General features: G+C 42.7%; 1 pseudogene; it reads left to right on the top strand.

Annotated features, from left to right (window-relative positions):
* The first annotated feature begins 135229 nt into the window (after positions 1-135229).
* Positions 135230-135843, top strand: LOC100620033 (PRKC apoptosis WT1 regulator protein-like; annotated as a pseudogene).
* Positions 135844-144179: the final 8336 nt, after the last annotated feature.

Raw genomic sequence — 144179 nt, forward strand, 5'->3', positions numbered from 1 at the left:
TTACACAGACAAGGAAATTGAGCTTCAGAGAGTTGAAGGGGCTTGCCTGGGGCCACACATGCTCTCTTGAGCTCGTAAAAGCCTGAGGCTAAGCACTGGCCAGGTGCTCCATCCATTGCACCATCCTGCTGCCTTACTCAGTTTGATGCTGAAGTGCTGACAATGGTTTTGGACTTTGCTGGTGGTGGTGGTGGTGGTGGTGGTGGTGGTGGTGGTGTGTGTGTGTGTGTGTGTGCCTGTGTGCACATGCACGTGCGCACACCTACATCACTTATAGAGCTGGTTAAAGGTTCCTATTCTGTCTCCAAGTTCCTTTACATCTCGCTATCCTCAGTCAATGGGTCACTAATTCCCTCTTTCTCTAAAGAGCATCCTCGGTGAGGCAGGGAGATGATGTGCTTCAGCATGTGCAGCAATGTGGGCTAAAGGAGGATCAGGGGAGGCTCTGGGGCTTTGGCCAGTGGTTAGGCCATTCTGGAGGCTTGTCTGTGTGAGTCAGAAATCCCTCCAGATGCTTCATGGAGAACCAAAGGACTCAGGAGGGACCAGATTGCAAAGAAATTCTCTGATGCTGAGTCTGAGGACAATCAGGTACCATTGCTATTGTTCATCCAAAGGACAACAGGCTAGGCGGGTGCTGAATGGGAGGAGGGGACAGCAGCTGTGGTGTGGTGCTTTGGGCTCAGCACCAGAGGGGGAAGTATCATGGCCTTTGGACAGCACTGGGTCTGGCCTCAGTGGATTTGGGTTCAAATCCTGACTTTACCACCATCACCCCCATTACAGGTTTGTGAACTACTTGACCTCAACATCTCATCTGAGATTGGTGCCTTCATGACATTGGACCAAGTCACTTTTCCTTTGTTGGATCTCAGCTTCCTCATTGGTAAAATGAAGGGGTAGTAAGAGGTTGGACTAGATACTATTGACTCAATGATGTGTTTTTAACAGCATCCCAATGAGCTTGGCATAGGAAGGCAAAGTTTGTTCTGTCTACCTTTTGTGTACCAAACGCCTGGCTATTTGTTTCAGATTTCTGAGGGAGCAACCAGTGCCTAATGGGTAAAAAGAAGATTCACTGAAAAATCTCGTGTCAATTATGTCTGCAGGAAAACTCAAGTCTCTGGTATTTTTGGTCCTCTGTCCTAGATATTCTTTGGGAAAGGATAAGCATACTATATCTCACATGTGCATACCAAATTAAATATCATTAAATTGTATACATAAATTAATTAAACAGTTGGGAAATTGGATTTAGCAATGGATCACTGGCTCCACACGGCAGAATCCTACCTTGGGCGAAATTAGAAAGTCTCCACTCAGTGTTTTGACATCTCATTAGTATAAGTTCTTCCATGCCCCAGCAGCATGGTGGAATGCTGGAAGAGGCATCTTTGCAAAGGCAGCCTCCAAAAAAGAGACAGCTGGGGAGCTTGGTTCTAACAAATGATGTGGGCGGTATTGGTAGCAAAGCCCCAGAAGCCTGGCTCTTCAGCTGGCTGGGGCATGATGGGGCACAACACTGGCAAGAAGCACTTTGGATTTTATTTGGCTTTCCCATCTTGTTTTTGCTTCATGGGAGGGCCTTACAAATGAACCTGCTGTACACCTGTGTGACTCAACTGATCACGGATCCACAGTGATCGAGTGTCCACTCTGTGCCAGCCCCTGAGCAGGGCACTGGGAATACTGACGCAAGTTTGACACTCCCTGACCAGCAGGAGCTTACATTCTAGGGAAAGACAACATGGATATGTATAGGTAGATGCAGAACAGGAAGGAAGAGCCTTGTACAGAACATAGCACTTAAGGTGAGTGTGGAAGAAGACCATAGATTGAAAGGGAAATGTTAGCAGGGAGGCATGGAGGTGTGAGCTGGAGTACAAGGCAGGAACATTAATAAGGCAGATTTGGTTAGAGAGAGAAAGAAAAGTGAGAATTTTATGAGGATCCTGAAGTACCATTAGGGGAAAGTATTATTAGGGGAAATTCCTCATTCACTTAACAAATAACTCCTATTAAGAACAGAGATTGTACTTGTGGTTTCCTTGGGCAGGGGAACTCCTGGCTGAAGAATTCACTGCTTAGATATATCAGAGCCTTTCCTGGCCTTCCTTTACCCATGCAGTGGGTGAGGTGTCTTTCTATAAGACTATTGACTTGAGCCCCAATTTCAGGGTGGTTTCTCCTACTGTTAGCTGTCCCAAATTAGCAGTTCTATTGAACGAATATATATAATTAGCTTTTACAAAAGGCATATTGGCTTTGAATACATAACAAGCACAAAGTGCAGATGTTTTCCTTCCTCCTCACACTTCAGGGGGACAGCCTCCTTTTTCACCCTGGTCTCTGGGTTTCTCTACATGGCATTGGTTCTAGATTCATGCCCAAATGTGGCATCACTCGCTAATGAGCACTCAACCACTGATGGGTTGGGTCCAGCATTTAGTCTTCATTTCTTGGGGCCTCTCCTGGACCTGAAAGTGCTTTGCTCTAATGATGTTCTTAAACAAACATTGTTACGTAAAGCTTCAAATTTCTTTCAGCTAAAATGAAAGACCAGATGTAGAGGCAAAGAACTAGGACCCAAATTCATGGGTCACATGATTGGATGCAGATGACCTGAAGCCTCTCCCTTCCTAACATTGACTTGTTTTCCACAAGAAGCCAATGGAAGAGAAGGGCCATTGTATTCTTCTACAGTTTGGACTCTGTCAGAGAGGCTCTTAGCCTTGACATTTGTTAGATTTTTTATGGTTGGACTGAATGTTAAAATTGGTGGTCGCCAGGGATTTAATTTCTAAATCCCAAAATGTATTTCTCAGGTAAATGTTTTATTTTACAATCGAAGGAAGATACTAAGGAATGAGAGAGAGAGAGAGAGAGAGAGAGAGAGAGAGAGAGAGAGAGAGAGAGAGAGAGAGAGAGAGAGAGAGAGAGAGAGAGAGAAGAGAGAGAGAGAGAGAGAGAGATTGATTCTGGTTTCCTCAGGTAGCATCCTGAGCAGCTTCCAGGTAGAAATTCTAAGGCCCTAATCAGGGAAAAGGAGTTTCAAGATAATGGGTCTTTCTTGGAGGTTCACACCTCCAGAAAGGGCAAGGAACTAAGTCAGTCTTTACACTCACCATGGTGACTGTCTAAAAGGAAAGCAGTCTGAGGTCTCCTGCACGAGCTTCTCCAGGGGTTCAGTTCCACAGTCAAGTGTCTTCACTCCAAGTCTGGGTGTCTGTCTTCCAATCTCTCCTCAAGTGTCTGTCTTCCAGTCCAACTGTGTGTGACTGATCTTCCAGTCTCTCCTCCGAGTGACTGAATCCTTGATTGATCGATTGAACTATCCTTGTGTGCCTCTGTTTCCTCTATTTAAAGACCTTTTTTCTCTTGTGTCACCTCCCCTAAATTTTTACATCTACCAATCACAGTAGATACTCCTCTTCAGGACTGCCCATTCTTTCACATGTGGGTCACAGACCTCCCACTCAATGTATGAAGTGGGTGTTCACACCTTTTTGTGGTTAGTTCTCACCTTTTTGTAGTTAAAATGGGTAGATCTACTTTAAATACTGAGTTAACACTTTGGGGATTAAAAATCTAAAAATAGACAGGGGATAACAATTTAATCTTCACAATAAAAAAGAGCGAAGTACATTCATTGTTACAATTAGGGGGGAGAGCTAAATCCAATCTTCACACATTGGAGGTTCTCAGATTTTTTGATCTCAGGTCCTCTGTACTCTAAAAAATGATGGAGTCCCAGGAGCTTTGATTTGGGGAAGATCTAGCTATTGATGGACATATTCTGGATTAGAAATGAACATTTCTTAATATTTTTATGAAAATCATTTTGAATCCATGGACACCTTGAAAGTCTTTGAAATCCAGGGGCCTGGGTTCAAATCCTGCCTCTGATGCTTACTACCTCTTTGGTCCTGGGCAAACACCTTGATACCTTTGTCTGCTCAGGCTTAAAATGAGAAGCTGAGACAAAATATATCTGAGATGCTCTGACTTTAAACCTATGATCCTCCACCCTCTAGTACCTGGATTAGGTCAACTGGGAGCATCCTGAGCATCTTCTAGGCATGAGTGAACAAGTTGATTTGGAGGGATGGGGTGGGGAGGGGAGAGACAGACAGGCATAAAGAGAGTGATGAGAGATAGACAGAGAGAGACAGAGACAGAGAGAGAGAGAGAGACAAGAGAGGAATAGAGAGAGACAGAGAGAGATGGAGGAGAAACAGGAGGTGGGAGGAGGAAAACCAAGTCAAATTCAACTAGAAAGAGGAAAAAAAAACTGAGCAAAGGAGAGCTGACTGGGAAGTCCTACCCTGTGCTTCCATTCTATCATGATTGTTGCTGGGAGGACCAGAGGCTTCCCTGTGATCACTGCAGACCACCATGAGCACCTTCCCCATTCCAAGGTCTGGGAGGTCTGCAGGTCAGGACTCTGTATTTCAAACAGGTAGAAGGCAGCTGGGGGCCAAGTGCCATTGTGGTATTGCCAAGGACAATGGGGAAGGTGCAGGATGTTATGACACAGATGAAGGGAGACAAAGGAATTGCGTTATCCTAGGTAATGACAGTCTAGCAAACATAATCCCACTCCCTCATGTCTGACTTTCTATTCACCAAATGACCTTCTGCTGTGAATTTGGCTTTCCAGGCAGACGTTTCCCAACTGGGAAGAGGATTCTCTGAGTAGACATCACAGGAGTATTCCAGTGTATTTGGCAGTTGCAGTTCAGGATAAATGAACAGACAGACTCAATGGTTCCCAGTCCATCTGTTACACATTTATTTAATGTAACTTGGTCATCTCTGGGAGAACTGGTGCAATTGTGATTCTTACTGTAAAACTGAGCTCCCAACCCAAGTCCAGATTCCTCATGAAGCCCCATATGGGTGGCCTCCTCTTCTACCTCAGCCTGTTGGAAGCACCAGCTATCTTAGGCAAAGGAAGAGTCTGGCAAATGGGATACACGAGACACTTTCATCACTAAGCCTTTGTATGGTAGAGAAAGGCAAGTGGAACGGTAGATTCCAATGGAAGAATGAGGACAGAGGAATAGTTTTCCTCACACCTGGGATTTTCGGTGAAATGTAATTAACTTGTTTTAGGTCATTGAAAAACCCTGATTATAAATTTTTATTTATTCCCAATAATCTTAAAAAACAGTGCCATTGTTATCTTTTGTTTTTCTAGCACCTAAATTTGTCATTACTCTTTCCTCTCCCCTTCTAACAAAATATTTTTTAAAGAAAAAATAAAAATGGAAAGAGAAAAACAATGAACAGAACTGATTGAAATGCATAGTGTACCATATTGGTGGATGCCAAACTTTTGCAAAGGAGATGGGGGAGGTATCTTCTCATATCACTTTTTTGGGCTCCTGATTATTCTTTGTAATTCAACAATGTTAACTTTCTGTCTTTTTGTGGGTTTTAGTATTTTGATTCTTGTCATTATGGAGCATATTATTTTCATGGCTCTGCTTATTTCACTCTGCATTAGGTCACAGAAATCCTTCCATGTTTGTGTTCATCATATGCCTTGTTTCTTAAGGCATAGCAATAATCTGTTTTAATATTGCACCATGATTTGTTTAACCATTTCACTTCAATGGGCTTCTGCTTTGTTTCCAGTTTTTGGCTATCACACAAAGTGTTGTTATCAATATTTTGATGTATATAGGGATTTTCTTCTGCTTGATGACTTCCTTGGGAGGTAAGTATAGTAGGGGAATCTTTGGGTCAAAGGGTGGTTGTATTTTAGTCACTTAATTTGAATAATTTCATTTTTTTTTGCAAAAGTGTGACTACTAACCATTTCATAACTACATCAACAATGCACTAGTTGCATTCTTCCTTCAGTCTCTACAACCTTGAAGATTCTTATCTTTCATTCATTCATTATCTTTATGATTTTTGAGGACATGTGGTGAACCTCAGGGTTGTTGGAAATTTAATTTCTCTCATTATTTGTGATCGGGAACCTTCTTTCCCATGGTTGTAAAAGTTTATAATTTTTTTTTTGAGAATAGTGTGTTTATATCCCTTGATTATATGTATTTTGGGGATTATTTTTGACCATGAATCTTGAGAGCAGAATAACTTTCCATAAGTTGTATATAGAAAAATATTTTATATATAAATGAATTATATATAAACAAAAACATAAATATATATTTATATATATACACAAATATATATAAGACATAAATATATATTTATATACACAAATATATATACATAAACATGGAAAGATATTCTGCTGTCCAGATTCATGGTAAAAAATTTATATATATATGTAATTTATATTTATATATTTTTATTTATAATTTATATTTATACATTTATTTTTAATATATATTTATATGTAGAAATTTATATATATAAATGTTCGAAAATCTTTATAGACATGGCAATTTAATAAACATATTACCTGACTTGTGACATACACAGTTGTTCTATCCACCTGTCCTCCATGAGATATAGAAAGGAAGAAGTGTTTTTTGAGTGTTCCAAATTGGTAGTGAATAATTCTGGTTATTTTCCAAACGGGTTCCCAAAATCCCACTGTAGTCTAAAAATGAATCAAAATGTTGATTATCAGTTAAAGGGACGTTCATCCATCTTTGGTGTTCCTGCCACCCAACTCTCAACTGTGGCTCCAAGAAACTAGAGCATGTGCAGTGGTCACACCCTAGGAAAAAGATCTTGGCAGACAGATTAAAATGGCTTGAGGGTAACAGACAGATCTGAAATGAGTCAGTGAGTTAGGGGGATGTCTACCCCAAGCACATGAAGGCATCATGTCATTGTTGGCCATCTTTGAAGATGAAGGATGAACAACAACTACATGCCAGGCACTGAAGTAAGCACGTTAAAAATATTATCTCATTTGATCCTCACAACAACCCTTTAAGGTTGGTGCTATTATTATTCTCATTTTGCAAGTGAGGAAACTGAGGTAGGCAAAAGTTAGATGACTTTCCCAGGGTTATTCAACTCATAAATGTTGGAGGCCAGATTTGAATTCAGTCCTCTTGTCTCCAAGCAGGTCCTGGACAGGAAGGGTACAAGATGGGTAGAAATGGATAGGCTGTGCTCTACGGGTCAGAAGGACTGCCTACATCGACAGGATCATAGATAGTCTGGAGCATCAGAGCAGAAATTCTCATCTGTGGGAATGGCCTAAAGAAAAGGAGTAAGCCTTTTTGGGGGGCTTTTTTGATTGATTTTTGGATTTCTGCATGTTTATTCTGAATAACTGCTTTGGAAGTTCCTGAATCTAGGAAATTGCGGGGTGGGGGTGGGGGGAAGCAGAATGAACCTCAGAATTGGTCATGGCCAAACAAGGGTTCCCTCTTGCCTATCTGCCTGTCTCCACCCTCGGGTTGAGTCCTGCTTCTGAGCCCAGGTGAGGACAATTCTGCTGGTCCAAACCAGAGTCTTCATGGGGCGTTTCCCCGGCTGGGGGAGTATTGTGGATCGAAGGGCTCTTGGGTCCTTCCCGAGGTCTGTATTTCAAGCTCCAAATGACATGCTCCAGAACAGCTACCAGCAGCATCACGTTCTTGGGGCTTTGTCCTAGGAGACGTCTGCTGCTGCCTCTATTCAGCTGGGTGACGGCGAGTGGGAGAGAGGGACCTGGACAGGAGGGCTCTCTCCTGAAAGTCCAGTCCAGTCCTTGTAGGGAGCCATGGGGGACTGTGCATTCTGGAGGAGGAGAAGAGCAGCCAGCCTTCCGCGTGGCGGGCAGCACGTGAGATACTGAGGAGGTGGGAAGGGCTGATTGTGGTGCAATCCAGCCATTTGATTCCACAAACGGTCCTTCCACCCGGAACTGTGGGATCGGACGGAAAAGCTGAAGGAGCTCCCAGTGCACGGGGCAGGAAATGCCAAGCCAGTTTGATTGCTTGCTGATTTGCTCCTAGGACGCAAACACCCGGAGAGCAGGTTTTGTTGGGCTGGTGTGTCTGCAGGACTGAAGAAACGCTTCCTTCTCCCACTCAAAGTCATACAGAGGGAGGGATCACTAGTCACTGGATGGAAAAGGGGGGACACCTGATGGGAGCTGGGGGTTCGGGGAGCCCCTCCAACTCCTCAGGCTGTGTGCAGACACCCTGGAGGAGGACCCCTGGCCTGGGGGCTGGTGGGGACAGGCGGCAGCCTAGGTAAACTTTTAATTGTGCTGACTAAGCAATTAAGAGCGCGCGCCCCAGGAAGATGCTCAATCAGGAGTAATTGCGGTGACAGGCGGCCCGGGCTCCAACACTTCATTAAACTTCTATTTTTATGGGGATTTCTTCATTTCCACGGGAATGAACAAGTCACTCTGCATGACTTATTCTGCAATGAACTTTGATGAATTTTCCCAAGTACATTCAAATGAGTTGCATCTTGCTCTTAATCCCGAGAACCCCCCTCTCGGCCCGATAAAGGCTGCGCTGCCCGTGTAAGAAGGCAGGATAATGGGCATGAAGGACAATCATCTCTGTGTCTATATAAAATATACATTTGGGCTTGTCAGTAATAACTCTGAACTGCCTACAGCATTCACAGGGCCGCTTAAAAGGCAGGTATTGTACTGAATTGAGAATTCTCTTATGCTGAGCAGGGAAGGGAAGAAATCAAACACTTTCCGAATTGGGCCCAAATATCCAAGGTTAATTTTCTGAGAAAGCTGCAGCCGCCAGATAAGGGCAGCCCCTGCAAATTAGTTTTGCCTGCCTGGATTACAGCTAAATTTATGCAGCTCGCCTCATCCTTCGCAGCGCCTCTGAAGGGTCGTAATTAACTGGCACACACAAAGCGAGCAGATTTTCTGCTTGGTGGCAGCAGCCGCTGCTCCTCACTTCTCCAGCCTGGCCCAGATGGACAGCTCCTCTCTCCTTTTTACCGTCCAGCACACGAGCACACGTACGAGCACACACCCTTCTCCTACACCTGATCAGACTTTGGGTTTAGGAAGGAGCAGGGAGATTTCTGAGAGGTGGTTTGCATAAAATGAAGCCTCAGGACCCTCAGCACCCTTTTCTGGAGGTTCCAGAGCGGGGTCTTGATCCCGAATCAGCAGCTCTCTCCCATCCTTCCACCCCAGCCTCTCCGAGTACAAAGAGCATCCTCGGATCATGAGCACGCTCTGTCTCTCTTTCTCCTGTCCCCTCCCTCCTTTCCCTTCTCCTCCTCTCCCCTCCCTCCCCTCTATGCTACCGACTTCACAGAGGATCAAAGGGCGGCGTAATGTCTGTAGGGGATGGCAAGCCCACGGAGGCGGCATTGTTGTGGCACTAGCTAGCCAGGTTCAAAGGCACTTTGCCTGCCGGCTGCGATCCCAGGATCATAGGTCTAGTTCTGGAAGGGAGTTCAGAGAGCCTCACCTTTCATAGGAAGGACCAGAGACGTGAAGTGACCCATTTCCCAGTTAGTAATTCCCGGGGTGGGACCATCAGCCCCGTTTATTAACTGATGACTTGGAGGTGAAGCTTCTATAAACCTCAGGGGGCAACTCCTCTGGACCCTCCTCTGGAGGTGAGATTGCATCCTTCTCCGAGGTGAGGGCAGGGCAGGGGACATGATGCCTTCCTTTGTAGGGAAGAAAAAGGAAGGGAGGAAAAGTCAGTCCATTAAAAAGTTCTTTTTTATGTCTCCTGTTGCTTATGTCACTGCAGTTACCCCAACCGTCCCTCCCCTTTCTCTCCCCCAGAGCCACCTCGTATAACAAAAAACACTTTTAAAGAGGAAAAAAAATCAGCACAGCTGGATAGAAACTTTGAAAAAGTCTGAAAACCTGAGTCATGTGTGATGCCTGTGGACTCCCCCCCAACCCCCACCTCCACAGAAGGATGAGAGGGAGGCTCCTCTATCTCTTCATCCCAGGCCTTCCTCATCTTTCCAGTTGTGGTACCTTCACTTTGGATGTTTTGGTGTGTGGTTGTTCTTTCCATCGAAACAGGACTAGTTACTGTGCATGGTGTTTTCTTGGGTTTACTTCCCACACTTTGAATCTAGTCCTACAGATCTTTCTGGGCTTCTCTGTATTCATCCCATAGAAAGTGTCTTACAGCATGGAATCTAAATTACATCCATGAACCTTGATTTATTTATCCATCTCCTGACTGAGGCATCTGCTTTGTTGCCAATCCTCTGCTATCACCAAAAAATGCCACTATAAATATTTTGGAATACCTGGGACTTTGGCTTCTTTCTAGTAACAAAGTCTCCCAGTCAACAGTGGTACCATTTCACAGCTCCACCCACAACTTGTTATATTTCTACGACCTTCCTAGAGTTGACCCTTGTCATTTTTTGTCATCTTTGCTAATTTCCAGAACAGGAGGCAAAACCTCAGGGTTTCTTTGATTTGAATATCTTTTATTATTCATGCTTTGGAACATTCTTTCATATGCTTGTACATACCTTGCATTTCTTCTTTTGAGAGATGTTTGTCCCTATTCTTTGACCCTTACCTATTGGGGAATCCTCGAATTCTTAAATTTGAGGCTCTACATTTCCTCTGCAGATTAAGAAAAACAAACTTCCTGTCATTATTAGCTGGCACTGAAGTCAACTCAACACAAATTTATTGATCATGTCCATATACCAAAGACCTCACTAGGTATTGAGGACACAAAGGAAAGAATGAGGTCCCCAAAGTTTTCCTTTTATAGGGGAATATGAGGAATTCACAGATAAGTAAATAGATCATAACTTGAGGTGAGAGAGAGAAGTTATAATGAAATCATAATTGTAACATTCTGCAGCCCTGTAAGGTTGATAAAACTGTATTCCATCCACTGATTTCATTTGCATGTATTATTTGATGGTCAGTCCTGGGAAGTAGTTCTATTATATTAGTCAGTCATCTGGTATTAAATTTTTTTAAGACCTACTATCTATCTTATTCATCTATCTCACTATTGACCATCTTGCCAGTCTTGTCTGTCTGTCTGTCTGTCTGTCTCTCTCCCTCTCTCTCTCTCTCTCTCTCTCTCCCTCTCTCTCTCTCTCTCTCTCTCTCTCTCTCTCTCTCTCTCTCTCTCTCTCTCTCTCTCTCTCTCTCTGTTTGTCTATCTTTCATGTCTATGTGACATACTTTTTTTTTACACTAGTAAGTATAACTTTTGGAAACGAGAGTGCTTCAGGCAGTATTACCAAGAGTCTCGGACGATGTTGGATGGAGAGGATGAGAATTCTAGGGGTAAACTGGCATACTGAAATGGATGAAGTGTCTGACTCAAACCCCAGGATGTCTCTTATTCCAGAGACCTCCAAGTATCTCAGCCTCTTTGATTCTAACAGATTAGCTTTCTTAGAGTGCTCCTGATCACACATAGCCCCAGTACTCTGGCTTCCTGCTTAAAGCTCCTCCCTCCACTCCACATACAGGGATATCAGTTTGGCTTTCCAACTTTTTCTTTATGTGACATTTCACATGCATCTTTCTATAGTGGGATATCATTTTCTTATGTTTTCTCTGACAAAAATAAAAGCTGCTGCTCATCAAAATGTCCCTAGCAACACTACCAACAGGGTCTGTGATCAAGCACATTTAGGAGACAAAATATCCTGGTGTTTTTTCTAAGCAGAGGTGGATATGACCAAACCTTTGGCTAATTTTAGACCTAAAGAAAAGGGTCCAAAGATTTCCAGGGATAATATAGGGCTGGGTTGGCCATGAAAAGATGAGCCTCAGAAAGACCAAGGGGCTAATATCCCTGTGTTCTAGAATTAGAATCAACTGGTCATGGTTTTTGAGTTTAAAGAAAGGCAGACAGAGAATTATGGGGAAATAGTGGGCTTCTCCAAAGCCACTGGCAAAGCCTTCTGCTGCTGGCCTTTCTGAAAATAGGTCATCTGTCTCACTCATTCCTTTCTACACACTGCCCTTTTGTTATCCTTCCATAGCTTTCACACTCCAGCGTTTGGCCTGACTTTGATTAATTAAACATGCAACTAGGAAATCAAAGGGCTGGACTTGCTACTTTTTTCCCCCTAAATGTAAGTTATTCTGACTTTTCTGATGGCCGCACCTGTTCTTGGGGGAAAGAGAAGTTTTAATTCTTGAATTTAGAGGAGAATTGTGATTAAAATATCAATGACTGAGTGTCTATCTATCTATCTATCCATCCATCTATCTATCCATCCATCTATCTATCTATCTGTCTATCTATCTATCTATCTTTGTCTATCTGTCTATCTATCTATCTATCTATCTATCTATCTATCTATCTATCTATCTATCTATCTATCTATCTATCTCTCCTATCATCTATTCATTTGTCATCTGCCTTTCTTCCCATCTGTATGTGTATGTCTCTCTGCCTCTCTCATGATATCTTTCCCCATCCATTCATCTATCCAACCATATGACCATCTGTCCATCTCTGTCTCTGTCTCTCTATCCATCCAGAAAAAGAAAACTGAGCCACTTATAAGGCAAGAGGAAGTAGGATGAACTACTGATTTATGCTATTCACAATGATATCTAATGAATCAGGAGAAGACTCTAGCATATTTGGTGCCCTCCTCCCAGTTCCTGTGGCACTTTTATTGGAGAATATCACCTTTGCACAGAATGAAGTGGCAGTGATGAGATTTGTATTGTTGGAGGCAATGTCCACATTTGTGAGATTACAAATCCATCAGTCTATGAATCTCTCTCTGTCTCTGTCTCTGCCTCTCTCTCATCTATATCTATATGAGCCAGACATAAACAAATAAATAAAAAGCAAAACAATAGCTTCAATACTATGGAGGGTTTGGTGTTAAACAATAATAGCAGCAATGAGGCAATGCCATCAGAGAACAGATGCCATTTTCATGATCCCAGATGCTGTACTAGCATATTTGGGGAGAACTGAAAGGGAAAAATTTATCTAAGAAAATAAGAATCTGCTTTAAATCACTCGACAGTTCAGAGTTGATTTCTCTTGTCCCTGTGTCTGATATGTGGCAGAATCTGTTCTTCATGATGGAGGGTCAACAAAGACCTACTGCTAGGTGGGGGCCTTGCCATCAGGGTGCTATTGATCTGGATCTTATATGTTGGTTCATGTTCCCTCCCTGCATATATGAATCCAATTATTCAGGAGAGGGAAAGCTTTGGTTTGTGACTATCTTTTTTTCAATGTGTGGCTGTTTCTGTACTTACCAGTAGCTGAGCTTTAGGAATAAGAGGATGGGTTTGTGCTCTGACATTTGCCCACTCTCTTCTACATATTGTAGAAGGCTTTTCCAAAGTCTAGCTCTGTGATTATTTTGTGGTTTGGAGATAAGTGGAATAAGGACTATGTTTTGGTAATAGCAAGTTAAAATGGGTGAGTTATTGATAACTTCTAGGTAGAGTCGCCTGTTTCATTACTCCTTGAGATAAATTTTGAACTCAAGAAATGACTGTTTCCAAAAGGTTTTATCTTGGATTCCCAGACTTCTACCAATCCCAGGCATTCAGAATCCCCTAGTTTTCTGGGATTTAGCTCAAAATCTCTCTCTTCCAGGAAGTCTCCCTTGATTAGCAGTGAGCTGCCTATTATATGACAACAATCCGGAGTACTTAGCTGAGCAACATGACAGTGCATATGTGGATAAGCACTTAATGCATTCTCTCTTACTTGATACATATTTTTCCATTTTTGAACCTTGCCATCTTGACTCCAATGCTGCTGAAAGTGATTAGAGGGTTGGACCAATGGCATTCAAACTCTAGTGCTTATAGTACCAAAGTAGACAGCCACAGACTCTCAGGAAATGGGAGGTGATGGTGGCCCAGGATAATCAAGGTGGCTTTTTAAATGGTGGGACAGTGTGTATGGGACTTATATCTACTTAACTCTTGGGAAGGATCCAGCTAAAAGCCTTTGGCTTCATGGAATGGAATTAGCTTCTTGGATATTTTGATGCTCCATTTGAAACCAAGCCAGAGGGCTTTTTTCTTTAGTTCCTGGGCTTTCACTTTTCACTATTCTCAATCTCTCCAAACACTAAACTCCATCCATCCTGTAGCACATTCCAGGTCTCTGATCTAGCCTGGCCCCACCAAGATCAGAGGTCTACTGAATGCAGTCCTTAATTATCTCTCCTCTCAAACCTCTTCCTCTTTCTCTGCTAAATCTTCATGCCCAGCATGAATACTGGCATCTTGCTCCTGTATATATATATATATATATATATATATATATATATATATATATATATATATATTAGAGTTTATTTTTATAGAGTCCATTTGCCTGTTGATCCTATCCAAATCTCTTTCTCACTCTCTGTATCCCTCTTCTTCTCCCTCCCTCCCTCCCTCTCTCTGTCTCTGTCTCTGTCTCTGTCTCTCTGTCTCTCTGTCTCTCTGTCTGTCTTTCTCTGTCTCTGTCTCTCTCTGTCTCTCTCTGTCTCTCTGACTCTGTCTCTCTCTCTCTCCTTCTTTCCCATCTCCCCCTCCTTTTTCCTCTCCTTATTTATCTCCATTCTCTGTATCCTTCATTGACCTTTCTATCATCTTTTTGCTTTTAGGAAGGGGATTTATAGAGGAAGAAAAGGAAGGGCAATTGGTAGAGAATGGTGATGACAAACCTATGGCATGTGTGCCAAAAGGGCACACAGAGCCCTCTCTGTGGCCATCTTTGCAGTTGCCCACTGGAGTTTGTTACTAGAAAGCCAGAGGGACTTGGGGTGGAGCTTTTCCCCTCCCCCTCTCCACATGCCTGAGGATATTCCTCACTTCACCCACCCTTCTGCCCAGAAGCCCAATGGGAGTACTTCCTCCCTCTCCTGTTTAGAGTAAGATACTAGGGAGTGGGGACTTTACATGTGGTGTGAGAGTGTGGCAGGAATGGCAGCCTGTTGAGACTGTGGCAAAGGTAATTCCCATGGTGGAGCTGGAAAGGAGCTAGGTTTGAGGGGAGCATAGCTTACAGCATGGCATACCTGGAGGGGAATAGAGTACTAGGGCTACTCTCCTCCCCTTCTCCACATGTGCCTCTCATCATCTATTCCTTTGCCCAGTAGCCCAATGGGAGCCCAAGGGATAAGGGAGGGGTGAGGCAGTGGAGGTGGGACATGACACTCCATCTCTAAAAGGTTCTCCCTCACTGGTATAGAAAAATTTCCCCCATCAAAGATGATCTCTTCCTTTGAACACATTGTCTCTTGGCAGAGAGTAGATTGAATCTTACAGTAAAGTAATAGTCAGGCATGTGTGTAAAGAACCTATGTGGCAAAGGGGGTCATCCTGACACCTGATCCTGGAAGGCTTTGTCTCTCTTTCTGTCATTCTCCAGAAGTTCTCATTAGATATAGCTATCTTCTGGGCTTCAGGGGTAGAGATCTTTCTGCATTCTATAGGCAGAATTTCTCTCTCATAAGGTATTGTAATCCCTGGAGTTCAGGTATACTTCCTCTGCTGTTAGTCAGCCCAGCTCTGGCAGGTTCTGTGGCTGATTTCAAGTGCTGGTGGGATCTTTGATGCCTCTCCAGTCATCTAGTCACTCTTCTTCCAGAATACTTACATAGACAGCAATAGATAAAGTCCTGGACTGAGAATGCCTTAGTTCAGACCTGCCTTAGACACTTACTACATGACATTGGGCAAGTCATGACCTCTGTTTCTTTCAATTTCCTCATCTATAAAAAATGAGGATAATAATAGTACTTAATTCCCAGAGTTGTTGTGAGGATCAAATGAGATAAAATTTGTAAGGCCCTTTGTAAATCTTATAGCTCCATATAAAGGTTAAGTATTATTATTATTATATCTATCATCATCATTTTTTCTTTAGTCACAAAATTTCCCATTTTTTATGGATACAAGAAAATTTTATTGATATGATATGATATGATTCATTCAACCTCGGAACTGGAAGGGATTTTAAGCTTATGCAACTTGCATAGGAAGTCACTAATGGGATTTGGGTCTATTGGACACTAAGTCTATCCCTCTGTGGAGATGCAGCATAGATGATCTATATACCTACCATCTTTTCCAGGTCATATTTCAGAATGTCCATATGGTATCCAGAAGATCCATTGTCTGTACTTTTAATGTAGCCTAAAATCTGGAGGGACAGGGCTACGATTGGAAGAGTGACCACATTCATGTGAGACATCACTTATATCATTTGGAGCCAGTGACCTCATCACTACATCCAGGTTTTACCTTTTTTTAGCTTTTCTGGGGCATGCGACTTTATTGACCTCCTCTTTCTTGATGCCTTCTCTTCCTGGACTTCAGTGATATTGTCCACTTCATGGTTATCCTCCCACCTCTGTCTACTTCTCAATTTTCTCTGACCTCTTTACCTTGTCCCCAAAGACTCTACTCTTGGCACCTCTCTCTTCTCCTTTTACATATCTCCCACTTCTCCCCCTCTTGACTTTATATTCCCTTCTGCCTTCAATTCTCACCTCTATGGGCAGGACTTCCACATGTACACTGTAGACATGACCACCTTCCTGAGTTCCAGAACCATATTTCCCATGGCCCACTATCCTGGTGTCAAATTTAGTGCAATATGCCCCCAAGTATCTTTGACCCCATTCTACATTTACTAGATTTCTCTCCTATGTTCCCTTGTTTCTCTCAATGACACCTCTTTCTCTCAAACACTCATCTATACCCTAGAGTCAGTGTTAATCCCTCCCACTGTCACTCCCCCTATACAATTAACTGCCGTATCCTGTCAATTTTGTTTCTAGAATATTGTGTGTATATATCTCCCCCTATTCCACACACCTTTCTGTTATCTTGGGCATTCCCTTAGTCAAGCATTTCTTAGACTATTATAGCCTTATAATCTGTTTTCCCAACTCAATCTTCCCTTCCTCCAGCCCATCTCACACTCTGCTAGCACAGCCTTTCCCCAAAGGCACAATTCTGGTCAATATAGATTATAACAATTTCTTCTGGATATTTAGCCAATTGCCATAATGAAAAGACCAAAAGAGCCTAGAAACCACATCAGCCAACAAACACTGGAGCTTCTTGCCAAGTAAATCCTTATGGGAGTCAAAGGCAAAACTGGTTTAGAATATAAACTCATCTGTAGAGTCTTTCAGAAAAGGACTTTGGAAGAATTACAAGCATTGTTGCCTTAGAGAACAGTAAGAAAGTGAGATACCGCTGTCCGAGGATGATAGAAAGATGCACAGAATACACGATGCCATTGTGCTCGTTATTAGTTATAACAATTGATTCGGCAGAGGGAAATGGCACCTTTCAGCACTCTCCTCCAATGAGGTGGCTCTCACATGCTTACTTTGTAATCATACAAGATTTCTTGAAAGGCACAACAGAAAGAACTTTGTTCAGTGACTCTGGTTGTTGCTGTCAAGTGAAGCACAAAAAGTGCCATGGAACCTCACCGAAATATTTGTTCCTGTCATGGAGAAATATGCAGAGCTGACTCCTAATGGCAGGAGGATTCCCCATCAGATGCTCCTGTTCATAGGGGACATTGTCTCTACGGCCTCATTGCTGGGAACACACCAGACCACCCCAAAGAAATCCAAAATCATTTAAAGGAATTTGGTTTAACCATTCATATGGCAAAACCAAAGGGATAAAAAGAGTCCATTATCTGGCCTGTGATCTATATCATCTATATGGATGGGCAAACCATAGGGGCCATCCTTCAATTTAAGTATCTGGGACAGACCCTGCTAGTGGGCAATAAACCCCCTGAACTGAGCCACAAGAAATAAGGGAGATGGAGTATTTTTGGCAACCTGCATAGTCTTTTAGTCACTCCCAAGTTTCTCCAAGGAATGAAGGTCCATCTTTTTCACACTGATTTTTTCCCTCCCAGTGGGGGTATATGTCTGCAAATCATGGAATGATGATGACCTCCCTGACTCTCTTCCTAAGTAGGAGGGAAGGAAGGGTTAGAGGGGGAGAGGTATCTAGTGAATGGGAGCAGGCTCATAACAGCTCCTAAATTTTAGACAAGAAGTGGTTTAAAGTAGGCCATCAGGGAAGCATAGGACAGAAGTTTCCAACTCCTAACATGGTCAGTCATGAAATGGAAGACAATTATGTTTATGCACTCCCCTGGTATCTTTGAGATGTTGAGAGAACTCAAGGAAGGACCCCAGAATACTATTATCTTTCTGAGTGGATTTATGGAAAAATGCAGGTAGGAATCATATGAGATGGACCAGCATGGATATTGCCATTTTCCTTGTAAAAAATTGCCATGTTGATGAGATTATAAATTCATCAGAGAACAATTCTGATCCCGCACTTCCTTGCTCAGAACCCTTTGCTGGTTCCTCATTGTTCACCAATAACTTCTAAGAGTCTTACTATGACTAAGGGTCATCGAGGCTCTCTAGAGTCCATCTTTAGCCACCATTGCTATACTTCTCTCATACCACTGTCCTTAGCTTCTATGTTTCAGCCATATTACTTTCCCCCAAACTTATTCTCCTTCTTCTTGCCTTCCTCAATTCCTGGAATATGCTCTTCCCACTTCTATACATTTAAGGGCCTTTACAAAATGCTATTTCTTTGAGAGGATTTGATTGTAATGAAAATTTCCTGATAGGCAGTCTGATTGACACCAATGAATGCACTGATCAGCCCTTCTTGGGACCCTTCTTAGAACCTTCTCACTAAACTTCACAGAAGAACTGAGAAAAATTCAAGGATACACCACCCTCTTCCATTCTATACTGTGAGCTAGTTTCATCTAATTTTGATGATTTACTTACTTCAAACAAGAGGGTACAATTAACCTGGGGACTCAGAAAACTTGCCCCGATGCAAGGTCTAACTCCAAAGAGGTATTGCATTGATTGCCATCCATGAGTATCCTTTACCCAAAGAAACCAGGCTTCCAAAGCTTCCAAGTTGGAGAGAATAGGCTTGACAAGGGATTTTGGGACAGCCTGAACATCTTCATCAAACTGAGAAAGAAAGGAAAGGTCAATGATTTGAAGGACTCAGTTAAAGAAGTAAGTGGCATTGGGTATTTCACTACATTCATCCATTTTATCCCCAGCTAGCCATCCATACAGTGGAATAAATTGTGATCCCTCCCTGACTTCTTTTTTGCAACCTTTGGCCATTCCCTGAAATAAATCTTCAGAAGGGATCCCCCTACTCCTAAGCCTTATATGGACCCTAGTTGGCTATTCAGACCACCAGCTGTGTCCTTTCACTCTCAATTCCTTAGTGGTTTTTCCATGAGTCTATTTCCTCAGTGATGACTTTATGATACTTCTTATTTGCTAATCATCATTGGTAAGATATTATGGACCACACGTGCTCACTATGTATCTCTCATCCTTTGGGCCACCTACAATTTTTATTTATTTACTTTTTTTGCAGATCAAACTGCCTCTTCATTGGAAACCATTGGGAGGATATCACTATTGGAAAGATGGGTTCTCTGTCTCAGGTATACAAAGAAAAAACCCTTCTTTAATCAGTACCATATTTATAGCTAGCATTTATATAGTACTTTAAGGTTTTCAAATCATTTTACAAATATTATTTCATTTTATCTTTATTTTATCCTTACAACAATTCTAGGAAAAAGGTGCTGTTATTATCCCTATTTCATAGATTAGAAAACTGAGACATAAGGTAACAGAGTTTGCCCAGGGTCAAACAGATGATAAGTATCTAAGTCAAATTTGAACTCAGGGCTTCTTGACTTTAGATCCATTGTTCTATGCACTGTAACATCTACCTACCCATATCTAACTCTTCATGACCTTGTGGGCCAACTGTCCATGGGTTTTCTTGGCAAGGATTCTGGAATAGTATACCATTTCCTTTTCTGCCTCAATTTTGCAGATCAGGAAACTGAGGCAAAGTTAAGTGACTTTCTCACAGTCACACAGCTAGTAGATTTCTAAGCATTTGAACTCATAGTTTTCCAACTCCAGGTTCATTGTTTTATTGATTGTACCACATAAAAAGCTAAATCTTAGCAAATGTCCTCCCATGCATATGAAACACGAATGAAGAGGAGATCTGCTCATTTCCTGTCTGTTTTCTTGTGCATGAGTGGGCAGCTAATCTTACTGTCTTTTGCTGGTTTGATCATGCCATCTCTGGACTGGAGTGGTTTGCCATTTCCTTTTCTGTTCCATTTTTGTGCATGAGGAAATGGAGGCAAACAAGATAAAGTGACTTGCCTAGGTTTTGCATCTAGTATGAGTCTGAGGCCAGATTTGAACTCAAGAAGATGAGCTTTCCTGACTCTGGGGCCAGTACTTTGTGTACTGTGGCACCACCTAGCTGCCTCTTCAGAGGCATTCCAGGTCCTAATTTTACTTAAAGACAAGCCATAATAATACATTTATATACCATGCCTGGACCTTGTCTTCTGGCCTCCTAGGATATCCTTCCATGATGCTGGTCCTCTTCTCTCATGGACTAGTTCTTCCTAGTGCCTTCACTTTGGGGAGAGACCTGGACCAGACTGCCTTCCTACCCCTCCTAACTGTGTTTCCACACCACCATGATGCCATGCAGGATTTCCCTTCCCTTCCCACTGTAATAAAGAAGATAATCTGCTGGGAATTATTTCTAGTTGTGGTGAATTGTAATAAAATAGATAATCTGTGGAGAATATTTTCTAGTTGTGGTAAATGGATACTCTGGCAGTGACTAGAGAGATACTAGGGGGACCTTCAGGAAGCCCACTTATAATGGAGATAGATATATTTCTTCAGAGATAGAGAGATGCTGCTAGAGGGGTTACTCTTGGGTTGCCTATTGATCATTGCTGATGGCTGATAGATCAAGATCTTTCCTACCCTTCTCCTCCCTTCACCTCCACCCACATCCTTCTGCCTCCCTTTCTCCTCCCCCAGTCTTAGTCAGCCACCTTTCTATGTAACTCAAAGGTGACTGTGAGGTTTAGAGAAGATACTCTTGTTCTCTTTCTCAGATAAGGAGGTTTATTGGAAAAGATAGGACAGGATGGAAATTGAGGTAAGATTGAGGTGAGAGGGCTGAAGTTTGTCCCTAATCTACAAGGAAGGGTTAGGAAGGTTTTGGGAAATGTCAGTCCAGTCACAGCTGTGACTCAGGGCAGTCAGAGATGGAGGATAACTGTTAAACCTTCGTTCTTCTTCCAATTACACAAAGCCACCAACAAAAGTTCATTTCTTCTCAGATTAATTCCAGAAGCCCCCCAAGGGTCCTTCAATCTGGGACAGAAGCTAACAGGGATCAGTTCTCAGCTTCTTCCCCCTTCAGCCAGAAGCCAAGGAAGTCTCTCCAAAACCAAGAGAAACAGTTCAAAGCTAGAAATCCCAGCTTCTTCTCCACCACTCTGTCAGAGCCACCCAGGTCACTCCCTTGGTCAGTAACTCCCAGAGAAGAAAAACTCAGTTCATCTCCCCTGGCCAGCTCCAACTGCCTTTCCTGGGAACATTCTGTTTTGGAATCCACCTTGATTGACAGATCAGGCCCCCAGCTTTGTTTCTTGCATGCTTGAAATTCTCTCTTCCTCCATGTCTCTTCCACACCACCCTGCTCTCCACTTTTCACCTTCATTTGGAGTGTTGCCTTTTCCCATTCAGACATAAGCTCATGAAGGCAGGACTGCTTTGGGATCTGGTCTGCCTTGGGGCTCCCAGCTGAATAGAAAAGCCCACAGAGGAGAAAAAAGAAGCCTCCCTCCAATAAATAGGGGAAGGTAAAACTAGAGCTTCACAAGAGAATATCTATTCAAATAGGGAATGGAGCAGGGCAAAAATGAACAGGAAGAAAAAAAGGAACCCAGTGAACATAGAGAACACGGGAAACCATTCAAAGGGGACTCAACGGAAGGAAAAATGATTCCCAACATAGCAAATATGGAAATATGTATCGCCCGATAGCACATGTATAAGGTATATCGTATTGCTTACCACCTCATGAAGGAGAGAATTTGGGTCACAACATGTCAGGAAATGAATGTTAAACATTGTTTCTGTATACAACTGGGAAAACTGCAATAAAAAGGTAAAAAAAGGAAGGAAAGTAAATTAATAATAGCTCGAATTTATAAATTATTTTCAGCGGCCCCAGAAAACAAAGCTGGAATAAGCACCAGAAACACTAAATTGGATAATAAACACTCCAAAAGAAATAAAGACAAAATTAGTATGAGGAAAGGAAGACTTGGTATCTAAAAGAGAGATTTATAATCAATGCAAATGGAACAAGATGGAATGATAGCAAGAATCAACAACCAGGAGAAATCAGTGGAAAATGGGCATAAAAGCCTGGAGTCCATGAGAAATCCATTTTCTCTGCTAGAGGTAAGTGCCAGAAGCCACATACAAGCAATAAAACAAGACTGCACAAAGGCAAGTGACAGGAATCAGGAAAGCCCTCCTGGAGGAAGAGATATGTCATAAGATAGACAATGTCTCAATGATATTTCTGGAATGTGGCCACTAGAAGGGAGCTTAGAGCTCTTGGCTCCATCCCTCTGTCGAACAGATGAGGAAACTGAGGCCCAAAGAGGCCATAGTTAACAGGAAGAGGATAGTGTCTCATCTAAGTATCTCCTGTGTTTATTTGAAATCTCCTTGTAGGGATGCTACGTTTGGTTTAATTAATTAATTAATTTACTTATTCATTCATTCATTCACACATTTATTTGTTTGTTTATTTTACTGTTTTCACACACATATACATAGTATGTATATGTGTGTGTACACGTAGATCAATAGAGATATCGGGTCTATTGTAAAAATTCAATTTAAATCTCAATAATAAAAATATATTTTAGGAGATGAACATCCCAGAGCTGGAACTGGAAGGAGGAAAGTTGTTTGGTTGTTTCAGACTCTTCATGACACCATTTTGGAGTTCTCCTGGCAAAGGTACAGGGGTGGTTGGCCGTTTCCTTCCCCAGCTGCTTATTTTACAGATGAGGACACTGAGGCAGACAGGGTCAAGTAGCTTGCCCAAGATCTCACATCTAGGAACTGCCTGAGGCCAGATGGGAACTCAGGCAGAGGAGTTTCCCTGATTGCAGGCTCTGTGCTCTCCATCCTTCAGCACCCCCCAGCCATCCGCCATGTTCATTTTCATTGATGCACTGAACTTCCAGAGAAGGAGGCCGATGGATCTGAGCATGGCCACCTCTACCCATTCTGAGAGGAAGTCTAGACTCCTCTCAGCGCCCCGAGAACCCGTCCATACAAAGGCGCTCCGAGGGGAGGCTGGCCCTGGACTCTCTCGGATGGCTTCTCTGTTTTGTTGGTCATCACTGAGCGCTGTCAGCATTTTCTAAAGAACTTGGGGGAAGCCTGGCGCAAACCCTGCGTGTTTTCCCTCCAGCCTCTGGAAGACGCACCAACATTCCCCCCTTCCCTCTTTTACATCCCCGTAAAGTTCGGGGCTGGAGCACATCAGCGCGGAAGGAAGGGCCGGATCTCTTCAGCTTCTCGTTCATTGTCTTGCAGAGCGTTGGGCGACGTCCGAGCAAAGCGGGGCCGGCCGAGGAAGCCTGGGTGCAGGCTCAGCTGTAGACAGAAGAGCCCAAGGAGGGCAGCTGTGGCTGCTGGATCGCACCCAGGAGAGGGCCGTTGGGAGGTGGGTTCCGCAGGTACTGGGGCAATGGGATGATGCTGTAGGAGAAGTCCGGGAAGACAATGGGGGATCTCCACAAAGCCCCAGTTGCTGCTGATCTCTTTAGGAGCCTGGACAATGGCACCGGGCAGCCCCCCCATCCCCCAGGACTCTGCCCACTGGCCCAGGGTGTGAGGCCCTCTGTAGTGACCCAGGGCTTGCTCAGGACGACGGATGCCTCAGGGAGCCCCTCCAGAGAGCGCCCCCCTCCCGGAAGGACTCTGAAGCAGCTGGGTCCAGTTGCTCTTTCCCAGCCCCACGTTTCTGTCTCCAAATGAACAAAGATGCCAGGACTCCCCAGATTCAGGGCTTGCTCCAGGCACCTCTTTTCCCCCAGCCACGAGCAACACAACATTTATGGGGGGGGGGATGTCCCGGTCCAGTGTTGGTTCCAGGGGAGACATTCACACGGAAACGTGACCTTTCTGCAAGCTTTCCTCTGCCAGAATGGGCAGGGAGAGGACTGTGGGGCAAGAACACCAAGAGAGAAGAATTCGGAGCCCTCAGGGGCCCTCGGATGGGCCCAATGGAGCACCCTCCTTTCCTTCTGGAGATCCAACTAAGGCTAGACAACATATGGTTGGTCATTAGCTCACAGAATTGTGAGGATTCTCACTCAGATCCCCAGATCCTGACGGGCCTCTGAACGTGAGAAGACCAAAGCGCAGAGTCAGACAAGGAGTTCTGAGAACGCCTGGGGCAGAGGTCTGTGAAGGTGTAAAGGCTTGTGGGAGATCGTAGTGCTGGGCTCTGTGGTGGGGACACACTGCCTGGGTTTGTGCAGGCTGGAAGGGGAAGAGATGTGAGCCAAGGCTGCCTTAGGAAATGGGATGGCCCATTCCACGGGAGGAAGGGGACGGACTCAGGAGAGGGTTAGGCCACCAGTCCGGAGGCCCGTCATGTCTGCTCCATTTTATAGACGCAGAAACCAGCCCGGAGAGGAGGCTCTTCTCATGGCTCCTGAATGCACGTCCAAGACAGGCCGCCCCCTCAGCCCCCAACCCGCCTCCCAGTCCAGGGCTTTGCTCTGTGCCCCTGAGGCTCCGGGGAGTTTTCTCATAGTGCAGCCAAACATCGGAGGTTGGGTGTCGCAGGAGGAGAGGACCGAGACAGCCCCATCCTATAATCCATTTATGGTGCTGGTTAGTCCATCCTTGTAGAGCTACAGAACTCCCAGTGGATGGGGTGAGAGTGATGGCAGCTCCTTAAAAAGAAGAGAAGAGAAAGCGCAGCGAGGCACACAGCTGCCTGAGAAGCATTCTTCCAGTAGGGCTAGAGACAACTGCAAGATTTTGCTCAGTCCGGTGGGTCCTCACTGCCTGTGACGTACAATTCTTTCTCCTCCTGTTCTGGACACGGGAAGGAAGGGGAGGAGGAGGAGGAGGTCAAACGAGGAACTAGCGGGACCGGCTGGGGAGTCCTTCAAGTAACCAGCAGAGCTGTGGAGTTGGGATCGCTTGGGTTGGCAAGTTCCTCCCAAAGGGGCAGATCAAAAGCTGTCTGTACCTCCCTGCCCTGTGTGGCTCTTGTCCAAGTCCTCCTGCGAGTTCTATGGGGGTCACCCCAATGGTCAGGCATCATCCTTGCGGAAGGGTAATATTGAATTAATAACAGTGATTTAGATAATATATATTATATAATATATTATAATAATATATTAAATAGATAATAACAGATATTTAGAGCAGCGTATAAGCTGCAAGATACGCTGTCCACAGCAGCCCTGTGAGGCAGGCAGTGTCAGGACCATTCCCATTTTGCAAGGTGAGGCAACAGTGGGTGGGAAATGCTGACCTGGACCAGGGGTGGAGGGAAGATGGGAGGGAGGTACAAGAAAGTCACCCTGAGGAGGAAGGAGGCCAGTGGAGAGGCCCTTGGACCCTTGGCATTGAGAGAAACTTGAGGTGTTTGTTGATGGAAAGGGAGCTGGAAGCTCTGAAGATCCCATGGCAGTTGCTGCTCCAAACTGTCCTTGCCCACTACAAACAAGGTCCTGACATGCATTTTTCTTTAAGTTGACAGGCTGTAAGGTGAGCTGCAAAGGTTTCACTTTAGACCAGCAGCACTACAACCCAATAACAATATATATTCTGAAGGATGAAATTGGGGTTCAAGTAAACTGCTCAATATCTAAAGGTTTGCTTAAGAAGATCAGAGTGCATCCAGGTATTCATCGTTGCCTTCATCTTATGACGTAAAGGCTTACCTTCCAACACGGAGCTTATAAATACCTTTGCATGATTATCTTAATACAATCTGGAGATTTCCTTTTTCAAGATGGGGTGTTTACACATTCTCCTGTGATTCCACTTCAGTTCCTCACCATTGTGGAATTCTAGATCTTAAAGACTTGAATCCATAATCAAGGTAGTACTTCTCCTTAGCCCTTAGCACACAGTAGGTACGTCATACCTCGACTTCTCATTTGGTAATTATTTGATAAATGGTTGCTGATTGAATGATTAATCTGGACAATTACTAATATGATTACTGGCAAAATACTAGTGGGAGAATATGGCTTTTGGATAGAGTTAACCTTGACCACCCACACCTGTTAAGTATTCAAAGGTATGCATTTCGATCCTTCAATGCCACAGTGATGTAGCCCCCATTGATATCTTCTCATATCATGGCACTCTTCCTTTGGCCTCCTATGAAGCGTCCACTGATCTTGAGGCTGGCTTCTTTCATGGGCAGCAACTGGACAACAGGGACTATCCATATGTTATCTTCTCTCTCCATGGCAGGCTTTCCTTCTTGTCCACTCCTCCTTGTTTAGGCTGCTTTGGTTTGTCACATGTCTGTCCCTAGCATACTGCTGGCCAATCGCTGCTCTCCGCGAATCTCTCTGTTGCCCCTTTGGGAGACCTGCAGATTTGATGTCTAAAATATCGTTCAGCTGTGGAAGAAGAAACTTTGACTCTCTGCCAGTTGGAGATCTAGTGAGCAGAGGCTAGGAAAGCAATAGGAGCTGGTCTTAGAAAAGGGATCCTCTTTTCTGGTGTTTGGCCTGCTCCTGCTGAGGTCTGCTGGGATGGTGGTCTTGGTAGCAAAACACTTCAAGAGAGGAACTCCAGAGCATACGAGGAGAGATGGAGGATGGTGGAGATCCCGGAGACATTGCCACAGCAGGTCCAGCTGAGGACACTGAGCGCTGATCCTGAAGAAGAGATAATTGGGCTGTTGCTGGGGGAGGGTGATGAGGGAGACCTTTAAAGAGTTGAAGAAGGATTAGACTCATTCTCTTTGGTCCTAGATGGCAGAACCAGAAGAAAGAGGCAATTGGGAGAAGATGTGCAGAAGCAAAATTCAAACTGAGAGAAGGAATAACTTCCTAACCGTGCTAAAGATATCCAAATGGTATGGGCTATCCCAGGAAGTAACAGATCTCCTCTCACTAGAGGTCTGGCAAGGGCTTCCGAAACCATCAATTTCAACTCTTTCTCTTCACAGATAAAGAAGGTCCCCAGGAAATTCAGTGGTTGGACCAGATCACACATGTAACTGAATGACAGAGGAAGGATTTGATCTCAGGGCTCACTTCGACACAAGCTATTTCCATCCTCCCACTTCTTCAAGGTAAGGCTGGACGAGCACTCTGTGAGGGTGTGATCTTGAGCATTCCTGTTCATAGCTGGTTTGGACTATTGCATATGGCACGCGAGTAGAGTTTTAGGATCTTATGTGATCCTCTGTCTAAAGGAGCCCACCATAACTACTTCCAAGTAAAAATTCCAGCCAGCTAACAAACCATTGTTCTCTCCTTCAACTTGACATCACATCAAATGACTTGCTTGACTGAGTTCTTCCCTAGCCGGGTGAGCCGTTTTGGTCCAGGCCCAGCTCATCTGCGGCTGCAGCAGCTGACTGCTGTGAAATGAAACCTTTATCCTGAGATCCCCATTTATAGTGTGCTGCCGAGGAGAGAAATGGATATTTTTTATTCCTAGATCTATATTTAGATCCTGCTATGTATTTCTAAGATAAGGAATCTGTGCCGCTACCCCACGCTGGCTTGCTTTGCATTAATGCTCTCGTCCTCTGCTGCCTTCCCAGCAAAGCCAGTTAAAATAGAAGGCTCCTTCGTGGCTTCTGTCCTAAAGAAGGGGTTTGCTATGTCACCGAAGCAAAGCCACTTGGTAAGGATGACTTCAGCTGAGGCAGCAGGGTGTTCTGGGAAAAGGCACCTCGCGTAATGGTGGTAGGCAGTCGTTCTTCACGCAGGGACCAGTCAGGATTTCAGAGGAGCATCTTATCCAGTTGGGGGATTAGGGAAGCACTTTGCTTCCCCATCCAAAGTCTTCTGGCTTTTGACATTAAAGTGGCTTTGAACGAACAGCTCTACTAGAGTGAAGGCAGGGGAGGGAAGGAGAGATAAAAATATGCACCCATTCAGGCGTCTAACCCTGAATTTGTAGTCATTGAACACTTCCATATCTTATTCAAACCAGTGGCTGTATGGTCATGCTTCTCTTGTCCTGCAATGGCATTGCTGATTTTTTTAAAACTGTAGTTTAGGAATTGATTGTGTTTATTCTCAATAATAACAAGAGCACTTTATGGTTCACAAAATGATTTTCACAGAACAGTCTGGTAATGGAAGCAATATGGCATTCATCCTATTTTGTGGATGATGAAACTGGGACTCAGAACAGTTAAGTCAACCATCCTAAGGGCTGAACAGCCAGTCAAGTGTCAGAGCCCAGACTCAAGCACAAGCTCCCAAGGCCAATGCTCTTCCTGTTATATCAAGCTGTCTCTCATGAAATGCAAACCCAGCTTTTCATGGATGTGCAAAATCATAGAGATCATGCCAGTCGCTATTAGATTCAACCCATCTTTCTCTGATATCAGACTTTTGGGGATCCAAATTCTATAATCTAGAGTGTTTAGCTGTCACTCTGACCTTGAATTTGGTTAACATGGCAGAAATATCTCTGGTCCTACCCTTGAAGGGCTTGTTTTGTGAAAGCTAAGGGCTGATGTCTATGGTGCCGAACTAGAAACCTCCTTCTAGGTGGAAACCCCCAAATGAATCTGTGATCTCAGGTATTTCCTCTAATGGTGAAAATCTCAATCATGCTTGCTCATCCTGTGTAATTGCATTCATTCATGTCTTCTCAGAACTCCACCATCACCACTGCTAGTGTTTGCTCTCACCGGCTAAGGTCCTCCCTCTCTATGGAGTAATCCATGCCAAACATCCTCCATGTTAGTGGCAAGCATATTTGGTAACGTTCCTTCCTCATTTATACTTTTCCTATTCTTTAGCTTGATAAACAGAGGGTTGTCAAACATCTCTACTGTTATATATTTTAAGGATTCTTTGATAATTTTTACATGAATGGGGGCACCTCGTTACAGGAAAGCCCTGCATATGTCTTGCTTTATTGAATTAAAAGCTTTCTAAAAACAGTCAACAAGCAGTAAGTACAAGGCAATTTTGTATGTGGTACACATTTCAGACACTCAGGTTATTGTAAAGATGTCTGCTGTAGAATATCCAAGATGAAAGTCTGCCTGTTCCCCTGGCAGAAATTCATCATGCTTTGATTTATAGATAGATTATTTTGTAAAGATTTGATTGAGATGGAAAAGTTGGAACATGAGTCACCAGTTTATATTGGTTGCTGCTAATTTGGTAACTAACCCTCTGTAGATAGGTTTGTTCAATCTGGTTTGAATTCTCATTTCTGTGTCCAAGCTTTCCACCTAGCTACCCATCTTGTCAACTGGAATAGCTCAAGAAGCTCTATCAATGGAAATAGCCACATTATGTTTCTATGTTCTCCAGGTCAGTTGCATCAGGAGATGCTCTGGATCTGACCTTGGGACACTATTTTATGGCTCAATGGATGGCTCTTGATCACCATGATTACTCACCTTCTATTTGCTAACCATAGATTTAGGTCCATTAATAATAAATTCCTATTAACCTTTTCAAAAGGACAAGGGTGAGGCTGTCCTGACAGTTGGATTAATTTCCATACTTGAATGTCTTTTCATTGATAAATGTCAGGTGAAGGCATCCTTTAATACAAAATAGAGAAATTTGTTTCTACTACTCTGTTTCTACTACTGCTAATGGTGTTTCACCATTTTATCTCCTTCAAATTCAATTATTAGGACCATTTGAGATCATGTATACTGTTGATCACTCACAAAAGAACACTGTAAATTTAATCAAAAAGTGAATATTTCAAGGATTGAGAAATCAAAGGGGGGGGGACAAGAATAAAGACTAGGCTCTTAGAGGTATGAGCTAAGTGTATACTCTAGGATCAGGTAACCTTGTTATATGCCTATTGTTCAGCCTATGATGAGTAATTTAATGGAATACCTATAGAGCTTGTCCACTAGTACACAGACACAAATCCTGGGCAGATACTGCCAATGGATGATGAGCTGGCTCCAGAATTGGACCTTGAGAAGTAAAGATGAAGGGCAGCTACAGAATAGTGGAGAGGCATATGGCAGGTATAACCATGCAGCCTCAGCTGACAAAGGAGCAGGTACACAGAGCAAAGTAGTGTAAAAGATACTAAAAATGTACAATGGAAAAAAACCCTACATTTCTTGAGGGTATCAGAGTGGGACATTCCTTCCATGTATAGGTTAACTAGATGTTACTGAGCTCTGTTCTGTGCTTTAAATGTGGTTCTGTGGAAAAGATGGATTATTTAGATGACAAGAGGGATGGTGATTGGTCAGCCAACACCCTTCTCTGGTTCCCATCTGAGGTCAAAAGAACTCAAGGGGGACCACCAGCACCCACTGTGAAGTTGTGCATGGACATGACCCAGAGTCACATGAGAGAGGCAGTCATGGAGGTACTGCGATCACCATCATTAGAGGGGATGTCCACATGGATGAGATCACAAATCCTTTGGAATATCAGAGAACCTCACTGAGCATCAGTTCAAAGGTCAGTTTTATCATTCTTCCCAATCAGGTCAAAACTGGATAGAGAGAAGACTAAGCTTAGAGATGTCATGTCCTTGAGAAGATTGGAATTCAGTGCATTAGCTCCTCCTCTTTTCATACAAAACCCTACCTAGTTTCCAGTCTAGCATGGCTTCCTAAGTATTTAGCCATTTCTTTCCCCTTCCCCTCTGTTCTCATCCATGCCCCTGGTCTCCCAATCTTGCTAGCTCAGGGCTAAATCAGTACAAACATCTGCTTGGCTGATATCAAGCTTGTCACTCTCTTGCCGGACAAGTTGCTCCTTGACCATGAAAGGTCTCTAAGCCTGTTGGAGGAGGGAGCCAAATGTGCAGTAAGTTGGCCTTAGATGAGCTGGAACATCCTGCTTCAACTGGTGAAGTAGCAAATTGCTTTTTCTGCTTCAGTTCAGCCAAGATTTTCCTGGCCCTGATAACAGGGCTGTAAAGATGCCAGATTCTCTGTGCCACTCTTATCTCCTTCTCTCAGCAAAGGGCACATGGGGGCCTCCAGCCTCTCTCTAAAGGGCCCCTCTAGGAGCCCTCACCCAGCTGGAGCTGTCCACCTATTTTCTTTGTGTTCACTCTCAATGCCTGAAGGCTGAAAGAATGCTGAAGTGCACAAATCTTAGGAAAGAAACAGATTCACTTAGACTGCTTTTTTCAGAGCTGTAGAAGAACAGTGAAACCCTTAAATATTGATCTTCTATCAAGGAAATGCTGGGTTTTATCCATTTGGGATTTGGGAAAAGCTCAGCTAAGTCTCCCTGAGGATGGAAGCAGTGGACTCTTCTGACTCTGGGGAAGTCCTGCTCGCTTCGGATGAGTCCTTTATAAATAATGAGCGGATTTGCAAGGAGTTGTGTTGTAACATAGGGATAACAGGATTGTCAACCCCAGGTCCTTTGAGATGCCTCCCTTCTCTGCTGCTAAAAATAATAATTTGGCTTGGTCGGGCCAACTTATGGATTCTTGGGTTCCCAGAAGAGAGACAATTGCTGGCAGATCCTCCAAGCAGAGCTAGTGTAGGCCACCTCTGGATGGATGTGACACGATCCTGTGCTGAGCGTTGTGGCACAATTCATTAGCCAAGTGGCTGGCCTGAAAGCCATCAGACTCTGCAGTGTGTTGGGCTAATTCCTCATGGCCATGCCTCTCACCCCAAACACTGTCTGGCTGGAATGCCCATGAGCCCATGGGGCCTGGGCGAAGTGTAATCTGAATGAATTTTGCTCAGAGAGCTGGCCTGGGGGGATGTGGCTGATCTGGCACCCCAGCAGCATTGGTGTCGTTCCGTGGGACAGCTCTGGCCACAGAAAGCTCTGCTGCCCAGCCTTTAGGAAGACCCAGAATCACTCACTTAAGAATGATACATGAAGGGAAGGGAATAAGTCTTGACCAAACCTCTGCTCGGTGCCAGGTACTGTGCCAATGAGTGCTTTGCGATTATTATCTCATTGAATTCTCAAAAGAATCCTGGGAAGTGGGTACGGTTTCTACCCCATTTTATAGTTGAGGAACGGAGGCAGACGGAGTTGAAGTAACTCCTGCCCAGAATTATACAGCCAGAAATGCCTGAAAAGTCTCAGGATTTCTTGACTCCCGGCTTGGTGCTTTGAGAGAGAGGGCTACCCAACACACCAAGTGTACCTTAGACTTCTTGCTGGGTTCTCAATTCCTCCAGTACTACTAGCGAGGCGGCCCCCAAGTCAGGACTAGGGATCTCTCCCCATCACAGTGTCTCCTTTGGATCTCTCAGGTGAGTTTCTAGGACAAGGATCCTGTAAGGCGCTTTTTCACGCCTGATCCCTTTGATGCCCATTGAGCTCCCCAGCCCTGACTAAGCTACCCTACTGAACTTCATCCATAAGGAGGATGGGGCCTGCCACCATGGAGGAGACAGGCTGGCTGTCGCTGAGTTTCTCGGAGACACCCCTTGTTTACCCACATCAAGTTCATTAAGTTATTGAAGGGTACTTGGAAGTGCTTCCTGGGAAGGTGAACTGCTGGGGAGATAATATGGGCCTGCTCCAAGCTTTGCTTTGTTCTCCAGTCAATTTGCATCTAATCTCTGCTGTCTGTCCTACACGCTGGCCCCGTGCCCACTCTTATCTCTCGATTGATATCTCACAAGGAAAGAGCTAATAAAGTTTTAAACTTGCCACCAAAAGGCACAGAGAACACAGAGCTTTGCCATCCCTGGGGACCCTTCTCTGAAGGGGGAGACCAAACGCGTTTACTTTAACATGGAAAGGAGGGCACTGAGTCATCCAGAGAGCTCTAATTGGACTTATCGGCCCGATGACCTCCTATCAGAGAGAAGGGTAAAGAAGCCCCTTGTGTGCTGGCCTCCTTTAATGGAAGGGCCCAATCTCTCCCCTCAGACTGGGGCCAGATTGGAGTTCTGATGGAATGAAGTGACTTGGCCAAGGGCAATGCTTTCCCACCACAATGGCGTCCTCCTCTTGGGAAGAGTCCCCTAGAAACACAGCCCCAACCCCTGACTTAATGCTTAGAGAGTTCTTATTTCCAGCCTCCTTGAGAAAGGGCTGTACTTAGAATCGATTCAAGGCCTCTTCTGGTCTTGTGCGATGGCTGCATTCATATTCAGTGCAGAGCATAGTGAGGGAAACCCACTTACAAAGGTGATTGTTCCTTATAGCAAAAAAAATGCAGGTACGCCGGGCTTGTGGAGTAGACATTGTTTTACCGAGTTTCCAAAGGTTCCTTCAGGAGATTCCACTCCCCCCACCCCAGTGCTGTTTGGCTAATTGCAACAGACTTGCTCAATATGAACTCTCTGACAGAACTGCAAAGTGAGCCAAAAGAATCTGCTTAATTCTTAAAATAGAGAAAGAGAGAGAAAGGGAGAAAGAGAGAGAAAGGGAGAAAGAGAGAGAAAGAAAGGGAGAGAGAGAAATAGAGAGAGAAAGAAAGGGAGAGAGAGAAATAGAGAGAGAAAGAAAGGGAGAGAGAGAAATAGAGAGAGAAAGAAAGGGAGAGAGAGAAATAGAGAGAGAAAGAAAGGGAGAGAGAGAAATAGAGAGAGAAAGAAAGGGAGAGAGAGAAATAGAGAGAGAAAGAAAGGGAGAGAGAGAAATAGAGAGAGAAAGAAAGGGAGAGAGAGAAATAGAGAGAGAAAGAAAGGGAGAGAGAGAAATAGAGAGAGAAAGAAAGGGAGAGAGAGAAATAGAGAGAGAAAGAAAGGGAGAGAGAGAAATAGAGAGAGAAAGAAAGGGAGAGAGAGAAATAGAGAGAGAAAGAAAGGGAGAGAGAGAAATAGAGAGAGAAAGAAAGGGAGAGAGAGAAATAGAGAGAGAAAGAAAGGGAGAGAGAGAAATAGAGAGAAAAAAGAAAGGGAGAGAGAGAAATAGAGAGAGAAAGAAAGGGAGAGAGAGAAATAGAGAGAGAAAGAAAGGGAGAGAGAGAAATAGAGAGAGAAAGAAAGGGAGAGAGAGAAATAGAGAGAGAAAGAAAGGGAGAGAGAGAAATAGAGAGAGAAAGAAAGGGAGAGAGAGAAATAGAGAGAGAAAGAAAGGGAGAGAGAGAAATAGAGAGAGAAAGAAAGGGAGAGAGAGAAATAGAGAGAGAAAGAAAGGGAGAGAGAGAAATAGAGAGAGAAAGAAAGGGAGAGAGAGAAATAGAGAGAGAAAGAAAGGGAGAGAGAGAAATAGAGAGAGAAAGAAAGGGAGAGAGAGAAATAGAGAGAGAAAGAAAGGGAGAGAGAGAAATAGAGAGAGAAAGAAAGGGAGAGAGAGAAATAGAGAGAGAAAGAAAGGGAGAGAGAGAAAGAAAGGGAGAGAGAAAGAAAGGGAGAGAGAGAAAGAAAGGGAGAGAGAAAGAAAGGGAGAGAGAGAAAGAAAGGGAGAGAGAGAAAGAAAGGGAGAGAGAGAAAGAAAGGGAGAGAGAGAAAGAAAGGGAGAGAGAGAGAAAGGGAGAGAGAGAGAAAGGGAGAGAGAGAAAGGGAGAGAGAGAAAGGGAGGGAGAGAAAGGGAGGGAGAGAGAGAAAGGGAGGGAGAGAGAAAGAAAGGGAGAGAGAGAAATGGAGAGAGAAAGAAAGGGAGAGAGAGAAATAGAGAGAGAAAGAAAGGGAGAGAGAGAAATAGAGAGAGAAAGAAAGGGAGAGAGAGAAATAGAGAGAGAAAGAAAGGGAGAGAGAGAAATAGAGAGAGAAAGAAAGGGAGAGAGAGAAATAGAGAAAGAAAGGGAGAGAGAGAAATAGAGAGAGAAAGGGAGAGAGAGAAATAGAGAGAGAAAGGGAGAAAGAAAGAGAGAGAAAGAAAGGGAGAGAGAGAAAGAAAGGGAGAAAGAGAGAGAGAAAGAGAGAAAAAAAGAAAGGAGGAAAAATGAGGAAAAGGAAGGAAAGAAAAAAAGGCCTTTAGGTTTTTGTTTGAATCTGTTCAGTGCAGGTAGAAGGAGCTTTTTAGATGAGCTGATTAGAGATTAGACTAGACCAGATTAGATTAGAGAGCAGCCAGCTCTGTCTCTGCACTGGCCACAACATAAGAGAAATGGCTTCCTAAAGCAGCTGATTGGCTCAATGAACTCGGGATCCATGGAGGCAGAAGGCAGAAGCGTGATTGCTCAGGCTCACGCCGAGAGATGCTGGCTCAGTATCACTAGGTACATGTTTAACTTGCAGATAAAATGCTACATATACACACACACACTCATACATGTATATACATCTATATCTATATTCCTCCATTCGCGTATTCATCTGTCCTTAATTTTGAGATTCAAAGCACTTTGGAGGCTGCAGATGGAGGCTCCAATACTCCCCCAGGAAAGAAGTCTCTACAGTTTGTTGGGCCCAAAGGACAGATGCCTCCCCGGGGCCCCCTCCATATCCCACGTGTCCACAGGGCCCAATAGGCTTTGGAGGGGCTCCTGAGGCCAGCACTCTGAAGGGGAAGGCAGGCAGAGGCACCCCATTAAAACACAGGTATCAGGGAACAGTGTAGGGGAGCAAATAAAGTCAAGCTTTTGTCGCGTGAGTAAGGATGATCAGGCCTTCCTCCTGGACGAGACAGCAAAGTCACAACTGAATCTTCTCATCTCACTGCCAGATGATGGGGAGGGACAATCGAGGGGATTTGTGTACAGAGATGAAAGAAGTAGCTCCATTGCAGATCAGGGTCTGTTGCTGGTCCCAGGGAAGGGTGAGGAGGTCTCCACCAGGCAGGGTTCCCTTGGTTCATTGGCAAGATCACTAACAATGTCAGCCTATTGCAGATTTAGAAGTCATAAGTTGAGTGACTAGAAGGGCTCTTAGAGATTCTGTGCATTAGAAAAGGAAGGTGACTTGCCCAGGGTCATACAGGAATTCAGCAGGATAGACTGAATTAAAAGTCTAGCTTTCTGACTCCCGTCCTCCTCCTTTTCCACTTTCCCAATCTATTTCCCAAGCAATCTATTTAATTGGTCATAAAGAGGTGCTGAAGGTCAGAGAGGCGTAGTTATTGACCAGAGAATCTTCTCCTTCTTTGTCTTTGTTTCCCCAGCATCCATCATGTTGTCTGGCACATATTGGTGCTTATTGATTAGTCTTGGTGGGTAGGACTTGAAACCAGATCTTCATGACCCTGAAGTCTGACCTCTGTCCACTGTGCATTCTGGTTCTCCTCTGCCTCCTGTACCAAGATGAGTAGAAATGTTAACAGCACCAATAACTCACCTTTACATAGTGCTTCAGCATTTGTCTAAGTAGCACTGTGAAGAAGGCAGCACAAGAATTATTGTTATTCTCCAGGTGAGAGAGCTGGGCTCAGACTCATTGGCAGTTATTATCCCTCCCTCCATCCCCCAGAGCCTGGTACTTCATCAGGAGCCCCAGGAGTGGTCAGATTTGGGGTTGGAGAACTCTTGCTGCCAGGGTAGCCTCCTTTCCATGCTGTCACGATGCTGGGATCTTTCCTAGTAGTGCCTGATGTGTATCAAAGCCCTTTATGAAACAGCCTAAAACAAGACTAATTGGAGACTAATTTGGGTTAGTAAATCTGAAAGGTCAAGGGACAATCCAATCTTCTTATTTGAGGATGAATTAGGTTCTTCTCCTTGTTTTCTTCCTGATCTCCAGTAGCATTTGGTTCTACCGAGGAAATAAAGAGGAATTTTGGTTGAGTGAATTTGAGAGCATGGAACCCTCAGGAAGGTGTAGTTCATAGTTATGTGATCATGGCTTTAGATGCTGCTTCTGTGCAAAATATAGACCTGGAGCCACCTGGTATCTAAGCAGCCTCCTCCCAGGCTGCTTTGGTAAGGAAGGGCTGGTCTATCCTCCTCCTATTTGCCCAAGGTAGGACAAGCCTGGAAACAGTGGAGGGCAGGGAAGTCAGGCAAGGTCAGGATTTTGGCTGCACAGCCTGTCTACACCTCCTCATTGGTTTATATTATTGTATTTACTGATTGCTTTAAGGTTTAAAAATTTTTAAGTTTATCTGTTTTAATTTAATCAATATCTTTCTGTTATACTGAGTCATTTTAAGCTACTGTTTTGCCTATATTGATCTTTAATTTGTACCTTTATCTCTGCTGAAGAACAAAATAACACTGTAAAAGCCCCAAGAATATCTCGCCCAAACCCTTGTCACTAGATCCATTGAAGATCACATGTTGCCTTTGTTAATTGTCACATAGATGATGATGTTTGGATTTCAACAAAGCTGATTAAATTATATACAACCTTTAGAGAATTTAATAAGCTAAGAATTTAATTGTAATTTTAAGGGATGTTCAGAAATAATTTTACATAACTAGTAGTTTCTGAATGGATGATATTTTATATTTATATATATTTATGTTATAAAGAATATTGTATTAAAGGTAGAGAAACAAAGAAATGTTCCTACCAGGGTTTTTCTATGAATCAGTAAGCCGGAAAGAAAAGAGCTCCTGCAAAACTCTTCACAGGGGGGATATTTATAAATGGAGATTTTGAGGCTTTGGACTTCATCCCCCAGAAGTCCCTTAGAATTTCCCAAAATTCCATTTTCCTGCGCCCCCACATTTTGTGTGATTGTATTTAAGTGGTTGTAACTCCTCCCTCACTCTCTTTTGAACCTGCAACTGGACTGAGGTCAGGTAGTTCTTTTGTTTTAGTTATTATTAATAAAATTTTATAAAACATAATATTTAGTTATTGATTATTAATTTAAAAACCCACAGCACACAGTCATGAGGGCAAGTCTCTAGAAATGGCCCTGACAACTTGAGCAGGTCCTTTCTGTAGCACCGGTAGGATGTAGGGAAGGGCTAGCTCTTGTGTAAGAAGAGGAAGAGGAGATTTGTGACTGGGCAGCCAGAATATGCTGAAGAAGTCTTGGGCCAGGCTGAGAGCCGTGAGAACCCACTGAGAGGTCAGATACCTGGGGCCAGGAGATTATAGCAGTGGTTGGGAAATGGGAGAAAATCCATGAGATCAAGGGTAGGTGAGGATGGTGGATCTTTGGGAAGGGGCTGAGCCTCTGTATTTCACTAAGTTCTCCACCTCCTTCATCAATTGGGCTTTCACCTGTTGGCTCTCCCAGGCTGTTGGGAGTTGGGGGTGAGATCTGTTCAGAGAAGGAAGGCCATAACAATACCTTGGCTTCTGGAGCTCCAAGACAAGCCCCTTTCTGTCCCTTTTGTGACATTAAATAAACATGTTTTGTATTTAATTGACTATTAGCCCAGTGCTTCCAAGGGAAAAGAAGGCTCCTTGTGGAGAACTGGGCATGAGCCAACCTCAAATGTTCCCAAGTTTTAGGTGGGAGCAGAATCATTCTTACTGAGGTTAAACTCTATTTATGTGATCTCAGATTTGTATATTGAGTCAGTACAGTAGCTTGGCCATCGTTCCTCCTAGGCACATCCACCCATAAGTTCTTAAATGCGACCAATTGACAAATGAGCTTTTAGTTCTCAATATATCAATGTATCATGGAATGGCCCAGATGCATTGTGGCATTTACCAATGGAGAGAGAACCTTCAGCGATGATTCTGGGTCTATGGAAATCATTACCAAATTGCTATCCTGGGGTTGTGTAGACAGTTCTGATCTGAGGTCCAATTCTAGCATCCAAATATTGCTGGCAGTAGTTGACAGGGAACTGATCTAGAACTCTAGTCCTGCATGTCTTGGTTTAAGAAGCCTCCTCTTCTCTAGTAATCATGTGCCCAAGAGGAATACTGTCCCATAAGGAGCAGTCAGATGACTTTTGTTCTCTCATTGTCCTGATAAGCATTGCCATGCAAAAAAAAAAAAGATGGCACAGTGTGAATCCACTTTAATTAAAATCATAAAAAGTAGCAGAGTTTCAGCCTTATTTCATTTGGACAGCAGCACATTTCTGTAGCAAAAAAGTCTATAAACACAACTTGCTAATTCCTCTACAACCCCCTGGAGTACTGGTTCCACATGCCTCTGTGTGAAGGGCAATGGTTGATAGAAAAAGCCTGGGTTTCTGCCTTCAAGGAGGCTGTACTCTAATCAGGGACCTCACTAAGCCTGGCCCTGAGGACTGTGGCTGCTCTCCCCACCCCACCCAGAAGCAGAGGGGTTGGCTGATGGCTGAAGCTCAAATGAGCAGTGGGTCACTCCATCCCCTTGCTCAAATGGATCCAATAAATAAGATCATGACCTTCAGATGGAAGTAGCTTACAACCACTCAAACAAACTTACTTCCTTTGATTCTTCAGTGTGATTGGGGGAGTCTCTTGATAAGCCACATTTTAACAATGGAAACTGGCCCACAGAGAAATGGGCTGCCTTGAGGGCCCCAAGCTGAGGTGTATGCCCATTGGTCAGGAATGTTTTCGTTGGCAATTCTCATTCACTGTGGACTGGACATGGTGGCTACCACTACAGACCATCTAGACCAAGGCCTTCATTTGCTAGATGGGGAAACTGATGGCCAGGGAAGGGAAAGGATTTACTCACGGTTATCCAGGCAAGGAGTGAGCTCTGAGTCAGGCAGAGTTCACACATGGAGTGTCAGGTGAGAACAGCAAGGAGGCTGGTACAAGGGGGCTGGCTTATAAGGAGACCAGAGTATAGAGAAGCCAGAACATAAAGGTGTTGCAGTAGATGGGGGTAGGAACAGAATTGATACAGCGTAAGTTCTTCCCAGATCTTCTGAAACCTTAGGGATTCACCTTTGAGCCCCATCTACTGTGCCCCATTTACTTCTATTTCTATATTCTTCTTGGGGTATAGATGTGAGTCCAGGCTCTCAGGGGAGACCTTTGCCTATAGAGGCTTTGAGAATGGGATCTGAGATGGACTGTGCACTTATTTTTTTCCCATGGACCTCTCTGAGGCTCAGAAGTTCCTCACCAGTTTGGCCTCTGAGAAGTGATTCTCTAAGCACCAGAAGCTCAAAAATATCATCTCTGGAAGGGCCAGACCATCAGAGACAGGGGACCCTACAGAAACGAAATCACAGAGTACAGGAGATATGAAAATCTTAATATCCCTATTGCTAGAAAAGTGTGTTTTTTTTTAAAGATAACAATCCTTTCTCTGGAGATGAATGGGCTTTAAATGCAATGATCTATTATTTAGCAATATTTTAAAAACATTTATTCTCAAGGACTTCTCAAGAGAGATGGATGATAAAAATCAGACCCATTTTACAGATGGAAAAATGGAGAAAGAAGTTAAAAACCAGAGGGGGGGGGACAATAATATCACTCAAAATGAAGTGAATCTGGCTTTCTACCAATAAGAAATCTTGATTTTTTTGGGGATATACTAGTGACTTACAGTACAATAAATGAAGTTCATCATAACCCTCAGCTGTTTCCAGATGTTTCAGTGTCTTCTGAGTCATCCAAAAAGTTTTGGATTGTGCTCACCTTTGTGTTGTGCTATTTATTGTTGCCGAATAGTCTTAGAAAAACAGTTAGTTTTATATGGTAGCAACAAGGAGGAACACTCTATTCTCCAAACATTCTGGGTAATAAAGTGGGTTTCTGGGCTGAACATTTGTTTTGTGCCTTTAAATATTTTCCCCAAATTTTCCCATTGTTGATTGCATTTATCTTTACAATATACTTATCATCTGAGGAATGCAGTGATCATTCTTGTCTTAACGGATGGGGAAACTGAGGGATAAGTATTTCAAATATTAGAATATGGTTTCCTTCAGTTCTTCCCCCACTCCAAAAGTGTCTCTTCTTTAGGGAAGCAGGATAAGAAAGATCAGATATCTGTGGATTTTGAGAATTAATGCCATCTTCAAGTACAAATGTTCCAGAATTTAAAAAAATCCAGAAATTAAAAGTAAAACCAACTAAATAATTACTTACATGAAACGAATCTTTTCCTCCCAAAATTTTCTAGAGAAAGTTGAACCATGTTTTGCCAAACCTTTAAAAATCAAAGAGCAATTAAATTTCCCATGATGTGCCGGTAGCTGAACCCTCCTCCAGACCTACTCTTGTCTTCCCATTCTTTAGATTTAATCCTCTTTTGAGATCTCAGGAAGCTCAAAAATGGCAGAGATGTATTCAATAAAGCACCCCCTGCAGCAGCAGGACGCAACCTTGTAGCAGGATGCAATCTTCTTAATGAATCACCCTTCCATTCACACATAATGAACAACATTTATATTAACATGCATGCATATTGCAAAGCAGAAAATATATTTTCTTTGTCCCTGAGCGAGCTGTGGGGGTGTTCAGTAGTCCTAAGGAAAAAAAATATGGGGCCTGTTTCTCCAATTTCCTTTGCATCTGAGACACACTTAATGGGCATAAACAAAAAGCTTCCCCAAAGAAGAGCTAATTTCTTCAAAATGGGGTGTTTTCACTTAGTAAAATAAGGATTAAAGACATTATAATGTGAACCTGATAGCCCTGAGCTTCTTTTAAGGATGGACCTTGGGCCATATTTGATGCTGTTGGTGGTGCTCCTGTGATCTACACTTCCAAATATATTCTCATAACTGTAGAAAGGACCTGAGGTCCCTTTGAGAACACGGGGCTATCCTTTTGGGGCTAGTTTCCTGCTATCACAGATTATGCATCATGGTCCATATGTATGAGAGATGACACTAGAAACATGTCCTCCACACATCAAAATGGTACCATAGCAATGTTTTCTGAGATTCTGAGGGGGGCCATGAAATAATGAGGTAGACTAGAAGCCATGAAGACCTGGGGCTGTTGCTACCTTTTACTTTTATTAGCTGAGAGACTCTGGGCAAGTCCCTTGACCTTCATGAGACTGTTTTCTCATGTAAACTAGAAGAAAAAATACCTGTAGGTTTACTCTGTATAGGTGGTGCATATCTTAAAGGAGGCAATGCATGTAAATAATGTTGTAGATCTTGAAGCACAGTTCAGATGGCAGCAATTGGCACATGATTCTCTTAAAAGAAGAGTCTCAGGGAATGAAGAAACATTTCTTCAAGGAGTCACAAAATAGGAGGCAGAGTCCCTTCCCACTGATAGAGATTTTAACTCCCTTTGCATTAGGGCAGTGATGGCAAAACTTTTAGAGGCTGAGTGCCCAAGCTGCAACCCTCACTCTGCATGTGAGCTGCTCCACTTACCCCAGACAGGGGAGGGAGGAAGTACTTCCATGGGCTGTTGGCAGAGGGGCAGGTGATGGGAGAAATGTCCTCATGCGTGGTGGAGAGGGTGTGGGGAGCAGCCCACTCCAGGCATGAATGCCATAGGTTTGACAACATGGCATTAGGGGATAATTGAAAGGATTTGCCATGGCCTCCTCCACACAACCCTCCCCAATGTTGGTAACTCTTCTGGTAGGCAGTCTTAAAAACCTTAGCCAGTCTGACCCATGGACCAGGACAGTCTAGAGCTTGGGCTCTGCTGGCAGAGCCTGACCAGATGCCAGTGGCACCTCATGAGCTCACAATGAGACAAGAAAAATTACATTGTACTAAAAGCAAGTAATTAGCATCCTTTTACAATGCAATAAAAGTCACTTTCAAATATAGCCTTGATATTTGGCAGAAAGGAACAAAATAGCAATGGAAAGTTAGATAAAAATCTGTATGTTTAGGAAGTGTAACTGAGTCAAGGACATGAATATATATGGGAAGCAAAGAGATGGAATGTCCTTTGGCTTAGTGTGGAAACTCAGTAGTGCATTTCTTCTTTGTAGTTTGTAATCCTGTATTTTGTCCACATAAGAAAAGTAGGAAGAATTTCAAATTTAGCCAAATATGTTAGGATTGAAAACTTAACATTTAAAAGTACTCCAAATCTGGCATACTATAAGGTATTTTTTTTTAGAGCAAGAGATATTATTTCCTTCCTTCCTTCCTTCCTTCCTTCCTTCCTTCCTTCCTTCCTTCCTTCCTTCCTTCCTTCCTTCCTTCCTTCCTTCCTTCCTCCCTCCCTCCCTCCCTCCCTCCCTCCCTCCCTCCCTCCCTCCCTCCCTCCCTCCCTCCCTCCCTCCCTCCCTCCCTCCCTCTTTCTTTCTTTCTTTCTTTCTTTCTTTCTTTCTTTCTTTCTTTCTTTCTTTCTTTCTTTCTTTCTTTCTTTCTTTCTTTCTTTCTTTCTTTCTTTCTTTCTTTCTTTCTTTCTTTCTTTCTTTCTTTCTTTCTTTCTTTCTTTCTTTCTTTCTTTCTTTCTTTCTCTCCCTCGCTCGCTTTCTCTCTCTCCCTCGCTCGCTTTCTCTCTCTCCCTCGCTCGCTTTCTCTCTCTCCCTCGCTCGCTTTCTCTCTCTCCCTCGCTCGCTTTCTCTCTCTCCCTCTCTCTCTCTCTCTCTCTCTCTCTCTCTCTCTCTCTCTCTCTCTCTCTCTCTCTCTCTCTCTCTCGCTTTCTCTCTCTCTCTCGCTTTCTCTCGCTTTCTCTCTTTCTTTCTCTCTCGCTTTCTCTCTTTCTTTCTCTCTCGCTTTCTCTCTTTCTTTCTCTCTCTCTTTCTTTCTCTCTCTTTTGCAAGTTATTCTCTTACCATGTTCTGTTCAAGTGAGTTATAATTACACAAATTATGTTTCAAACCCTGACACTAACTTTGTCTATCCTCCTTTTAACTGATGTCTTTTATTTTTAGATTAAATTCATTTATGATAAATTTCCCTCTTTTCTCATCTATTTAGACATCCCTAGGCACAAATACTAAAAAATGAAAAAAAAAATAGAACATTCAACCAAAAGATTGACCAGACTGAACAATTCTTTAAGCCTGTTATCCTTCACCTCTTCAATGGAGGGAGGCAGGTGCACTGTCTCACCTCTTCCCTGGCGCCTTGCTTGGTAATTATAGATACAGAGCATTCAGTTTATTTTGGCATTCTTTCTATATATATTATTGTAATCATTGAATATGGGATATCCATTTCACTCTATATCAGTTCTTTTAAGTCTCCCCATGTTTCTCTAAGTTTATGGTCATTGTTTCTTAGAACATGGTGATATACCATTATAATCATATGCCATGATTTCATTGTCATTTCTCAGTTGTGCCTGACTCTGTGACCCCATTTGAGGTTTTCTTGATAGTAGAGTGTAGTAGATATCTAAAAAAAGACAGTAGATATCTTTGAGGTTTTCAAAGATAGTAGAGTGGTTTGCCATTTCCTTCTCCCGCTCATTTTACAGATGAAGAAACTGAGGCAAATGGGTCTCCTAGTCATACAGCTATTATCTAATGCTGGATTTTATCTCAGAGACATTGCTTTTTCTCACTCCAGTCCTGGCACTCTATCCTCTATTCCACTTACCTATGATCTCTTTAGCCTTTCCCAAAGTATTGGGTTTCTACTTTGTTTCCTGACTTGCTACCTCTGTACTACAGAGGAGGCTGTACGAGGGACCTTCTTTTTTTCTTTGATCTCCTTGGGGCTTTGGGTAGTGTTTATTAGTGCTTAGTAGTGGGGTCTTGGGGCAGAGGCTGTGGATATTTGTAATTTTATTGGCACAATTCCAAATTTTATTTCCAAATTGAATGGATCAGTTCATAGTTCCATCAGCCATGTATTGGTATGTATGTGATGGTCTCCCCACAGTCCTTCCAAAAAGAATTATACATATATCCATATTTTGTCATTTTTGCCAGTTTGCTGGGTGGCTGGAGCTCTGTAATCTGGTGATACTGACCATCTGGCTCTTCTTCCCATTCTTCCCACAGGATACTCCATCTCCTAATTCCAGATATTTTCCTTGACTGTTCACCACCCCTGGAATATTCCCTCCCAATTTCCACTCCTGGCTTCCTTCGAGTATGCTACAGATCCATCTTATGGAAGAAGTGTTTCCCGGGTACTTTTAGTCTCATGTCCTAAACAAGCAATGGTTGATCTTATGCTGATTCCAAGAGTTTCCATCCTTGTTTTTTCTTCTTCTTCCCTCCTGCTTGACAGCTATATTTGAAGGGCAGGTTGTAATTAAGTCTAGAGGTCTGTGCTGTATTTGATCTGCTGCTCTCCAAGAGTGTCTGGAAGAGGAAGGGAGAGTAAATTAAAATGTAGCCAAGTCAGCCTTCCTAAAATCCGACACTGGATAAATCCAGGATTTCTCCATTGTGTTTTGAGAGATTTCGGTCTTGATAATTTATTAGATGTCAAGATGATTCTCATTTTCTCCCTGGCTTGAAATGTTTTAGAGATAATTGGAAAAGGGGACATTAGAGCCGAGTGTAATTCAGTACTTTAACTGGAGCAAAGAAGTCACAGAGCACGAACAGGCTGAGGCCATGTGTAGGGTGTGTTGGTTATAGCAAATGTGGATGTGGTATCTCTGACCCTTTGGGCAGTGGCCAAGGGCTGTCCCTTTGGACAAAGGCAGCGAAGGGGGGCCACATCAGGGGAAGACCTTTTCCACGTTGATGGGCTGAAGCGATGTCCTTGGAAAGTCTTGGAGGGCTCCCCTCTCTGCATGGACTGACCCTCAGCCCCTCTGTGGTCTTGGATGCCCCAATTCCATCCACAGTGCCACCAATGGCTTCTGTCGACCTGATCTCCAGCGGAAGACAAGCCAAGACGGCCTCACAAGGACGCTTGAGGGAGTTTTCATGGAGACCCTCCGCTTCCTGGAGGGAGAGCTGATCGCTGAGCAAAGGCGCCTGAGCATGTCCCCAAAATGGAGGCAAATGGCTTTCCTAAAGGGATTCTCTAGCTCTCTGAGGTCAGAATAAAGCGGAGTTGGGCTAGACCAGAAAAGGCAGCGTGGACAGAGGGAGGGCTTCCTTGTTGTTTGGTTTTGAAGCAGTAACGGGGAAAGGAGAAGGACCAGCAGGGAACAGCTGCTCCGGGGGCAGGGGACAACTCCCCGCCCAGAGAGGAGGGGCAGCCACCACACTACCCCCCACCTCAGAACCTGCTGTGCCTGGACAGGAAGTGCTCAGCAGGGCTGGGAGGGGTAGTCCCTGGCTAGCTGCCCTGGAGGGATTGTAGTCTCCTGGCCCGGACGGACGCTGTCCTCGGGATCTGACACAAGCTGGCCAGTGCATTTTGGGCTGCCCTGTCAGTGCTATCCGAGAGCAAACACACACGCGTGTTTATGTACGCACATATGTGATGTAGTATGGCAAACACCGCACCAGTGTGGAAGCTGCTTCCTTTAGGCCACCTTTCACCATTGGGATATTTCATACTTGGAAAATTTCTTACTGATAGTCTATTGGAATGGGAACTCCATTGGCATGGGAGGTTCCTTCTCCTCCCTACTTAAGATTACTTTAGGACAGAAACCTTTTGCTGAACAATGGAAAGGACTTTGACCTATGCTTAAGCATAGAACAGGAATTTCTTTGAGTCTTGATTGATTTTAGAATTGATACAATGGAGATACTTGGAATAAATCTCCACCCTATTCAGTCCTAACAGGATTGAGGAAGGGCTGCAGCCTAGATCAAAATTTAATTATTCCAATCTCTACCATACTCAAGTTAACAGGATTTAGAAAGGGCTGTAGCAAAGGAGTAAAGATTTAATCATTTGAAAATATGACCTTCAACAGACATGTGCAAAAGCCAGAAACCTCTGGGCGGTCCTGGGTTAAGCGAGAGCCTCCATTGACAGGGAAATTGATGAAGAGTGATTGGTAGATGTGAGGACTGAGGGGAGGCAACTTGGATGGTGTCCTTAAAGATAGGAGGGTCTGGAGACTGGGGGTGGTGGTTGAGTTTTTGGTCGGTGTGGTTCCTGGGCTCTGAGGAAGCTTGCTCTGAAGGAAGCTGAAGGTGGGGGCCTCTGAGACTGTTTCTCCATTTTGGACACGTGAGTGAAAGGGACTGATCTCTTTTCTTTGCCCCAGCTATCTAAGGGCTTGGGCCCTTTGGCCCAGCCTAAACAGAAGGGGTATTTAAGCCCTATTCCCTTCTCTCCCCTTTCTCTCTCTCTATATATCTCTAATTCTTTTCTTACTCCTATTGTAATTAAACTCCAAAAAAGGCTGACGGCTGACTTGAGTTTTTCATTTAGGAATTACATAGCTGATTCCTTGGCGACCTTAAATTAATATATATCAGTCTTTTAAAGTGATTCCCTTGTTACACACCACAGGAAGGAAAGTCCTCACATCTGGGCTCTCGTTAACATGGGCTTTGCCTCCAATGGTGAAGGCTGAGACCCTTCATGGCTCCCCCCTGCTGGAGACCTTCTCTCCTCTCTGCCGGGCTCATGCAGGGGTCACGTTCACCTGTGGACTCCCGGGTTCGTTTTCGATTCTCTGGAGACGCTCATGGAGAAGCAGCATCCTTTAAGTGCCTACTGTGTGCCAGGCGCTATCCTGCCAGGAGCCCTGCTGTGAGGGGAGTAATAATGGCGCCGTGTCCAGGGAGGGTGGCGGGAGAGCCACGGACCTCGTTTTAGAGCTGAGAAAGCCCAGGGTGAACCCGGGAAACCTGGAAGTGGATGGAGATGAATTCCGCTCCTTCATTCCGTCCTTCCCCGTCTCGCTGGAGATGAGCTTTCTCTCCTTTTTCAAGCCCCCCCACTTACACGGTGTCTTGTGTCCCCCAGAAAGAGAGCCTCCTGGGGTGCAGAGATGGTCCGGCTGCTGCTGCTGGAACCTCAGGTCCTGCCTGGAGCAGAGGCTAGAAGGGGCGCCCCTGCTCATGGACTGGATCCGGGGGGCTGTCGTTGGGCTGGGCAGTCGCTGACCACCCCCTCCTCTCCCCAGACTCCTGCCTTCTCTGGGCGGCCTCTCCCAAGCTCCTCCCATATTTAACGTCTTAGGGGCGTGTTGTCTCGCCCAATAGGCTGGGTGCCCTCTCGTCCCCGGCACACAGTAGGGGCTTAAGAGATGCTGTGGACTGTCCGCTTTAGTCAGGGACAGCCTGAGCAGTTTGAAATGAAGCCGATGCATTATATACACCTGACGATCGTCCTTGTACTCGTTTTGTTCTAATGTCAGATAAAGATAGTCCTGGGACAAGTCACTGTCCTGCTGTTTGCCCTTTTATAGGCGGTGGGGTGGCGCAGTGGGCAGGGTACAGGTCTGCAGCCAGAGGACTGAGTTAGAGTCCAACTTCACACGCCCGCGATGTGAGTCTGGGCGAGTCACCTCACCTCTGTTGGCTTCAGTTTCTTGACCTATAAAATGGGGATAATAACAGGACCCACCTCGCAGGGTCGGGGTGGCTGGTGACAGAGGAGACAGATTGCCTGATGTGGAGTCTGGAAGACCTGAATTAAAATACAGCCGCAGACATTCATTAGCTGTGTGACTCTGGGCAAGTCACTTCACCCTGTTTGCCTCAGTTTCCTTGTCTGCAAAGTGAGCTGGAGAAGCCAGTGGTCAGCCACTTCAGGATCTTTGCCAGGAAAACCCCAAAGGGGGTCCCAAAGGGCTGGATGCAATTGAAACTGAACAGTGCATTTGTTGAAAGGATTAACAGAAGTCCTATTTCCAAACTGCTTAGCACATAGTAGGTGCTATATCAGTGTTGTCATTCTTAATTTTGTTTAATGTTTTGTGACTTTAACATAGAGTTGAAAACAACTGCTTTTCACAGTTGAATCAAAGTCATCGTCAGTGTGCTGCTCATCGACAGCTGATGGTCCCTGGTGGCAGGCTGGACAGTAGGGGACGACTCGTGCTGAGCTCACCCCATTTCCACCCTGGTTTTGTCTTCTCCTCTGTTCAGTCTCTGCATCTGGCGGGTTTTGGGTCCTGGGCATCTGCTACGGACATTCTGAAGTGTCCACGGAAGCGTGCTTTGTCTGAGAAGGCGTGGGCCATATTTGGTCTTGGATCACGGTCTGGATGCAGGATAGTTTATTGCCCGAGTCTCCAGGACATGTTGAGGCTTCTCTCTGAAGCCTGGGGCTTTGGCCCATCTGTCAGTCTTTGAAAGAAAGTGGACGTCAGGCACTCGCGAATGGCTTATGAAGGATTTGGAAGGTGTCTTGTTTTTGCAGCCTACAGTGATTTGTTGCACAATTTCTACCCCTTCCTTTCACAATCTCCATCGATCATGAAGCCTGGGCCACTCAAGGATGACCCTTTGGTCATTTCTGATGCCAATGACCTGATCCTGATTGGCCGTCATGGACTCTCCATTTCCTCCAACAAAAGCACATGCTACATTTTATTTTTGATGCTTCGAAGTTGACATATATAGTGGACTGAGCTAATGTGGATGTTACTCAGGGAAGGCTTTTATTTCTATTCTTAGAGCTTCTCTGTTTCCTAGAACCCACTATCCATTTCTTTCAACAAATTCAAGGGCCTCGGTGTGGGTGAGGGGGCTCTGCTCTTGTTTAGTGGAATGATTTCTGTTTGTTCCTTATGGGTTTTTGACTGATTTACAACATGCTCTAAGAATGTCTTTCCAGCCTCTTCCTCCTTTTTGGGGAAGAAATTCTCACCTTTCTCTCAGTCTTCGTGGGCTGGGCGCCAGGTCTCGTTACTATCTCCGTGGCACTAGACAGTTCTAAAATGTATGCCATGGCTGCTATCAGCTAAGTATTGATTGCTTTCTACATGTTCTTTCCATGGAGCCAGTAACTCTCCAAATACTCAGCTGTAGCTGCTCTTCCATATGGATACCTCAGTGGCTCTTGCTTGGAGGGAACCATGATATTTGTGGGGATGATTTTGTTCCATTGGTGAAACGAGACCCCCAGAATCATTGTCCAAGCCCCCAATATCTCGCCTTTGTGGGGCATGTTAAGAATGTTATAATAATATCTTTTTCTTTCATTGGACAGAGTTCACACGTTTAAGGAGCTTCTTGAATGGAGTCATGTGGATTGAGGTCATCCATGGACTTCTTTTGTTGTCCTCTATGGGGCTTTCTACTCAAATCAGCCTAGCAACAGAGGCAAAAGGGGGTCAACTTTAATATGAGGGCAACTGCATTAGCCTGATGTTTGTGCCATACCATCATGGCTTGAGGGATGAGGGAGGCTACAGGAAGCTCTGGTCCCCAGATGAGATCAGAGTATGAGAATCATGGGGAATCAGAATTGGGGGAGACCCAAGAGCCCATCCAATCAAACCCATATCTTGGCAAATATCCCTGTTGCCCTCCAGCTCTCATGTCACCCATCGCCTAGCCTTCTTTTGAAGCCTCCAACAAGTGGGAGCTCTCTATGTTCTAGACCAGCGGTTCTCAACCTCTCAATTTGTAGCAATGAGAATACAGAATGCATATCAGGTACTTACATCCCGAATCATAACTGTAGCAAAATTACAGTTTGGAAGTGGCCACCAAAATAATTTTTAGGTTGGGATCACCGCAACATGAGGAACTGTATTGCGGGGTCATGGCATTAGGAGGGCTGAGAACCACTGCTCTAAGGCACCCCTTCCAGTGAGGGACAGCTGTGGTTCTTGGGACATTTCTCCCCACCAAGATTAAGGAGAGCCATCTTTCTTAAAAACAACCAAAGCACGAAATCCAAGGAGTCGTGCTGGCTTTTCTAGAAAGTCACTGCCTTGAGTTCTTAGGTATTAGTTTCTCTAGCAGTTTAGCATGAGTTTCTATGAGCTGGAACACTGGCTAGGAGCTCTTTTCGTCTCGTCTCTCCGTGACTAAAATGAATACAGCCCAATCCACGGGTACTGAAGGAGTCCCCAGGGCAGATTTACAGAACGACCCTGATGGAGTGGTGCCAAGAACAGGAACATCTGCATGCTTGTGTTTCTCCCTCGACCAGATTCTCAGAAAGATTTGGTTAAAGGACGCTCTCTGAGAAATATGGCTTCGTCGAATTCTTCCTTGTAGAAAACATCATTCTGGTAACAAAGACTGCCCCCACCCCTCGCCCATCTCTGTGAATGCAGAAGCTGGGAGGGAGGGAGGAAGGGAGAGAGGGAGGAAGGTCTCTTGGTAACAGGCAAATTTGAGTGGTTATTTGATCAAAGCAGCTCTTTGGGGGTGCACAGCCAGAGGAGCTGGGCATGTGATAAACCAATCTGTTGTGAGCTTCAGCAGGGACTCCCTCGGGGGCTGAGAAGTTGCTAGGATACTCCAGTGGAGAAGGAGCTTCCTCAGTCACCTTTAGAGGCAGATGGCTTCCTTAAACAAGTGGGCCATTTGGAGTAGTCATGGCAGGCCTCTGTCTATGCAGGCTCATTGGTAAATGTTTCATCCTCTGGTCTCTCCTGGCTATTCTGTTAGAAGGAAATCATGGTTTTTATTTACATTCTGAAAGCTTCTGTGGTCTTCCAGGGAGTGACAATGATGGAAAACATGAGCAGAGTTCTGCTGTGTTAAGGATGCAGGAGTAGGGATGAGAGGGATACAGGGCTGGGAGCTGGAGCCCAAACTGTGAAGACACCAACAAGTCGGAACCAAGAAACAAGGGAGACATTCATCCACAGACGAGAAGTGCCTGGGACAGCATCTATAGTGAGGTGACAGCAGTCTGGCCTAAGGGTGACTCCCAAAGGAGAGGAGACCCTGATTGCCTATCAAGAATTAGGGAGAGACTCAGGGCCATAGGCAATTAGGCAGAAGACACTTAGCTAAAGTGCAAGGAATGAGTGGGCTTGAGGAAGGTCTTTACCAGTAGAGACCAGAAATAGATCAAGGACTGGGAAATCGAGTCCTTAGGAGGACTGAGGTACTGGAGGCACAGGGAACATGGCAGCAAATAGTTCCTGAAAGCCCAAGTGTATTAAGGTACCAGGATAGGACCAATATCAAGGCAACCTCAGTGTTGATCCAGGGAAGGCTGACTCAATGTTCCTCTTTGCTTTACCCAAGGCCAAGAATGGTCTCAGAATTTCGGACTCGGAGATGGCAAGGATCTTAGAGTCAGATTGTCCATCCCTTACCAAGATTCCCAAGTATCTCTTCTATGGTATCCATAGCAAGTATTCCTCTAGCTTTAGTGTGAAGACTTTCAAAGAGAGGGAACCCAAGACCCCTTGAGGCAATTCTTTCTACCTAAAAAAAAAGCATAATTTATTCCCTTGTTAAGGACAGGTATTTCCCCCTGATGTACCCTTCACACACATTCTGAACACTCCTAGTTAAGCAAAACCAACCGGCACAGTGATTATATCTGGCAGTGTATACTGCATTCCGTACCTGAAGCTCCCCATTTCCCTCTTCTGCATGGTGTCAGGAGCCAAGATTGGCTCTTACAACCAATCCCAACTGGATAACCAGAGATGTCATGCTTTTGTTAGCACTGGTGTAGTCCTCCTTTGTGGTTTTGGCCAGCCTCTTCTTCCTTTGTTCTCTAGAATACTTTCCTACATAGTTTCCCATGGTTTGCTGAATTCTTTATGCTATAGCTTCCAGCCTAATAATATCCCATTATATTTTCACCCCACAGTTTCTTTGGTTACTCTCAAAAAGTTCACCTCAGTTTATGTAGGTTTCCATAGGACCCATCCCACTTTAGGAGAGCTCTCATGGTTGGGACATTTTGTTTTAAAGCTAGACATGCCTCTGGTAGCTCCCTTTCCCCTCTCTCCTCTTCTCCAAGCTCTGTCTCCTAAGGCCAAGCAGAATGCGACTAGTCACTTTCCCACATGATGTTCCTTCAAATTCTGGAAGTTGACTACTGTGTCCTTCCTGGCCTCCCTATGCCACCCTCCCCCCCTGCTACCCAGTCTTCTCCAGGTAAAAGTTCCTCAATTTCTTGTGTCTTGGAGGCCCACTTGAGATGACCTATATATAGAACAGGGCTTAGTGACCCTGCTGTGAAGTTTATAGCCCAAGGGCTTGGGGAATAGGGGGCAGAAGATGGAGACATCAGAATCCCAAGCAGGCAATTACACTGTTTCTTGACAGAAAACTATCTGAATATCATTAGGGAATAATGTCTAGAAAGGCAGAAATTTTTTTATCCGATACCTGCAGATTTGGGTAAAATAAGAAATTTTGGGATGTTGTTGAACACATTCTACTGCTTCAAAACAGAATACATTTATTTCTAGGCAGCCTCTGCCTCGAGGGAGAGATGTTTTCCATTAGAGTTGCCTGTGCAGAGAACTCGGGTTGTTCAGATTTACTAAAAATTGCAGCTGTATTTCTACAGGAAAAAAAGTCCCTAATAAAGAACAGGAGTATCTTTTGATAGAAGCGATAATGAGATGATAGCCAGTCCCCCTGCTTGCTGAGTGTCAGAGAACATCTGGGCTTCCGGCCATTGCTCTTCCCTCCTAGGACATTGCTAGCAACTTGCATCTCTTCTTGTCCTGAGATCTCCCTTCCCTGCTGTATCTACTCAAGCTATCGATGTTTCTCTTGTACCTGGAAATCTACTCCACATTTGCAGGTTCTAGAAATTCATTGCCTTCTTCTTTCTGAAAACGATGATAACAACAAACAACTTTACAGCGATCACTAGCCCAATTCTTCCATAGTTGCCAATAGGTGATTAGCATTGTATAAAGACTGTGCCCAGCACCCATTTACTGAAGAACACTGCTTTCAGAGTTAGGATCTTTCATGTGTCCAACTTCAATTTCATGACCTTGAGATCTTGGATAAGTCTGTTTTCAATTTCCTCATTGGAAAATGGAGATAACAATACTTGAACCATTTGCTTCACCTAAAGTCATTATGAAGATACTTTCCAAACTGAAATAATAACAGTAATTATAGTTAATGTGTCTATACTGCTTTAAAGTTTGCAAAGCACTTGATTCTACCAGAACTATGCGTCAAATGTACTTTTATGATTTCCATTTTTCAGATGAAGAGACTGAGAGAGGCTAGGTGACTTGCTTAACAGAACACAGCTAGTAAGTATTGGAGGTAGGATTTGAACCCAAGTCTTCCTGGAAGCTGAAACATGGAAGTGAAGTCCTGAGATTGGAGATTCATGTGGATGCACAGGGAGCTCAGGGATTTGATTTTTAAGACACTTACAGGACATGGAAGTGAGAGCAGGAACTAGAGAATAAAGACATAAGGCTTACATGTCCATATTAGAACAGTGCCAGTAAATGTAAAGGTCAGAATGAGCTGAGCCTTCAGGGAAAGGTAAGAACACCAATGGCCAGGAAGGGTAATGTTAGCTACACTGGGGAAAAGTGGAGGATCTGAACAGGAGTGGGATCTCTTCTTGGGATACATGGGATGATGGAGAGGGGCAGGATACAGGACTGTAGGGCTTTGACATCAGCTTGAAATGATCCTAAATGATTTCTTTCCCCCCACATGACCTAATCTTTTCACCTCAGTCTTCCCAGTGAAGGTGTATGGCTTCAAATTGTGGGTGACCATGCTTGCCAAAGAATCAGAGTCTTAGGTAACCCAATGGGTAATGGAAGGATGATGGAGGTCAGGTATAGTAGGTTGGTGATGGGCAGAAACTTTATATAATGGGCAACTATGAAAGAATTGTGGTAGTGATCACTATACGTTTGTTTGTTGTTGTTTTCAGAAGGAAGAAGGGAATAATATTTCTAACTGAGAAGCAGAATGACCCATTGTTGAGGATTCTTTTTCAGGCATGATTTTGACTAGAAATAACTGAAATCCTTTCAGCTCCCAGATTTCTGGGTTCTTTGTCTTCCATGGTATGAGGGGCATAAAGGATGACCCAAAAGAGTCAGCTGAGCAACAGAGGCAAGAGCTTCCTATCTAGCAGAAGTCAAGATGAATGGATGGATGGGCAGCCTTAGCAATTGTTGGCAAAGGTCATTGTTCTTGGGAAAATCTAAGCATTAATGGAAGACCAGGGGCAAGAATCATATAGGATTTCAAGGCACATTAATCTCATCAAAGCATTTACACAAAGAATGTATGCACATTCAGCAACAGTGACATTTCAAAAATGGTCTGGGGAATTTGGAAGACAATAGAAACTTTCATCACCTGGTGCACACTCTGGTTATATCCAAATACAGAGCAATTCCAATATTTAAATTTAGTTTTTGATTTGAATTGGAAGACCTTTGGGTTGGGATGATGGGCAAGTAAATTTTGGTAAAGCGCTTTGGGGAAATGTCTTCAAATCCTCTTACAAAGAGGAAATGACAATATCTGTGCCAAGTGAGTAAGTGGTATGCCATCAGATGCAGGATTTTGGGGAGAGCCCTGCAGCCTGTGGATTCATCTTTAGTGCCTTCCCTGAAATCTGGTCACATCATTTCACATTCATTTGAGACTGGAAGAAGTTAAATTATGAAATACCCTAGGTATGACTTTCAGAACATTGCTCTAATTTCCAGAAGGACTTCACCCCACCTTTCTAAAGCCATCATGGTTGCATAATGGTTAGAGAGTTGGCCTTCATGTCAGGAAACCCAGGGTTCAAATCCTCTCTTCAACACTTACCATTTGGGTGGTCCTGGGCATATAATTTCCCTATGCCTCCATTTGTTCCCCTGTATAACAAGGTTAGACTAGAGGATCTCTGATGTCCCTTTCCCCTTCAAACCCATACTCTTGTGATCCTACAGTCTCTATGATAACCAAGGCCATCAGAAGGCTTAAAAACCAGGGATTCGTGACCTTCTCTTGGTGGGGGCATCCCACCTCAGGAGAGTTTGGGTGGAATGGCCTGGAGACTGGGGGCCTTTTATTTGTTCTTTCAAATTTGGGAGCTCCTTGGTATTCATGGGATATTCTTGTCCTACTTTCTTCTGAGTAGCTCATTTAATGAAAGGTAAATTCTCCAGGGTTGCTAGTTCTTATATCTTACCTTTTAAATATTAATCCATTTAATATTGTTGCTGGTGCCGGGTCTCGTCTTCCCAGCTCCCACTGGTGGTCTTGCTCTTTCTGAAGCCGTCTGAATTCCTTCAGCAGCATCCTTAATGAAGAGCGACAGCATCACAAGGACTGGGGAATATTCAGTGCTTTTCTTTTGGGGAGCTCAAAGCATCTTAGAGTTTTCCCTACCCCCAAATCTCATGATATGCCTGTGACAAGGTGAGAGGGAAGACAGCAAATATGGACAAACTGAGTCCTGGCCCCCAAGCACTAGGAGAGTTCTAGGAAACCAGTCATAGGGTAGCACAGAATATCTGTAAATGTCCCTCCTTAGGAAATGGGGACACTGTGCTAAACGAACCAACCTTGTTTTTGTTTTCTCCGTGTCTCAATTTCCCCATTTATAAAATTGGGATAAGTAGCTTGTGAATTGGCCAGTTTCTGTTGCTTCTCCTCTTCCTCCTCCTCTTTCATAACAATTCAGTAACACAGGACTTTACATTTACAAAGCACTTCATAAATATTATCTCATTCTATCTTCACAACTCGCTGAAAGGTAGATGCTATTTCTACCTCCCTTTTACAGACAAGGAAATTGAATGAGACAGAAGTTAAGTGACTTTTCCATGGTCACACAACTAATAACTCAAGCTAGGGGTCACAGTAGATTGAGTATTGGTCCTGCAGTCAGGAAGACCTAAATTCCAATGGAGCTTCAGATGCTTACTAGCTCTGGGGCTGTGAGCAAGTCACTTAACTACTGTCTGCCTCAATTGCCTCCTTTGTAAAAATGAGGATATGAATAGTATTTATTTCCCAAGACTATTTGAAGATGAAATAATACTTGTAAAATGCTTCACATGCCTTAAAGCATCACAAATATATGAATTCTAACAGCCACGACCACCACTATGGCAATAACAACAACAACAACAACAACAATAATAAGAATAAGAATAAGAATAATAAGAAGAAGAAATCTTAAGTCTCTGATCCCAGTTCTAGCACTTTGTCCACTAGGCTATCTCTGCTTACAGACTTCTCCTTTAATCTCCCAGTTTGGGGCACACTTTATTATTCATGCTTTTTCTTACAATATTTCCAAGTTACTATATTAATAATTATTAATTAATTATTCATTTGATTAAAACCTGTTGCATTACAGGCCTCCCTTTCAGGCTTCCCTTGGTGGGTGAGGGAAACAGTAATGCATTGGACTGGTTCTTTATTAGGCTAGGACTCCACGCAGCAGGTGGGTACCAGTGTGGGTCTGCTACTTTTTGCTATATGCATTCTTTCTTGGACCTCTTTTTGGATAGACCTTGGGAGCGCCCTAGGAAGGGCAGCACTTGGACTATTTTTGCCCCTGGAAGGCGAGATATTCTTTTTGGTTTGGCCAAGTCATCGCTCAAGAGTTGGGGAAAGTGACAAGGTGATCTCATTGATTAAAAAAAGAATCATTCGATGCTGTAATGGTAGCAGGAACCTTTGCCAGAAATGAAGGCCATCTTGGTATTCAGACTGGCAAAGGAAGGTCAGGCTGGGCACAGTCAGGCACATATTTTAGGAAAGTGAATTTTTAAAAGGTCATTGTGACACGGCCTCTAAAGGGGAATCTGCCTCTGAAATGATGGGAAGCTCTAAAGGATTTTAATGAGGAATAACTGGCAAGAAACAGGTGTTCAGTCAGGTGTTAGAAGAGGGAGGGAGAAGACATCTCCTCCCCGCATGGTCCAAGGGGTCATCCATTTGCTATGACAGCTAAGCTCAGCTTCCACATTTGAACTGTCTTCTTGGTGAGACTCATCGCCGCCATCTTGGGACGGCCTGCCTGGGGCCTTAGTGATGCACAACCACGGCCTTGAATGCCTCGCCACCTCTACCAGATTCCAGGCATGGAGAGAGGGAAGCCTTGCTCCCAGTCCTTGCACCCTTAGAGGAACCTGGAAGGTACAACCCCAACCAGGTGCTCCTTCCCCAGCCCAAGGGCTGGACAGAGCCATCTCCATCCTCTCCCTCAGCTTGCGGTCCTTGTCCTTTCTGGCTCAGCGTCTGGACTCCTCACTCTATGGGCCCTGCTCTTTGGAAAGGTGGAGGTGACGGCCGTCAGAGGGATTGATTCGGAGGGACCCATCATCCGCCCTTCAGTCTCTCGGAGAGCCACGTTTGCTGGCAGGCTGATCCCGTTTGGACCATTGGCCATTCCTTTTACGTGTTAGCGGCCGCCCTCCCTCCCCCAGGCCTATGCCCGGCGCTCGTCATCCTTCCCGTCTGAGGCTGTCGCTTTCCTGGTCTCCTTCGTGACTCTCCCCCAGGCTGAGCTCAGGCGCTGGAGGCCTTTCTTGACTCCCACCCTAGGGAACGCCTTCATAGCCATCACTTCTTTCTTCTGTGCTCATCCTTCTGTGTTTCTAATTCTCCCAACCCAGTCCATCTCCTGGCCTTGCTCCAAGGAAACCGAGGACATGACCTGGTTTCATTTGGCACGGTTTAGGGTTTACTGGTCTTCTGCCTCCATGCTAGCTCCCTCAGGGCCTGGTATACAGTAGGCGCCAAGTACGCGCTTGCTGAATTGAATCTGAGCTCTGTGAAGGCTGGAATGGGGGGCTGAAACTAACAAGATGAAACTGAACAGGAATAAAACGACACAACTCACCCTCCCTTGAGAATCGGCTGCCTTAGTCCAGAAGGGGGAAGATCCAGCCTCACAGCAGGGCCAATAAAACCCAAGCTTTTGGTTGACCACAAACGTACACAAGGCCAATAGTGGGTAGGAGCTACTTAAACAGCTAATTCAGCCCGAGCCACATGCATGGGAGTTGAGCATCCGCATCGGGGTACCTAATGCTGGGCAGAAGAAAAGGAATCAAGAATTTGGGGATGCAATTCTGGGCACATTTTTAGAGGGGCCTCAACAAACAAGCAGACACACTGGACTATCCAAGGGGGGGAGGCTGTGGGGGAGGCATAAAAAAGATGGTTTGGAGGCCTTCTGGAAGCTTTTATACTCTGATGGACCCGAGCTTGTCTAATTCTGCAGCATTCTTAGCTATGCCCTTTGTAAGTTAGCAGCAGAAAATCTGGTAGTTCTCTGGTGGGGTTGTTCTGGGCCTCTTTGAGTGCTCATGGTTGTCCCACAAAGAAATTTATTCATCTGTTTTTCACTCAGTTATGACTGATATCTTCTGAGTCTTACGCCATCGTAGTTCTCTCCAGGATCCTTCTTCCCTTCTCTGTCTCCCAGAAAGTCTCCCACCTCACAAGACCCTTTTTCAGGAGAAAAACAAGTTTCCTTCTCCAGGTCATTGTACAGATGAGCACACCAAGGCCACTAGGCTTAAGTGACTCGGCCAGAGGCACACAGCTAGTAAGTATCTGAGGCTGGATTTGAATTCAGGTCTTTCTGAGTCCAGGCCCAGAGCTCTATCCACTCTAGCTAGCTGCCCAGACTGCTCAATGAGGAAGATGTTTTTGTTGCAACAATGGGTTTGGAGTGCAGAGTGGCCCACCATTCCCCAAGCCTGTCTGCTGGCTCGCTCTCTTCCTCATCCTTCCTGGCCCAGTTCATGGTCCACCTCCAGTATCTCTCAAAGGTACATGCATTTCTGCATTCACTTAACAGGCCATCTGCTCACCTTCTTGCCTTATTGGTGGTAATCAGGAACATGAGGAACTTCCGAGGCCGAGTCTGTGGACTCTTCTCTCTTGTCTCACGTCTTCCCAGGCATTTGTTGGTGAGTTGGGCAAGCCTTCCTCTACACTCGCGGAATCTTTCAGTTGAGATTTCTTTTTGAGGTGGGCAGGGATGGGGCAAAACCTGCCTCCAACACTTGGGAGCTGTGTGGCCCTGAGCAAGTGACCGTCCTCTTCAGCTTCGGTTTCCTTCTTTGGAAAATGGGCTCATGAGCAGAGATGACCCCCAAGGCTGTCCTAAGGATCAGAGGACACAGCATGCATGAAGGCTTTGCCAACATAACAGCTATGAATGGGCCTGGATTCTCATTATTTGTGATTTCCTACAATGTGGGGGGTTTAAATGGTGAAATCAGTTCTATCCATTTGAAAAGGGACAAAACTGGAAAAGAATGCATAGTCTTTTCTCTGGGGCTTCAGGGAATATTGAAAGATAAAATCTCATCAAGCCATTTATTATTTAAAGAACCAAGAGCAAAGCAAACCAATTTCCACATAAAGGAATTCCACAGCCCTCTCCTGAAGCTGTGCAGAGTTCCATTATTGATATTCATGATCAACAATTACAAATCTCTAAGTAAAATCCTTCCTGCTTCCCTGGGAGGCTCCCTGCTTTTTCTGTCCTGGGGGGGGGGGGGGTTTGATGGTTGGCAGGCCACTGTGAAAAGATTCCCCGAGATGGGCAGTGGTTCTTTCCATCAAGCCCCAAAGAAATGCTGAGAGCAACATGGAAGAAGGAAACATGGAAGGCAGACATTAAATGGTGGGGTTTTGAGAAAACAAAGAAATCTCATGAAGATTCTCTTTTCGAAAGCACAGTGATACATATTGTGGCCAAAGGCCCATTTGGGAGGAATTCTCCAGCTTCAGGGGTTTCTATTTCTTGCGTTTGGCAGACTTGGTGGGCTTCCATTTCTGTATCCTACCTAAGAAGTGTGCTTGACCTTCTCAGCCAATCCCAAGTGACTTCCTGTGTCTCCTGTGATGGCCCCAGACCTACACTAGGCTCAAATTGAGTATCTGTTTTATTGATTGAGTGAATCAAGATGTCTTCGCCTTCTGCCATTGCGTTCATTGATGAAAATGAAATTTCAAATATTTGCACAGATGCAGCCTGGTGTACTTCCCTGTGATCTCAGCCCTGCCCTGCTCATTAAACATTGGCCACTGGCCTGTTTTGCACATGGCTGCTGATTCAATTCCCTCGAACCCCGGGAGGAGGGAGAAGCCTGCTAACCCTAACCCTAAATACGTGCTGCAAGTTCTGACTTTGGAGTCATTTCTGTGAAATCTTTCCATCATTTTCTTTGACTGTTTTCTAAAGTTGTGCCTCATCACTGTAAGGGCTGGTAGCAGAGTGAGCCAATGGCCATTGATTGGTACCTTCTCTGAACCTGATGGCCTTAGAGAATTGCCCAGGGATCGGGGAGGTTAATGGCAAGTACCGACTTTCTTGCCACTTCAGGATGCTGCCTCACTTTCTTTTTCTGTCACAGGAAAGCTGGCTTCCTTTTAGACATGGCATTCATGAAATTTCCTCGTTCTTGACATATTTACTCAGAACTGTCTTTTTTGACTGTGAGGGATAAGGCTAGGAAACCCATGAGAATGGATAGAGGAAAATATGAAGATTTTAGTTTACTGCCCCTAACCCCTTTGGAAATTCTTAGATTCTCCCTAGTTGGGGTACTTAGAAATCATAAGTGGTCAACTAGGTGAAGTGGATAGAGCATGGGCCCAAAGTCAGGAAGACTTGAGTTCAAATCCAGTCCCAGACACTAGCTGTGCCATCCTGGGCAAGTCACTTATCCCAGTTAGCCTCAGTTTCCTCATCTGTAAAAATGAGCTGGAGAAAGAAATGGCAAAATACGCTAGTGCCTTAGACAAGAAAACCCCTTTAGGCTCATGAAGAGTTGGAAGCTAATGAAAAGACTAAGCAACAACGAAATAATAATAACTGAAATGTGTTCATTGATTTGAAAATATTCTGATTGTATTCACTACAATTCTGCCTGGCTAGGGCTCTCTTTTCAGGCTCATTCTATATTACTTCCTTTCAAAGATTTATGCTCTAGCCCTGCTAGTCTCTGTACTATATCTTATAGGAGATTGTTCCTGATTTCCTTTCATATCTATTCATCCATCTACTGATCCATCTCCCCACACCCTGGCAAATGGAAGCTCCTTGAGGTCAAGGACTGATTCACCTTTGTATTTTGTACTGTATCTAACAATACCTGGCACATAGTAGGTACTTTATTATTGCTTATTTCATTCTTCCTCAATCTTTTTTTTTCTGGTTGAGAAACCTTTGCTTAGAATTGAAAAATTTGGGGTGAATGCATTTTCCCACCCTCTCATTCATTACATTCTATGGCTAGTGAAGGGCCCATCATGCTCAGGTTTTCCATGTGGTCCAGAAAGCCAAGTCTTTTAAAACATTACCTTTCTATCTTAGAACTGATGTTAGGTATTAGTTCCAAGGCAGAATAGAAGGATAAGGGGTAGACAATGGGAATTAAATGACTTGCCCAGTGTCACACAACTAGAAAGTATCTGAGGCTAGATTTGAACCCAGGACCTCCCATCTCTAGGTGTGACTCTCAAAACCCTGAGCTACCTACCTATCCCTAGATACCATCTTAACCAACTAACAACCTCACAGATTTGATTTTCACTTCTTAATACTTTGCCTTCCATGAGGGCCAGTGAGGAAAAGCCCATTATCTCCTCCTGAAATTTCCAATTTCTTGCCTATGACTTCTAATCATTGGCCAAGCCATCTAGATTCCTCCAGGCAACATCCTTCACTTGGGCACAGAAAGATCACCAAAGTAAGTGGGCATCACAGGTTTAGTTAGGTTGGGGAAGTTCTCCATTGCAGCAGCAATCTGGGACACCTCTGTCATTAATGTCAGGACTTCCTTGATGACATTGAGATGGGAAACAGATCATTATCTCCATTTTGCTGATGAGGAAATTGGAGATGAGAGATCGATTTGTTCAAAGGCACCAGCCAGGAAATAAGAGAACAAGGACTTTTGCTGGGGTCTTTTGATCCCCAAGTGCCATCCTTTTCCCCATCAGACCCTGGGATTGGGAGATACCTGATGAAGTCGTTAAAGTCTTCGGTAATTATCTAGGGAATGTTGTAGTGCAAACATCCATTCGGAGTCATTCCAGTAAGAAAAAAACAAAGAACAAAAACCTCATTGTCTTCTGTGGCAACAGCAACCTGGCCTGGATATGCACTTCATTCCATTACTCACCACTTAATCATTTGCTTGGAAACATCCCACCTGGGGATTTTCCTTCTAGGGTTCTCTTGAGTGAGGATACCAGATGGGTTTCATCTGCAGAGGAAGGTGGGGAGATTCCATTGCCATCTTCTATTCCCCATCCTCAGGCATGCCCGGCACTCCCAGGCTTTTCAGCCCCTTTGGTTTGTCTGGGCTAGGTGCCATGTCATGCCATCCTGGCGGTAGTGGTTGTTTCTCATCTCTAACCCTACCCCCACCATTCTTTGGTCTGTGCTCCTCTGAAAAGTAGCTGGAATGAGCCCAACTCAGAAGTTGGTCCCCACCCTGAGGACAGGCACAGTTTGATTCTCAAGACTTCTGGAGTGCGGGCCAGAGCTCACCTCGAATTCAGAAGAGTTTTCCTTCTTCCGTGGGGCTTCCAGTTTGGGAAGATGAATCAGAATCTAGATTCTAGGCATTCTGGACTCTGATTTTGCTACGGCCTTAATTTACCTTTTGGCACGCAGCGCTGCAAGTTCTCCATCTTCATTCATTTTTCTTTTGCACAATGCCTTGATCTCTTGTAGTTCTTTTGAAGGTGTTTGTCTAAAGGGGAAAGATGTTGGCATAATGAGAATGAGAATTTTTCATTTTTATGGTACTTCTAGCTTTGTAAAACATCTTCCTTCTTGCTGACCAACATGCCAAAATGGAGTGAAATCATTCATGTAAGGGGAGCTATCCCCATTTTATAAACAAGAAAGCTGGTTAAATGATGTGTTTATTTATTGAAGTTATGGCTAACTCTTCATCTGGGATTTTCTTGGCAAAGATACTAGAATGGTTTGTCATTTCCTTCTCCAGCTCATTTTATACATGAGAAACCTGAAGGAAATAGGGTGAAGTGACTTGCCCAAGGTCATACAACTACTAAATGTCTGAGGCTGAATTTGAACTCAGGAGTTTGGGTATTCCTGGTAGAATGCTCCGTGCCCTTTGGTACCTCCTAGCTGCCGGGCTTATGATTCGGCAACCCATGACTGGGTTGGAGGAGGGATTTGCATCCAGCTCTCCAGACTCCACATCTGTTGAATGATCTGCTCTGAGGTGTCCTATTGCAGTCCGAGAATAATGCATCAATCATTGCACAGGAGACGTGGCTCTGGGCTCAGTGGGGTGAAGTTCTGGAGTCGGAGGCTCCATTTCCTTGGCTGCATGCTGTGGATTTCTGAGGTTCTCTGAGCTAGTTGGGAGGACGGGGCCGTCGCTCTTGGGTTTGGGCCTTGGACGCTTATTCCCTGGCTGGCTCCATAGTCCTTTCCAGAGCCACCGTGCGCTTGGTTCCTTTTTGTCAGGAACGCTGGCTGCGGCTGCGACAAAAATAACCTGCTAATCAATGGCCGCCATGTTTTATCCCAGAGGCAGCGCCTTTGTGGAGAATGAATTAGGGCCTGCGTCTTTGGGGAGGGGCACGCCAGCGGCTTCCTGGATTTGCAGGATTGGGGGTAAAGAGCCTGAATCAGAACGATCTTCTGGTATTGAATTTAGAGTGGCTCGGACCTGGGAAATGGTCTCCTCTACCCCCTACGGATGGAAGAGGAAGCCGAGGCCGGAGAGGGGAATCGGCTTGCCCCGAGGCACACTCGCTCTTGGTGAGAGAGATGAGCGCCTCCTCCCTTCAGATTCTGGGCTCTGACTTCCTCGTCCCTGCCCGCTTCTCTGGACCTCGAGCTCTTCCCATTTGCAGGTTCATCTTTATCTTAATGATCCTGAGGTCAGAGGAAACTGGGGCTCTGCTGTGGCAGAATCCAAAGGACAGCGCACTGACCAGGAGTTAGGGAAAAGGCTCCTGGCCTTGGGCTTGGGTGGGGGCCTCAGCTTGGCCCTGGCTGCTTCGCAATCCTGGGATCACTGGAGTGGGAGACTTGGATAAAGCAGGGCTGCTTCTTGCTTCTGATCTCAGAGGAGGCCAAGATGGGGCCCCTATGGCATGGCCCAGGCCAACACAGGGCATTCCATGTATGTGGTAGCCAATGCCCTTCTCTTTTGCATGCCAAAGGTGCCCCTTTATGGTCCTGAGGAGTGATCAGGGGGCTCATCTCAGCCACCACCTGCCATTCCTTCCACCCCCTCCTCCTTTCTTCTATTTCCTGCCTAGTCACTCCCCTCTCTGCAGATGACCCATCACCTCCCTCGTTCTGGGGGCCATCGGCCGCCCCTCGGATCACTGACTTTGTCCTTAGAGGCTCCCATTCTGTGAATGCTCTCCAGTTCTCAGGCCAAAAGCCGCCAGCCCCCTCATTTCTTTAAAGCCCCCGAAATGTGCCTTTCTGCCATGCCAGGTCTCTGGCTGAGGATGTTTGTCCTTCCCTTCTGCGGCACTGTGGTGGGATTTCAGAACACACGTTGTTGAAACAGATGATGAAAGATTAAAAAATCAGCCCTGCTGACTAATTAAAACCCCACAGCTGAATTGCCCTTTATTAAAGACATTTGAGAACAAGATAACACGGAGTCTGAGATTTTATCTCCCTTTCCATTCTCATTTAGTAGCTTAAGCCGGTTCTCCTCAAGGCTGAGGGGCATATTGATGATTCTTCCCCCCCTGGAATAGGGGCTCTTTTGTGTTGGGAGGTGATGTATTGGGTCAAATCTTTTTTTGAAACCCTCCAGCTTAGAATCAAAGCTGTGTATTGGTTCTAAGGCAGAAGTGCATTAAGGGCTGGGCAATGGGGTTCAGTGACTTGAAGTATCTCTGGCAAATTTGAACCCAGGATCTCCCATCTTTAGGTCTGACTCAGTCTACTGAGCCACCCAGCTGTCCTTACTTGCCTAAGTCTTGACAACACATCCAACACCTCCTGGAAAAGAAGCACTGAATGACTCCTAGGACTAGGCAGCCCATAGATGTGTGGGGGAACCTCCAGCTCCATGGAATGAGGAAAGCTGCCGACATATTGCATTTGGTCTTTGAGACAGTTCTGTAGTTGTTCTGAATGTCCCCATGTCACATGTGATGAACCTGAGTCTCAGAAAGGTTGAGTGGCTTCCCCAGGGCCACCAAGCTTCTGTTGGCAGCAAGATACAGCCCCACAGGGTTCTCAAACTCATAGGAATTATTTAAACAATGGGGTAAATACAGAACCAGCATGCGTTGCTTTAGTGCCAGAGGTCCTGGGTTTGAATCCTGGCTCTGTGAAGATTGGATTTAGCTATCTCCTGATTGAAACAATGAAGACACTCTAACAGAATCAGGAATGTTCTGTGAACTTTACATTGCTCCACCCTACTTAGTCTAACAATGTCAGGAATGTCTGCACCCATACTTAAGGATTAAGTATCTAGGAGGATGGCCTTTGATAGACATGTGCAGAAACAGCTGACAGACCCCCTGGGCTGTCCTAAGTCAAGCTAAGCTACCATTGGTACAGATGAGATGCAGGAAAGTGACGTAAAACTGCCTACATAGGGCACTTTACTTCGTGACTTCCTGTAAGCAGGCCTGGGTGCCAGTTCAATCCTGGAACTCAGCCTGGAGGAGTTCCCTCAGACAGTTTCCTCAAGATGGTCATGTGGTGAGTGATAAGACTGACTCCCTTTTCCTTTGACTCTCAGGGGAGCCCCCGTTGGCCAAGGCCTTGAACTTCTGCCTGGCTCAACCTGAGTTGGAGCAGTTTAAATTAACCCATTCCTCTCTCTCTCTCTTCTCCTTAATTCCTTCTCTCTATATTAATTAAAATCACCATAATTTCCAGCTGACTTGGGTATTTTATTATCGGGATATCCCATAGCGACTAATAATTAAATATAGTTTAGGTCACAATGCTAAAATTATCCTCACAGCTCCCCCCTCATACTCCCAGGCTGCCTGACCCTCTGGGGTCCTTGATTCTATTAAATGGGTGCTTGGCTTTGGGGCCTCCAGTGGATGAGCCTACAGAGGCTTGGATTTCCTCTGGATCCCCCAAGTTTTTAGGAGCCTGGTATTAGTGTCATTGTAGGAATAACCTTTCATTCAGCATCTCCGTTTCCTCATTAAGCTGTTTTCTTAACTTGGAGAATCCCATGTTCATAAAGCAAATGTCAAGCTGGAAACTCGCATGTTTAGCATCAAGGCATGGAAGCGAGCGGGCTGCTTCTGGGAGCTTGGGGCAGACCTTCCTTCCTCCACTTCATTTGATAATCCCAATTTGAAGATCCCAAGAGCTACCTCCCCCATTCATGGGCAGTGAAGGGGGGAGTTCGGGTGGGGGAGCTAAATGGGGGGCACTTCTCTTAGAGCCCCAGAGGGCTGGGAGGCCATGGATGGTCACTGGGCAGCTCTAAGGTTTGTAAAACACTTTTTAGTCACTAGCTTGTTGGGCCCTCTGGGTGAGGCAGCTCTTACATCTCATTTTATCAGCCTTGTATTATTGATCAGGAAACTGAGGTTCAGTGATTTGCCAAAGGTCATGAAGCTAGGATTGGAACCCAGGACTTTGTGCCTCTGGATCTACTCCTTTACCCACTTGCATTAAGGACTTCCTCTGCTTGTACCAAAGCATCGTGCAGCTCCATTATCACAGGAGCTGTTCTTTTCCAGGGACAGAGAATGGGGCTCAGGAACAGAGGACTGGCCTCCTAGAGTCCTCAAGTCCTGCTTTATATCTGCCCTGGTGGGGGCACCCTGGGTCAGTCTTTTACCTTTCTGTGCCCCAGACAACACTGGAAGACTCCATGGGCGAGATAGCATCTGCTCTCCTCTGGGCTTTCCTGCCAGGAGTTTCCTGCATCACACCAAGGAAACCCCAGACCACCAGCAACAGCAACCACCACCACCACCACCACCACCACCACCACCACCACCACCACCACCATGTGGCTCTTGTCAGTGCCCTGATACCCCTCTCCTGGAGAACGTCTTTCCTACTTCCCCCTCCCTGGAGTGCCTCCTCCCCAGGTTGCCTGCCATTTACACTGTGCATCTTGGAGGAACCCAAATACTCATGGACTCTCTCTCCCAATCAAGTTTGCGCCCCCTGTGTTAGCATTGCTCAGCATAGTGGCCAGCATGTAACAAGTTGTATGTGTTTGCTTAGAAGACTTGGATTCAAATCTTGACTCTGCCCTTTATTAAGTGAATGACCACAGGAGAATCCCTTTGGTCTTACTTTTCCCATCTGGAATAGGTGGGCAGAACTGTCTCGACTGTTGCTTCTGACTGTGGATGATCTCTTCCTTCAGGCAGCTTTCTGAGAAGCTGTTGGGCATCGTCCCTGGAGCGATGCTCGCAGCACACTTGGGAATGGGGAGAGGTTTATGGGAAGCTCAGCCCCACATGACCTTTTCTGAGATGCCACTTTGGATGAGGAACCCCCTGTTAAAGCCAGGTGCCAGAGGGCATAGTGAGCCAGGCTGGGAGTCTGGAGGACTGGCTTCACATGGGGCCATGACTCTGGCAAGTCACTTTACCCCATTTGTCCAGCCTTTGCCCTTCTGTCTTAGAGTTGGGATGAAGAACGGGTTTAAAAAATCAGCAAAGCACAGAACCTTTTCAGAAGTTTTCCATCGAGCCCCTCTGGGGTTTCTTTGGCTGATTATGCCAGCTCACCCGACCCCTTCAGACTCACCAGAAACTTCAAGGGGCATCAGAACTCCCCAGAGCTTGTCCCAGGGAGCCCTCAGGAATGCTCAGTGGGGGATTTCCAGTCTCTGACTTTCCTCTCCAGCCAGCCACACTTCTTTGTTAGCCTCCTTAGAGCCATGGAAGGGGACACCTGGTGGGCCAGTGGAGACTCCCTTAGCCGTTATCCATGAGAAGACTGGACCTGACAGCAGGGGGGCGGGGAGGGGGAGGAGGGGGATCTTGACTCTTGCCTGGCCTGGGCTGGATGCTTTCAGAGCTCTCTTCAACTGGAAAGTTTGGCATTGGATTCCTACTGCAGAGCTGTCCAGTGCTGATCTTGGCTTGGAATGAGGAAGCCTTAAAAAAGGAGACAAAATCTATAGGAACAGGGGGAGACCCTGGAGCATCTTTAGGATTTGTGGAATGTGAGGGAGCCCCAGCAGAGGAATCTATGAAAGAGATCTGGCTGTTGCACATTCCCAGAGAATTCTGGACTCTTGCTGGGAGTTGGAGGGAGCCTGTGAGGCTGCCCAGTCTGAGGCCTGCCCAGTGACTCCTGGGTGCCGGAGGGAGTGACTTCCCTCCTCTTGACCCTACTTAGTTCATCCACAAAAGGATACAGTTGAATGTCCTGATCCCAATTGTAGGTCTAAAGTGGAGGTCTCCCCAGCCTGTATTTATCCAGATGTCAAATCAATGGGCTAAATCCATCAAACCAGATAAGCCCAGAGCCGACTTCAAGCAAAGCCCATCTTTGTCCTGGAAACTGGCTCCTTGAATCCTTGGACCTGATTATTTGGACCACAAAGATTCTCCTTGTCAAGGCTAATCACTCTGTTTGTGACCCCTTATTCTCATTTTAGCCCTTCTCCTTAGCTCTAGACTGTTCTAGCCACGGGCTTATTTCTTGCAACCTAAAAGCATCCTCAGGTCTGTGATTGCCTATAAGAACGAACAAATCCCTAAACCCCCAACTCAAACAACATCCCCCCCAACTTCCATGGGCCCTCGTACCTTTAGGTTATCCTTGGCCTTTCTGTTTACCTTTCAATCTGCTAGGAAGAGTCAGCGAGATGCGACATCAAGCCCTTGATCCTACTTTATTTGTTAAAAATATGGTTTTCCTTAAATAAATGTAAAAACAAGTTTTAACCTTTTTAAAAAATTTGAGTCCAATTCCCCACCCCCATCCTCCCTCCCCTCCCCTCTTCCTGAGACAGTGAGTCATTTGATCCAGATATAATGTGAAACTTTTTTCCCATAAATGAGCTAGAAAAGGTAAAGTCACTCAGGTAATAAGTATCTGAAGCAAGATTCAAATTCAGCTCTTTGTTGGTTCCAAGCATTGCAGCTCCACCATCTGCCTTTCCTCTAACACCAACCCTTCCCAACAGGGTTTCCAATCCTGCTGCTGGACCGACAACCCCCCCCCCCCCTTCTCTTGATGTACAACATTCAGAGCTCCTTCCAGGGCCTCTGTTCTCCTGCCCTCTTGGTGACTTCTGGTCCTGTTAGCTGTTTTCTCCTCTTAGGTATTTTTTCCTCCTCTTTCCCCAAATCCTATTCTCTCATCTCTGTATTAATTGCTTGAAAGCTAGATAGAGAGACCATTTATCAAACGCTGCCTGTATGCACGTCCCTGGCCGTCCTTCCAACCTGGGGAGCACCTGCAGCTCTGCCTTGTGCCTCCTCTTCTTCCTCTTCCATCTGTCCCTTCATGACCTCCGGGCAGTCCAGCAGGCCTGCCATTGGGTGAGAAGCTCCTTCTGAGGGGGGCCCAGCTTGGCTTCTTTTTGATTCCTGGGGCTCAATGGATGTTGAGTGACTAACTTCATCTCTCTCGAATTCTAGTCCCATAGGCCTTCTGGCCCTCTCCTCTGGACATCTCGGCCCCTCAGTCTCCACTTTTTCCCCGGGTACAATTCTTCCTTCTTGTAACCAGGCTAAGAAGGAAGTGCATCAGCCTGGCACTTCAATGCTCTGCTATCCAGACTCTTCAGGGCATCCTCTCCCACATCCATGTTCCCGCCGCTCCCTAGCTCTGTGAGCCATTCCCTGGAAGAATCTAATCTTCCTCTCTAGCGGCACATGGGCTGTCTGTCTTCCCTGGTGCAGAGCCTCCTCTCTCAGGAAGCCCACTCAGCTTCCCCCAGTCCCTGGGCTTTATTCTTCCAGGCAATTCCCCTGGATTAACTGGTCCATTGTGCCCTGGGGACATGCCAGCTTTGGGAGGTCCCCCTGGAGCTTCTTTTCTCTTTTGTGCCTGAAACATAGTAAGAGCTTCAACATGGTTCAACATGGTGAGATGCCAGGGATGTGCTTCATCTGCTACCCCAACATCCTGCTCCTCAGATGCCCCCTCCGGGCCTGGCAGATGGCAGTTTGCTTCCCTCATCCATCATGATCTGGGAGCTCTTCTGCTTGAGGCAAGCCCCAGCCAGGGATGGAATTAGGCAGCTATTCCCTGGCTGCTGTCCAGCACCTGGGCAGGGGCCGTGAGGGAACACTGGTTTCTCTCCTTCTTGGCTGAGCCTGGGCTCACCTCCAGGGACTCCAGGGCATCCACGTAGGCTGCTGAGCCCTTTAGGTCCCTTCTTCCAGGGACTCCCCCTAGGCCAGGGCTGCTGTTGTCCTTATTTGCATTTATAGGTGGGGAAACCAAGTCATGAACATTATAGGATCTCCCCCAGATGATTCTCTGAGGTGGGATTGGAACCCAAGACTTTCGGGCTCCAGAGTCCATGCTCCCAGTTTGCTCTTCAAGTGAGCTGAGGTAGGCAGGGACATTGTTGGCATCTGGCCCTCTCTTGGATGGGCTCCCCGCCAGTCGCCAGCCAAGGAGCTTCGGGCTCAGGCTGGGGCAGCCCGAGTGGGCATCCTGGTGGGGAATGGGCTTCCTGGGGGTTCAGGCTGCCTTTTCTCAGTGATTGAGAGAGGAGAGGCGGTGAAAGGAGAAGTCAGGGCCAATGACGGGGCCTCGCTCAGCAGCTGGCTTTTGGTGGGGATCTGGGGGACAGGCCCAAAGGGAGGTCATTCCTGTCCTCCAGGAGGGTCTGTGCCTCAGCACCACCCCCTGGTCTCCTCGGAAGCTGCCTTCCCTAACTGCCAGGCTCTCTGTCCCCTTTGCTTGTTTCAGAACTGCTTCCCCAGGCACGCGGCATCTCCAAGGCAGAAGTGGAGGCACCTGTAGGCCAGACGCTGTTTCTGCCTGCCTTTGGGACCTTGGTGCCTAGGCTAGTGCCAGACGTGGTGGATGTTTGGGCACTGTTTGAGGAGCGGAGGGACACTGCCTCCAGGCAGGCTTCTGGGGGATGGAAACCTCTGGGGCTTCCCACAGCCCCAGCAGCGAGACCCGACTTGGGACTGGAAGCGGCTTCGTGCTGATGCCATTCAGGGAGGAGAGACGAGAGTGGGAAAAGAGCTCCCGGCTAGCCTCGGGAGGCAGCTGACCCTCAGAGTGCTTCCTCGGGCCGAGCTCGAGTTCAGGCTGCCAGTGATTCAGGCGAGGCCGCCCTACTTATTTGTTCGGAGCTGAAGAGAGGAAAAGTAGCTCCTTGTTCCTGAGAGCTCCTCGGAGAGCGCGCTCGCTGCCTGGGTCCCCCGAGGCTCCTTCCGAGACGTGGAGGCAGCCAGACAGAGGACGGCGGCGAACATATGGCCCTCCCACGGCTGTAAACCTGAAGCAGCAAACTGTGAAGTCACCGAGTTTTGCCTGGAATGGGGGGCTCGTCCAGGGCTGCGGCAGCCCCACCGGAGCGCCATCAGAGCTGTCACTGCGCCCCCCCCCCCATCCCCCCCAGCGCCAGCTGCTCTTCCCCTCCTCTGCTGCCTAAGCTGTCATGGCTACACTGCAGACTGCCCCCCCTCCCGGGCAAAGTTGGGGAGACCTGCGGGGCCTGATGTTTCTTCTTGCAAAGGGGCAGCCTCTGGCCAAGGAGGTGGGGGCCTGGCGGAGGGCGGGGCTTCTCTCTCCTCCTGGCTCCGCCTCTTTGCCCTGACCCCAGAGCCCCCTTAGCCCCTTTCTCTTCCTTCTAAGGAATTCCCCAGCCTTTGGCTTCCCTCAGATGTCCTTCCCGAATCCCTTCTGCCCCAAATGGGGCTTTGCAGGGACCCTGGGCGCAGGCATGCTAGGGCCCGTCTCTGGCCTTCTCTTTGGGTCACAAGGGGCGTCTAGGATGGGCCACCGCCATGGCGTGGCGCTCTTTGCCATGGGCACCCCATGGCTCGTGTGGGCTTTCAGAGAGAAGAGGGCGGGAGGGAGGAGGGAACACCCCCAGCGCTCCTCCGGGAGGGGATCCTTCTGCTCCCTCCCCATTCGTCACCTGGACCCTTTCTTACTTGGGTGGGGACCGAGCCGGTGCTGATGGTGCTGGGTTTCAGGCACCCCGTGGGGCTCTGGGGTGCTGGCCCTGGGGGTGGCCTTAGAGGGTGCCCCAGTTGTGTGCAGGGCTCTCTCAGAGCTGGGGAGTCTGCTCAGAGAGCTAAGGGGCCTGGCCAGAGCCATTCACCCAGCAGTCCCGGCTTCCCTCTGTCAGCAGGAAGCCAGGCTTCCTCCCTGCCTCTATCCAGACCCCCTGAGGCATACCCCCCTCCCCCTCCGGCAGGCCGCCTCCCTCAGAGGCCCCGCCATTATTTTGTTCTCATCTGCTTGCCTTCTCTTCCTTCCTCAGCTGGGAGCTGGGACTAGAGCTGATCCTGCCACCAGATGGAGACCTTGGTTCCTGCTTCCATGGGAAGTTGGGGAAGGAAATTTGCACCTGGCCAGAGAGCGAGCTGGAGCAGCATCCCTTAGGGGAGGGCCAGACTCTGCCCCTGCTTCAGTCAGGCCAAGTAAATGTGCCCACATTTCCCACCCGCCTCACCCACCCTGCACCACCTGAATCCAGGGGAAGGGCCTTCCACTGCTGGCTGAGCCTAGAACTCGGCTCCCAGGGGCCTGGGGTCTGCAGGTCACCCCACAGGTCGCTCCGTGCTACTCTGATTTCAGGCCTGGGCTCTGAAATGACGGGGTGCTAAGGTGTCCTCAAAGGGAACCCATCCTCAGCTTCACTCCCTTCCCTGGCCACATGACTTCCTATGATGCTGAGAAAGGAGGCCAGAGTGGAGCTCCGTAGCCCACTGAAGCTCCTCCTCTTCAATATGTCATGGGGAGCAGAGCAGGAGCCATAGTCTGACTCCATGAGCAATCGTTGGGGGGTCCCTGAAGCAGTCATTCTGGCTTCTCCATGGATCTTCTATACAGAGATGCTCACCCAGGTGCTCACCAGGTGTCCATTCTCCCTGGGTCTCTTTCAGTCTTCACAGCAACCCTGTGAGCTGGGGAGTACCCCATTCTACAGATCAGGAAACAAATGCCGGGTTCAGTGATTTCCCCAGTGTTACTCATTTTAGAAGGCAGCAAGCCAGTCAGTAAACACTCATGAAGCACCTCCTCTGACCCAGGCACTGTGCCACGTGCTGGGTAGAGAAAGAGAAAGACAAAAGAGAGTCTCGGCTTTCAAGGAGCTCCCAAGAAACCACTGGAGGTGGCAATCTGCAAACACTGTATACCAACAAGCTGCAGGCAGGATAAATCAAGATCCCAAGAAAGGCACTCAAATTTAAGTCTTCTGGACTCCATCCATTCTGTCACCTGCTGCCCTCTGGTGAGGCTAAAGAATGAAAGGATGCCCAGTAGGTCCAGCCAGATAGCTGTGAGGGGTGTAATGCATAGTCAGAAAGAGGATCACACACACACACACACACACACACACACACACACACACACACACACACACGGGAACTGGAGAGAGTTGAGAAAATGGAGAGGGGGAAGAGATTGATTTTCCCCTCTCTTCCCCTTGGGGAAGGTAACCTGGGTTTTGTCTCCCTGAGGGACAGAATATGTCTCCTCAAAAAGTGGTCCTGGGAGGTGGAGGTTAAGAACTAGAGGAAAGAGCTTTGGTGAAATGGCACACAGTTTCCCTTCTTGGTCTCAGCTATTGTTGAAAGACAAGTGGGCCTTCCTGTCTCTGGGTCCTTCAAGTACACTAACTGCTATCCCCACCCCACCCATGCCCCCAAGACCTGGGGTTACTCATCTGCCCAGGGGAGAGGATTGCTCCTTGGATCTACTTGTTTGGATCCCTAGGATCCCAAGATAACCCTCCTATTTTGGGAGAGATATGGTTTGCCCCAAATCTTCAGCCCCCTTCTTCAGTGTCAGGAACTAGGCAGACCTGATCTAAGTAGTAAACACTTTATTTGGGTTCACTCAGGGAAGGGAGAGATGAAAGTATTAGGTGAGGAAAGTGGGTAGCAGGAATCCCTATTGCCTGGCAAACTGACCCCCCAAATTCTCAGGGGTCCAGGCTCTTGACCTTAACCCCTCTTCTGGTCATCTGCTGGTTTGGTCCCTACTCCTGAGCTAATCAACTTGAGAAATGGAGCCCAGGAGAAGTTAGGGAGAGAGATGAATAGATCTTTGGAGAGAAGATTTCTCAGTAGATGGCTTCCTTGAAAGCCCCAGTCTATGATATCTTAAGCTGAGTGAGAGATTTCAGGGGTTCACTGGGAAACAATTGATATCCAGAGGGACCCCAACTTAGGAGATTCTCTTCTCAGATTTTCAGCTGAAGAAGTGTCCCAGAGATCAATTGGAACTCCTCCAGCTTCTGTCTTCTGACTGGAATCTTGAGTTTTTTCCTCTTGCACCTCCCCCATACTTCTTCTTTGCAGTCGATTTCTGCCAAAGATTTCTCTCTTACAAATTCCTCTCTTACAGGAGTAATAATGGATATGGTAAAGTGGATCCAGTATGGGGTGTTTCCTAAATTTTCTCATTTCCCATGACCATCTTGGGCAGAAGAAGATGAAAGTGTGAGAAGCATCAACTTGCCAAGTGAGATCTTTTCTTCCCTTATGCATGAGCCAGCAAGAATGCTCTGGGTATCATTTCAGTGGCATCAGTGGGAATATCACAGAAGCTGAAAATGAACATCACAAATGCTTTGAAAGATCTGAAGCCTTGGAAGATCACTCCCTCCTAAGAAGCAAAGTGGCATGGATGAAAAGAGGATGCGGAGTGGGCGAAACAGGCACAGACATGGGTCTCCAGCAGCCACCTTCTGCTTGGGATGTGGTTTGTCAACTGACAGGATGCGAGGTTCCAAGGTCCCTCATTCCACTGAACCTCTGCCCTGAAGCTTGAGAGAACTTTTATTTCTGGAAGGATTGCTGAGAAAATTCTTTCTTCTGGGAATTACAGCTCTAGCCTGCTATCTTTCTTGAAGGCTCTGAAGCAGTGAGTGCCTGACTTGCCTACTAAGGCAGTGGGGTTATTCCATTGCTTGCAAATGTCCAATTTCAAAGGAGCTTAATTGAACTCCATGATGCTGGAGAAGAGTCAGTTGCAGGTGTGTTTCTTGTGTGGTTGGTGGGCTGCCAGAAAAAATCAAGAGCTTCCCTGGAAGATGATGAGCTGTCAGTAGCAGGGACAGAAATTGGGGCTCTGATGAAAGTGGAGGGCCTGACTTAAAAAAAAAAAAAAGACTTACGTGAGCCCCAGCCACTCAGAGCTAAGGCTTCTCCATTTTGTAGATCTCCACACCCATGGTGTGATGCCCGGTCACCTCTCTGTTCATTACAACTTATGTAGAAAGGGATGTTAACCCTACAAGCTTTGAGCTTGTAGCCTGCTTTGGAAAGGAAGGATTTCATGCAAGAACTGTTGTCCAGACTGATTTTGGTAAGGAAATAGATTCTAGAACTGCATAGGCACCTAATTCACTGCAAAAGGTTAACCCTCAATAGGGTCCAATAATCAATAGCAGGAATGATTCCCCCACCTTTATCTCATCTGAGCTTCCAAATGATTCCATGATGGAAATATGAGAGGCACCAATATCCCTATTTTACAGGTGAGGAAACAAGAATCTTGGTGATGAAGTCACTTGCCCATAGGCTCAATACAAGTATGAGGGATTAAGGGGCTTTCCTGATCATTTAGAAGAGCAAGACTCTTCTGCAGTGCATGCATGGATATGTGCCCTGGTACTTACAAAGAGGGCAAAGACAAGCCCTGTTTGGTCTTTAATTGCCGAGATCATCAGTTGGATAGATCTTGTTGGAGGAATGGACCATAGAAGAGAGCCAGTCAAGTACTCTTCTTGTATCCCACATGACCCTGAATCTGGAGAACCAGTTTAGAGTTATAATCAGAACTAGTAAATAGGGAATCTAGACCTTGCCACTAGCAGGGAGAAGAGGGAAAGAAATGATAATTTATATGGTACCTACTGTGTGCCAGGCACATGCAAAATGCTCTAAAAATACCTCATTTGAACCCCACTACAACCATGCAAGGGATCATCTCTCCATTTTACAGGTTAAAAGACTTGTCCAGGGGCATATAACTTGTGTCTGAGGCTGGTCTTCCTGGTTCAGACTCAGCCCTCTAGTCTATCCACTAGCCTGCCTAGCCATCTTGTTAGAATGAGTTATGTGCATGGCAAAGTTCCAGTTTGAAAGGGTTTTCTGAGTCAGTAGCTGTAAAATTTATTTGTTTGTTTTCCATTCAGTAGAGCCCTAACCCCAGGAGGATACTAGGAGTCCAGAACTTGAGTGGGAGAGCTATGGATTTACTGCAATGTCTCCATATTGCTTAATTGGAAATACTTGTTCTTAAGCACCTCCTACGTGCCAGACCCCCCAGCGTTGTGTACTAGACTGTCTTTTAGTAATTTCTATAGGCACTGAGCACAAGCAAACAGAAAGACAGTTCAGCTTGGCTGGATGAGACTGGGCTGCCCAATGGAAAATCAGGTTGGAATTGTCCTAGTAGTTTGGCCAACTGCTCACAAATGTACCCCCCCCCCAATGTTCTAAGAATGGTTATTCTCTCATTATAGACCACAACCCCCCTAGCCAGAACCAGAATGGCTCAGGGAAAGAAAGACCTGACTCCCAATCCTGGATCTCTGGCTTAGAATTTAGGTAACTGTGGGGAAGTCAAATGAACCTTTTAAGTTTTTCATTTTCTAATCTGTTAGATGGGGAGGTTGGGCAAAATGACCTGTTAAGTCCTTGTGAGCTCCACATCTCTGAGCTTTTGTTGGATGATCCTTGGGAGTGGCTAGCATGAAAAACATATTTTTTTCCTGATTGCTGAACTTTTCAGAATTCAGTGTAATGTTTAAGATACTTCCTAGCTGTGTGGCCCTGGGCAAGTCACTTAACCCCAATTACCTAGCCCTTAACATTCTTCTGCCTTGAAACTGATACTTAGTATTGGTTCTAAGGCAGAAGGGAAGGGTCTTTTTTTTAAAAAATAATTTAGTGTAGCAGTGTTCTGGAGCAGCAATTCTCAACCTTTTTGGGCTCAGGATGTCTTCTTACTCTTAAAAATTATTAATGATCCCCAAGAGCTTTTGTTGATGATGGTTAAATCTACTGCTATTTACTCTATTAGAAATTAAAACTCATAAAATTTTAAAATATTTAATTCATTAAAAAAGAACAGTAAGATCCATTAGAGGTGAACATTACATTTTAAAGTGAAATTTACTCCATTTTTCACAACAAAACAATGAGGCATGACATTGTTTTCTATTCTTTCTCCATATCTTTAATATCTGGCTTACTAGAAGATAGTTGCATTCTCCTTTCTGCTTCTGCATTCAATCTGTTATGATATGTTGTTTGGTGGAAGTACAGAAAGAAAATATGATATTTCAAAAAGTGGGGGAATTGTAATAGGCAAATGATATGTTATTTTGAAAATAATTTTGACTTCACAGAACCCCGAAAGTGTCCAGGCAATCCCTAGAGTTCCTTAGTTCATGCTCTAATAATTATTCCAATGCCCATTAAACTTGGCAGATCAACTACTTCTCCCTTTATGAAGTTCTAAACTTAAGAGTGGGTAGCTAAGTGGCACAGTGGATAAATGACCAGGCCTGGAGTTAGGAAGACCTGACTTCAAATCTGACCAGACAGCTACGTGTGACCCTGGACAAGTCACTTGCCTCAGCTACTTCATCTGCAAAATGACCTGTAGAAAGAAATAGCAAAAGAAATATCTTGACCAAGAACTCCCCTCTTACCACATAAGCAGATCACAAAAAGTCAGATACAGATGAAAAGTGATTAGATGACAACAACAGGGACTCATAATGAAGGGGGGAGGGCAATTTCTTAATGCAATTATTCACAAGCTCTCATTGCTGTGCTTCTTGCTCATATATAAAAATTAGCCTTTTAGAATTAAGTCACTGTTATAAAAAGCTATTTAATAAGACAACATGGTGAAAACACTTGATATTCAATGCCTCCTCCATCCTTTAGGGCTTTAGTGCCATACTTTGGCTCCAGTCTCATCCTGAAGTCTCCCTTAGAGAATGGGGCTTTCTCATATCCAATAGGGATGGGCAAATTGACTCTAGGGTCAAACTGGCCCATCTTCCCCCCAGATTTGGCCAGAAGACATCACCTATTGCTAACACCTATCCTTGAATGTCTTGGTTCCTGCAAACTTCTCATCTTGAAATATTCCTCTGACATGTGAACTCTTTTTCCCATTGTTAAACTCTCCCTGAGATATCAGTTTTAAGGGAGGGACCAGGCTGGTCTATCTGTTCGCTTCCTGACTCTGTTTCTGACTTTCAAAAGCTACACTTGTCCTCCATCTCTCCCATCCCCTATCATGTACTTTCAGTATCCCTCAGAGGTTGCTTTTGAGCTTCCTCTTTTGGGGATGACCATCTCCCATTAGAGTGGAAATTTCTTTCAGGTAGGGGCTGTAGTCTTGTGCTTCTGGCACTTTGTATAGAGCCTGCTGGGAACATAATGCTTAATAAATGCTTATTGTCTGACCGATTGCCCCTTCCTCCAAAAATGTCTATGGCAAATTCTCCTTTCAGGGCCTGCATAGTCCAAGGAAAAGTGGGGTCAAGCTGAGAGAGCTTATGGAAAAGGGCAAATTCTGATTGCTGGAAGTGCTTTTTATCTTCTCTCCAGGTATATTCATGAAACTCTCCTTAGATTTGGTGCAACTTCCTGCTGGGCTTCTTGTAGAGTCCTGGAGTCTTTGTCCTTGACTCTTGATATTAACAGTGCTGCATGTCATTGTTGTTCCAGGGACATCTGGGAAAATTCCAAATCTCCCCTTTCTGAAGCTGACAGGGTAATGCTTTGGTGGAGGGTTTGGGCAAGCAAAGTTCTTCTTCCCCCTGACTCCTACCCCCCAAAGATTCCCTTTCAGGGATTTGGCTGGAGCATCTTTCTCTTGGCTTGCCCCTGGGAAAAAATAATTCTATGTTCCCACCCAACTGATTGTTGTTTAATTTAAAATCCACAGAGCATAGAATAGTTTAATGCCTTTGATTGATTCATTCATTCAATAAAGACATTCTTAACTGATAAAAGTATCAGAACTAGAATATTTTGTTAGAGTGTGATTAACTAATTGACTCAGTTGACCCTCCCCTTACTGGGCTGGTCCTTGGACCACAGGAAGCCAGTGCTTGATTGGGTCTGTTTTTATTGCTTTTCTAGCTTGACAGGACCTGCCAGGACTTGTGTTCTGCTGTCTTAACCATCAAGGACTCAGTATCTGCCTTGGAGAGAAATCAGAGAAACACATCCCTTAAAGAAGCTATGAAATAACATATTCCTTTCTTTTCTTCATTGGATTCAGTGGGAATTTCAAATGAAAAATTAAAAAAATCTTTAACTTGTGCTAATCTTATTTCATTTTGATTTTGTCACTAGAATCATGGCAAACATTTTTTCAAGGGAGAAAGGTGCTTGCTGTGGTTCACATTTTGCAGAGAAACGTTTTTAATTGGTCTTTTGAGTCCTTATATGGAGAAGAGAGATGAAGGTAAGGAAAGATATGCAAAGCTATGGAAGAATATTATTGAAAAGCAACACTTGAAAGATGTCATGCTCTCCTCTTTTCTTGTTCCCATTTCTGGCCACATTTCACCCCTCCTCCTTCTGGAGATGAGCCATTATAGGCAAGCCTACTATATATATATATATATATATATATATATATATATATATATATTTTTTTTTTTTTTTAACCTTTACTCCTGGCTCCCATCTACCCTTTAAAAGCACCTATCTTCCAATTCCTTCCTCCTGATCTCAGCTTTTCTGTGAGGTACTCACTGCCCTAAATCAGCGCATCCTGCTGCTGATTGGCAGGAGGCAGAGACCTTGCAGCCCACTTCACTGTGGTTTGGAAGTGGACTTAATAATAGAAAATAGTTGGCACTTATCTAACACCTTTCATTGAACCCCTCCAAGCACTTTACCAATTAACTAAACTTGAAATGCTCCAGCAAATGGTATTTTCCAGGTGGCTGAAGTGAGACAAAGTCACTTTCCCAAGATCATGGGGTACCTAGTTTCTGTCCAGAAATGTGACCTGGGCCTTGTCTTTCCTCATGTCAACTCCTCGACAAGGCTGCTCTCTAGTGTACCCCAGGAGAAGAGACTGTGACTTTCAGGGAGACCTGGTGTGCTTCTGGGCTGCAGGAAGCTTGGACTGCACCCAGCTAAATTTGGGAGCATTTTCATTGGCACAGTTTTAATCCAATCTCACTTCTGGTATTTAGGACGCCAGACATATAATCTCCATCTCTGTAGGGGATCTGAGCACTCCCGAGTTTTTCTCTCTGACTCTGTCTGCCTATTTTTGCCCAAAGACATAATGACTATTTTAGGTAACCTCCCACTGAGACAAAGCCTGTGTTATGTAAATGAAATGAAGACATTCTAGATGGAATTAAGAGATGATTTTAAGTGAGGACAATTTGAGGGAGAATGGTTTAGCAATTTGGGCAGGATTTAAAACTTCCTTTCCTATGTAGACTCCAGCCCCAACTTCTCAGGTTCCTTTTCTTTGGAGCTGATGATCTTATTTTCCTTCTTAATCAGTTTAATACTTAGTGATTTGCTCAGTGCTGATAATTGGATAGAGGAATATGCTGGGCTGTTTCAAGATTGTATTTACAAGGCAAAGTGCCTTCTAGGAATAGCAGGGATGTAGCTTGGAGTCACTTCTTTGAATGAATATTGCACAGAGATGCTTTTTGAGATGAACATAAAAATGCATTCTTCATTAAGTTATGAAATAGATCTTAGCAGGATGAGACTTTTCATTGAAAGTTTTTCAAAATACCAAAGAGAGCCTCTGGTTTGGAGCGCACACTAACTTTGGGAAGCAGTATGCTTCCAGGGGTAACAATTTGAATGGTAAGAATACCTGTAGAATACATAAAGGCACATCTGGAGCTGTCTCTCAGCTCATAGTCTCAACACACTCAGTGGGACGCCTTGGATTAAGGTAATCTAGAGGACCAACTCCTGAGATCTGGGCTCATGAATCCCCACTGGCATGTTTACCATTAATAATCATCCAGTAAACAGGATTCTCTCAAAACAAAGACATTTACTGACATTGTTTCTTGTAGGCTAGTATGTATAGAATTGACTTTCACTGACTCCACATAGCACCGGTGGGAAGAGAGGACATACATGGGCTATTCTACTAGAAAGGAACATGGCTCAGGCAAAGTACACTTCTGTTCAAACAGGGCCTCAGTGCCACTTTTCTTCCCATCAGGTCTTCATGATTTCCTCTTTGTGAGTAGATTGTTTATCTGGGCATTCTGGGCTTTGTGAGATTTAAATCCAGTTACTCCAATAACTCCAAATATTATATTCATGAAGTTTATTAATAATCACTTGAAGTAGAAAGAAAATAAGCTAAAAGAAATAGAGGTTCAAACCTAATTATCTAACAAAAATAAGACCACATGAAAAATTCTCCTGCCTGGGACTCACCCCACCTCCACAAATCATAATCAGGGGAGAAGAGAGTGAGGGGCAGAGCTACGCAAAACTTAAATCCTCCCTACGTTAGCATGTAATGTGAGAGGGAACATGAGAAGCTGGGATTTAGAGTTCTGGGGAACAAATCCTAATTACACAGCTTCTTCCTTTCCACAGCTCAATTTCTAATAGCCAAGACCAGCTATCTTCTTCACTCAGAGAGCCCCATACTCCCCAGGGCTATTTCCTGCCTCAACTGCTTCCTAGAAAATCAGACTGTTTTTCAAAGGTCCTGGAGTGATGTGGTCAGTCTTTTAGCCAGGAAAAGGAGAGTTGCCAACCCCCCCCCCAAAGTTCACCTGAGATACAGCATCTTAACATCTCTGTTACCTGTCTCTGAATAGCTATGATTTCATTATTTGGGCTTGGGGGGAGGAGGAAATCAAATTCATACCCATACTTCAAGGCTTATCCTTTCTTAAACCCAATTATTAATGCTTTTCCCTTGAAATTACTTAGCATTTATTTTATACATAACTTGAATTTACTTATCTGTATGCTTGTTTTCCTCCAAAAGACTGTGAGATTCTTGAGGACAGAAACCATTTAATATTTTATCTTTGTTTCCTAGTACCTCTTATAGTGTCTGGTGCACAGTAAGCATGCAATTTCTGTCAAATTGAATTAATTTTTTTTCTTTTTTTTTAAACCTTACCTTATGTCTTAGAATCAATACTGTGTATTGGTTCCAAGGCAGAAGAGGGGTAAGGGCTAGGCAATGGGGGTTAAGTGACTTGCCCAGGGTCACACGGCTGGGAAGTGTCTATGCCAGATTTGAACCCAGGATCCTATGTCTCTAGACATGGCTCTCAATCCACTGACCCACACAGCTGTCCCATGAATTGCTTCTTTTCTAAGACCCCCCAGTTTCATCTGTGCTTACATTCCTTTTGCTGACCCACATTTAATTCTCTACACATCTTTTCAGATAGTCTTTGAGAATTATCATGTCTGTGGGTGGGGGACAACTATATTGCTCAGAGGATTGAAAAATCTAGGCACATGGGAGGTCCTGGGTTCAAATGTGGTCTCAGATGATTCACAGCTGTGTGACCCTGGGCAAATCATTTAATCTCCATTTTCTAGCCTTTACCCCTCTTCTGCCTTGGAACCAATACACAGTATTGATTCTAAGATGGAAGGTAAGGGTTTTTTTTTTTTAAAAAAAGAATGGTCATAGTGATGAACTTCCCCACAACTCAGGCAATCAGCTAGCATTTATTAAGCATCTACTGTGTTTCAGGAAGATGCTTTGACTCTTCCAGGAGCTCTACTTCCAGTCTTTCCAATTTTAGAGGACAGACTACAACTCATGCACCAATATCTGGGGAGGCCAAGTGGGCACTGAGAAGAGTATGGCTTTGTCCATTTGAAAAAGTCACAAGCTCTTTGGTCATCTTCATCCTGATTTGTAAAATGGTGACATTAGAACTATCAGTTACCTTCAAGACTTCATTTTACAACCCATCCAGGACTCAATGTCATTTCCTTACAATGGTCAAACATCAGACAAACACATTAAAGGCTTTTAAAAAAATTCTAGTGCTTAAAAAAAATTCAAAGAATCTAAATGAAGAAAAGCTTGAGATAAAGACTGAGATTTAATGTAAGATCCTTTTCTCTCTTCAGCACCCCAAATCCACAAAAGTATCCCTAAATGTAACATTAGGAAATTAAAGGGGAATATGGAAAGAATCTGCAAGTCAGAGGTATGGGACCAGCTAGTAGTAGCTCTCCGAGGTGCTGATCTCCTTGATGGCATTGACACTGCACATTAGTCCTCTGTCCATATTCTGCTCCTCCAGAGGTGGGTCCTCTAACAGGGAAAAGCTTTCTCTGCTGACCTCAAATCCTACATTCCAGCCCAATGTGGTACATGTGGATGAATAAGTTGTTTTGACAGGCAGTTCAGGAAAGTTTGGAGGCTTTTGTCTGATTCTTAACTCTCAGGTTAAACTGACATAAATGATACTAGTAGAGTTGAATTATTTCTTTGCACCTTCTTTCTCTGAGGGGTGTATCAGCTTCCCTAAGAGGAGAGCTAGATCTTCTAGAAGAGCTAATCTATAGTCATATTTTTGTGGGCTATTCTTTTTCATAGTTGTAGGTACTCAGCAGAAAGAATTGTGCTGGCTATCATTTTTTTTTTCTTATTGAAATGTTTGTGGATTATTAAGTTAACAATAAAAAAGAAACTTTATTTTAAATGAATGGATTTTTTTTGTATTTGGGTTTCCTCAAGCTAATTACTATCCATAAACAAACTCTTCCACTTCCTGTACTATCCTCTCTCCCCATCACAAAACAAAAACAGAAACAAAAATGAGTCACTAGTTATTTGGTGGTAATGAATAGAAATGAAGGCCTAGCCTGGCGAGAGTGACCCAAATTTCCTTTTGAATGACACTCAGTCTCTATTTTGGTATCTTTTTAGAGCCTCATCAGTCAGGAGGCACAGAAAATCACTTCATATTCCTCTTTTGCAGAGTATCAATGACTTGTCTAATTTGTTCAACATATCCTAGATTCTTTCAACCAAGTTGCTAAGAAAAAATTCTGAATCAAATGTGTAACAATTTTCTAGTTTCTTGTCAGCCAAGCTTAAATCTTTAATCCACACTGCTATGGAAATTTCACTCCTACCTGTATGTAGTTTCATCCTTGTCTCCAGTCTAAGATTGAGGGTGACCCTAAGAAGTGTGATTATAGGGAGTCTGAGGGCAATGTTAATTAATTTGGCATCATCAATATTGTTGCTTCTATGGTTCTGATCTTGGTGACACAGGTTCCCTCTTGTACAGTAGTCAGCTAGTCTGGCCTTTCTCTGTGACTCATTTACCCAACTAAGCATTTCAACAATTAGATTCTGTATACCCCCAGGGACTGACTTCCTATCCATAAAACTTAATCTCTTTGTGATTATGTCCCCCATATCTATCATTTTTACTTTTCCATTGCCTATTGCCCATCTGCCTATGTTCCCACCAATTACTTCTATTGTATGTGCTCAAAGAAGCACACTAGTAATTAGGCTCACTTTGGATTTTACAACGGTGCTTTTGTCACATTTGCTAACTTATGCCTAGATCCCATGTACTGATCTCTTAATTAAAGATTTACTTCTAGAGTGATGCTCTTATGTGCTAACCCTAGCATATTCTATCCCTAGTTTTACTCAGAGGGTTGTTAGAAACACTAAAGAGTTTAGATATGTAAAGTACTCTCTAAACCTTAAATTAATATATATTTACACACATATACATAGATATATGTACATTTACATATAGTTATTATTTTAACCATGGATATATGTCCAACAAATCCTTGTGGATTGGGAAAATTAATTGTAAACATACTCAGTAGAATATAAGTCCAATTGACCAACATCTCACCTTTTTTTTTAAAGAAAATTTTTCCATGGTTCCATGATTCTTGATTTTTAACTACCCTCTTCCCTTCCCCCTCCCAGAGCTGGCAATCAGTATCCATGTATCATTGTTCAAAACCTATTTCCATGTTATTCATATTTGCAGAAGAGTGATCTTTTAACATCAAAATCCTAATTATATACTCATCAAACCACATGATTGATCATCTGTTTTTCTTCTGGGTTTCTGCTCCCACAGTTCTTTCTCTGTTGTGGATACATTCTTTCTCATAAATTCCTTGGGATTGTCCTGGGTCATTGCATTGCTGCTAGTAGAGAAGTCAGTTACATTTGATTGTGCTACAATGTATCCCTCTCTGTGTACAACGTTCTCCTGGTTCTTCTCCTTTCACTCTGCATCAGTTCCTGGAGATCTTTCTAGTTCACATGGAATCCCTCCAGTTCATTATTCTTTTCAGCACAATAGTATTCCATCACCAAGAGATAACACAATTTGTTCAGCCAATCCCCAATTGAAGGACACCCCCTCATCTTCCAATTTTTGGCAACCTCAAAGAGTGTGACTAAAAATATTTTTTGTACACATATTTTTCCTTATTATGTCTTTAGAGTAAAACCCAGCAGTGGTATGGCTGGGTCAGAGGGTAGGCAGTCATTTAAAGCCTTTTGTGCATAGTTCCAAATTGCCCTCCAGAATGGTTGGATTAATTCACAACTCCACCAGCAGTGTATTAGTGTCCCAATTTTGCTATATCCCCTCTAACATTTATCATTTCCTTTACTGCCATATTGGTCAGTCTGCTAGGTTTAAGGTGGTACCTCAGAGTTGTATTTATTTGGATTTCTCTAATCAGGAAGGATTTAGGACACTTTTTCATGTGCTTGTTGATAGTTTTGATTTCTATATATGAAAACTGTCTATTCATGTCCCTTGATCATTTGTTGATTGGGGAATGGCTTGTTTTGTTTTTTTTTATAAATTTGACTTATGTTCCTTATATATTTGGGAAATTAAACCTTTGTCAGGGAGTTTTGTTATATAAATACCTTCCCAGTTTGTTGCTTTCTTTCTAATTTTGGTTGGATTCATTTTGTTTGTACAAAACCTTTTTAATTTGATATAATTAAAGGTCTTCATTTTACATTTTGTAATGTTCTCTATCTCTTGCCTGGTCTTAAATTCCTTCCTTTCCCACTGACATCTGACATCACCTTTTTTTAAAACTACTTACTTAAGTACATTATTTGTTTCAAAAACTTCTGTATTCTTAACCAGGTTTTTAACACCAATTTCATCCTGTCATGCACCATACTAAGAAAAATGAGAGGAAGCTAGGGGTGGTGGCACAATTGAAGCAGTGCTAGGTTTGGTGTTAGAAAATTTGTGTTCCATTTTCACTTATGCTTTGTGATTCTGAGTGCCTACCTAAACATTGTAGAAGGAAACTCAGTTTCCTTTTATATCACATGGTGACAGTAATATGCATTCAGAATTTTGAGACAAAAAGTTATTGATGTTGATCTTTTGTAAGCCCCAAAATTCCTTGTGAATTTGGACCAAAAAAAGATATAACTCTTTCAATATACAGTCAAGTATACAGTTGTATGATTAGAGAATAGAACAATGAAAAATAAAACTACCAGCTCTAAAAGTTATAGTCACTTTCTTAACTACTTTATTAAATCTACTGTGGAAATATCCTTTTCAGTTTTAAAAGTACAACTTCTTCTATCTGAATCTCACCTTAGCCATTTCAAACAATGCACAAAATTTAAAAGTAACTTCTGGTATCTTTTGTAAGCTCCAAAGTTCCACATGAATTTGAACAAAAATAAAAGGATATAACTCTAGTAATCTCCCCATTAATGTATTCTTTGATAACACCATGCTTGTTACAATGACATTATTGGGGACAATTAGCTCCATAGGAGTAAGGTAATGCATATTACATATGAGAACAGTAGAATATTGTTATAATAAGGTTTGACTATAATATATGAATCATGTTATGAATGACATTCCATTTGTTGAGGAATAATTGCATAAATATCTCTTTTTTGCTACCTAAACTCATAGGAGTCTTAAATACATTTGACTTCATTCTTGATGAGTTCTCTTCTTTTATTTTCCTGGAGTAAGCCTCCTTCCTCATTGGGTTTCTTCTCCTTTTTACAACGAACATACTTTTTTCTTTAGGAAATTATTAGTAAACCTTGATGTATGTCAGCACTGTGCCCTGCACCAGAGACCCAAAGGAAATAAAGAAACAGTCCCTGCCCTCAAGGAGCTTATATTCTGAATATAATGGCTTATTTTTTTCTGCTGATATTTCTAATCAACCATCATTCCATAGGCTCTAGCTGAGGAAATAATTTGATTCTTTTTTAAAAAGGATCAGACTATTTTGATACAGAATCAACAAGGTAAGGTACAGTGGCAAATTAAAACATGAATATTTCCAATGAGTTGATTTCTTCCTTGAAGAAGTAGTTCCTATTCTCCTCCCTTGAGAAGCTTATTGTGTTGTTTGACTCAAAAGGAGAAATTTAGTATGGCCTAATAGAAGCTCAGTTGTTCATAGGTTGCTAGATCTCAAGCTGGAAAGGACCTCAGAAACTATCTAATTCAGCCCTCTCATTTTACAGTATGAGAAACTGGGACCCAGTGACATTCAATGATTTATCAGGGGACACACACACACACACACACACACACACACACACACACTTAATACTAGAAGTAGGATTTAAATCCAGGGGCTAGCACTCCAGTCCCAAGCTCTTTCTTTTGTGTTATGATATTTCCTGGGTCAAGTTGGATCAACCCAAAGAAATAAATAAAATTCCAACCCACCACATACTTCTCTATTAAAGGGTACTCATAGACATGTAAAATGGAAACACCTTCTAGATAAGGCTTTATCAGAAGGAATCCCCTCATATCTGTAAGAATTAAATTTAGGACTTGGGTCCTTAGGATTTTATAAAGTTTAATAGTTACTTGGATAGGTTAAGGCATAGAGATAGAGATAGTAAGAAATTAAATTTAGGTTTTATGTTAAATATGAAAGTTCTAAAGTAATATTGTAGTTGCTGATTTAAATATATAACAAGTAAAAAATGACTTTTAGTAGTTTTATTTACAAAGAGGTAGAAAGAGTGAAAATGGAAAAAGGTAGCTAAATAGACAGGTTTTAATAAGCTTACTAGTCTTTCTCCAGTGAAGTGAGGTTCAGCCGTGCAGGGGCTTCACCATGTCCTGTGGTGTCTTCAGCTAGAGTTCCACCAATGCAACCTCCTCCAAAGTCACAGCAGGGATCTCTGGAACCAATTTCTCCAGAAGCCAGGATAGGAAGGTCAGCTACTCACCCACTCAAAACAAACTCCAGAGGAGAAGACCAAAGGCCAAGTCCCAAGGCAAAGTCCTCCAACACCAAGGTCCAAAGGAGAAGATCCAGGAGTAGTCCTCCGAGAAGCAGTCTAAGAGCCAAAGTCCAAGCCTGAAGGGTGAAGGTCTTCCCGACAGGAAGTTCAGGACTTTTTATAGTCCCTTTTCCATGTCACTTGCTGTCCCTTCCTCCATTTTATAGGAACCAATTGCAGTCTTTCAATTTTTCTAGCACTGCCTAGGGGCAGTGCAATGGCCTTTGGAGTTGTCACCCAATTTAGTAAGTGACTTGCAAACTCTCTTATTTAGTGTTAAGTAGGGGTATTTGAGTTTTTGACTGATTAATTTAAAGATTGCTAATTGATAGACAAAGAAGGTTTGATTCACTCTTCACAGAGAGAAGAAGCCTATTCTAGCTAGCCTTGTGGTTGATCTCAGCCTGGCCACCACAGGAGCTCCCTCAGGACTGTCACCTGAGAGAGAGACAAAACACTTCTTGGCTCATTGCTTTTATTCCTTCTTTGATATCTGGATCAAATTTCAGAATCATATCCAGATCAAGAGCATAGGCCATGGTCCTATGACCCACGCTAGGAGATGTAGGTGATGCAAACTCATGCAGACTCATGTAGATGCATACCAGCTGTGCTTCCGGTGGGGGGGAATCTTTCCTCACACTATCCACACTTTTATTCTTTGGGAGACTAACAGGTTAAAATCTCCTCACATGGGGTTTCTGGGAAATTAACATGTCAGGTCTCCCTAATGAGTCATTCCACATATGTAGCTTATACCTCTAAAGATTTCTTACTAGAGGTGTATAAAATATTGCACTTTACATAGAGGAAATTAAAACAATTTGGGGGATAAGAGGTAAAGAAAAGAAAAAGGAGAAAGAAAACAAAAAATGATTGATAGACAAATTGGTAAAAACCCAATTGGGGGCACCCTTTTGGCATAAGAATTTACATTCAAAATAAATGACAGGTTCAACCCCCTTCAGGCCAGTTCTTTGTATCCCAAAGTTTACTCTGTTTTTTTTTTTTATGTAGTGTGTGGTTTCCGTAGGCATCCTTAAGGTACTTTCTCCTGTGAACTTTAGATTTACTCCACCCTGCTTAGTCTAACAAAACAGGAATGTCTACACCCCTACTTAAGGATTAAGTATTGAGGAGGATGGCCTATGACAGACATGTGCTAGCAAATGACAAATCAAAAATAACTGACAGACCCCTGGGCTGTCCTAAGTCAAGCTTAAGCTACCATTGGTATAGGTGAGATGCAGGAAAGTGTTGTAAAAATGGTCTATACATTTCATGTCACTTCCTCTCTCTGGCCTCTTTTTTCGAACAGAGGTGGTTCTGGTGGCAGCGTGCTGAGCATCTTGGCATCTTGGCATGGCAGAAGCTATTGTACGCGTTTAGTGGGTGAGCTTCCTTGATACAATACTGGGAGAAGCTTAGTAGCCTAGTTCAGGTGAGGCATCTTCACTGAGCTCTCTTGGAGTTTAGGCTGATTCTTTTCTCCTTTACCTTCCAAACACTATCCTCTTAGGAAAGCCTCTAATCTTCTGAAAAAAACCTCATGGTGGAGGTCTTTGAAGTCCCCCTTGCCCAGGCCAGGCAGGAGAAATCCTATACCCTTTCCCTCTCTCTTCTCCTTAATTCTTTCCCTCTTTATTAATACTTGGGTATTTTATTTGGGATATTCCCTGTTGACCAAATTAATTTATATTAAGTCACAACCCTAAAATTACCCTTATACTCCAAATGGTCCACTTTCTTGTTTCAGGGTGTTGGTGATTTTCTTTTTCCTAAAATTTCTTTAAAAGACCTTAAACCTTAGATTTTAGGATAATTACACAACTTCCCCCTTAGGAAGCTGTTCACCAACAGTAGAATCACCCTGGGATACATGGGTGAATTATGAGGTATATGAATTTTTTTTCTGCTCAGCTTATTATTGCCATAACCCAGCACTGTATAAACAGTTTTGTGTTGAGTCTCTGCTTAATACATTTTCATGGAATCCCAGATTTGGGAGGGACCTTAGTGACCATCTTATTTACCCTTAAGAACACTGCAGAAGGCAGTCTCACAACATTTCTAACAGATTCTAACAAGCCTCAGCTTGAATGCTCTCAATAATGGGGATCTTAGTACCCCCCAAGATACCTAAGTTCAATTGGTAAGGGTTCTCATTATTAGAAGGAACTTTTTTATTGGACTAAAAGCTTTCTATCTAAAACTTAAGCCACTGCATTTAGTTCTAACCTCTGGAGCTATTTCAAAGAAGCCTCATATTTCCTTCTCAGTGGTAGCCCTGAAAATTTCTGAATGATAGCAGTTATGTACTTTAAGATTGTCCTTTTTCCTTTTAAAGAATGATATGCTAAAAGAAGAAGGAATAGAGAAAAGAGTGGAAGGGGTAACATTGTTAAAGGCATGAGTCATATGAAGCAAGAGGAAAGGAATGGAATGGGTTCAGATTTTTGAAGAAAAGAGAACATAAGGATTTATATTGCTCTCAGGTATATGTCATTTAAGGAAGTAAATTATAGGTTGAGCAGTTATTTTCTAAGTCTAGAGAGCAACATGAAAAAGAAATGGAATTAAGAGGGTGGAGATTTCAGCTGTGCAAAAGAAAGACCATTTGAACTGTCAGAAAGAATTGGTAACCAAGGGAGGTGACCATGTATTTCTGTCCCAGGAGATCTCCAAGAAAAAATCTACAACCCTCAGTTCAGGAGGGACTGGATGTTCTTGTTAAGATTCTCCAAGATCTATGATTGTAGGATTCCAAGGCCATATCTGCACTTGTGTGCAATGACCTCCTGCTGAGGAACATATCCCTTTCACCCTTCCCACTATCCTCTTCAGTACTGGCTGACACTTTCAGTAAAAGGGATGGTTTTGCCAGTGTGACTCTTATTGAACATTTTTTTTTGTTAACCAAGAAATTCAAATAGACTCTGAAATTATTTTAAGTAAGAAAAAAGACTAATACCTGCAGAAATAAACCATTTGAATTTGTTGTTCATGCATCATTTTTGAAGAGAACCAAGGAAATGAGGTGATTTCTTGACTTCCACTGTGAATTGGATTTAAGTGATGCAGAGTTGCAGAAAGTTGTCATCTTCACTCCTCCAGGGTTTGAAATCCAGTGGCAAGACAAAAAGTCAGGACAGCTGGAAAAAGTCCAGGATGCATTGGAGAACCACGGTGTCCTTGAGCTCTAGGACCTAAGATCTAGGTACTTCACAGTCCCTGCTTCATTTGCCTTCATTGTCACTGAAAAAAAAAAAAGTTCCCATCCATCTATTGAGCCAGGGAAATTCTTCACATGCTTGGGGTAGCTATTCTTCTAACTCACGAATATATTTGAGACCTGTAGGTTATCTTCAACCTGGTTTTGCCCACTTGCTGAGATGGTTTTATCTGAATTTACATAAAATGCTTTGGAATTTTACTAGACACCTTGGCCAGTCAAGACTTTATCTTCTCAAGCATAAAAGGGTCAGGACATAATTGGGAAACTGCTGGCCATTTTGAAAACCTAGGATTCATCTATCTTCTTCTCATTTCCTACCTCATGACAAAAATCTTTTCTACGAAAATGAACTATACTGAAGTTCAAAGGATGGTTGATTGGTAGTCAGAAGATCTTGATGTGAATCCAGACTCTTTTCATTACATTACTACCTATTTGATTAAAAAAAAAAACTACTCCTCTCTTTGACTCAGGATAGGCATTAATAGTTCAATGTCAATTTGGAATGAAGTTTCCAGCAGTTTTCCACGGATCTGTGCTACATCTCTGATATTTAATACTTTCATCATCAGGGAATACTGAAGGTGATAGAATGCTAGAAGAAGGGTGAGGGAAATAGTTCACATACTGGATGATATGGACACAATTAAAAAATAACAGAAAATATTGGACAGAAAAAAAATCAACCTGTCAAGTGGAAGACTGAGAAGGAATGGCTAGAGACATATCACTGCAAGGAATCTAACTTTATCACAATGAAATGTTATTTTTTTAAAAAATAACTATGATCTTTGATCTATCATTTAATTTAAATCACTGAATCAATATTCATTTTATATATATTTATATATGGTTGTGTGAATATAAACACATACATGTATATGTACATGTATTATGTTGATGTTTGTTTTATTTTTTTTCATGTAAAACATTTTAATGTTAGCTATGTTGCAAAAGAAAAAGTCGATTAAAAATACCAATAAAAACAACATAAAAACATATATTTCAAATTACACTCAGGGTTCATCAATTCTCCCTGAAGGGAGAGAGCATTTTTCATTATAGGTCCTTTGGAATTTTCTTGATCAGAGGTACTAAGATTTTCACAGCTGATCATCCTTGCAATATTGCTAACACTGTGTAAAAAGTTCTCTTGGTTCTACTCACTTTTCAAGAGTTCATATAAGTCTTCTCAGGTGTTTCTGAAACCATCCTACTCATTATTTCTTATAACAATATTATTCCATCACATTCATATATCATGTCTTATTTAGCCATTCCCCAATTGATGGGCATCTCTACAATTTCCAATACTTTGCCACCACAAAAAGAACTACTATAAATAATTTTATACAAATAATCCCCTTTCCCTTTCCCTTTAATTTCTTTAAGATACAGATGTAGTAGTAGTATAACTGGGACAAAAGGTATGCATAGCTTTTTGAGTGTATTTCCGAACTGTTCTTCAGAATAAGTCACAACTCCAAAAGTGAATTATTTTCTCTCCTTTTCCACATCCTTTCTAGTTTTTGTCATTTTCCTTTTCAGTGTCTGACAGGTGTGGGATAGTACCTTTGAATTGTTTTAATTTGCATTTCTCTAATTTATAGTGATTTAGAACTTTTTTTTTCCTGTGACTAGCTCTAGCTTTGATTTCTTCTTTTTTGTCATTTGGTACATTTGTGTTTATTATTGATAACTATTTAATTGTCCATGGTGCTTTTTCACAAGATGTAGTTTCCCCACTTATCTCTTAATTGGGTTTATTTTTACTTTTTCTTTGTCTGAACTCATGATTGCTCTCTCTGCCTTTTTGACTTTAGCTGAAGAATAATAGATTCTGCTATAGGCCTTTATTTTAATGCTATGTGTTTGTGTTTTGTAAGAATAAATTGGTGAGTTATAAAAATAAAATATTTAGATGGAAAAACCTGTTCAATATGGGTTCAAAACAGTTCAGATACTTTTGATAGAGGTAATCAAAAGTATCTTCAGTGATGAAATGAAGCTCAAATGTGAACTTCCTTTAGGGCCAGGCTCAAGGATGTTAAAAAGACTCTTACTATAAAAATAAAATATTTATTAAAATATATAAGAATAAATAAAGATTTCTAATTCTAAGGCATTCGAAATCCACCCAAATAAACTCCCTGGTTCTGTAAGGAACCACTTCTCCTATGTTTCACAGGCTACACTAATCCTCCCTGATCTGACTAACCCAAATTTATACTATCTAAATAAAAACCACTGCTATTATCCTTATAATTCTTTTTTTTAACATTATTTTATTTGGTCATTTTCATACATTGTTCATTGGAAACAGATCATTTTCTTTTTCTCCCCTCCAAACAACCCCCCCCCTTCCCTAGCCGACGTGTGATTCGTCTGAGTATCACATGTGTCCTTGCTCTGAACCCATTTCCTTGTTGTTGGTATTTGCATTAGGGCGCTCATTTAGCATCTCTCCTCGATCATGTTCCCTCAACCTCTGTAGTCAAGCAGTTGCTTTTCCTCAGTGTTTTTACTCCCTCAGTTTGTCCTCTGCTTGAGGATAGTTTGTTTTTTTTTTTCCTTGTAGATCTCTGCAGGTTGTTCAGGGACATTGTAAAGCCATTACTGGAGAAGTCCATTACCTTCGATTGTACCACAATGTGTCAGTCTCTGTGTACAATGTTCTCCTGGTTCTGCTCCTCTCACTCTGCATCACTTCCTGGAGGTTGTTCCAGTCTCCATGGAATTCCTCTACTTTATTATTCCTTTTAGCACAATAGTATTCCATCACCAACATATACCACAATTTGTTCAGCCATTCCCCAATTGAAAGGCATCCCCTAATTTCCCAATTTTTGCTTCCACAAAGAGCGCATCTATGAATATTCTTGTACAAGTCTTTTTCCTTATTATCTCTTTGGGGGTAGAAACCCAGCAGTGCTATGGTTGGATCAAAGGGCAGACAGTCTTTTATCACCCTTTGGGCATAGTTCCAAATTGCCCTCCAGAATGGTTGGATCAATTCACAACTCCACCAGCAATTCATTAATGTCCCTACTTTGCCACATCCCCTCCAGCATTCATTACTTTCCTTTGCTGTCATGTTGAACAATCTGCTAGGTGTGAGGTGATACCTCAAAGTTGTTTTGATTTGGATCTCTCTGATTATAAGAGATCTAGAACACTTTTTTTCATGTGCTTATTAATAGTCTTGATTTCTTTAACTGAAAATTGCCTATTCATGTCCCTTGCCCATTTTTCAATTGGAGAATGGCTTGATTTTTTGTACAACTGGTTTAGTTCTTTATGAATTTGAGTAATTAGACCTTTGTCAGAGGTTTTTGTTATGAAGATTATTTCCCAATTTGTTGCTTTCCTTCTAATTTTAGTTGCATTGGCTTTGTTTGTACAAAACCTTTTTAATTTGATGTAGTCAAAATTATTTGTTTTGCATTTTGTGACTCTTTCTATGTCTTGCTTGGTTTTAAAATCTTTCCCTTCCCAAAGTTCTGACATGTATACTATTCTGTGTTCACCTAATTTACTTATCGTTTCCTTCTTTATATTCAAGTAATTCATCCATTCTAAGTTTATCTTGGTGTAGGGTGTGAGGTGTTGATCCAAATCTAATCTCTCCCACACTGTCTTCCAATTTTCCCAGCAGCTTTTATCAAATACTGAATTTTTGTCCCGAAAGCTGGGGTCTTTCAGTTTGTCAAAGACTGTCTTACTGAGGTCATTTACCCCAAGTCTATTCCACTGATCCTCCTTTCTGTCTCTTAGCCAGTACCAAATTGTTTTGATGACCACTGCTTTGTAATATATTTTGAGATCTGGGACTGCAAGGCCACCTTCCTTTTTATTTTTTTTTTCATTATTTACCTGGATATCCTTGATCCTTTATTCTTCCAAATGAACTTTGTTATGGTTTTCTCTAATTCAGTAAAATAGTTTTTTGGTAGTTCAATGGGTATGGCACTAAATAGATAGATAAGTTTGGGTAGGATGGTCATTTTTATTATGTTAGCTCGTCCCACCCATGAGCAATCAATGTTTTTCCAATTGTTTAGATCTAGTTTTAATTGTGTGGCGAGTGTTTTGTAGTTGTGTTCATATAGTTCCTGTGTTTGTTTCGGCAGAGAGATTCCTAAGTATTTTATATTGTCTAGGATAATTTTAAATGGAATTTCTCTTTCTAATTCTTGCTGCTGAACTGGGTTGGAGATATATAGAAATTCTGATGACTTATGTGGGTTTATTTTGTATCCTGCAACTTTGCTAAAGTTGTTGATTATTTCGATTAGCTTTTTGGTTGATTCCCTGGGATTCTTTAAGTAAATCATCATATCATCCACAAAGAGTGACAGCTTGGTCTCCTCATTGCCAATTTTAATACCTTCAATATTTCTTTTTCTTCTCTAATTGCTACTGTTAGTGTTTCTAGTACCATGTTAACTAATAGAGATGATAATGGGCGGATCCTTGTTTCACTCCTGATCTTATTGGGAAGGCTTTGAGTTTTTCCCCATTGCAGATGATGTGTGCTGATGGTTTTAGGTATATACTGTTTATTATTTTTACGAAAGGCCCTTCTATTCCTATACTTTCTAGTGTTTTCAATCGGTATGGGTGTTGTATTTTGTCAAAGGCTTTTTCTGCATCTATTGAAATATTCATGTGATTTTTGTTGGTTTGCTTGTTTATATGGTCAATTATGTGGATGGTTTTCCTAATATTGAACCATCTTTGCATTCCAGGAATGAAATCCTACCTGATCGTAGTGGATAACCCTTGTGATGACTTGCTGGAGTCTTTTTGCTAGTGTCCTATTTAAGACTTTTGCATCTATATTCATTAGGGAGATTGGCCTATAGTTTTCTTTCTCTGTTTTTAACCTGCCTAGCTTTGGGATCAGTACCATGTTTGTGTCATAAAACGAATTTGGTAGAACCCCTTCTTGGCTTATTCTGTCAAATAGTTTGTATAGTATTGGGGTTAGCTGTTCTTTGAATGTTTGATAGAATTCATTTGTGAATCCATCAGGACCTGGGGATTTTTTCTTAGGGAGTTCTTTGATGGCTTGTTCAATTTATTTTTCTGATATGGGGTTGTTTAGGTAATTTATTTCTTCTTCTTTTAGTCTAGGCAATTTATATTTTTGTAAGTATTCATCCATATCACTTAGATTGCCATATTTTTTGCCATATAATTGGGCATAGTAGTTTTTAATGATTGCCTTGATTTCCTCTTCATTAGAGGTGAGGTCTCCCTTTTCATCTTGGATACTGTCAATTTGGTTTTTTCTTTCCTTTTTTAAATTGGACTGACTAGTACTTTGTCAATTTTATTTGTTTTTTTCAAAGTACCAGCTTCTAGTCTTATTTATTAAATCAATTGTTCTTTGACTTTCAATTTTATTAATTTCTCCTTTGATTTTTAGGATCTCTAATTTAGTCTTGATCTGAGGATTTTTAATTTGTTCACTTTCTAGTTTTTTAATTTGCATGCCTAATTCATTGACCTCTGCCCTTCTTAATTTGTTTATATATGAACTCAAGGATATAAATTTCCCCCTGAGTACTGCTTTGGCTGCATCCCATAGGTTTTGAAAGGATGTCTCACCATTGTCATTTTCTTCAATGAAGTTATTAATTGTTTCTACGATTTGTTCTTTAACTAGCTGGTTTTGGAGAAACATATTGTTTAATTTCCAATTAATTTTTGATTTATCTATCCATGTACCCTTACTAATTATTATTTCTATTGCACTGTGGTCTGAGAAGGTTGCATTTATTATTTCTGCCCTTTTGCACTTGTTTGCAATGATTTTGTGCCCTAGTACATGGTCAATTTTTGTGAATGTACCACGTACTGCTGAAAAGAAGGTGTATTCCTTTTTGTCCCTATTTATTTTTCTCCATATGTCTACTAACTCTAATTTTTCTAAGATTTCATTTGCTTCTCTCACCTCTTTCTCATTTATTTTTTTATTTGATTTATCTAGTTCGGATAGGGGAAGGTTCAGATCTCCCACTAGTATAGTTTTTCTATCTATTTCATCCTTGAGCTCCTCTAGTTTCTCCTTTAAAAATTTGGATGCTCTGCCATTTGGTGCATACATATTGAGTACAGATATTTACTCGTTGTCTATACTGCCTTTTATCAGGATGTAATTACCTTCCCTATCTCTTTTAACTAGATCTATTTTTACTTTGGCTTAGTCAGATATCATGATTGCTACTCCTGCCTTCTTTTTATCATTTGATGCTCAATAGCTTTGGCTCCATCCTCTTACTTTCAACCTATGCGTATCTACCTTCCTCATGTGTGTTTCTTGCAGACAGCATATGGTAGAGTTTTGGATTCTAATCCACTCTGCTATTCGCTTGCGTTTTATGGGTGAGTTCATTCCATTCACATTCAGAGTTGTGATTACTAGCTGTGTGTTTCCCAGCATTTTGATTTCTACTCCTGGTCCTGCCTTTTCTTCTTTCACTATTTCCTTCTGTACAAATGTTTGTTTATAGTCACCGCCTCCCCATTCCTCCCTTATTTTACTTCCCTTTCTACCCCCCTCCCTTCTTATTCCCTCCCTTATTTTCCCCTGTAGTCTTTTTAAAATTCCCCCCCTCTCCCTCCCTTGTACAGCTTCCCTCCCCACCAGTCCATTTTTTACCCTTCTACTCCCCTGTAGGGTGCAAATCTATTCTCTTCCCCAATGGATTGGGTTGTTCTTCCCTCTTTGGGTCAGTTTCAAAGTATGTAAGAGTTGAGTATTTCCTGTCTCCAACCTCTTTACCCTTCCAGTGTATTGATGTTCTCCCCCCTCCTGCCATGAGATTCTTTATGACATATTAATTTACCCCCATTTGTTTCTTTTCCCATTTCTTTTAGTCATAACCTCTTTTCTTTTTTAGCTCTAGTCTTGTATATATATATATATACATACATACATATGTATATATATTTATGTATGCATATATCTATATACCTATTTATGTCTTGTCCTTTCATCCTATACAGTTTGTCACTGTTCCCTCTGAGTGTAATTCTTCTAGCTGCTCAGGTGATAGCAACAGTTTTTAAGAGTTACCAATGACCTCTTTTTTTATAGGGATACATATAATTTTAACTTATTGAGTCTCTTATAAAATTTTTGTTGTTGTTTTGTTTGTTTGTTTTCCCCCCTCTTTTTTAATTACCTTTTGATGATTCTCTTGAGTTCTGTGGTTGGACATCAAATTTTCTGTTCATGTCTGGTCTTTTATTTATGAATGCTTGGAACTCTTCTGTTGTGTTGAATGACCATACTTTCCCCTATAAGAATATATTCAGTTTTGATGGCTATTTTATTCTTGGCTGTAGGCCTAGTTCCCTTGCTTTCTGGAATATTGGATTCCATGCCTTTCGGTCCTTCAGTGTGGATGCAGCCAGATCCTGTGTTAACCTCACCATGTTTCCATGGTATCTGAATGGCTTCTTCTTGGCAGCATGTAATATCTTTTCTTTCATCTGATTGGTTTTGAATTTGGCTGTAACATTTCTTGGTGTTGTCAGTTGGGGATTAAATACAGGGGGTGATCTGTAGATTCTTTCAATCTCCACTTTCCCCTCTTGTTCTAGGATCTCGGGACAGTTTTGCTGGATAATTTCCTCTAGTATTATGTCCAGGCTTTTTCTTTTGTTGTGGTCTTCTGGTAGTCCAATTATTCTTAAATTGTCTCTTCTTGAACGATTTTCTAAATTTTCTGTTTTGTGAATGAGATGCTTCACATTTTCCTCAATTTTTTCATTCTTTTTGTTTTGTTTTATAGTGTCCTGCTGCCTTGTGAGATCACTTGATTCTAGTTGTGGTATTTTGGTTCTTAAAGATTGGATTTCATCTCTGGCTTTTTGGTCGTCTTTTTCCTTCTGGTCTGATTTTCTTTGAAGATCGTCTTTCATCCTCTTTACCTCATCTTTCATCCTCTTTACCTCATCTTTCATCTCCTTTGCCTCATCTTTTATCTCCTTTGCCTCATTTTTGAGCTGGTTGATTTTGGCTTTCAAGACACTATTTTCTTGTTTTAGTTAACGTGCCTCTGTTTCCAGATGACTTATCTTAATTTTTAAGTTCTTTTCCCAATTGTCTTCAGCCTCTCTTAGTTGTGTTTTGAGTTCTTCCACAGCCTGTATCCAATTTGCTGGGATTTCTGGTTTATCATTTGCTGATCTCTCCCCCTCTGTTCCATTTGCTGAGTAGTAGCTGTCTATTGTAGTTTCTTTCTTCTTTTTCTGTTGTTTGCTCAAATTCACCCCTTCTTTACTCCCCGTATTTGTCTGTGCTCTTGTTCCTCTCATTTTCTTTGTTTTTTGGGGACTTCTATCAGTCTCCCCTCTTGGAGCTTTAACAGAAGATCTCTTGGTGTAGTGTCTGGGGGAGGGTTGTTGGGGGTTTGAGCTTCCCTGTCCTCTGGAGGCTTTTGATTGGCTTAAAGTCCAGCAGTCAATGAGGATGGGTGGGGAGCCTGGGTTTCCCTGAGTTCTGGAGACTTTTGATGGGATTAGATTCAGCTGGTTCTTTCAGAAGCCTCTGCTTTCTAAGGGGGGAGTGGTCATGGCCTCCCTGGGCTCTGAGGGCTCCTGATGGGATTAAGTTCAGCTTGTTTGTACTGAATGGGCCCTAAAGCAAAAAACCTCCTCCTCCACAATCTGTGTTGAATGCCTGGAGACTGGCCCAGGTTGCTTTCAATGGAAGCCCTTACCTGGCCCTGTTTCTGTTCTTTCAGAAGCTCTGAGGGCTCCTGATGGGATTAGGTTCAGCTGGTGTGGGCCAAATGATCCTGGAGCCAAAAAAAAAAAACCCAACCTCCTCCTCCACAATTTGTGTTGAATGCCCGGAGAATGGCCCAGGTTACTTTCAAGGTAAGCTCTTTGGAGCAACCCCTTTGCTGGCCCTAAGGTCTCTCTTCTTTCAGTAGCTCTGAGGGCTCCTGATGGGATTGGGTTCAACTGGTGCCCTAGAGCTGGGACCTTCCTTGAGACTCAGTTGGAAGGACCCAGCCAGGGGGCTACAGTCTTCCCCTTTCTCTCTATGTTTCCCTGCCATCTGTGTTGGGCGTCCTAGAGACTGGCTCAGGTTGCTTTCAAGGTAAGTCCTTCAAAATAGCCAGCCCTGGGGCCCTTTTGCTGGCCCTGAAATTCCCGCTGCTGCCATGGGCTCAGCACTCTGGGTTAGGGGGGATGGGTCCTGGGACCTTCCTTCTGCCTGCCCCTTAGATCCGAGTGATCTAGGGTTTTGGCTTTTGGGGGGCTGTACCTTTTGATCCAGGTCCAGGAGGAGGGTTCCCCGGGTCTGTCCTGTTGTTCAGCTCGAATTTCGGTTTCCTAGGAGCTCTCAGTTTGTGATCGGTAAGGAAGGGTTTCTGAGGTCTGAACTTTCACAGCTTCTAAGCCGCCATCTTGACCGGAAGTCTCTATCCTTATAATTCTTAACTTCACCTTCAAATTATATAATAGCAAAGACTACCTGGTTGAGTCTTAACAAGAATCAAGTTAGAAGTCTGAACCTTAACAGACTCAGTCCAAACAAAAGACCAGGTTTTTCTTTGGTCTTCTCAGAGTTAAACAATCTATAAAAACCACAATAGATATTCAATAGTGTTTCCCAACTTGGAAAAGGAAAACCATGAGCTCCTTCAGATCTTTCCCTTAGACAGAGAGAGAGGCAAAGATATTGCCTCCTCCAGCCCTGAGAGTCTCTGAGAGTGTGTCTCTGCCAACTGCCAGAAAGAGTAATTGACACAGAAAAGCGGTTATAACTGTCAATATATGAAATCAACATACTCTCTCAGCTCTGCTTCAAACTCCAATTCTTGTCTCAAGACAATTATCTCTAAACTAATAAAACAATACTTATTTTCTAATGCCATCCTTACAGTTTCAAGTATATTTCTTATATACAACATATTATTGGATCCTGATTTCTAATATACTCAGATATCCACTTCCATTTTATGGGTGAATTCATCCAATTCATATTCATAGTTATGATTACAAAGTGTCCATTTCCCTCCACCCAATTTTCTTTTGTTTCTTCTGGCTCTTTTTTCCTGTCCTTTTTCAAAATGTTTTGTTTTGCTTTTGACCATTGACTTCTTTTATCTCTCTTCCCTTTTATTATCTCCTCCCTTTCTCTATCCCTTTCCAGTCCTACTTTCACCTTTGTTAAGATATATTTCTATTACCAGTTGGTATGTATGTATGTATGGACCTATCTATTCTTCTTTTATCTTTTAGATGCTGGTGAAGTTCAAACAATACCACCCCCACACCCCATCCACTAGAAAAACCCTTACTTGCATGCTTCTTTTATGTGATCTAATTTTCCTCATTATTCCTTTTCTTCTAGGGTATTCCACTTTCTTATCTTTTTCTTTAACAACATCCCAATACAACTGACTCATTTCTTTATTTCTTTTTCTTACTCATTTCCTTAAAAAGCTTTCTAACTCCCCCAATAATGATATAATTCTTATAATTTATATGAATAACCATTCCATATAGAAAGACAAGCAGTTTAACATTATTCAGTTCCTTATGATTTTTCTTTCAATTCTACCTTTTATGTTTCTCTTGAGTCTCATATTTCAAAGTCAAATCTACTGTTCAGTTTTGGCCTTTTTGTCAGGATTGTTTGAAAGCTATCTATTTCATTAAATATCCTTTTTTTTCCTTGAAGGATTATACTCAGGTCTGCTGGGTAAGTCTTTCTTAGTTGTGACTCAAACTCTTTTGCCTTCTATAAAGGCATATCTGAAGCCCTCTACTCTTTGAACATGGGGGTTGCTAAATCTTGGGTGGTTCTGACTGTGGTAACATGATATTTGAGTAATTTATTTAGCCTGCTTGAAATATTTTCTCTTTGAATTGGGAGCTCTGGAATTATACTATAATATTATGGGGAATTTTCATTTCAGGATCTTCATGTGGTGATCAGTGAAGGCTTTTAATTTCTGTTTTATCCTCTTTTCTTAGGAGATTGGGACAGTTTTCTTTAGTAATTTCTTGAGCTATGATGTCTAGGTACTTTATTAGATCATTATTTTAAGTTAGTCTAATAATTATTTTTAAAAAATTTCTCTTTTATTATTTGAACTTAATAAGCATTAACAAACATGAACATTTCCATGTTCAAAGAATAGGAAAAAAGAGGATCACATATGAAATTATGTATCTTAATTCCATATAGCTTTTTAAACATATATATTTCAAATTTAACATGGTAGTTCCAACACTGCTCTACTTGTCTGGGTCCCATTCTCCAGTAATTCTTCAATATCTCTCCTTCAATTCATGTTCCATATAAGTTGTTTTCCAAATTAGAATATTTCACATTTTCATTTTCCCATTCTTTTTCTTAGTTATTTCTTTCTTCTTTTATGTGTTTTTAAAAAGATTATTTAATTAATTAATTTAGAATATTTTTCCATGGTTACATGATTCATGTTCTTTTCCTCCCTTCCTCCTAACCCCTCCTGTATTCAATGAGCAGTTCCAATGGGTTTTACATGTGTCATTGATCCAGACCTATTTCCATATTATTAACATTTGCATTAGGGTCATCATTTAGAGTCTATATCCCCAATCATATCCCCATCAAATCATGTGGTCAAGCAGTTGTTTTTCTTCTGTGTTTCTACTCCCACCATTCTTTCTCTGGATGTGAATAGCATTCTTTCTCATAAGTCCCTCAGAATTGTCCTGGATCATTGCATTACTTCTAGTAGAGAAATCCATTATATTTGATTGTACCACATGTATCAGTCTCTGTGTACAATGTTCTCCTGGTTCTGCTCCTTTCACTCTGCATCACTTCCTGGAGGTTGTTCCAGTTCACATGGAATTCTTCCAGTTCATTATTCCTTTTAGCACAATAGTATTCCATCACTATCAGATACCACAACATGTTCAGCCATTCCCCAATTGGAGGGCATCCCTTCATTTTCCATTTTTTTTTGCCACCACAAAGAGTGTGGCTATAAATATTTTTGTACAAGTCTTTTTTTATGATCTCTTTGGTGTAAAACCCAGCAGTGGTATGACTGGATCAAAGAGAAGGCAGTCATTCAACACCTTTTGAACATAGTTCTAAATTTCCTTCTGGAATGGTTGGATCAATTCACAACTCTATCAGCAATGCATTAAAGTCCCAATTTTGCAACATTCCCTCCAATGTTTATTACTTTCCTTTGCTGTTATATTAGGCAGTATGCTAGGTATGAGGTGGTACCTCAGAGTTGTTTTGATTTTCATTTTTCTAATTATAAAAGATTTAGAACACCTTTTCATGTGCTTATTGATAGTTTTGATTTCTTTATCTGAAAACTGCCTATTCCTGTTCCTTGCCCATTTATCAATTGGGGAAATGGCTTGATTTTTTTGTACAATTGAATTAGCTCCTTATAAATTTGAATAATTAGACCTTTGTCAGAGGTTTTTGTTATAAAGATTTCTTCCCCAATTTGTTGCTTTCATTCTAATTTTGGATGCATTGGTTTTGTGTATACAAACCCTTTTTAGTTTAATATAATCAAAATTATTCATTTTACATTTTGTAATGTTCTCTATTGTAAGGGGGGGGAAATGGTGTTTTTTTAATAAAAGGTTGAACTGGATTTTTTTTTGAAAATTTTATGACATTTTTATGAAAAAAATTTATGAAATTTCCAAACAGATTTATTTACAATTTATTTACAAAATATAGAAAGAGTGAAAGTAAGAAAATGAGAGAGAGGACAGGTTAATATATCTAGCTTATGAACTACATATTTTGTTCTAACCCCTGACTCAATCCAGGCAGGGGAGTTTAGTCCTTAGCTGGAGGGGCTTCGGTCTTTGTAGTCATGGACCTGGGGTTCAGGGAGCCTCTCTCAAAAGTATAGGTCTCTCCTGAGGCTAGTATCTTCAGGAAATCCAGGAAAGGAGTCAGCTCTTTTTACTCACCATGTGCCAGTCCAAAGGGAGAGATTTAAGAACAGTCTCATCAAGTATAGGGTCTTAGGTCCAGCCAGCAGGTTCTTTACCAGCCTTCAACTCAAATTCAGAACTCTGAAGAATGAGAGAAGTCAGAAGTCCCAAGCACAACTCAAGAACTCCCAGAAGAAGCCCCACAAGAAGTTGTAATTCCCTTTTAAAAACACTCTTTTGTGTCACTTCCTGTGCCTTCCCCTACTTTTATGTCTACCAATTACAGTTGAAGCTTTGCTTAAGACTGCTCAGGGGGCAGTGAGTTTTATTCTGATTTGTCACCCCAACTCAAAGGTTAAGTGGGATGTTTACACTGTTGATGACTAAATCTAAAAATGGGCAGGGGAGTTAATTTAATCTTCACAATCAGGAGAGAGTTAATTTAATCTTTACACTATCTATTGCTTGGTATTAAAATCTTTCCTTTCCTATAGATCTGACAGGTAAACTATTCTGTGTTCACCTAATTTAGTTAAAGTTTCCTTCTTTATATTTAAGTCATTTACCCATTCTGAATTTATCTTGGTGTAGGGTGTGAGATGTTAATCTAAACCTAATCTCTTCCATACTGTTTTCTGATTTTTCCCAGCAGTTTTTGTCAAATAGTGGATTTTTGTTCCAAAAGCTGGGATCTTTGAGTATATCATAAACTATTTTGCTGAGGTCCTTTACCACAAGTCTATTCCATTGATCCTCCCTTCTGTCTCTTAGCCAGTACCATATTGTTTTGATGATCACTGCTTTATAGTAACAGTTTAAGATCTGGTACTGCTATATCCCCCTCCTTCATATTTTTTCATTATTTCCCTTGATTTTCTTGATCTTTTCTTCTTCCAAATGAAGTTTGTTATAATTTTCTCTAATTCAGCAAAAAAGTTTCTTGATAGTTTGATAGGTATTGCACTGAATAAGTATATTAATTTGGATAGGTTTGTCATTTTTATGTCAACTTGTCCTACCCATGAGTTATTAATATTTTACCAGTTGTTTAAATCTAGTTTTAATTGTGTGGAAAGTGTTTTGTACTTGTGTTTGTATAATTCCTGTGTTTGTCTTGGCAAATGGAATACTAAATATTTTATATTATCTAAGGAGATTTTAAATGGAATTTCTCTCTCTAACTTTTGCTGCTGAGTTGGATCAATGTACAACTCTACCAGCAATGCATAAAAGTTCCAATTTTGCCACACACCCTTGAACACTTATTACTTTCCTTTGCTGTCATATTAGACAGTTTGCTAGGTGTAAGATGGTAATATATAGTAGTGCTGATGATTTATGTGGATTTATTTTGTATCCTGCAACTTTACTAAAGTTGTTGATTATTTCAGCTAGTTTTTTAGTTGATTCTCTAGGATTCTTTAAGGAAACCATCATATCATCTGCAAAGGGTGATAGTTTAGTCTCCTCATTGCCTATTTTAATACCTTCAATTTCTTTTTATTCTCTGATTATTACTGCTAGTGTTTCTAGTACCATGTTAACTAATGGAGATGATAAAGGGCGGATCCTTGTTTCACTCCTGATCTTATTGGGAAGGCTTCTAGTTTATCCCCATTGCAGATGATGCTTGCCAATGGTTTTAAATAGATACTGTTTATTATTTTTAGGAAAGACTCTTCTATTTCTATACTTTTTAGAATTTTCAGTAGGAATGAGAGTTGTATTTTGTCAAAGGCTTTTTCTGCATCTATTGAGATAATGATGTGATTTCTGTTGGTTTTGTTATTGATATGGTCAGTTATGTGATTTGTTTTCCTAATATTAAACCACCCTTGCATTCCTGGCATAAATCCCACCTGACCATAGTGAATAATCCTCACCATCACTTGCTGGAGTCTTTTTGCTAGTATTCTATTTAAGATTTTTGCATGTATGTTCATTATGGAGATTGGTCTGTAGTTTTCTTTCTCTGTTTGTGACCTGTCTGGCTTTGGAATCAGTACCATATTTGTGTCATATAAGGAATTTGGTATAACTCCTTTTTTGCTTATTTTGTCAACTAGTTTGTAAAGTATTGGGATTAGACGTTCTTCAAATGTTTCATAGGATTCATTTGTGAATCCATATGACCCTGGGGATTTTTTCTTAAGGAGTTCTTTGATGACTTGCTCAATATCTTTTTCTGATATGGGATTATTTAAGTAAGTATTCTGTTTCTTCTCCCGTTAACCTAGGCAATTTATATTTTTGTAAATAATCATTCATATCACCTAGATTGCCATATTTATTGCCATATAATTGGGAAAAATAGTTCTTAATAATTACTTTAATTTCCTCTTCATTAGAACTGAGGTCACCCTTTTCACCTTTGATACGGTTAATTTGGTTTTCTTCTTTCCTTTTTTATCCAATTAACCAGTACATTATCTATTTTATTTGTCTGTTCAAAGTATCAATTTCTAGTCTTATTTATCAATTCAATAGCTCTTTCACTTTTAATTTTATTAATTTCTCCTTTAATTTTTAGGATTTCTAATTTAGTTTTTATCTGGGGATTCTTAATTTGTTTTCTTTCTAGTTTTTTAATTTGCATGCCCAATTTGTTGACCTCTTCTCTCTCTGATTTGTTAATATATGTACTCAAGGTTATGAATTTCCCCCTGAGTACTTCTTTAGCTGCATCCCATAGATTTTTATATAATTTTTCCTCATTGTTATTCTCTTCAGTGAAATTGTTAATTGTTTCCATAATTTGTTCTTTAACTTTTGGAGAATCATATTATTTAATTTCCAATTAAGTTTTGATTTACTTCTCTATGTACTCTTACTAATTATTATTTTTATTGAATTATGATATGAAAAGGTTGCATTCATCATTTCTGCTTTTTTGCATTTGTTTTCCATGTTTTTATGCCCTAAAACATGGTCAATCTTTGTGAAAGTACCATGTACTGCTGAAAAGTAGGTGTATTCCTTTTTGTCCCTATTTATTTTCTTCCATATATCTATTAACCCTAATTTTTCTAAGACTTCATTCATATCTTTTACTTCTTATTTATTTTTTGGTTTGATTTATCTCGATCTGATGAGGAAGGTTCAGATCTCCCACTAGTATATTTTTACTATCTATTTCCTCCATAAGCTCCAATAGTTTCTCCCTTAAAAATTTGAATTTTATACCATTTGGTGCATACATGTTGAATACTTCCATTTCCTCATTGTCTATACTGCCTTTAGGATGTAATTACCTCCACTATCTCTTTTAACTAGATCTATTTTTACTTTGACTTTGTCAGATATCATGATTTCAGCTCCTGCCTTCTTTTTCTCAGTTGATGCCCAATAGATTTTGTGCCAACCTCTTACCTTTACCCTGTGTGTATCTACCTGCCTCACGTGTGTTTCTTGTAGATAACATATGGTAAGATTTTGGTTTCTAATCCACTCTGCTATTTGCTTCTGTTTTATGGGTGAATTCATCCTATTTACATTCAGAGTTTTGATTACCACTTTTGTATTCCCCATAATTTTTATTTTCTCTCCTATTCCTGCCCTTTCTTCTTTCTCTATTTCCTTCTAAACCAGTGTTTTGCTTTTAATTAGTTCCCCCCTAATCCCCACCCTAATACTTCCCTTCCTACCCTCTCCCTTCTTATTCCCTTCTTCTTTTTCTTTAGGGTCTATTAAATTCCCTACCCCCCCCCACTCCTTCCCTCCCTTTTGTACTCCCCACCTCACCCCCCCCCCTTGGATTTTCCCTCTCAACATCCCTTTAGGGTAAGATAGAATTTGATACCCCAATGGATCTAGATGCTCTTCCTTCTCAGTGTTGATTCCCCTGAGAATAAAGTTTAAGTATTACATATTAGCACTTTCTTCCTCTCCTACTTATAATGGTATTCTTCTCCCTCTCCCAATTGCCTTTTTATGTGGTATAATTTATTTTTTTTCTTATTCCTTCAAATTTCTCTTGCTTCCATCTTCTATTTCCCCTTTCTTTTTCATATATCATCTTAAACCACTTAGTATCCTAACCTCTACTTATGAACAATTCTTCTAATTACTATGATAGTGAATACAGTTTTTGAGAGTTACAAATATCATTTTTTCCCATGTAGGAATATAAACAATTTGACCTTATTGAAGCCCTTAAAAGAGATTTTTATTTTCTCTGTATTTCTTATTTACTTTTTGATGTTTCTCTTGAATTTTTGTAATTGGACACCAACTTTAAGTTGGGCACAATGAGCCATCCCTTTGGTGGTTTTCCTTTTACTTTTTAGTCAGAAATCTGAGTGAGATGGGCAGGTTTTCTGTGGAGTTATGTGGTGGGGCTTTTGCCTCAGGCAGGTTCTGGTGTCTCTGCAGCCTCCGCTGTTTGCAAGAACATCCATGGTCTGTGTTCTCCAGTGTGCAGGGGTCTCCTGTGTAACCACTCGCAGGGGGTAGATCCCTGGCAGTCCTAGTTAGATCCCAAGGACCTTGGTGTGCCCCCCACTCACTACAGAGACACCTCTCACTTACTTGATGTCTCTGGTGGGCACGCTGGTTCTGACTCTGGTTCCGTAGGTGAGGTGGGGGAAGGTAGTTTAGATCACGTTTGGGTGCGAGCTTTTTCCCCTTCTTATAGTGTGGAAATGATCAAACCCCATGTACCTTCAGTGCTGCTCCCTACTGTAGAGTCTCTCTATTCTTCCAAAGATGATTTTTATGTTCTTTTGAGGTAGTCTATTTCATTGGGTGCTAGGGAGAGGAAGCAATTCACGTCTAGTTTGCCACCATGTTTACCCGGAAGTCTGATCTTATTTTATACTAAGATTCTCAACGTTTTTTTTCTACTTCTGGACTAACCATCCTTTCCCTATCTTTTTCTGATGAAGTGAATTTTTTTTCCACCTCAGGCTATTAATGATGAAAACTTTTTAGGACTTCTCCAGTAGAGGACCCCATGGACCCTGTTTAACAACATCTAACCCTTGAGTAGAGTCACAGCTAGTTACTATATCTTCAGATGACACCCAGTTTGGAGGGAAAGCCAGTAGACTTGATGATGGACTGAAGATACAGCCAGACCTCATGCTAGAGAATCAGCTTGAGTGGAAGAACGTGAAACAACATTGAGATAATTGTAAACTATTACACTGGAGTCCTAGCTTGAAATCAATGGTACTTTTCTTTCTTTGCACCTTCTGTCATATACACTTATAGGCACAGATCCATTTGTGATATGCCATATTTCATATTATAAATGTAAAATACATATATAAATTACATAATAACTATAAATAGCTTATATGAATATTAATAATTCTCATCATATGTTAACTTAATATGTGAAATATGAAATATATATGTACATGATATTTCATTTCACAAATTCCCATGAAAAAGATAGATTAAGATGCTTTATAATTACTAAGTATCCAAGAAGACTTCTGCATTCTCTCCTTTTGTCAGATCTGTGGACTAGATGTTGGTTCAGTCATTGTATCCTCATGAGGTTGTCCATACCTTTGGCCTGCACATACTGATTGTCCTTTGGACTAGACATCCTAATATCTTCTTTGAGAGGCATCATGGGTGCTAGGAAACAGAGAAGTGAAAAACTTTGTTATCTCCCAAGTACTAGAACTCCATGGCAAGTGATAAATACAGAGAAAGAGGCAGAGCTGGGAGAGGATGAACAGGTAGCCTGTGCAGTCAAATGTGTTTTTCAAAACTTGAGCATCTGCCTTTTGGCAAAGTTAGGATAGCAGCCCAAAGAATCTGCATGTGATGCTAAGGTAGCCATTGCCAGTTACATCTGCTAAAACCTGACATGTGCTCCATTTGTTTAAAAAGTAGCATCAAAGAGAGAGGCATGACTTGGATTCACTGAAAACTCTGTGAACTGACTGGGGATGATTCCATGAGCATCAGGCCAGCTGCTCCTGAGTCATCAATTGTCTCTGTTCCATGATGAGATTATGCTACACAACTTGGCTATCCTTACCATGAGAGTTTCAATTAAGGAAAATCAAAAGGATCCTTATGTCCTGGACACAACCTGAAGGGCTCAGAAGGGTCCCTCACTGCATACAGATGAGGGGAGATGGATAGTTTATCTCTATAAATAAACTGCAAGCTTTCAGAGGAAACGTGCTTTCAGACTTATGGACCTGGCCCGAGCATTTGTCACCCTGAGAATGCTGTCATTTGTAAATTAAACCCTTAATTTGTTTTTGACCCTCAGGAAAGTTTACTGTAGGAATTCCAATAGAAGCAGACACACATTGGAGAGAGTTTTGGAGATCATGTGTGAGGAAGTCTTGGGCTGCCCAGACATGCTCACTCAGCACAGGGATGTGAGTCTCTCAGAGACTGAAGACTGACTGATTGATTTCAAAACTTGCCTGTGTGGATGGGAGTCACATCCCTGGCTCCTGAAGGCTAGTCTCTGAAGGGCAGTAGATGTTTTGAAGTTAATAATGCCAGGGCAGAGATTACCACCAAAATGAGAGCTCCTCTGAGGTGTCATTGAAAGGACATTGAGTCTGGGGTGAGAGGAGCAAGGTTTGAATATCACAGCTCTACCTTCTGCTAACAATATGACCTTTGGTAAATCATTTAACTTCTGGAGGCCTGATTCCTCCCCTACAAAAGGAGGGGGTTAGGGTTAGGCTCATTTATTCTCTCAGTTGTATGACCCTTTGTTTCAATCCAGGACTCTACGTCCCATGCTCAAGAAGTTGGGTCCTAGACAAACCATTGTTTTGGTTAGATGTTTTACTGAGAATAACAGCTTTGCCCTTTGGTATCAATGTCATAGAGGATCATGGGAAATCACCTGCCTACAACTCACCAAGATCTCTGCTCATGGGAATAATGAAGTCAAGGAATCTCTCTTTCCCTGCTGGTTCCCTTTCTGACTTGAGGGTTTCCTCTCCTCTTTGGAATGCTTTAGCAACCTACATAGAATCATTTGATCAATTAGCGAGCCTTATTAAATGCCTGGGGATACAAAAACAAAACTCAAAAGTCCTAGCCTTCAAGAGACAGTATGTATATGTGTGTATATGCATATGTGTACATATACATCCACACACACATATATATATATATAGTAGATATGAAGATATAGACTTATCTAGTTTATTTAGATACACACATATGTACACACCCACAATAAATGGATTTTTCTCCAAGGGGAAGGCATTAATAGCTGGGGATACCAGCAAAAATCTCATGTAATGAATGACAGGCAGTTCTTAGGGTCTGCTGCCCAGCCCATGGTAGGAGTTGGCTTTCCCTCCCTTCCTCCTTGAAGTTTCTCCATGGGCTTCCTCCAAGTTGGGCATTGTTTTTCTTCTCTGTTCAGTTGCAGTCCTTGAGGGCCATCAGTTCTGGCAGTTAATGCCATGTGATGAGAAGAGGGGACACACATCTATGATGTCTTAGCAATCCCTCCTGTTTTCTCCTTTGGGATTCTCACAGACTCTTAAATAAAAGCAGAAAGGGCTGCCAATTAGCAATTTCTCAGGATGGATTAACTTTTAATATCCATGCTAATGTGCAGGCTGTGAGAGGATGCTTTTAGATGGGGAACTATGCAACAGAACCTACAGATAAGGGCCTAAGCAGCACTTGGGAAGAGGAGGCTTCTCCTGGGAGTTCTTTGATCATCTTTCTGTTGAGTTAAGGCCTTTGCCTCCTCTGAAGCTTCCTTGCCATCTGCCCTGTAGAACATGGGGCATATTGATTTCAGTGGCCCTGAAGAGAATAGACTTGAAGTGTCATCAGTGTCTCACCCAAAGACAGAGGGCAAATCATTTAACTTTCTTGCACCCTGGTGTATTCAAATTGTAGGCCAAATTCCAAGTGTAGCCATTCGTTAAAGGAAGACTTCTGGGAAAGTATTTACAAACACAGAAAACTACTTTTCAAATTAGGAACTTAATGAATGAATTCTCAAGGCCCCAAGAAGAGCTCAGTAAGAAGTTTCCGGGTTGGGTCATTTTTTGACTCCATCTGGAAATCTTGCAATGACTCTGCAGGTTTGGATGGCATTGGCGCTTTCATGGAACTGGTGGTGTCCAAAAGGGCATGTTCCCCCAAATGCCATGAGGAATGGAGATAGTAGTCTTTTTGGTTGGTGTCAGTGATATGATATGAAATAGTCTGTCTCTACTGTTATGATTAAAATTAATCTCAGAGACAGGTTAAATTATAATTATTTATTAGTAAAAGAGAAAGATAAATACCATCAGAAAAAGAAGACTTAACTACCACCGTCTCCCAGTTGTGTTTGTGTATCTTCAGTTTCTGGATTCAAACCATTGACAAGTTGTGGCTTGGCCAAATAAGAGAGAGGCTGCCAGGCTTAAAAGGGGGAGTCCTTGCTCAGGATGATGTCTGTGCCCCAAATGAAAAGACCTCTGCTACTCTTCAGCCCCATCTCTTATATGGACAATGACATTTCTCCTGCTGGGCTCTGATAGGAAAGTCTGGGTCATGAGTTCTGACCTCCAGGCATGTAAGCAGGCATGTTTTTCAGCCCCTTTGGGAAGTCAGAGCTGATGTGCTTTCTCAATGCACAGGTGTGGGGGAAGAGGCTGTATTTTTGTGTTAATTGCACACACTATAATATGTTAAGGAACATGAATTTCTTGATTTACTTCTAGAGGTCTCAGGGTTCAGGTTTAATTCAGGGATGTGTCCATAGTCTGATCTAGAGATCCTCAGCTCCGGCTCCAGTCTGATCTAGAACCTCTGTACTCCAGTACATTCTGATGACAGAAGAGACATTTGACAGACCCAACAGACAAGGGTGTTTGTGTTGGATTGAAAACAGTCCAGTGGTGCGAATGAGGCTGACACAGCATTTCTGAGATGTGCTGTTTGCCCTGGCAGTGTCCACCAGTCTTCCAAACCATGCAACATGGGACCCTGATGCATTGTCTCTTCTTCCTAGCGAGCCCTAAATCCTGCTCCCAAGAAAGCCCCAAGCACCTGCTTGGCAGAATTGCTGAAAGGATCCAGGGAGATAATGACTATCAGGAGTTTTTCAAAGCTTAACATGTTCTAGGCATGTGAACTACACTTGTGTTACAATCCAAATATCTCTTATTCTTTCTGGGAAGGATGTAGCTATTAGGATTCAGTGCTTCTACAAACAAGAGATAGATAGATAGCAATCAAGAGCCTAACAACTGGAGAAGGAAGAATGATTCTTGCCTTCTAGAATAGAATTGCTACAGATAGTTTCTAACTAGTTTTTCTCCACCTGAGATCATGATCAGCTGGAGAGGATGATAATGTTACCATAGTGGACCCAAGTTTCAAGTGGGTGCTAACAGCAGGGGCTGTTCTGAGACATAAGCCTGGTATCCCTCAAACTTCCACCCTGATGAAAGGAATGATGAAACAAAAACAGAATCCTCCCTCCTTCTGATCCCCAGATATTCTGTTTTGGAGAATTCCCTACTTGCTTTTATCTGGGAGTCAGTGTTGGGGAGGCTCCCCACCCCCAGAAAAACACAATGGAGTGGGAACTTCTGGCTCTGTGTGAGTCTGGCTGGGATTTCTGCCAGAAACAGTGCATCTGATTGCCCAAAGTGGCCCACTGGGGGCATACAGAATGATCAGCGCTCTCCCCCCTCTGACCAGCCACAGAGTTGTCACCTCTATAACTGGTGCAATCTGTATTTATGTAGGTTCCTTGGTTTTACTTTCTGCTCTGTAATGTCTCTGCTCTATAGAGCTGTAAAACAAGACTCCACTATATTTTCTGGTAATTTTTATTTTTCAGCAGTGGACGCCATTGGGGGCAACCTTATGGGCTCTGGGCATCTCGAGATTAAAGCCTTGCAAATAGCCACTTATAATGCTCCCTTGGTGCGGTTTATAGGCATGCTTTTTAAAAATCCTGATACTTCATATTTCTTCTCTTCCAGGTGATGATTTGGTCATAGTCCAGCAGTAAGCTCGGAGGGGAGGGACAGATTGACTGTCTGCTCCAGGATTCAATAGCACACTGGCTTCTGTGGCTGCAACATGTGTGTAAAATAAATTGTCTTGTAAACTGAAGACTTCAAGGCTAGAGAGAGGTCAAGTAGATATTTGTAGGTCTCCTGGAATATTTTTTCCATTTAGCAGCTTCCTTGAATTATTGGGAAGGTTTTTATGGGGCATGTCGGTCAGAGGGGTGACTCCAGACTCATGGAATATAACCAGAGAAACAGCTCAGGAGCCAGTTTAATGAGGTTTCCTTTTCTGGCTGTGGACAGTGTGTCTGTGATTCATCCAGTCATCATGGCTTGAACCGAGGACATTAGGATAAGGGCAAACCCTTTGGTGCAGCCTTTGAATACTGAACAGGTAGCTTAACTTTGGCTAACTCCTAGGAAGAATAGCTGATATTTCTCTGATACTTTAAAGTTTGCAAAGTATTTTATATACCTCATCTCTCTGGAATCCCATAAGAACCCTATGAAGTAGGGATTATATAATCTGCCTTGTAGGGATAAAGAAACAGAGACTCAGAGAGATTAAATGTCTTGCCCAGGGCCAAATAGCTGGTAAGTGAGGAAAGTTTCTCTGGAAATCTTTCTGCTCTGCCAAGATTCATTTTTGTATTATCAAATTATATATGTATAAACGTTTGGTAAAGCTTACAGCACTTTAAAAATGCTAGCTATTGTTATTGTTCCATTTTACACACCATCTGGTTTTGAGTTGAACTTTCTAGGAGGGAAAAGATCTAGACTAAGCTTAATAAGAACAAAGGAATTTGGGGTGGCCTAATGACTCGTTCAGATGTGTAGAAAGTTCCCAGTTGTGGAATAACAATGTGACTTCCTTGGCTGATCCTGAGACTGAGCATGGAATGTGATTACAAACCTCAAACAAAAGAACAAGCCTTTCAACTCATCTCCCAATGGATGTGGAAGACGAGCCATCACCTGCTGATGTAGACAACAGGAAGGCTTCCTTAGAGATACCTAATTTGTAAAAGTGGGGTTTGCCTGAAGCATGGGAGAATGTAACCTTTCCACTAGTGAATATTGACTGCTTTGTTTTCTTTTCCAAAAAAACTTTGGAAGATTCTAAAAGACCAGAAGTTTAACTATGTTTTCTTGTTTAGCCAAGTGGTTCAACTAAACAATGCCACACATATAGTAGGTGCTTGATAAATGCTGTTGACTTGAATTATGTCAGCATATCAATGAGAGCTATGACTTTGACAACTCCTTTTTGGCATGCCACTATTCCTTCAGCTATATATATGAGCAAGAGATCCCAGGACCCTAGATGTCAATGGTCATAGAACCTTGACAGCACTGATTTTAACTCTGAATTTCAACTGCATTATTTTTCCAGTTCCTGAGAAAGAAAACTCAGTTGACACACCTAGTGACAAAGAAAAAAGGTGACAACAACTACAGGCTTGAGCCTCCTCATCCCAAATCTCCTTAGCTTCAATTTCAGAATCTTATTAAACTCTGATGGCAGGCCATGCATGAAGGATAATATGCCTTGCTGTTTGAGAAACAAGCCCTGCTTTCCATGGTAATCACCTTGGATTGCCTCCGAACAGTGTGTTCACTTCTGTTTCTGCTCCAAGAACAATGGCTGCTTAGGCTGACAAAGCCTTTGGAACATGGGGAATTCTGGGACTAGCCAGTGATGGAATGCTGACTTTTCTTGATAGTGCTTTCATTGGCTATGCCATTTACACTTTTCTATCTTTTGGAAAAGTCCCAATAGCCAAAGGTTGCAATATTTAAGTAATCTTGTGATGCTACATGAAAAGAAGAGAATGTTCCTGTGTGAAACAATGGCCTTTTCTTCTCTTTCAATCATAGTGACACAAGTCCAAAGGGAAGTTGAGCATTTGGTTGGTAACTTGGAGGATGGTCCGTTGCTAGGTACATGGAGGAAACATCCTTCCTGAAGCTCTGAAAAAAACCCAGGGAGTCCTTTTGCCTTGCCTTGTAGAAGTAGCAGTTCTTTGTTGAAGACTATCTATTGGAATTATGAAAATAGTTGATGGAGATTTAAAAAATAATTTAATTTTTATCTTTATCAGTATTATCACTCCAGGTGGATTATTTCAATACAGAGTACTGTGATACCTCCTCATAGAATGGAGACAAAACTGAGGTCTTGAAGACTTTGACAATGGAGGACCAGCCCTGGAAGGTCTTGCTTAGCTAGCTGGAAAGATTCTGCCCCTGGATCCAGAGACTTACCAGATGTTTGTGTTCTAGGGACAGGCTAGGTTAAGGTTGGAGAGGCTCACCAATAGAAAGGTGGCCACATTGGGAGATAGCATTTTTTGAACATAGAAATTCACGAAGGCTACATATAAGGGCATATAGCAGATGGGATGTGTGATTCACTCAACTGACAAACATTTATTAAAGAGCTTACAAGGTGCAAGGTATTATGTTAAATGCTGAGGATACAAAGAAAATTAAAAAAAAAAAGAACAGTACATATCATCCAGGAGCTCAAATTTTAAAGAAAGGAGATAACATCTAAATAATTACATGTATACAGAAAGAAGAAGCATTGCCATCCATTTCACTGCTCTACACTAAGAACTATGGGACTTTTCCATCTGATTTACAATTGAAACTATCCATATGTGTTGTGGATCCCATTAAAATGGCAACTCCCGGAGAGGTGAGATTGTCTGATGTTTTTATTTCTATTCCCTAGGTCATGTCATCTCATCACTTCCTTTGGATTTAATTACCATCTATAAGAAGACCATTCTTAGATTACCTTTCCTGTCTTGCTGACTCCCATTCTCAAATTTCCAACTGCCTTTCAGACATCTCAAACTGGAAGTTCAGTAGATATCTTAAACCCAATGTGCCCAAGACTGAACTAAGTCCTTCCCTATAAACCCCCTTCCGTTCTATCTTCCCTATTACTGTGGAGGACCACACTAACCTCCCAGTTCTTCAGGTTCATAGTCTGGGACTCATCTTGAACTCCTCACTATCTCTCACCCTTTCCCCCACCATATCCAATAGGGTGCTAAGGCCTGTCAATTTTACCTTTCCAGCATCTCTCAAATATGACTCCTTTTCTCCTCTGACACCACTCCAACCATGGTTCAAACCCTTAGAACCTCACCTTTAAATGACTACAATAACTTTCTGGTGGGTTTGCCTCCCTCAAATATCTCATCACTCCAAATGCATCCTCCTTTCAGCCTTTAAAATGATCTTCCTAAAAGGTGGATCTATCCATGTCCCCTCAGTAAACTCCAACCCAGAGCCACCATCCAGCTCTGCTTAGTCCGTGTCTCTTGGAAGACCATGATATAGTTCGAGTTCCAGGGCACAAGCTGGTTAATGCCAAAATGTAAACACATGCAACATGGAATCTTTTCTCTGCCACATTTCATGAGCTGGTCTAGTTCTGTATTTATTTTCAATTTTTAACTAAGGCAGAGTAAATGTCATCTTTCTTACATAGATGGAGTTAAAAACAAATGAACCAACAAACACTAAATCCTGCTTATAGTCATAGAGCTGGAAGGGACTTCTGTAACCACTGAATCTAATCTCTTCTCTCTTTAAAATTATTTTTTATTATTCTACTTATTTTTCCCCAACCCCTCTACCTACTGAGAAGAAAGGGGGGGGGAGACGCCCTGGCATCATATACCCATTGTTAAGCAAACCAGATGCCCCCATTGACCACATTCAGAAACTCATTTCTTCTGGTGCATGTTAACTCATCCTCTCACTCATGAAATGAACTGACCAGAGTTCAGAAGCCTTTTAAAGTTGCTTGTTTTAACAGCATTTCTCTTATTGTAGAAATTGTTCTGATTCTGCTCACTTTACGCTGGGTCAGTTCATATAAGTCTTCTCAGGTTTCTTAAGAACAATGTTTTTTTGGGGCAGCTATAGATGACTCAGTAGATTGAGAGCCAAGTATGGAGTTGAGAGGACATGGTTTCAAATTTGACCTTAGATATTTCCTAGCTTTGTGACCTTGGATAAGTCACTTAATACCAATTATTTAGCCCTCACCACTCTTCTTCCATGGAATAAATACTTAGTATCTTTTCTAAAATAGAAGATAAGAATTTTAAAAGCCCTGTCTTTTTTATCTTTTCTCATATTGCATAGAGAGAGAATTGAGCCCAATGTGGGTACAGTGGCTGGCCTAAGGTAAGGCAGATGGTCATCTCAAGAAGTAGGGTCTGATTACAAAGTTTCTGACTTCAGAGTCACAGTTCTCTCCACCACCTTATTCCAGGTTCCAGGAATACTGGGCAGCCAGTACAAGGCACAATGATGAAAAATGGAATATTTTGTATAAAAAGCAGTCAGCGTGCTAGTTAGGAGAATAGAGCACATGAGGGGTATAAATCTGAAATAATATTAGAGCAATGGAGTAACACAAGGAAGATTTGAACTCAGGTGTTCTGACTGAGTCCAGCGCTAATTCTAGTGTTGCTCACTGTATAGGCCTAGCCAGATGTCCAGTGGCTAGGACTACCAGAACAGTTTCAGAGTTCCAGGCACCACTGATTCCGCACATCTGTGAGAAGGTGTTCCTAGAGTTGTCCTCTTGGCTTCTCTGGTCCTTGGACAGAAATGAATTTAAAGAAATTTTTTGTTAATTGATTAAATAACTATCTCGAGTCAAGTCTGGGACTACATCTAGTAATGGTCCTGTCTATGTTTAAAGGCAATGTGAAAAATAAGCCTTAGGGCATATAGGAAGGCAAGGCATCTCTTTGCATCAGGAACCCTCAGAGGGCTGGTTAGCTAAGCAATTTCCTCTTGTTTTTTCTTTGCATGATCTATTCATTCAGCCATTTAGCATTCATGAAGTGCTTACTCTTGCATTAGTGATAAAACCAAAACAGTTCATGTGTATGTCCTCATGGAACTCACTATTCTATAGGAGATTGGGGAAATTGAGGGGAGGGGGTGAAAAAGTACACCCAGATACTCTATGTCAATCTGAAATGTGTATATATAGATAGATATGCTTGTATGCACACATTCTATGTGTGTATATGCATACATGTGTATTTGGATGGCTCCTAGGAAGAAAACCTGAGATGACGATACCTTGGACAGCAGCAGGGAAGTTTAGAAGAGAGAATCGTTTGGAAGAAAGGATAGTGGGTTCTCTTTTGGACAAGCTGACTTTGGGATTCTTTCAGAGCATCTCTGAACTGTTTCTTTATTTGACTGATTGTTGCTCCAACATCTCAAAAAACTTCTAGACAGCCGATAGTACCATCAGGTCTTGGCTAAGTCCCTGGGGGGAAACTTACCTCTTCATTGCTCAGTCTACAAAAATAACAAGTCCTGTCACATCAAAACAGAGAAATACATGAGAGCTGTCTTGAAGGATTTTGAGGAAGAGATATTAGATGCATCACTGATTGGCTCAGGTCATTAATAACCATGATGATAATGATTAATTATGCCTTACACCAATAGTCACTTTCAGTTTGGCTTTCCACTTTGCCTATATTTGATTCTCACAAGAACCTATGAGATGTAGGTGCTATTATTATCTCTATTAGCTGGGAAAAGAAAAAAAAACTCTGAAAGGTTCAGTGACTTTGCCAGGGTCACTCAGTTAGGAATTGTTTGATGTGGTATTTAAAGATAATTCTTTCTGCTCTGCTCTGCAATCTGTCTACTACACCAGGATCTGTTTGGGTCAAAATGCATTAGTGATTTTGGGAAGGTCAAATTTGTGATTACATTGAAATAGGAATTTCTTATGACTGCCATTAATAATAACCTATTACATAACAGTCTTAAAGCATTGCTGGGTCTGATTCCCCAGGACACAACCAGTCTGCTTCAGGCTGCAGACCTGAACTCTTCCTGACTCTGAGGTCAGGTCTCTGTTTGGCAACTGCCACAGCTGACTCTAAAGCTTTTGCTCAAAATCCTCATAATTAAATTTCAAGGGAATTAGTAAAGTCTGGCTGTTTGTGGCTGCCAAATGTATTTCTTTCTATTGCTTGCTAAGATAAGTGGTACAGGTATTACATTATTAGTATAATATAATAATTATTGCTATTAATAACTAGTATTAATTTAGCACCTAATGTGTGTCAGACACTATACTAAGCCCTTTACAAATATTATCTTTTCTGATCTTCAAAATTACCCTGGGAAGTAAATGCATTGATTTCAATTTTACAATAGAAGAAATTGACGTAAATGGAGATTAAATAATATACCTAAAGTCATACAACTAGTAAGGATCTGAATCTGGATTTGAACTCATGTCTTCCTGACTCTAGACATAGTGTTCTATCCACTCTACCACCTAGTTGCTTCATTATCAGTTTCATCTTGCAGAAAAGGAAACAGAAATTCAGATTAGGGGCTTACTGAACATTTGGTGTCAGAGCTGGGACTCAAGACTGGCCTATCTAATACCAAAGTCAAGATTGTCATCATTCTGCTTCTCCCTAGAAGTGTCCCATACTCCTTTGCTAAGGAATCCTCAGGCTGGAAATATTGAAGGAAATTGTGGAGTTCAATCTCTAATGTGGCAAAGGGAGTTTGTAGAAACACACCTCAATGGATGAGACAAGCAAATATGCAGAAGCTACTCCAAACAGAAAGAACTTTTTTACCTTTAACCGTAAGCCCTGGGTTCCACTGCGACTCCCTCATGGAGAGCTTGTCTTATTGAAGATAATCTTTCTTACTCTTCCTTGTCTGATTTCTAAGAGTAAAAAGAATTCAGCCCTACAAGTCATTCTGTTTTCCTTTGCTCTACATGTTAGGCTGTGGAGGGATGGAGAGAAGATGATGAAGGGAAGTAGCAAACCACTTTATTCTCATTGACAGAAACCATCTCCAGGACTCAGCCAATGTTTTCAATCAGGAAACAGGAGGCAAAATCGACTTTGGGCAGAAAAAAAATTCACTACTTGAAATGATGATCATGTAAGACTTCAGAACACCCCCTTCCTATTTAAACTTCAGATCTAACTGCATTCTCTTTCTCATTCTCCAACATTTCCCAGGAAAGCCTGCAAGCTCTTTAAGGGAGAGACATGCAGTATTCTCCATCATGTAGTTTGAAATTACTATCTGAGTACCTGGACATTCCTAGAGTATATATACCATGTGGGGAAAATGAGAAAAAACCCACTACATTTTGAGAACTCTGGGATTCGGGAAATAAGAGAGAGGGCTGTCGTTTTTCTATATACAAATGGCAGCCTTTATGTTGAGCTTCTTAAGTAAATAGACTTGAGCTGAACACAGGCTGTACCAAAGAGGCCAAAATGCTTTTTATAGCTGCCATGCTGACAAACATGTCAAACTGGATTTGAATGAAACCCACATATCATTTCCACTATTTTAAGTAAAATTAATTGAGCTTTCAATGGCTTTATGATATTTCAGACAGGTTTCTGACAGGGATTTAGCAACAGATAATGCCCTTAGAGAGGATTTGAGGAGCCAACTGTCACTTGGGAAGAATGATGAGACCATCACACTGTAGATAATACCACACAAAGGGAAAGTCTTCATTTCCTAATTTGCCTCCAGCCTACCTTTCCAGCTCTTATCTCACATTACTCCATTTCACACATTCTAAAGTCCTAGCTAAAGTGGACCCCTGCATCCTTCTTCTGTGCATTTCCACAGATGATTCCATGCTTAGAATGCAACCTCTCCTCACTTCTGTCATTATAATTCATCAGAGGTTTGAGATTTCAGGGAAAAGAGGCATAGCCACAGTTATGTTGAGACAACAGCATCGCATATTGAATAAGATAGAAACTCTATATGTGTATACAGATATAGATATATAGATATAGATAGAAACATGGTCATTCAAAGAAATATAAGGACATAGACTTTTTGTTCAATAGTTGACTAGTGGTATTGAAAGCCATTAATCTGATTTCATATTGAACTTTGAGGATATGGGTCCTGGGAAGATCCAAACTCAGTGTGGCAGCTTACACATGCCCTGATGGGCAGAATGGCTAGGTCAGAACTGATCTCTCTCTATCTCCAGAAGAGATGCTCACATGCCACCACTTCACTCTACCTTTCTTTGTGGAACAGTGTTGATTCATTGTTTTTGTGGGTTTTTTTTTTGCATAATGCATTGTATTTCATGTATTTTATTTTATTATTATTTTTTTTGGTTACAAAAAAAAATTTATTTCCCTCCCTCCCCTCCACCCTCCCTTCCTGCAGCCGATGCGCAATTTCATTAGATATTATTTGTGGCCTTGATCAGAACCTATTTCAATAATGTTGTTTGCACTAGGATGTTCATTTAGATTCTACATCCCCATCCATATCACTTCCACCCATGTATTCAAGCAGTTGTTTTTCTTTGTTGTTACTCCCACAGTGTTTCCTTGTAAACCTTAGAATTTCTTAGACTTATGAATGTTGGAAATTTCCCCATTGGGAAATTTCATACTTAAAAAAATCTCCTACTGATAGTAAGAACTCTATTGGAATTTGAAACTCCTTGGCATGGGAGGATCCTTCTCCTCCCTACTTAAGCCTACTTTAGGACAGAAACCTTTTGCTAAACAATGGAAAGGGCTTTGACCTATGCCTAAGCATAGAACAGGAAGTTCTTTGAGTCATGATTGATTTTAGAATTGATACAATAGAGATACTTGGAATGACGGAACCAGGTCTTGGAAACTACAATCTCCACCCTACTCAGAGTAACAGGATTTAGGAAGGGCTGCAGCAAAGATCAAGATTTAATTATTTGAGAATATGACCTTCAACAGACATGTGCAAAGGGGACAGACCTCTGGGAGGTCCTGGGTTAAGCTAGAGCCACCATTGGCAGAGGGGAGAGATCGACAGTGATTGGTAGATGAGAGAACTGAGGGGAGGGAACTTAGATTTTTGGCTTAAAGATAGTGGGGTCTGAGGACTGGGAGGTTTGATGCTCTGAAGGAGGTCTGAGAGGAGAGAGGTCCTTGAGGGAGAGCTCCTGGAGAGGTCTTGAAGGAGGCTGTGGAAGGAGAACTCAGGAGGAGGATTCTCTGGAAACATTTCTTGAAAGGAGGCTCTCTTGAAGGTGGAGCTTGAGGTTGGCATGAGAAGCCTTACCTAGAGAGATCTTGGGTGAGTGATAAACCCAACTGACTGATTTATATCTTAGGACTGAGGTCTAGGCCTTATTGGCTTGAGGCCCTTCATTCTTATTCCTTTCTTACTTTCTCTCTTTTTCTATTGATTAATCAGTGTATTATAAATTAAATTTCTCTATAAAACCCAGTTGGCTTGGGCATATTCATAAAATTGGGAATATATTCCCTGGCGACCATCTTATATTTATATAAAACCAAGACACAGTAGAAAACATATTTCAGTGGTCATAATTGTTATATATTTCCCTTGCTCCCAAACATTTTAATTATCACATTTTATGGCTCCCACTCTCTTATCTACAACTATTTAATGCTCAAAACTATTTTAAATCTAACATCCTCTGAATGTGGATAGTGGTTTTTCTTGTAGGTTCCTCAAAGTTGTTCAGGATCACTGCATTGCCACTAATGGAGAAGTCCATTACATACAATTGTACCACAATGTATCAGTCTGTGTACAATGTTTTCCTGCTTCTGCTCCTGTCACTCTGCATCACTTCCTGGAGGTTGTTCCAGTCCCCATGGAATTACTCCACTTTATTATTCCTTTTAGCACAATAGTATTCCATCACCAACATATACCACAATTTGTTCAGCCATTCCCCAATTGAAGGGCATCCCCTCATTTTCCAATTTTTTACCACCACAAAGAGTGCAGCTATGAATGTTCTCGTACAAGTCCTTTTCCTCATTATCTCTTTGGGGACAAACCCAGCAGTGCTATGGCTGGATCAAAGGGCAGACAGTCTTTTATCTCCCTTTGGGCATAGTTTCAAATTGCCCTCCAGAATGGTTGGATCAATTCACAACTTGACCAGCAATGCATTAATATCCCAACTTTGCCACACCCCCTCCAGCATTCATTACTTTCCTTCACTATCATGTTAGCCAATCTGCTAGGTGTGAGGTGATACCTCAGAGTTTTGATTTGCATTTCTCTGATTATTAGAGATTTAGAGCACTTTTTCATGTGCTTATTAATAGTTTTGATTTCTTTAACTGAAAATTGCCTATTTGTGGCCCTTACCCATTTATCAGTTGGAGAATGGTCTGATTTTTTGTACAATTGGTTTAGTTCTTTATGAATTTGAGTAATTAGACCTTTGTCAGAGGTTTTTGTAATGAAGATCGTTTCCCAATTTGTTGCTTCCCTTCTAATTTTGGATGCATTAGTTTTGTTTGTACAAACCCTTTTTAATTTGATGTAATCAAAATTATTGATTTTATATATTGTGATTTTTTTCTAGCTCTTGCTTGGTTTTAAAGTTTTTCCTTCCCTAAGGATCTGACAAGTATACAATTCTGTGTTAGCCTAATTTGCTTATAGTTTCCTCCTTTATAGTCAAGGTCATTCACCCATTTTGAGTTTATCTTGGTGTAGGGTGTGAGATGTTGATCCAAATCTAATTTCTCCCATATTGTCTTCCAATTTCCCCAGCAGTTTTTATCAAATACTGGACTTTGGTCCCCAAAACTGGGATCTTTGGGCTTATCATAGACTGTTGTGCTGAGGTCATTTACCCCAAGTCTATTCCACTGATCCTTCTTTCTGTCTCTTAGCCAGTACCAAATTGTTTTGATGACCACTGCTTTATAGTATAGTTTGAGATCTGGGACTGCAAGTCCTCCTTTCTTTGCATTTTTTTTTCATGATTTCCCTGGATATCCTTGATCTTTTGTTCTTCTAAATGAACTTTGTTATGGTTTTTTATAATTCAGTAAAAAAAAGGTTTTTGGTAGTTCAATGGGTATGGCACTAAATAAGTAAATTAATTTGGGCAGGATTGTCATATTTATTATGTTAGCTTGTTCTACCCATGAGCAATCAATGTTTCTCCAATTATTTAGATCTAGTTTTAATTGTGTGGAGAGTGTTTTGCAGTTGTGTTCATATAGTTCCTATGTTTGTCTCAGCAGATAGATTCCTAAGTATTTTATATGGTCTAGGGTGATTTTAAATGGAATTTCTCTTTCTAATTTTTGCTGCTGAAATGGGTTGGAGACATATATAGAAATTCTGATGACTTATGTGGGTTTATTTTGTATCCTGTGACTTTGCTAAAGTTGTTGACTAGTTTGACTAGTTTTTTGGTTGATTCTCTAGGATTCTTTAAGTTGACCATCATATCATCTGCAAAGAGTGATAGCTTGGTCTCCTCATTGCCAATTTTAATACGTTCAATTTCTTTTTCTTCTCTAAGGTGATAATGGGCATCTTTGTTTCACTCATGTTCTTACTGGGAAGGCTTCTAGTTTATCCCCATTGCAGATAATGTTGGATGATGGTTTTAGATATATACTGTTTATTATTTTTAGGAAAGGCCCTTCTATTCTTGTACTTTTTATGTTTTCAATAGGAATGAATGTTGTATTTTATCAAAGGCTTTTTTGCATCTATTGAGATAATCATATGATTTTTGTCAGTTTGCTTGTTAATATGATCAATTATGTGGATAGTTTTCCTAATATTGAACCATCCTTGCATTCCTGGTATGAAACCTACCTGGTCATAGTGATTTTTGTATCTATATTCATTAGGGAGACTGGTCTATAGTTTTCTTTCTCTGTTTTTGACCTGCCTGGTTTTAGGATCAGTAACATATTTGTGTCATAAAAATGAATTTGGTAGAATGCCTTCTTTGCTTATTCTGTCAAATAGTTTGTATAATGTTGGAATGAGCTGTTCTTGGAATGTTTTGATAGAATTCATTTGTGAATCCATCTGGACCTGGGGATTTTTTCTTAGGGAGTTCTTTTATGGCTTGTTCAATTTATTTTTCTGATATGGGGTTGTTTAGGTAATCTATTTATTCCTCTGTTAGTCTAGGCAATTTATACTTTTGTAAGTATTCATCCATATCACCTAGATTGCCATATTTGTTGCCATATAATTGGGCATAATAGTTTTTAATGATTGCCTTAATTTCCTCTTCATTAGAGATGAGGTTTCCCTTTTCATCTTGGATACTATCAATTTGGTTTTCTTCTTTCCTTTTTTAAATTAGACTGACTAGTACTTTGTCTATTTTATTTGTTTTTTCAAAGTACCACCTTCTCGTCTTATTTATTAAATCAATAGTTCTTTGACTTTCAATTTTATTAATTTCTCCTCTGATTTTTAGGCTCTCTAATTTAGTCTTCATCTAAGGATTTTTAATTTGTTCACTTTCTAGTTTTTTAATTTGCATACCCAATTCATTGACCTATGCTCTCCCTAATTTGTTAATATATGAGCTCAAGGATATAAATTTCCCCCTGAGTATTGCTTTGGCTGCATCCCATAGGTTTTGAAAGGATGTCTCATCATTGTCATTTTCTTCAGTGAAATTATTGTTTCTATGATTTGTTCTTTGACTAACCGACTTAGGAGAATCATATTATTTAATTTCCAATTAATTTTTGATTTACTTCTCCATGTACCCTTACTACTTATTATTTTTATTGCATTGCGATCTGAGAAGTGTGATATGGAAATCACATTAAAAGACTGATATATATTAATTTAAGGTCGCCAAGGAATTCAGCTATGTAATTCATAAATGAAAACTCAAGTCAGCAGTCAACCTTTTATGGAGTTTTTTTAATTACTAACAGGAGGAAGAAAGGTATTAGTGAGAGAGAGAGAGAGAGAGAGAGAGAGAGAGAGAGAGAGAGAGAGAGAGAGAGAGAGAGAGAGAGAGAGAATGGAGAGAAGGGAATAGGGATTAAATATCCACTCTGCTTAGGCTGGGCCAAAGGCCCAAGGCCTTGGATAGCCGAGGCAAAGAAAAGAGATCAGTCCCTATCACTCACGTGACCAAAATGGAGAAACAGTCTGAGTGCCTCCACTCCAAGCACCAGGCTCCAACTACCACCTCCTTCCACACAGGAAGTCCCCAGACTCCTCAGCTGTCCTCTACCTCACTTCCTGTGTCTCCCCTGTGCCAATGGTGGCTCTAGCTTAACCCAGGACCACCCAGAGGTCTGTCCCCTTTGCACATGTCTGTTGAAGGTCATATTCTCAAATAATTAAATCTTGATCTTTGCTGCAGCCCTTCCTAAATCCTGTTACCTTGAGTAGGGTGGAGATTGTAGTTTCCAAGACCTGATTCTGTCATTCCAAGTATCTCTATTGTTATTGATCAGGAAATAGCCAAATCCCATCCTCTAAAGAATGATTTGAACAGGGTTGAGTAGTTTTGAAATTCACAGAAGGTTGCCTTTATTATTTCTCCTCTTTTGCACTTTTTTACAATGTTTTTATGCCCTAATACATGGGGAATTTTTGTGAATGTACCATGTGCTGCTGAAAAGAAGGTGTATTCCTTTTTGTCCCTATTATTTTTCTCTACATATCTACTAACTAATTTTTCTAAAATTTCATTTACTTCTCTTAAGTTTCTCTTATTATTGTTATTATTATTATTATTTTGGTTTGATTTATCTAGTTCAGATAGAGGAAGTATAGGTCTCCCATTAGTATAGTTTTTCTCTCTATTTCATCCATGAGCTCCACTAGTTTCTCCTTTAGAAATTTGGATGCTATGCCATTTGGTGCATACATGTTGATGACTGATATTTCCTCATTATCTATACTGCCTTTTATCAGGATGTAATCAACTTCCCTATCTCTTTTAACTAGATTTATTTTTATTTTGGCTTTGTCAGATATCCTGATTGTGACTCCTGACTTTTTATCAGTTGATGCCCAATAGATTTGGCTCCATCCTCTTACTTTTACCCTATGCGTATCTAACTTCCTCATGTGTGCTTCTTGTAGACAGTATATGGTAGGGTTTTGGATTCTAATCTACTCTGCTATTCACTTGCATTTTATGGGTGAGTTCATTCCATTCACATTCAGAGTTGTGATTACCAGCTGTTTATTTACCAGCATTTTGATTTCTACTCCTAGTCCTGCCTTTTCTTCTTTCACTGTTTCCTTCTACACAAATGTTTGCTCTAAATCAGTCTCCCTAGTTCCCACCCTTATTTTCCTTCCCTTTCTACCTCCTCCCTTCTCATTCCCCCCTTATTTTCCCTGTAGTCTTTTTAAAACTACCCCCCTCCCCTCCCCCTCCCTTATACTGCTTCCCTCTCCACCAGTCCATTTGTTACCCTTCTAGTCCCCTATAGGGCATGAATCTATTCTCTACCCCAATGGATTGGATTGTTCTTCCCTTTCTGGGTCAATTTCAAAGCATATAAGAGTTGAGTATTTCCTGTCTCCAACCTCTTTACCCTTCCAGTGTATTGATGTTCTCCCCCCTCCACCATGAGCTTTTTTGTGACATATAATTTACCCCCATTTGTTTCTTTTCCTATTTCTTTTAGTATTAACCTCTTTTTTTAGCTCTAGTTGAATATATATATATATATACACATGTATATGAATTTATGCATGCATATATCTATATACCTATTTATATCTTGTCATCTTCAAACCATTGTGGACAGGTTCTCCACCGCAACAAAAATGTTTGGCCTGACTATCAGCCTCAGCAAAACAGAGGTGCTGTTCCAACCTGCTCCAGGGAGGCCAATGAACCAGCTGTGCATTACAATCGATGGCATGCAGCTTTCTAACTTCAACACTTTCAGTACCTGGGCAGCACCATTGCCAACGACGGGTCCCTAGACCACGAGATCAATGCCAGGATACAAAAGGCCAGCCAGGCACTCGGGTGGCTGCGCTCCAAAGTCCTCCAACACAGCGGTGTAAGCACTGCGATGAAGCTCAAAGTGTACAACGCAGTGGTCCTCCGCTCGCTCCTGTATGGTGTGAGACATGGACACTGTACTGGAAGCACATGAAGCAGCTGGAGCAATTCCACCAATGCTCTCTCCGGTCAATCATGAGGATCCGATGGCAGGACAGAATCACCAACCAGGAAGTCCTTGACAGAGCCAACTCCACCAGCATCGAAGTCCTGGTCCTCAAAGCCCAGCTACGATGGTCTGGATACGTCCTCCGCATGGACCCACCGCGAATACCAAGACAGGTATTCTAGGGTGAACTGTCAGCTGGACTCAGGAAACAAGGCTGACCAAAGAAAAGATTCAAGGATCAGCTAAAGTCCAACTTGAAGTGGGCTGGCATGACACCAAAGCAACTAGAACTCGCTACCTCTGACAGAAGCATCTGGCAAACCCACGTTAACCATGCCGCCACCACCTTTGAAGATGAGTGACGTTGACGTCTTGCCGCTGCGCGTGAACGCCGACACCAGGCCACACCCGCACCTCCCGTAACAACTGGCGTCCCAGGCCCCATGTGCCACAAACTGTGTGCCTCAGCCTTTGGACTCCAAAGCCACATGAGGGTACACCGTAGATGAAACTGCACAAAGACAATAGTCATTCTTGGTCACCGAGAGACTACCACTATACTATATTTATATCTTGTCCTTTCATCCTATACAGTTTGTCACTGTTCCCTCTAAGTGTAATTCTTCTAGCTGCCCAGGTAATAACAACAGTTTGTGATCGGTAAGGAAGGGTCTTCAGAGGTTTGAACTTCTGCTCCTTCTAGGCCGCCATATTGATTCCACCTCCCTGACTCATTGTTAATGAATGTGGGAGTCTGTGAAATTTCTCAATTAGAATTTGGCTCTGAACCCCCAGCAGTGGCCAAACCCTGTCTCCTCATATTTTTGCTGTCCTCAACACTTCATTGTGGTATACTAGAGTCAGATCTTCACAGAAAATCACCAAAATGCACACAAGTGTTTTTACTTTATATTGGACTCATAAACAAACCAACCTTATATAACAACTAGCGCACAACACATAAGAAAACATCAAAATACGTAGTGAGGGCTTAGGAAACTCCCTTCCTTCTCTCCTATATTCCAGAAATTCCTCAATCAAGGTAATGTTGGTCCAAGAGGTATAGCAAATCAAGTTTGAATATTCTGCTTTCTCATTGTTCCCATTTCGGTGTGTCAGAAAGGTAATAAAATTATTATCAATGGACTAGAACAAGAGAGTCAAAGACAAAGAAAGTCTTCTTCTCTGGGTCTGTGTTTGCCCATCTTCTCTTCTCCTTCCTTTTTTCTCTCTCTTCATGTCCTGTTGTGAAACTACATCCAAATCATCACTTCATATTGATGGATAGAGGTTCTGCCATTCAGTGAACTGATGAGTTAATTGAACAGAACCACAGTGCCCAGGGTTATTTATTATGATCAGGTGGGATTTATACCAGGAATGCAAGGATGGTTCAGTATTAAGAAAACCATCCACATAATTGACCATATCAGCAAGCCAACCAACAGAAATCACATGATTATCTCAATAGATGCAGAAAAAGCCTTTGACAAAATACAATACTTATTCCTATTGAAAACACTAGAAAGCATAGGAATAGGAGGGTCTTTCCTAAAAATAATAAACAGTATATATCTAAAATCATTAACAAAAATCATCTGCAATGAGGATAAACTAGAAGTATTCCCAGTAAGACCAGGAGTGAAACAAGGATGCCCATTATCACCTCTATTATTTAATATTGTACTAGAAAGATTAGCTGTAGCAAATAGAAAAGAAAAAGAAATTGAAGTTACTAAAATAGGCAATGAGGAGACCAAGCTACCTCCCTTTGCAAATGATATAATGGTCTTCTTAAAGAATCCTAGAGAATCAACTAACAAGCTAGTGGAAATAATCAACAACTTTAGCAAAGCTTCAGGATACAAAATAAACCCAAATAAATCATCAGCATTTCTATATATCTCCAACCCATTTCAGCAGCAAGAGTTAGAAAGAGAAATTCCATTTAAAATCACCCTAGACAATATAAAATACTTAGGAATCTATCTGCTGAGACAAACACAGGAACTATATGAACACAACTACAAAACACTTTCCACACAATTAAAACTGGATCTAAACAATTGGAAAAACATTAATTGCTCCTGGGTAGGACATACTAACATAAAATAAAAATCACCATCCTACCCAAACTTATCTATCTATTTAGTACCATTCCCATCAAACTACCAAGAAACATCTTTACTTAATTAGAAAAAACTATAACAGAGTTCATTTGAAAGAATAAAATATCAGGAATATCAAGGGAAAATAATGAAAAAAATGTGAAGGAAGGGGCCTAGCAGTAGCAGATCTTAAACTGTTTGAAAAAAATATAAAATGTAAAATAAATAATGTTATTAAAGAGTTTTTGTACAAACCAAACCAAATGCAACCAAAATTATAAGGGAAGCAACAAATTGGGGAAAAAAATCTATAACAAAAAACTCTGACGAAGGTCTAATTACTCAAATATATAAGGAGGTAAATCATTTGTACAAAAAATCAAACCATTCTGCAATTGATAAATAGGCAAAAGACAGGAATAGACAATTTTCAGATAAAGAAATCATAACTATCAATAAATAAATGAAAAAATGTTCTAAATCTCTTATAATCAGAGAAATGCAAATCAAAACAACTCTGAAGTACCACCTTACACCTAGCAGATTGGCTAACATTACAGCAAAGGAAAGTATTCAATGTTGGAGGGATTGTGGCAAAATTGGGACTTTAATGCATTGCTGGTGGAGTTGTGAATTGACCCAACCATTTGGAATGGCAATTTTGAATTATGCCCAAAAGGTGCTAAAAGACTGCCTGCCCTTTGATCCAGCCATTTGTGGATGGCTGAAAGGATATGGAATATAATATGCAAGTGGTTTTATTTTCCTCTATGGTGATAGGATGATAATTACTACCATATCTCTAGAATCACTGATTTCAGTAGTGTGTGGAGGGGACTCTTCCATGGACACAGAAGTAATCCTCCATCAAAGAGCCCACTGAGTCATGATAACTGAGAAAATTCATCACGTGATGACTGTGGCTGGTCTTCTGAGGCTTCAGATTTCAATAGGCTATTCATTGGACTGTTCATCGTGGGGCTTGCACTGAAGGCCTCTAGTATGATTGAATATTCTAGAGCTTGTGGGCCATTGGCAGAGCCCCTAAGCATTGACTGTAGCCCCCAGGCCATAATGAAGTCAGCTTTTAGTAGAAGATATTGATCTAAACCACCAGAGTATCAAGAAGTTAGTCTGTACTTAGAAAACCACATCTTCTCCCCTAAATATTTGGAAGAAACAGTGAAACTTGTCTGACTCTCCAAGGGCTGGCAAGCTTAGCAAATGCTTATTGGTAGGCTGGATGCCCATCCTCCCCAAAGACCTAGGCCTGGGAATTAGCAGGCATAACTTCCATGGCTCAGTCCCTCATATGCTCATTTGTTGCACAGCTGGAAAATGCCTTCCAGGAGCTCAAGATGATCTTAGTACATTCAGTTCTGTCTGACTATGCTCAGGAGAAAGGCAGGAGTGCCATTTTAACCTCCCCCCTATTTTGGCCAATGCCTTATGATACTATTTCAGCCTGAAGTCAAGTCCAATTTTTCAAAGTTTTCTTCTGGAGAAAACCAAACCCAAACCCAAATCTCAACAACTTCCTACTCTAACATTTTGGATATTAATATATTGTCAAGTACAGGAAAAGCTATGAGGCCTCCTGGGTCAGTGTGAAAGGACTATGCTAACAGTCCATGGAGATGAGAATGGCTTGTCTCTTTGGCAATATCCCTCTCCCACCATCTTAATGACCATAGAATGTCTCCTGACACATGAAATATTTTGCCTTTAGTTCATACTGGATCCAAGAACAAAAGGGTGTTTCTTCCCACAGTCTTAATCTTCCTCAAGAATGCAAGAATAAAATGTCTGAGAAGGAATCGTAGTGTAATCACTAATAAAATAGCCAACACTGCCTTTTCTCTTCCTGGAATGAATTAGATTGCATGAGAAATGCTGGCTTACTCAGGATGTGGTTGGGGCCTGTAATCTCTCCACTCTATCATCTTCTGACAGTCTTGGAGTTCCAGGCTCCCATGTCAGGGATGGAGACAGAAAAAGTGAAGAAGGTGAAGACTGTGGCTTAGTACCCAGGAATTGGTGCTTGTAAGTGGGAATGAGTCATAAAATGAGGGTAGCTCACTGGCTTACAAAAATCTTATGTCTTAAAATAATCACTTAGGCAGCTATATGGAGGAGAGTTGGACAGGGGAGATCCTGGGGACAGGGAGATCAATGAGGAGGCTGTTGTCAAAGTCTACAGAGAATGGATGATGGTGATAACTCTAAAAATGGAGAATATTTTGAGAAAATGGAAGAGGCAAAAATAGCTGATGCAGAATTGACAAGATAGAGCAGTGGTGAGGAAAAGGATGACTTTGATGCTATGATTCCAGATAATGTGAAAACAGGTGGTGCTCTCCTCAATGGAAACATGGAAAGTAGGATCTGGGGTGAGTTCCAAAGAAACAATAGAGAGCTCCATTTTGGACAAATTAACTTTAAGATGTCTAAGGAACATCTAGGCAAGTATGTACAATATACAATTGGTAAACTTGGACTAGATCTCCTGAGAGCAATGAGAACCTCAAACATTTAGGAGCTTTGTGGTCATGGGAAAAAAGCCACCCCTCTCTGTCTCTCTGTGACTTTTCTCTCATTGTCATCTCAGATAATAGTGTCAAGACTGCCTGATACCTCAGAGTTGGGAGAATCAAAGGAGAGATCTCTTTGAAGCAGGTAGGAGACCATTTGACATTGTATACACAACAGTTATTATATTCATCTTTGTCCTATTCTCCTCCACCCAAGCCCAAAGGAACATTAGTCTTCTTAGAGCTTTGTTAGATTAGGTTTTTTATAATCACTCTCTTTATCTCAGTCAGTCAATAAGCATTTATTAATTAATCCTACTGGTAGGATTATGGTAGGTAGGAACCATGCTAAGTCCTAGCCACATAAAGAAAAACAAGAGTGCTTGTCCTTGAGGAATTCACAATCAAATGGGGACATGAAGTATAAAGAACCAAATGCAAACGAGTTATATATAGGATGAATATGAAATGATAAAGAGGTGCAGAGAAAAATCATCCCCACCTGGGGGGGGGGTGATGTGAAATGCAGGTAGGTAAAAAAGGAGGAAGTCAAAATCCCTTTGTGATCAGCAAAACTGTAGTGACTAAAATTCTTGAGAGACAGTATTTTTTAATTTAAAAATAATTTAGTATTTGACCACTCAAGACTTCCTAATTATGGTCCAATGTCTCTCTCAACCATGATAAGACAAATAGAATGTCCTTGCACCCTTCCAGGAAAGGCAAGGGCCAGATTGAAAAGAGAAAGCTGCTGGAGAAGAGGTGATCCATGGGAGTTGTGAATATTCCTGCCGCAGAGTGTCTAGATGAATATGAAGATGATGAAGCTGGCCAGAAAGAGTGGAAAGGAGAAGATGCTATTACATAATAGAATATAATGCAGAATGAAGCTGCAACCTTAGACCCTGGTAGTTCATCCCTGTTACAGGAACCATTTAGGACTGTTTCAAGTGGATATAAAAGCACAGGTATGACCTCTGAAGATGATGTCTCAAGTCGATACTCTTGTACAGACTGGGGAGGGTTTAGGGACAACAGGGATGCAAATTCTTTGGGAAATTCAGTTCCAAATATCACACTGGAAAAAAATTGATGATCTTGAAAAGGAGGTTATAAAACAGAGGCAAGAAAACTCAAGACTCTTGAAACTGATCCAGGATAGAGGAAACAATTGGAAAACTCAAAGAAGTAATCTTTGAGTAATCAAAGAAGTAATTGTTAAATAGGGACCCAGATGACAGAAGATGAAAATGAATAGCTAAATAAGAAAACAATACCCTTTTGAAAGTGGTTGGGCAGCTGACAAGGTAGAAGACCCCATTCTCAGTGAGGAAAATGATTTGTAAGACTACTGATTGAATGTCATGGTCAATGCGAGGGCAATATTCCCCATGGTGCAGTACATCAAAATAACTAAATGTATATTTATTTCTTGGAAACTGATGGATGCTTATTTTCATAATATTTTTCTTTTTCAATGTCAATAAAAATGAGGTATCCACCTCAAAAATGCATTTTTGGCAGCTCATTATTCAGCTCCTCCCTTGAAAATCCCAAGACATCTCTAATTGGCAATCAGCTAATGAAGAGGTACTCCATTAGACTCTCAACCCTTCTCCCAACTGACAGGTGAAGTTCTGCATGTGAGCAGGAAAAGTATCATTGCAGAACTTTCCTGTTAGCCAGAGTCTGTGAATGTACCACATTTGAGAATGCAAACATCTATGGTAAGAGTGGATCTAGGTCTGAAACCCTGCTCAGGAACTCTCCCTAATATACAGGAACCAGTTTGGGGTTGTTTTAATCATTGGCCCTGATATAAAAATAATACAGTATATCATAGAGAAATTCTCAGAGGGAAGATGTTAAAATTAAGAAGGTTGGGGAAAGGCTTCCTGTGGAAGGTAGGATTTTAGCTGGGATAAGTAGCAGTTGGGGAAGGAAGGAGATGAAGATATTTTTTCCAAGTGATAGCTTATGATAAGTGTGTTTCCCTACTCATCATGACCCCTTTAGAAAAGTAAAATTAAGCCCCAGGGATAAAAATTCTATTCATAAATATTGATATATGTAAATTTCCTTTCTACCAAATGCAACCTCTATAAGTGCCATTTTCTGAGGTGGGAAGATAGCCAATAGGTGGTAGCCCTCCATGGACAGGAACTCAGTCAAGGACAAGGTCATATGCAGCCTCTCCATGTGGAGCTTGGGCTAAGCAATAAAACAACACAACTGCCTTGCTCCACATGTGCTGCTCTTTGGGTGAAGTGTAATGGTAGGAAGGGGGTTGCATATGTACAGAGACCTCAGTTGAACTTTAAAGCACCATCACATTATTTGAACCTGAAGGCAACCCTACACTTCCTGGTTTCATTGTAGTAGCAGTCTCTCAGTAACCGAGAATGACGATTGTCTTTGTGCGTTTTCATCTATGGAGGATAGATGAGTGTGCACAAAGACACTTGTGTGTGAAGGAGATTTAAGTGGAAAAGTCAAAGCCTGGGTCCATTGGCACGAAAAGTCGTTACACCTGGAGACTTCCTCAGCTGCATTGGATGGCCATGTTGTCTTTTGTGCTCCAACACGCCCTGAGCACTCCACAGTGCTTTGCTGCGTCGCCATCTCAGCCATTGAACCTTCTTATTGGTTTCTTCCGTCTGTTCCTCCGAAGCAGTTTTCACATGCTGAGTGAGCAAAGCCTTAGTTCATCAGGGGTCGACGACCCGATGGCTACCCTCACAAGGTTTCATTGTATTCTGTTGGAATTGTATGTATGATGGAATTCAGAGGTTCTTGGGGGTCTAGATTTAGAGCTGGAAAGCACTAAGAGGCACTCCACTCCCACCCTCTTGTTTTACAGATGAAGCTTTGGGAAATTCAGGCACCTGCCCAAAGTTAGAACCTCTAGGATACATTGTCTAGGTGTGGCTATACACTGCATAAACAGAGACCATGCTTCCTTCACCAGTTTGCTGCTGGTCTCTTGGACTTGTGTTGGCCCCAAATTCTATCTTCTTCAGTATGCTGGTGATGAACCTCTTGACCCATAGCCAGGCTGACGGATAGACAAAACAGATGCACAGTCTGCCCCCCACCTGTGCTTGAAGGCTTTCTAGCTTTTCAGGCTCATCTAGAACTTTTGTGACCCTGGAAGTAGTTTTGAGGACTTGGAGTTTCTTTTCAGAGGTTTAGAAGAACTTTTGTGGATGGTGTTATGGCCATGATAAATGGCACCGACTTTGGATTTACTCTCCCAACCACACAGACATCAGACTATTTGGGCTCCAGAATGTGGCTCTTTATATTTCCTCTGGGTTTCTAGGGCCTTCATTTGGAAGCAATTGACTTGAACTCCTATTGCTGTGTGTTCTAAGCCCCCAATATTAATCTCCTAGTCTTGGTAATAGCACTTCAATGTCGCTGGTCCCAGTGATTAGTGTCCTACTAGGAGCTGACCAGGTGATATCTCCTTCACATCAATAACCAGTTAATCTAGATTCACTTTTACTCAGGCTTATTTACTGAGAAGATATGGTAAGGAAAGAAATACAAACACATTCCACCCACCCCCAAAGGAGGGGTACACTCTTATGATCATCTTCATCCCTAGAAGAGGTTCACTCACCTGAAATAGATTCTCCAAAGGGTTCTTTCCTCTTTCCTGTCCTTCATCAAATTCACTTTTGAATGTGGCTTACCAATGGATAGACTTGATGCCTTGCTTGGAGGGTATGCAACTGGATCTAGAGGGGGATCTTCTGCTCACATAGGTCAAGGAAGTTGGTATTTTAGCCTCTCCTGGTTCACCAGGTTTGGCTGCCACCGAACTTTGGTATGGACCACAGTTTCTGAACATCTTGAGACTTTTCTTCCATTTCAAAATGCAAGAGGTCATTACATGGTCTAAGCCATCTCATCTATTCATTCATTTAATGAGCTAGACACAGAAAAAAATCAACCCCATGCCACTTGAAAGACTTTCATGCAGGACTCTAATAAGTGGCAGAAAACAGTCACAAAGTTCCTTCCTGTGAATACTCTGAAACAGTCCTGGAACTGTCTACATAGCACATAACTGTAATTTCACTTCCAGAAGAAGCATCATGAAGTATCTCTATAATTGGCCACAAGGGAAAGGGGAATTCTCAAGCTTTTAAGGACTGGGCCCTCATTCGTCAGTTCTCTCATTGTACAAAATCTATTAAATGCATGTGATCGTGGTGACTTTTCCACCCCCTCCATTTTGTAGAGTATCTTGGGAATGAGGATGCCCCAAGTTCCTTAATTCTCTACTTCTGGTGAATGCCTTTGAAGGGATGAGCTTCCTCTCAGCTCTACCGTAGAGCAAATTTGGAAGAATCCAAGGAAGGACTATATCTGGGCCTTGCTGACTGAAGGTATGCTCAAGGTGCCAGAATTTACAGGGTGAGGCTAGCACCTTCAGTCCTTCAGATAAATAGAAACAATTGATCACAGTAGCTTGTTAATTAGAAAAAGTAAGTTGGGTAGTTGGCAAAAGGCTCATTTTGTTCTTATCCAGCTTCCTCCCGGCAGAATGGCCTATGGATGGGCTCCACCTTTGAGGGCCAATCTCCTGAGTTCTCCTTCCCTTGAAGGTGTGTGTTGCATGTTACTTGGCCCCAGAGGCTTGTCCGGGTGCTATACATATATAAATTACAGTTTGCATTAAGGATAGAGCCGCTACAGGAAGGGGAGTGTATGAATTTGGAGATCAGGTGCATTGTCTTGGATTCCCTCCTTTTCCAGGATAACTTCATTTCTGTATCTGTCAAAAGAGGGAACTGGACCAAAAATCCTCTCAGACTCTAATCACCCCATGCTCAACCATCTCCCCAATTTCATGACTAATGTAGAGTGTCCCTGGGGTTTCATGTAGCCAAATCCAATTCTTTCAAGTACTTTGTTCTCCCTGAAAAGGGCAGGACCCCAGAAGAATTGATATATTGATTGCAGTACAGAGCACCCTTCAACCCAAGGACACATAGACACGATGATTAAACAAACAAATCAATGCTTTGAAAGGCAGTATAACCTCCAGGGCCTTTGGAAGGCACAGCACAGGGAATTAGCCGGCACAGTCCCAATGTCACAGCCAATCAGCCAGAGGCGAGGAGGTCACCTTTTGGCACCTGCTTCGGGCCAGGATGTGTGCAAAACTATGGCCATGTTGGCTTAAAGTTTGGAGCCCTGCTTGAGGTGTGGCCACAAAAACCCATGAACCACAGATGAAGACATACAGGGGCCTGAAGAATCTGGGGACTTGAGGGAAACTGAGGAAATACAATGAAATCTCACCAGAGATAAAACCACCCTTCAGCTGCCTTCACAGAAACAAATATTTCAGAATGACTTTCTATGTGCCAGGCACTGTGCTAAGTACCAAGATCCAAATCCAGGCCAAAATAAAGCCAATCCTTGCCCTCAAGGACCTTATGTTTTAAATAACACCTAAAAAGGAGAAGGGATAGGGGTGAGGGAGGAAATAACTATGCCAGGGTCATAGTGGCAAAATCGGGAGGGTCAGAAGCACAAACAGGTGGGGAATGAAGCATTGTCCCACACAAGAACTCCATTCGGAAGCCTTCCTGTTTCTTAAAATGAGGAATTGGAAGTGGTCAAGCTGAGTCAATCCAAGGGCCAAGGCCATATTTTTTTTACCGTGTTTGAAGAAGCAGGTTCAGTTTCTTATCAGTTCACCACCTTATGATCATTAATAGAATATATTCAAGCTCCTTCCCGGTCCCTTGGGCCCATTCTAGCCCAGAACCCTCTTTGGGGTGGGCTAGCAGGGCCCTTTCGGAGGTTCTCCCAAAGCTGGCCCTTGCCAGCCACTTCTGGAGATCTGGTAGGCAGAAACATGTAGCCTTAGTGCACACCTGAAGTCCCACAGCTGAGGCCACCATGTTTTCTGGGCTCTTCCTAAAGAAGGGGCTTTGCCTTTGTAGTGCATCACGTGGGCTATAACGTCCTGTCCTACAATGGGAGATCTCTCCACAAATCTGGATTGTCTGCTCTCAGTCAGGGTGGGCCACAGAAGAGACACCCACTGCCTCGGGCCTTCTCCTGGGCTCGTGCCTTAGAAGGACGCCTATGTAGGCTTTGCACACTGCGAAGAGCCAATAGGTCCCGTCTCTCTTTCCAAGGAGTCTGAGAGGAAGCCCTGTTCCATTTTGAGGTCCATCTCGGTCAGGCAACGTTCCTACCTTGGACCCAAAGGGAGCAGAGGCCTTCTTTGTATTTTCCTGCAAAGCCTTCATCCGCCATATGGAGTCACAGCAGGGCAAGGACTTCCCCCGATTGCTTTCCTTCTGGGACAACTCCACCAGGGCGTGTGCACGTCCCAAAGGCCAAAGGCAAATGAGCTGGGCCCGAAATAAATGCCCCCCCCCCCCCCCCCCGGCTCTTTAGGCTTTGGAACTGGCTCCCTTTCATTGCCCCAGCTGACACCTGGCACATCCTTTGGGGATGTGTCCTTGCCGTGTCTGTTGGACAGGAAGGATGTGGATGAACAGCTGATTGTAAGCAGATGCTGCTACAATGACCGTGTTTAGTCAAATGCGGGCGGGGCGGGGCGGAGGGGCCCAGCCTGGGCACGCCCTCAGCGCATGCCCCAGAGGCCACCACCTCTCTGCTCCTCAGGAACAGAACTGTGCTGCTGACTCCGGGAGCGGGCTCCGGCTAATCTTAGACGCAGTGACTCATGGGGGACGTCGACGTCTCCTCCACGAAACAAGAGAGAAATGAACACAGAGCCATTTCTCTGGGTGACGTTTCCGATTCACACAGTAAGAGGGATGGCAGCAATAGCGATGCTTCCTTGGCCCTTTTGGCTTGGGAAAGGGCTTTTACGGACGGGATCTCATTCGGAATAAGATGAGTGACTGGACTTGCTAACCGTAACTAGCGATGCTCGGAGGCAGGGCAGCCTCTGGACTGGGCTCACCGAGGAGGACGCCGGGAACCGCCTGCCTTCTCAGGCAGCCGCCGTGATTCTGTGCTTAACAGGCGACATCCAGGCTCCACGGAGACTTGGAAGGGGGCACAGAAGAGCCCTGGCCCAGCTCAGGCTTCCCAGCCAGCAGGTCCATGGGTCGGGCCACGGGGGCTCTCTGTTCTTTAGTAGAGCGGCATGTCCTCGATTTAAGACGCAGCCCTTGTTCCAAGAGCAGCGCGGCAGGACGCCCCCAATGCTCAGGGCTGGCAGCTCTTGGCCAGTAGAAGGGAAGAGCCGACTTCTGCTTCCCGGCAGGAGGAGACGGACACCCTCAGACTTCAGAATACCTGACCGCGCGCAGTATCACCTCCAGGTGGAGGAGAGCCCCGAGCTTCCTCCAGCCCAGCCTTCCCAAAGTGCAGCTCTGGCCGCAGCACCGTCTACTGCAAATCGCTCAGGGCTCCCCATTGAACAGAGGATCAACTATGAAGTTGGTGCTTTGGAGAGCCAAGGGCTTCACAACCTCATCCTAACCTGCCTTCCGGGCTGGCCAAGTGCTGGCCTTTACACACGAGGCACCGCCTCGTTCCTCCGAAACTTTGCCCTGGAATAGCCTTCATGGGAAGGCCTCGGGGCTCCTTCAAGTTTCAGCTGGAGGCTCTTTCTAAGTGAGGTCTTTCCTGACTCTCCCCTTCTGTGCTGCCGCCTTCCCCTCGCAATCACCTGTCTACACGTCCCTATATGTGCGTTTGTACACAGATATACATATATGGAGGTCTTGACTCGAGTGCTCACTGTATGAAGGTCAAGGGGAAAGGGAGAAATCTTGGAGAGGTCAAATGGACAAGTCTAGGCAGCTAGCTGATGCGGCTCACAGAATGGGGGACTTAGAGGCAGAAAGACCTCAGTTCAAATCCCGCCCTGTACATTTATTTACTAGCTGTGTTATTATGGACATCCCTCAGCCCCTCTCAGACTCTGTTTCCTCATATGGGAGATGCAGCTCATGAGGATGTGCCTCTCTTAGTGTTGTCCTAAGGATCAAATGAATGAGCACAGGGCAATTGCTTTGCAAAACCGAAAGTGCTCCCCTAATGGCAGCCATCCCTGCTGTCTTCGGTGCTGTTGGTTGTGGCAGCCTATTGCGTAAAGGGGACTGAAGGGAGGGAGGAAGTGGGGGCAGCTCCCAAGTTGTAGGCCTGGGTGACAAGTCCAGGGAGTCTGGAAGGAGATTCTACAATCATCTGGTGAGTTTCCTACACCCTCGGGAAACTGAGGCAAATGTATCTGTCAGGCAGTAGGTGATGAGAGCTCTGTCTTTGGTGTCCTTCAGTCAGTTAACAAATATTGATTAATGTTTGGCCTGCCACCTCCCAGCTTCAGTTCTGGGAATACAAAGAAGAACGAAAGACAGCACCTGCCCTCAGGAAGCTCCCAGGTTAGTAGTGGAGGCGGCATCTTCACCACTATGTCGAGACAGGAGACAGGAGGGGAGAGGAGGGGGGAGATCAGCTGGACTTAAAGAGAATAAAAAAGAACAAGATGGGGGGCAGAGAATGGGGGGGCAGGGAAAATGCCCCGGAAATGAAGCGCCTTGTTGGAAGAACGGCTAAGTGGCAGCTGGCAGTGCACTGTAGAGAACAGGCGAGGAAGGGGTGGTGATGGCCTCTGCTAAGCACAGGATCGCCATGAGTCAGTACCGGGGATGGGGAGCCATGGACACCGTGGGTCTGGAGCAGATCTTGGACTCAGGAAGGCCAATCTGACAGGTGGGGAGAGGAGGGGCTGCAGTGAGGGGGGAGACTCGACACAGGGGCCCAGCCAGCAGGGGACTAAGAGAGTCCAGTTAGGAGGTGATCAAGGCACGCTGACTGCACCAGAGGGTGACCACAGAGCCAGAAGAGAGAGGGCTTTCCAAAGGCAGAACGACCAGGCTTTGGCAATAGATTGGACGTGGATTGGGGGTGAAGCGGGAGAGCCAATAGCTGCTACGGCACAACGTCCCTGCAGCGCTGGTGTTCAGACCCAGACTGTCAGCACAAGGATGGGGCTGGATCTGTTTTCCCTGAAGACAAATAGCTCCTGGAGAAGAACTCTTTTGACCAATGCCAGGTGGGTGGCATCTTCTCTGCAAAAGAGCCTTTGAGAGGTGCCCGCAAATTGGAGGGGACGGGAAGAGAATAGGGCAGATCAAGCAGCCAGGATGCATCTTGGGACGTGGGCCTCGCATGCACGTCTTCCTGGCTGAGGTTGACTCCCTAGCCCTTTGGCCACACTGCGATCGCATGGATATGGGTACGTCCAGACAGCTGACGGAACTGGACCTGTGGCTCAACCGACTTCTTAGAGAAGGTAAATCTGCTCATTTTTAAGAGCAAAGTTGAGTCAACAGTGGAATGAAATACGTCTCTCAGAGGGAAAGAGCCAAGTCTAAGGAGTCCGATGGAAAACTGCCACAGAAAGGCAAGAGGCAACGTTCTGCCACAAAAATGTAATTTGCATCATCATCCGCAATGGCACGCTGGAAACGCCCTTTGGGTAGTTCCGGGAAGGCCAGGTGTGGGGCTCCTCCCACTTGGCTGGGCCCAGAGCGCGGATTCGTGATCCCTCTTCAGAGAGCAGCTGAACTAAAGGGAGCCCAACTCAGACCCGGGGATTCAAGGCCAGCCATCCTCGGTAGGTTTGCAATCAT

Source organism: Monodelphis domestica, chromosome 5, assembly GCF_027887165.1.
Source record: "Monodelphis domestica isolate mMonDom1 chromosome 5, mMonDom1.pri, whole genome shotgun sequence".
Taxonomy (NCBI): domain Eukaryota; kingdom Metazoa; phylum Chordata; class Mammalia; order Didelphimorphia; family Didelphidae; genus Monodelphis; species Monodelphis domestica.